This window comes from Thalassophryne amazonica, chromosome 22 (genome assembly GCF_902500255.1).
Source record: "Thalassophryne amazonica chromosome 22, fThaAma1.1, whole genome shotgun sequence".
NCBI lineage: Eukaryota > Metazoa > Chordata > Actinopteri > Batrachoidiformes > Batrachoididae > Thalassophryne > Thalassophryne amazonica.
The window spans coordinates 28271443-28400694 of record NC_047124.1 but is presented as its reverse complement, the minus strand read 5'-3'; the positions used below and the strand labels follow the sequence as shown (position 1 = coordinate 28400694).

The 129252-nt window shown below is 41.1% G+C and overlaps 1 protein-coding gene and 1 non-coding gene across 2 annotated transcripts; one reads left to right on the top strand and one right to left on the bottom strand.

Moving 5' to 3' along the window:
* The first annotated feature begins 32872 nt into the window (after positions 1 to 32872).
* On the top strand, positions 32873 to 32960 carry trnay-gua. The gene is given in 2 exon segments: positions 32873 to 32909; positions 32925 to 32960. It is a non-coding gene; the product is annotated as a tRNA-Tyr (tRNA).
* A 29998-nt stretch (positions 32961 to 62958) lies between these two features.
* On the bottom strand, positions 62959 to 106515 carry lrtm2a (leucine-rich repeats and transmembrane domains 2a). Its single transcript, XM_034163135.1, has 6 exons — positions 106343 to 106515; positions 69244 to 69473; positions 67092 to 67217; positions 66244 to 66332; positions 64679 to 64836; positions 62959 to 63591 (listed from the first exon to the last, which is right to left on the bottom strand). Exons 1-6 carry the CDS (start codon positions 106404 to 106406, stop codon positions 63053 to 63055), a joined length of 1206 nt encoding a protein of 401 aa, XP_034019026.1. The 5' UTR covers positions 106407 to 106515; the 3' UTR covers positions 62959 to 63052.
* Between the last annotated feature and the right edge of the window lie 22737 nt (positions 106516 to 129252).

Genomic DNA, 129252 nt, shown 5'->3' with positions numbered 1-129252 from the left:
TTGATAAAGATGATGACAGTGTTTGGGGTTTTATTTTTTATTTATTTATTTTTCGTGCGTTTGTTTTGTGTTTGTGATTGTGAATTTACCCAGCAGTCCTTGCGGTGCTTAAACTTGAAACTGGCTTATTATTAGCTGACAGTGTAATCCGATGTGGCCGCTACCCAGTCAATGCTAAAACTTAGCAGTTAGCGGTAGCTCCCGCTAATTTTTTTTTTAGCAGTTTGGCGTTCTAAAAGTTAACTTTTTAGGTAGCAGATTAATGGTTATCGAAGCTAACACTGCCTGTAGTGTTGTTTTTGACTATGTATGACTTTATCACATGGCTTCTGGGTGACTTCATTTTGAATTAATTCATACCAGTCAATCAAAAATGTTTTGCTGATCAAATATATGCTTCAAATCATTTATCTAGGTTTCTTGGTTGTTGAGATATACAATAAATAAGTAAAAAGTGTTTTTCAGACCATGTTTTCCTTGACTTTGACCTTTGACCAAACTACTCATAAATCTAATCACCTCTAGATATCTACATATCAAAGTAATATTCCCACTAGAGGTGGGCGGATCAATCCTAATATCGATAATATCAATACCAACGCTGGTATTGATATTGAAAGATCCTTGTGTAGAAAGGTGATACTCAAGCTTTTTTTCTCTCCCGCACGCACTGACTGCTGCGCGCGCAGATTCATCAAAGTCTGTGTCTGTAAGAGCAGTGCTGCACTGTGTCACACAACATGGAGCAGCGCACCCTCCCCCCTCTGGTCTTTTGTTGTATCTATGAAGCTATGTTGGATCTATGAAGCTTAAATATGAAAAAGTATTGGTATCGGTATCGATATCGGCGATACTGGGCCTGTATTTACTTGGTATCAGATCAATACCAAAATTCCCGGTATCGCCCACCTCTATTTCCCACCATGTCTGATCCATTCATCCTCCCCCTCCTCTGTGCTCCATGAGCCAATTGCAGCACAACGGACTGGTTTACATTTGCCGCACAACATCTGTACATGGCTAGGAGACCAATCTCATGGCACACTTAATTCAAGAACACATGACAGCTCTTCATCGCGCACAGCTGCTCGGAGCGGCCCTGCTATTACTGTACCCACAGAGATTATGGGACAATCCCATTAATTGTTGTTTTATTACGAAGCACCGGTGATCACAGCGCCCCTGAACGCTACGCATCACGCAGATACACTGCAGTTTGCCGAACTGAGCATGTTGGTAATTAGGATTTACTGTGTCTTCCCAGCATGCCCTCCAGTAGAAGCTCTTGCAGACCCATTCACCATCTGCCACATGCATATTGTAAACAAAATAATAACATGCACCGTGCTCGTGCAAAGGCATGCACCTCGGTGCACATGTAGCCGCACTATCACCATTCTAACTGCCATTTCACAACATAAAACATGACTTTAATTACCTTGATTAACAAATCTACATTCTGCCAGTTTCATGAGTGAGTTCCTGCATTCTGCAATCAACTTAAGGAGAAATTTTGTGAAACTCGGTACAAGTCCTTGATAGAGGTTGGTAATACACATATTATCATATCATTTGAGCTGGGCTTATTTTACCAGAGTTATGGTCCTTGATTAACAAATCTACACTCTGTCAGTTTCATGAGTGGGTACCTGCATTCTGAAATCAACTCCTCTCACATTTTTAGATGGAATTTCATGTAAATTGGTACAAATCCTTGTTGTTGTTGTCCATTTAGCTGATCCCGTTTTTTGTTTGAGGTCGCCACAGCGGATACAGCCAGATCTTCCTGACGCAACTCTAGTGTAACCTGGAGAAACACAAAGAGTTCTCCCATCCAAGTACTAACCAGGCCCTGCACTGCTTAGCTTCTGAGATCTGACGGGATCAGGCTTACGCAGAGCAGATCGGCTGCACTCAAGGTTGATAATACGTTTATTGTATTATTATTATATGGCTGCCACGCTACGTGAACTCTGACTGGCTGATTTCTGCTCTGATATTTTCCCATATCAGACTGGTGTCATCAACTGAACGGTCCCCCCTAAAAATCAGTCCACCCTGCCTTCACTGTGCATGCGTAATTTTGGAGCATCAGCAGGGATTCACCAATTATCACCTCTTTTCAGCTTAAAACTGCCTCGTTTCTGCTTAAAATTGCCTTTAGAATGATTTAAGAGGTTTTACTTTGTCATCTGATGGTTAATTATCACATTCTTCCCTTTGTTCGCTTTGGGTGTAGAGAGTCCGACTCAGAGAATCAGACTCAGCAGTGCTGCTGTGGCGCTCCAATCGCTCTCCCCTCTTTTTTTATGAAATAACGCTGAATTTATTGTGGAAATGATTGTTGTCCAAAAGCTTCAGATATATACTCAACAAAAATATAAACGCAACACTTTTGGTTTTGCTCCCATTTTGTATGAGATGAACTCAAAGATCTAAAACTTTTTCCACATACACAATATCACCATTTCCCTCAAATATTGTTCACAAACCAGTCGAAATCTGTGATAGTGAGCACTTCTCCTTTGCTGTGATAATTCATCCCACCTCACAGGTGTGCCATATCAAGATGCTGATTAGACACCATGATTAGTGCACAGGTGTGCCTTAGACTGTCCACAATAAAAGGCCACTCTGAAAGGTGCAGTTTTGTTTTACTGGGGGGGGGATACCAGTCAGTATCTGGTGGGACCACCATTTGCCTCATGCAGTGCAACACATCTCCTTCGCATCATCCGTGAAGAGAACACCTCTCCAACGTGCCAAACGCCAGCGAATGTGAGCATTTGCCCACTCAAGTTGGTTACGACGATGAACTGGAGTCAGGTCGAGACCCTGATGAGGACGACGAGCATGCAGATGAGCTTCCCTGAGACGGTTTCTGACAGTTTGTGCAGAAATTCTTTGGTTATGCAAACCGATTGTTCCAGCAGCTGTCCGAGTGGCTGGTCTCAGACGACCTTGGAGGTGAACATGCTGGATGCGGAGGTCCTGGGCTGGTGTGGTTACACGTGGTCTGCGGTTGTGAGGCTGGTTGGATGTACTGCCAAATTCTCTGAAACGCCTTTGGAGATGGCTTATGGTAGAGAAATGAACATTCAATACACGAGCAACAGCTCTGGTTGACATTCCTGCTGTCAGCATGCCAATTGCACGCTCCCTCAAATCTTGCGACATGTGTGGCATTGTGCTGTGTGATAAAACTGCACCTTTCAGAGTGGCCTTTTATTGTGGGCAGTCTAAGGCACACCTGTGCACTAATCATGGTGTCTAATCAGCATCTTGGTATGGCACACCTGTGAGGTGGGATGGATTATTTCAGCAAAGGAGAAGTGCTAACTATCACAGATTTCGACTGGTTTGTGAACAATATTTGAGGGAAATGGTGATATTGTGTATGTGGAAAAAGTTTTAGATCTTTGAGTTCATCTCATACAAAATGGGAGCAAAACCAAAAGTGTTGCGTTTATATTTTTGTTGAGTGTATTTCGCTGAGATAGATGATGACTGGGTTGCGGACCTCTGTGTTTACGAGGTGTTGACAGTACAGACTGAGCGTACGGATCTCGGTCTGATATTTTCCCTTACAGACCTCGTGCTCGGTTAATAATCCTTTAATATTGTACACACTGTAAACCCGAACAAGTTAGCAGAACTCAAAAATATTGAGGCAATCAATTGCCACAAAACGTTTGAGTTCCTAAACTTAAAAGTCAGTGGGTCCCAGAACTTAAACGTTTTGATTATATGCTACTGTTACCTCATTATTACAATTAAATTAAAGTGTTCATTAAGTAATAGTAAGTCCCTTTGGCTGCACCCTTGTTTTTCACTCGGTGTCGCCATAGCAGATCCGAGGTGGATCTGCGTTGAGTTGGCAAAAGTTTTACGCCGGTTGCCCTTGCTGACGCAACTCCACATTACATGGAGAAATCATGTGGTAGGGGTGGGGTGTGAACTGGGAACCTTCTGCACTGAAACCAAGCGCACTAGCCACTTGGCCTCCATCCTTGCTAAAGTATTCATGAAGTCAACTCAGATATTTTCCTATATGATGACTTAATTCTTTTAAGTTGTGCTTAAGTTATGCTTTGAAGTTTTGCGTAGTTAATATATAATTAGTTCATTTAATTTACTCAAGAAGCAAGACAATGTTACACAAACATGAAATTTTTAAGGAAGTAGAACTTTTTTCTTAAAACTGAGTTTACACTACTTAATCTTTTTAATTAATTTGAACATTCGGGGATTACAGTGCAATTCTGACACATTTGGCCCTTGATTAACGAGCCTAGACACTGCCAGTTTCATGAGTTGGTGCCTGTATTCTGAAATCAAGCCCTCACATATTTAGGACGAATTTTGTGAAAACTGGTACAAGTCCTTCTGAGGTTATCAGCAGTGGTAGGCACAGTTCCGCTAACTGCTAATTATCAAAGCTAATGTTTTCATTATTGGATTAGCTTTTCAGATAACTTTGAAAACCATCATCGGGCCAATTATCTTCCGATAAGTTTTGGTCTGATAATTTTTAGATCGCTAACATATTTTTGCAGGCATGGCGAATAAAACTTAACAGTTACAAAGATTTATTAAGTCTAAAATCATGTAAGTACCTACCTGTTAGATGTTTTGTGGTAACAAACAGAGGAGAGCTGGTTCTAGAAGAAACCACTCTATGCTCTTCAGGCAAAGGGGAATTGGTCACAAAAAAGAAAAAAGCTCATTTCTTTTGACCCCATACTGATACACTGGCAATATCACCCAAGTCATCCAGAGGCATACAGTTTTAACTTATGGTTAAAATTTTAACCAAACTAATTTTGGAGAAGTTATTTAAATTAATGTCACGTCTGAAGTTTTATAAAGTGAAATATCAGATATATGTTTTATTTTTAAAGTAATGCACTAATTTTGAAGGTTTTAGTGTGGACATGATGTGTCCAGGTACATTATGGGTAATCTTAGTACATTCACGACAGAAGAAATGCATTTGAGACGCTCTGATCAGACTCCACAAGGACAACAGCATTAAACTCTTTGTATATTGTGCTTAAAACTCTCGTGAATATATTCTCTGGGTTTATAGACATTGTTATTGTGTTTGTTTCATGTAAAAATGCCAGAAGAAGCCCAGGTTGCTTCGCCATTATTTTCAATTGGAATCACTGCAATCGCGTCCTGTTCTTTAGAGTCCTGCTTATGTCAAACACTGTCTGTCTTCTTTGTTCCAGAGTAATATATATAAGATGCCTGAAATTCAGTTTGCATTTATTAAATTGCACACATCTTAAATGTAGCAGACACAGATTATCTGGAATTTTGTTTTGACAAGTTTTCACGGTCTCTACTGCCATCTACTGGCCAGTAGTGTTCATGGCAGTATGAGCGTCTGGACGCTAGTAGATGGCAGTGTTCTATTTATTTTGACCCCGGTTATATCAGACGGTTGTCAAATCACAACTTGAACTTTTGGTTTTTTGCAAATGGCTTTTTTTAACAAATAAGGCATATTTTACAAAAGCACATTTATATGTAGACACCAACACACACACCTCACATTAACGTGTTGGTATTTACATAGAATGAATGAGTCAACCAATCAGCGTTAGCGGAGGCTCATTTACCCATAATCCCTTTGGCATCTGTCTGTGTTTGTTACAGAAGTTCAGAATTAGTGCATTATTTAAAATTGAAAGATATGTGTTATAGTTTAACTTTGTACAAATGACAGAATTGACATTAATGGAGTTATTCTATCCGTATTAATTTTATTTATAAATCAAAACCATAAGTCAGCACTGCTTTATTTTCCAAGACCTCCGCCTCACGGCAACACTGTTATTGAGTAGAGAGTTGAGCTTTGCTGCTCCTTGCAACTGCTTTACTGCTGCAAGTTATGTAGTGAACAGGAGCTTCCAGTAGGGAGCAGGATGCTCAAAGACAGAAGTGCTGACTCATTGTTTGGGTCTGTAGTTGCTTTTAGTGCTGCCAGAAGTGATTGTGGTGTTAAAACTCAAAATCAGCTTGTTAGTAGTTGCAGGTGTACCGGAGACAATACTGAAAGTTATCGGTTAGCTTCCGATAAATTTTTGGGTGGTTTATCGGTTTAGCTTCATAAAAGATAACTTTTCAGTTATCTGTTGTTGAAGCTAACTTTTTGGTTAGCTGTGCCCACCACTGGTTATCAGAATGTAGCAAGCACTTGTACCACAGCAGCATTTGCCAGCGGGGGATCCACACTCAGAATCCACACTTACAAGACAGACAGGGGTAAAACAGGGTCGCGGTGGCAGCAGACCAAGCAGCTCATCCCACACTTCCCATTCTCAGCCAAATCCTGTAACTCTTCCGAGGGATCCCAAGCCATTCCCAAGCCTCATGAGTAACATAATTCGTCCAGTGTGTCCTTGCTCTTCCAGGCCTCCTCCCAGTTGGACATGCCTGGAAGATCTCCCTGGTGAGATGAACAGGGGCATCCTCCCAAGGTGCCCGAACCACTTCAGTGGGCTACTTTCGATGCAAAGAAGCAGTGGCTCTACTCTGAGTCCCTCTCGCATAGTAGAGCTTCTCACCCTGTCCAGGAGTATAAGACCAGATACCTCATTTCTGCCGCTTGCATCCTTGATCTTATTTTTTCTGTCATTACACAAAATTTATGACCGTAGGTGAGGATAGCAGCATAAATTGAATGGTAAATTGAAAGCCTCGCCTTCTGGCTCAGCTCCTTCTTCACCATGATGGCCTAGCATGGCATCTGTAAAACATCAGATGCTGCTCAAATCCATTTATTGATCTCACACTCCAAGACCACAAGATACTTAAACTCCACCACTTGGGCCAGTAACTCTCCCCTGACCCAGGGGACAATCCCCCATTTTCCCGACAGAGGACCATGGTCTCAGATTTGAAGGTGCTGATTCTCATCCCAGTCGCTTCACACTCAGCCTTAAACCTGTTCAGTGCTTATTATCGTTATTATTCAGAATGTATGTTTTATTGTGTTTTATGTGTTTTTATTGGAGTGTGGTTGATTATAATTGAATAAAAATTGTTGTTTTGTTAGATGAATATTCAGCATGTGCTAATAGTATGTTTTTGCTAGAACTCATTCTTGCACTTATAGGTTCTAACTTGCCCAGAATCAAGCAGGAGACTAAATTGATAATTATTTGTCAATTTTATTATAATATGGGGATTTTATCTATTACCCATGGTAACATTAGCTACAAGTGACAGATTCAAATTGACGACCTTACATTTATTTTCATTCAGAGTGGGTGTTTTACAGTGACAAGAGACAACAGTCGCTATGCCACCAACTAGGCGCGGCCATAATAGATGAGAACTCTATTTTGGCACTACCAAAGTCCCAAATGCTGACTCTGAACCAATCCAAATCCATAACCATCACATCCTGACCCTGACACGCCCAAATCCTAACACCTTCACTTTAACCTTTACTATAACTCCCATACCCCTAGGATTGGCCCTAAATCCCAATCCTAGCCCTAACTCTAACTCTAACCCCAACCTTATTTGATCCTAACCCTTTGACCCTAACCTTCATCTTGACCTAAATTAATCTTTAATTTCCCTAACTTAGCAACCCCCCCCCCCCCCCCCCCCCCCAAAAAAAAAGGTTCCTCCTCAAACCCTAACCTGACCTGATGCCACCGTGGAACATTGGATGGGGATAGAAAAGTAAATGGACTGCATTTATAGAGCACTTTCCAATCCCATCTGAATCTCAAAGCTCTTTACAACTATGCCAGCATGCTGCCATGCAAGGCAGCTCAACTGCCCACCAGGAAGTATTCCGTAACTAAACACCTTGCCCAACTGGAATTGAACCAAGGATCCTCCAGTCTCAAGCCCACCACTATACCATTGCCTCTAAGAGTCTCTTCCTATTTCCTAATCTGGAGATAAGCACTGGCACCAACAGGTCTCAGGACCTACATACTTCTTCTAACATGTGATTACAGAAGAGGGAGTTTTGTGGCTTTTTTCCATATCTATGAAACATTTAGTGGTTCTGTCTTCTTGCCTGTGTAAACTGGATCAGATATTATGTGGCTGAGTTCATGTTTGAACATCATAAAAAACAATAAAGGCTGTTGACATTTGCTGCAAACATGCTTTTATGGTTGTTTGCAGTAGTTTCAGACTATACTCTTTATTGCTCCTATATTTTATACGGGCCATGTATCTGGATATTGTGGAGGCAGAGTATGATCTCTGGATCTGACAGTGAAAATTGGCAAATATTCAAGCTTGTTTTAAATTCAAAATTTTTGCACATTTTTGGGTTTTCCCTACACTGCGCGCCTTGTCTGAGATCCAAACCTGTAGGTTTTCCACAAACAAATCATTTTCTTTCATTGTTTATGTGAAATGACATAAAATGGACACAAAATAGACACAAAATAGGTGAGGACTTGTGACCTCACCAGAAAGATGTGTCAACATCACGTAATAGTCTCTGGTCCCCACCCCTCCTGGGGTAATGATGGGGTGTATAGCAGGCTGACATTGTTAAATAGGTGGCTGTCACAATTTTTTGGACAGCAAGGCTTTAATTTCATTGATAAATGGCCTTTACTTTGGGGCTGCCGTGGCTTGCTGTTGCCGGACGGCCTTCACCCTACCAGGGAAGGTGCCGCCATTTTGTCTGCAAACATAGTTAGAGCTCTACAGGAAGGGTAACATTAGGACTTTACAGGAGGCCACAGAGCAGGTGATTAGAGACCCTGCAGGACTTATGACTAATGTAGACATGGAATTCATTAGCTTAGCGGGGTAATTAGTGCAGAAAATCCACTATGGTCATAGTGCAGTTTATGTGGCAGGGAAGGAAATTTGCTCTGTCTCTGGTTGATACAGAGACCCTGATTCATGCATTTGTTTCCTCTAGATTGGACTACTGCAGTGTTCTATTTTATGGTTTACCGCGGCCCAGCATTAGGGGTCTTCAATTGGTTCAAAACGCTGCTGCCAGACTCTTGACAAGAAGCAGAAAAGTTTGACCACATTACACCCATTTTGGTCAATGGCTTCCTGTCCCTGTGAGGTCAGATTTTAAGGTTTTGCTATTAATCTATAAAATTATTCATGGACTAGCACCTCCCTACTTAGGTGACCTGCTTAAACCCTACGTACCAGCCTGGGCTCTGCGTTCTCAGGGTGCAGGGCTACTTTGTGTCCCTTGGGTGAAGACAAATCTGTGGGTCACAGAGCGTTCTCTTATCATGCACCTGTTCTGTGGAATGATCTCCCTGCATCAATAAAACAGTCAGATTCTGTAGAGACTTTCAAGTCCAGACTTAAGACACATTTATTCTCCTTTTTGTATGGCTAGCATACTGGCATAGTATGGTGCTGTGCTTCCTACCCCTTTAAATTCATTTTATTAGTAAACAGAGGGCATTCGGCCTCAACTCTATTTAAAGACTGGGTCTGTTAGTGAAGCTTAGAGCTAGTGGCCGGCGATGACCTTAGTATTTATTCTGCTTTCCTGTTGTTTAATGTTGACAAATTATACCTTAAGTGTAGTTTTTGTGGTCGACTGATTCTTTTTTTCCCTCTCTGTCTGAGATGCGGCTGGATCCACATGCTGTATTCAATAATTTTTGTAACAGATGCAGAACGGACTCTACTGCAGTGGCTTGATGATCCTCCTCCGCAACCCCGCCTGACGGTGGACTGGATGCCTGCATGGACTCTCATTAATTGTTGTTGTTGTGTTCTGTATTGTAAACCTTTTTGGTAGAGTGGCATCAGCAGTGGGTCACCCTTTTGAGTCTGGTCTGCTTGAGATTTCTTCCTCAACATCATCAGACGGAGTTTTTCCTTACCACTGTTGCCTGTGTGCTTGCTCTAGAGAGGTTGGTCAGGTTAGACCTTATTGGTGTGAAGTGACTTGAGGAAGCTTTGTTGGGATTTGGTGCTATATTGAAATTAAGTAGAACTTTTACTTTTACTTCAGTAAGGTCCCGTAATTTCTCTTGTTATTGGTTTTAATATGAAAATCAGGATGTTTCCAACACCTGAAAAGCCATATTCATGAAAAATTAAGATTATAGAGAGTTCTATGAACTCTAAACCATATTTTAGCAAACAGTCCCCTTTAAAATATGTGGAAGTATTAGACAGGAGACAAAGCCTGTTGTCTGCTCTGCAACAGAAAAGCTTTTATTATGGTAACGCTGCAGATTAGAGAGAAAAAGTGAGACAGAGACGCTCTGGGGAGGAGATAAAACCAGGGCATGACCCCCATCTGTACTGAAAAATACTGTGTGCATGCGTGTGTGTGTGTGTGTGTGTGTGTGTGTGTGTGTGTGTGTGTGTGTGTGTGTGTGTGTGTGTGTGTGTGTGTGTGTGTGTGGTCTGTGAGTGTGTGTGTGTGTGTGTGTGTGGTCTGTGAGTGTGGCCTGTGTGTTATTTTCCACTGGATATATGAGCAACATAACATCCAATGTCATTAGAGAGAACACTCAAATTACTCACACAGTGCTACAATGCTGGACATGTAACATTATGGCAATTGTGCTCGTAACTTCAACTGTAGCCCTCTGTGTGCGCAGTTTAATTTGTTCCTTCCTGACATGAACTTATGCTTATTTGGACAAAATAAGCAAGCATGGCTCACCAGACCCCAGCAGGTCATATATATAGTACGACCGAGCAGAGCCTAATTAGATGTTTCGGTCCAGACGGTACTACTTTCTCAATGCTAGTCTTCCATAATATAGACCTGTACAGGCCACTTTTGTAACCTTTAGGCCGCCACATTCTGGAGGAGTTACAGAGAACTCTCAATGCTGGAAGCATCCTTGCTTAACATTTTGCCAGAAAAAAGTCCTTTTAGTTGGGTACATGACGTGTCTACAACGGAGTTTTAGGGCCACATTGAATTTTTTTTTTTTTTTTTGTACTTCGAGAATAAAGTCGTAATATTATGAGAATAAAGTTGTAATATTATATTACGACTTTATTCTCGTAAAATTCCGACTTTATTCTCGTAAAAGTATGACTTTTTTCACGTAAATTATGACTTTATTCTCGAGGTCTAAAAAAAATTAAATTTCAATGTGGCCCTAAAATGCCGTTGTACTTGTCAGCCCAAAGTCCAAAGGTAATCCACCTATATCTATCAATTATTGTCAGGTGCCCTACCAGTGTTAGGGAGCATGAGTAAGTTTTATTTATTTATTTTTTCCACAAAAGCACCATATTGTCTAGGTGACGTGTTTATTTGTAAACATACCATATTTGTCAGAATAAAAGTCACTTTTTTCTAGTTTGGGAGGTCCTGTGAGTGATACCAGACTTGCATACCAAAAATGATTAATTAATAATAATTATTAATATTAATCATAATTACAATAACTCGTTATATGATTTTCAAAGGAATCAAAGCACTGAACAAAATAAACTCTAATAATAAAAGAATAAATTACATGAATGAAAAGTACACTGCAACAATGCATAAAAATAGCAAATTAAAGATCTGAAAATACAGAAAAATGGTGCAATTTATACTCCAGTGCGACTTATACTCCAAAAATATGGTATCTCTGTTATGGGTAAGGGCATAGTGGTACACAAGTTAGAACACCTACTTTGCAAAAACGAAGACTTCAGTTTAATGCTATGGGTGGTTAAGGCTTATGGATACTTGGAGGATTAAAAATTAAATGTTAGCAAGATGCAAAATGAAGTAGAACTCTTTTTACATGGCCACAAGAGGTCACTGTTTACTGTTATGACCGGCTCAAAGCCATAACAAAAATGGAGACCATGCCGGAGTAACGTGCATAAAATAAAAATTTATTTAACAAAAATCAAAGATGAGGTGTGGATGTCAGCATCAGTGGTGAAGGCAGGTGTTTGGATGTATTGTACATGTATGTGTGCGAAGATGTGTGATATGTAAAATTAAAACGCAAACTCAAAGTTGCATGTCGAAGGACCCAGAGCCCGGCAGCAGCACGTCAGGACCTGAAACAGCAGAGAGGGAGAACTAAGCGGAAGAACAGGCGGAGCGTTATAGTGCATCCTCCGGAAATGAGCACCCTGCAGACAAAGAAGAGGGCAAAACAAACAACCAAATACCCAGCCCACAAGGCCCAGGGCTGTAACATTATGTACTTTAAAACATAACTATAGGTCGGAAAAAGGAGCTTGCACATACTGCCTATGGGTTTTGGGGTTGTTTTTTGGTTATTTTATTTTTAGTTGAGTACACTTTCCATATGTCAAAAGAATAGAAGTACTTCTAGCTATCCAGACCCCAGGAGCTAGAAAATAGAATATTCCAAGACAGAGTCATGCACCACCTATTGGAAGCTTTTTTCTGTATCCTTATTTGAACCAACTTGAAGGATGTCAGAATAGACTAATTGGCCGAACCCACGTCTTTGGACTGTTGGAGGAAAAATAAGTACCCAACCCAAGATAAACCCCTACATACTGTGGAAGAGCACACAAATGCTACACAGAAAGGCCTCAGCTGGTCTCAAACCTAGGAAACAAACCCAAGGATTCAACACGTACAGCCCCAGGAATTGGACCCAGGAATGATACCCAGGTTCAAATGGTTCAATTGGTCATGCTACTTGTCTGTGTCCTTGGACAAGACACATCAACTGCATTGTTTCAGTCCACCCAACTGTAAATGGGTATCAACCTTGGCTGGGTATGTACCCTACACTGCAAAAAGACAATAGTTGAACCAACTTAATTGGTAACACCTGAAGGAATAAGGTTCTTTGAAATTAAGTTAGTAAGAGTTGATCTAACTTACTAAAATAATTTCAAAGAACCTAATTCATTCAAGTGTTACCAATTGAAACAACTTATTAAGTTGCTTCTTTTTTCAGTGTACAATGGGCTGGTGTCCCATCCACGGGAAGTTGGAGACTCATCCACGTCATGCTACAGAATCTGGGCATAAGTTCCGGCACTCGTGGGCCTCAGGGTTTATGTTGGACTTACCTTGTTTTTCTTTAAGTGGATGCCAGTGTTTTTCCAATAACACAGCTGTCTCTTTAATTGTGTGTAATTTGAAGAAATACAAGGATATGGAGGGCACAATAAAGATAGAAGAGGTCAATGGGGAGAAGTTGGTGAAAACCTTTGCTGAGGAGATGGAGAAGATGCTTGGGAGCAAGATGAAGTCCATGAAGGTAATTAGAGCTTTGCAGATGTGACCTTCAGGGAAAAAAAGCTCCTGCTTTCAATCAATCAATCAATTTTTTTATATAGCGCCAAATCACAACAAACAGTTGCCCCAAGGCGCTTTATATTGTAAGGCAAGGCCATACATTGTTCTGTCAATGTAGGTTTGAGTCTGTACTTTTTAAAAATATATATTTTTAACTCTTTTTTAATCGCAGAGGGTGGCAGAAGCTGCAGAAGATGCTGATCTTGAACACGAATACAATGAAACACTGGAGGTATGTGACGATATGACTAAGTATAATTCATGTTGGTGTGCATTTAATAATGTTTGATTTATTAAAATGTAACGACAATGTTTGTCATTTATAAAATATGTAATTACAGTGTAATTACAATGTACTGAACAGCAACATTCTATATATTTGAATGTTTTTCTTACATGCAATATTTTTTTTTTGTGTTATTTTATAGTATAGCTCACTCCAACATCATAGAAACACAATATCGACACCTACATTTTAAAAAAGACAATAAAATCTGCAAATTGAGAAACACTTTAAACAATTTAATAAGTCCTATACAACAAATTGAAACATGAAAAATTAAATACAGAACTTACAAAGTTGAAATGAAACAAGATCGGCTTGTAGCGGCGACTTTCAGTGTAAATTTAAAGGTTAGTCACAAATATTGTATTAATCACTTAGGAATTAAAGCCATTTTATTCATAGTTTCTATATTTTCAGAGCCCATAAGTAATTGGAGAAACAAAATGTAAGGTTTTATTCAGACAAGACAGGGGATGGATACACACAAACATCTATTTGGACTTCATTTCCATCAGTCATTAAGAAATTCAAACAATATGGCACTGTATGGTAAATACAACTGTTGAAACCAACTGTTACCATACCAGTTGAAGCCAAATGGTTGATGGCAAATGTTACCATACTAGTTGAAGCCAAATGGTTGAAGCCAACTGTTGAAACCAGCTGTTACCATACCAGTTGAAGCCAAATGGTTGATGACAACTGTTGAAACCAGCTGTTACCATACCAGTTGAAGCCAAATGGTTGAAGCCAACTGTTGAAACTAGCTGTTACTGTTGTGAAAGTGTAGGGACACAGACCCACAACAGGGGGCGCAAATGAACGGACAATGGAGGAAGTCAAATATCAACACTTTACTGTTGTGAAACAAGCACAACAATCACAACCAATAATAATAATTGTAGCGATAAGTCAATCACAACGGTGTCGTGTGGGCAGGCTCGAAGGTAGGAGACGTCCGTCCAAGCCGAACCGGAACCACACGATTTCCTCCGCCACCGAACCCCGGGAATACTGGAGCCGCCAAGTCCCGAACTCCAGGTGGCCACGGCCTCCGCTTGTCGGATCCGGTACTGCTGGCGAGGAACAGAAACAGTCAGATGTGGGTGCGTCAGCACCCAGCAACACGTGGGGTGAAACACCACCTCCACCTCTAGTCAGGAAAAACACTGCAGGAATGTAAGTACTTATCCGTGTAGCAATCTCCTGCTGTTCTTCTCTCTGTACAAAGGCAAAAAGTATTTTCTAGTCAAAGAATAAGTCGCTGGCTGGATATGTTACCTTCTGGGTCGAACGATATCTCGGCAAAGAGGTGGAGATGATCCGACGAATGGTGACAGCTGTCAAAGATGATGAGCGGCAGCTGTCACTCTGGCTGCTCCTGTGAGGCGGCAGCGCCCTCTGGTGCCTGGAGCCCGCACTCCAGGCAGGGTGCCCTCTGGTGGTGGTGGGCCAGCAGTACCTCCTCTTCAGCGGCCCACACAACAGTTACCATACCAGTTGAAGCCAAATGGTTGAAGCCAACTGTTGAAGCCAACTGTTACCATACCAGTTGAAGCCAAATGTTTCCATAGCAGTTGAAGCCAACTGTTGAATCCAGCTGTTACCATACCAGTTGAAGCCAACTGTTACCATACCAGTTGAAGCCAAATGTTTCCATAGCAGTTGAAGCCAATTGTTGAAGCCAACTGTATCCATAACAGTTGAAGCCAACGGTTACCATAGCAGTTAAAGCCAACTGTTACCATACCAGTTGAAGCTAACTGTTTCCATAGCAGTTGAAGCCAACTGTTACCATACTAGTTGAAGCCAATTGTTGAAGCCAACTGTATCCATAGCAGTTGAAGCCAACTGTTACCAAATCAGTTGAAGCCAACTTTTGAATCCTGCTGTTACCATACCAGTTGAAGTCAATTGTTGAGTCCAACTGTTACCATACCAGTTGACACCAAATGTTTCCATAGCAGTTGAAGCCAACTGTTGAATCCAGCTGTTACCATACCAGTTGAAGCCAACTGTTACCATACCAGTTGAAGCCAGCTGTTACCATACCAGTTGAAGCCAACTGTTACCATACCAGTTGAAGCCAACTGTTTCCATAGCAGTTGAAGCCAACTGTTACCATACCAGTTGAAGCCAAATGTTTCCATAGCAGTTGAAGCCAACTGTTGAATCCAGCTGTTACCATACCAGTTGAAGCCAACTGTTACCATACCAGTTGAAGCCAAATGTTTCCATAGCAGTTGAAGCCAATTGTTGAAGCCAACTGTATCCATAACAGTTGAAGCCAACGGTTACCATAGCAGTTAAAGCCAACTGTTACCATACCAATTGAAGCTAACTGTTTCCATAGCAGTTGAAGCCAACTGTTACCATACTAGTTGAAGCCAATTGTTGAAGCCAACTGTATCCATAGCAGTTGAAGCCAACTGTTACCAAATCAGTTGAAGCCAACTTTTGAATCCTGCTGTTACCATACCAGTTGAAGTCAATTGTTGAGTCCAACTGTTACCATACCAGTTGACACCAAATGTTTCCATAGCAGTTGAAGCCAACTGTTGAATCCAGCTGTTACCATACCAGTTGAAGCCAACTGTTACCATACCAGTTGAAGCCAGCTGTTACCATACCAGTTGAAGCCAACTGTTACCATACCAGTTGAAGCCAACTGTTTCCATAGCAGTTGAAGCCAACTGTTACCATACCAGTTGAAGCCAAATGTTTCCATAGCAGTTGAAGCCAACTGTTGAATCCTGTTGTGAAAGTGTAGTGACACAGACCCACAACAGGGGGCGCAAATGAACGGTCAATAGATGAGCCAAAAGGTAACAATTTAATGTTGTGAAACGTGCACAATGAACATACAGACAATCTCAGAATATAATTACAGTCAAATTACAAAGGTGACGTGTGGGCAGGCTCGAGGATAGAAGACGTCTGTCCTGAGAAGAGCCGGAACCACACGATTTCCGCCCCCACAGAACCTGGTGAATACTGGAGCCGCCAAGTCCCGAATTCCCAGGTGATCACCGTCCCCGACTGTCGGATCTGGTACTGCTGGCGAAGAACAAAGACAGTCAAGTGTGGGTGTGTGTACACCCAGTAACAACAGCGGTGGGAATGCCACCTCCACCTCACCTCTCAGTACCGCAGTGATTCCTCAGGGGAAAGAGTGCCGTCCTGCACTCACTCAGCCTCCACAGAAAAAGGAACCGGTACTCCTGCAAACACTCACAATATACAGATATATTGCAAAAGACACAAACGGCTGAGGATATTACCTCCAATGAAGTATGATATCTCGGCGATGAGGTGGAGATGACGTCTGGTCTTTATGGAGTGCGATGATGAAGAATGTGTGACAGTTACCATACCAGTTGAAGCCAACTGTTACCATACCAGTTGAAGCAAACTGTTTCCATAGCAGTTAAGCCAACTGTTGCCGTAGCAGTTGAAGCCAACCGTTTCCATAACAGTTGAAGCCAACTGTTACCATACTAGTTGAAGCCAATTGTTGAAGCCAACTGTATCCATAGCAGTTGAAGCCAACTGTTGAATCCAACTGTTACCATACCAGTTGAAGCCAACTGTTAAATCCTGCTGTTACCATACCAGTTGAAGCCAATTGTTGAATCCAACTGTTACCGTACCAGTTGAAGCCAATTGTGGATTCCAACTGTTACCATATCAGTTGAAGCCAATTGTTGAATCCAACTGTTACCATACCTGTTGAAGCCAACTGTTACTATACCAGTTAAAGCCATCTGTTGAATCCAACTGGTGGCTTCCCTCACCATTTTCCTTCATACAACTACCTTCTACTGGTAGTTGTATGGTTGTATGATCATTTCCACCTGACAATGATGTCAGATGGAAACGATCAATGCTTTGCCAGTCTGTCGCATATAACTACAACTTGTTTGCTGTCCTTCACTGCCCTGTCTAGTTTGATTACTATAACTCCTTGCTGATCAACATGGTGGATGAGGACGGAAATCCAGTGCCACTGGGAGGCAAATTCCCTCTGGAGAGAAATGAACATTTCAATAAACAATCAGTCAACATGCAACAGAGCAACATACAAGTTCCTACTAATGTCTACAACCGAGGTACGGACCCCTGCTGTTTTGCTTTGACATTCAGTTACCGTACATCTGGTTAGTCGTTTCTGAGTTTCTCCTGTTTCCTGTAGATCCAGATATTCTCAATGGGATTTATATGTCTGAGGCTCTGAATGAGGTGTTTATAGATAACTTCAGAGAAGACCCGACACTTACTTGGCAGTACTTTGGCAGTTCTACGGGCTTCTTCAGACTGTATCCAGGTACACAAGCACCATACAAAAAATAAAATAAATAATTTACTTTAAAAAATATTATTCTTGCCGTTTGAAATTTTTGAGATAGTTTGGACCATTAATATTTTTTTTCCTGCTCATACACCTGGTGAGTAGATTAGTAGCCATAAAATTAACAAGAATACTTTATGACTGAGATTTTTATTCTGAATATATGTATATTCAGAATAAAACAAACCAACATGGCCTAGCACCCACTGCTAGCAAGGTTTAAATCTTTTTGCCCACGCACAGCTGTCAGCCAAAGTGACCACTCCCCTAATTATTCATAACTTTATATCTTAAGATGTCTGTATGAGTTAATATAAAAACCCAACCCTGTATCATTGTCATAAACAGGCAAACTAGCTACAGACACCAAAACTATTTTTCTAGGCTATGAGAATGTTTATTTCTGCTGTAAAGTTGGAGATTTTAACATGGGCGTCTACGAGGAGTGACTGCAGTTCTGCATTGGCTTCATTTTGCCCAACCAGTTGACTCAGGCTGCTGCTCCTCAACCGTGAATTCTCAACTGTGTAGGTAAAACATAGAGTAATTAGCAGGCGTATTTGGAACACGTCTTATTTTCCTCATCTGTTGGCTTATCCATCACTCCCCTCGTCTGCCTGCATCCACTTGGTCAATGTGTGCGTCCAGCCAGCCGAGCAGCAGTTTGCTGACGTTTTCTGCTTCTGTCTGCAGGGATCCGGTGGATTCCAGATGAGAACGGTGTTGTCACCTTTGACTGCAGAAACAGAAACTGGTAATTTTACCTCCCGTGTTGATTTTCCATTAGTTATTTGGGCAGCGACACAATTTTTGTAATTTTGCTTCGACAACCACTATAATGGAATTTAAATGAAACCATCAAGTTGTGCTTGTAGCATAAACATCCAGCTTTAATTCAAGGGGTTTAACCAAGATATCTCTTATATACGCTTTGGTTGTGATTGCAGAAACTGGGCATAGCAGTGAAGCTTTATCATAGAGTGTAACAGAGAAGGATTTTTTTTTAAGATGTGATTTTTTTCAGCTACAATTTGCCAGTAGGCACATAGGAAACTCGAGCCTGGATTTCTTTTTTCTTGCTTGAAAAATTTTTTTGTGTGCCATTCCACCATGATGCTGCACCTGGTGGTGCAACAAACAAAAGTTAACACCAGGCACAATTTCTAATCACAGCCAGAGAAGCCTATAGATTCTTCTTCTTGCACAGTCACTCCATTTGTAAGACAGGCAAATATACAGAACTACCACACTGTTTGTATTTCTTAATGAAACCGGCCTCTGCTGCCTGCTTATACTTCGAGAACAGACCATGTTGTGGCCAAGGCCAAGAACATGTCATTACATATTGAGGTCACGGCAGCAAAAAAAATTGACGGCCATCCTTGAGACCTTGAATACTGCAACAGAGATTTACGCTCTCTTGCCTTCTCTTGTGATAAGTAATATGTATGATCCTCCATTTCACAAAATGAACATACCTAAAATTAGCTTTAAAGTAGAGGTGGGCGGATCGATCCTAATATCGATAATATCGATACCAACGCTGGTATTGATATTGAACGATCCTCGTGTAAAAAGATCGATATGCCACCTTTTTTTTCTCTCCCACACACACTGACTACTGCGCACACAGATTCATCAAAGTCTACTCTCTGTCTATAAGAGCAGTGCTGCGTTGTGTCACACCACACGGAGCAGCGCACCCTTGTATTGTGGTTTGTCAGCCCTCTACCTCAGGAGGTTTTGTTTTAAGTTGTATTGAGTGATATTTTTTTAAACAAAAATGTTGATTGTGATAATAAAGTATTTTGTTGTCATGTACAATGTTTGGTGAAATTCTATTCTAGGTCTTTTGGATCCTTTGGATCTTTGAAGTTTAAATATGAAAAACTATCGTTATCAGTATCGATTTCGGTGATACTGGGCCTGTATTTACTTGGTATCGGATTAATACCAAAATTCCCGGTATCGCCCACCTCTACTTTAAAGTGGTAAAAAAACATAAGAACATGTAGCATAACTGTAAACTAGGACTAAATTAACAGTGGAAATATATCTAACTGTATTTGAAAGAATGTAATCCTCTACAATAGTAGCGTTTTATCATTTGTAATATTACTGACAATTAATGAAGTGGGACACATCTATCTTTATTTCCAAGTACTGAGTGCCAATTAAAAAGGCCGGCGGCTCAAAGTAATTGATTTAATGCCGTGCCAGCTTTTGAGATCAATGCAGCCTGTTCAAACCACAAACTGTTCACAAGTCACCACACAATGAATTATTGTTACACCCTTAATCTAAAGTGTTTTGCTTGAATATTGTGACTATTGCTTCATAATTGTGTTATTACATGTAATTTAGGTCATAATGCACAGAAATTTAGTTTAACCTTGAGATTAAAGAAGAAAAAAATTAAAAATTAAAACTTTTATATTGAACTACATATATAGATTATTGCTTTCTTATAGTTGTAATATAATCTTCTATTCATATTTTTGTACATTTGCATTCCTCTACAGAAAAAAAACTGTAGTAATATTATAATCGAAGCCGTTGGCCACCATCAGACCGATCTGACAAACGACAGTGAAATTCAATTAAGTTCCACGATGTCCATCTGCTCTTCAGGCGGAACATTCAATAGTTTGGATCCGCAAAGTTGCCCGTCACAGCTGCTGCCGTGGGGGGAAATCTCATTCATGCTAAGGAGGTTGTGCGAGCAGCGGATGATATTACAGAGATGACAGGAAGGAGGGAGGGATAAATAAAGAGATAAAGCTTGAACTCTGGCTTCTGCCTGCTGGTACATTTTTGTGCCTGACGTGTGAGTTGTCATCTCCGCTGCTCTCTTTTGTCTCCATATAGGTACATCCAGGCGGCCACCTCTCCGAAGGACATGGTCATCGTGGTGGATGTCAGTGGCAGCATGAAGGGGCTGAGACTGACCATTGCCAAACACACCATCAATACGATCCTGGACACGTTGGCAGAAAATGACTTTGTTAACATCATAGCTGTAAGACATTAAACACACACATTAAATCTAAAGTTTATCTTGAGGTGAACGCAAAATGTTGGGTTAATGTCGGAAATGATGAGCTCAAACTCCAATACAAGCAATGCACGTGCTACTGCATGTACATATCCTACACAGACTGTAGCCTTTAAATAGGAAACTTATTGTTTCATTTGGATGCACATTCTTAAACCATCCAGCAGATGCCAGCTGGCACATGAAACAATATGTTGCTTCTCACGCGGACTCCAGAACAAAGTTAAACATGGATTTTTCAAAGGATTTGAAATTAATTCTAAATATCATATCAACAGACATGGCAGGAAACAATGGTAATCCAAAAACAGAACAGAATATGCTGTAGGAGATTACCAAAAGTGTGATGGCTTGAGTACAACTGAGACAAACAATATAGGAACAACAGTCCGATCAGCAACAGTGTCCATGGGGGCAGCAGCAAACAGATGATCCAGATAAATGGACAGAGGGTCAAAAAACAGTTATCACAGTTAACATGGAGAAATAACACAGGAAAGCAGTTATGGAAACAAGACAATCTGGCACTGGAGTGAGGGGTTGTGGACTGCTTAAAAGTGCAGAGCTCAATCGAGGAAATGAGTGTGCATGTGAAACCAGAAGTCTGAGTGCCACTGAATAGGAAGTAAAGCTAATGGAAGTACACAAGGAGCAGAGTATCAGAATAAGAGCGCAAGGAGAAAGACAGCACAGAGAAGAATTCAATTGCTCACTGGCCCTACTTCAGTTGCTTTTAATAAAACATTTATGTGACATGTTTGCATTTGTTACAGATCACTGAAGCTGCCAGCATGACAGTTTTTGATAAGACGTCGAGGTTGCGCTTAGATATACACTTATCTGAGACGTGTTCCAACTCTGTCACCCATGGCAGGAAGCTGCAAGAGCTTAATTATTTGTTCCTTCGAAGACAACAACAAAGTGTGAATATGCTACTGTGGGCATCCGTATTGTTTTCCAAGTTGGATAAAGGAATGTTTTTCAGAACTTGGATGTTCCCAACTTGAGTTTTCCGAATTCACGTCACCTTAAAGAAACCACACACAAAAAGTCTCAATTCAGTTTCCAATGTTCACTTACATAATGTTATTTTATTGTTTATTTTTTAGATTTTAGTTCTGTTTACCTGATATACACTCAACAAAAATATAAATGCAACACTTTTGGTTTTGCTCCCATTTTGTATGAGATGAACTCAAAGATCTAAAACTTTTTCCACATACACAATATCACCATTTCCCTCAAATATTGTTCACAAACCAGTCTAAATCTGTGATAGTGAGCATTTCTCCTTTGCTGAGATAATCCATCCCACCTCACAGGTGTGCCATATCAAGATGCTGATTAGACACCATGATTAGTGCACAGGTGTGCCTTAGACTGCCCACAATAAAAGGCCACTCTGAAAGATGCAGTTTTATCACACAGCACAATGCCACAGATGTCGCAAGATTTGAAGGAGCGTGCAATTGGCATGCTGACAGCAGGAATGTCAACCAGAGCTGTTGCTCGTGTATTGAATGTTCATTTCTCTACCATAAGCCGTCTCCAAAGGCATTTTAGAGAATTTGGCAGTACATCCAACCAGCCTCACAACCGCAGACCACGTGTAACCACACCAGCCCAGGACCTCCACATCCAGCATGTTCACCTCCAAGATCGTCTGAGACCAGCCACTCGGACAGCTGCTGAAACAATCGGTTTGCATAACCAAAGAATTTCTGCACAAACTGTCAGAAACCGTCTCAGGGAAGCTCATCTGCATGCTCGTCGTCCTCATCGGGGTCTCGACCTGACTCCAGTTCGTCGTCGTAACCGACTTGAGTGGGCAAATGTTCACATTCGCTGGCGTTTGGCACGTTGGAGAGGTGTTCTCTTCACGGATGAATCCTGGTTCACACTGTTCAGGGCAGATGGCAGACAGCGTGTGTGTCGTCGTGTGGGTGAGCGGTTTTCTGATGTCAATGTTGTGGATCGAGTGACCCATGGTGGCGGTGGGGTTACGGTATGGGCAGCCATCTGTCATGGACAAAGAACAGAGGTACATTTTATTGATGGCATTTTGAATGCACAGAGATACCGTGACGAGATCCTGAGGCCCATTGTTGTGCCATACATCCAAGAACATCACCTCATGTTGCAGCAGGATAATGCACGGCCCCATGATGCAAGGATCTGTACACAATTCTTGGAAGCTGAAAATGTCCCAGTTCTTGCATGGCCGGCATACTCACTGGACATGTCACCCATTGAGCATGTTTGGGATGCTCTGGACCGGCGTATACGACAGCGTGTACCAGTTCCTGCCAATATCCAGCAACTTCGCACAGCCATTGAAGAGGAGTGGACCAACATTCCACAGGCCACAAATGACAACCTGATCAACTCTATGCAAAGGAGATGTGTTGCACTGCATGAGGCAAATGGTGGTCACACCAGATACTGACTGGTATCCCCCCCCAATAAAACAAAACTGCACCTTTCAGAGTGGCCTTTTATTGTGGACAGTCTAAGGCACACCTGTGCACTAATCATGGTGTCTAATCAGCATCTTGATATGGCACACCTGTGAGGTGGGATGGATTATCTCAGCAAAGGAGAAGTGCTCACTATCACAGATTTGGACTGGTTTGTGAACAATATTTGTGGGAAATGGTGATATTGTATATGTAGAAAAGATCTTTGAGTTCATCTCATACAAAATGGGAGCAAAACCAAAAGTGTTGCATTTATATTTTTGTTGAGTGTAAGAAGCTTGGGACATCACATAAGGTCAAAATTAACATCCAAGGATGAATTAGCTTTTGTCAAAAAGGTCCAACGGAACCTCCAAAACTCCAAACAAAATAAAGGAATTGGAGGCATCAGATAGAAATGTGATATAATCCACTCATCTTCAACCACTTACTCCAGTTTTACTTTACGACCGACGTTAGTTTACGTTAAAGTTGTAATTACAACCCTTTTTGGGCATATTGATTGACCAAAAGGTAGTAAATCTGATTTCCTTGTTATGTTTGGCTCATTGCTGGTCGTTGATTATATATTCTTTGCTTTTTTCCAGTACAGTGACTACGTTCGCTATGTGGAGCCTTGTTTTAAGGGCACTCTGGTTCAAGCCGATCTGGATAACCGAGAGGTAACACCCCGCTAATTAAGTCACTTAACCTCAGATAAGCTGTTAATCATAAAGCGTTACCTCACTAATCCTCTAAAGATTATATCACCATCACAAAACACCACAATATGTGTCATCGCGTTTTCAACCTATTTGTTCGTAGATTCTGTGTTAAAACCTAAAGGAAAAATACACCACACATCACGTGAGGTCAGTGACGTGTTCTGCCGGCAAGGGATTTGACTGGTTGGCTGATTAGAGAGGCGGTTGATAATAATAACAGCTTATGTAGTTGTCCACTGCCAATCACTTCACAGTGTGTTTACAGTCATAGTGATTAAGATGTTGGCCAGGTTGATAAAGGGGTTGTATTCTAAATTAATCACTTGCACTCAGTAGAATGAATTCCTCTGAAAATCCACACCTGGCATAAAGCAGTACACAGTGCAATGCAAGTGTCATGGCTAGTTTCCACTCAACATAGTTGTCATTTTTATGCCAAACACCCACGTTGCGTAAATGACAAGTGCACATTGGCAAGTGGGGCCATGGGTGTAATTTTCTAATGCTGGTGCATCGCTGTCATGAAGTAGCCATAGACCAGCAAAAACTTGGTCTAAAATCAAATGCAGTTTTTCTTATTTACGTAGCAGTATTCAGATATGCTTTGCACTGGCAGATTCATGACATACATATGCGCAGGGAAAACATTAGCATATCAGTCTGCAATCAAACTGGACTGAAAGTAAAAATAAAAACAAAGTGGATGTAAAAGTAAAATGTAGGATGAAGAAATGTTGCAGGGATGAGACATGCAATTGCTTCACCTCAGGGAGCTTTGGTGGCTCCTTCCACAAAGGCCCACTTGCATGCTTTGTTAGTTTGAATCCAGATCTCTTGCTTTGCCATAAAACCACCATCTACACTCACTGGTATTTTATTAAGTACACCTTGCTAGTTCCAGGTTTGACCCACGTTTGCCTTCAGAACTGCCTTAATTGTTCATGGCATCTACACTCAACAAAAATATAAACGCAACACTTTTGGTTTTGCTCCCATGTTGTATGAGATGAACTCAAAGATCTAAAACTTTTTCCACATACACAATATCACCATTTCCCTCAAATATTGTTCACAAACCAGTCTAAATCTGTGATAGTGAGCACTTCTCCTTTGCTGAGATAATCCATCCCACCTCACAGGTGTGCCATATCAAGATGCTGATTAGACACCATGATTAGTGCACAGGTGTGCCTTAGACTGTCCACAATAAAAGGCCACTCTGAAAGGTGCAGTTTTATCACACAGCACAATGCCACAGATGTCGCAAGATTTGAGGGAGCGTGCAATTGGCATGCTGACAGCAGGAATGTCAACCAGAGCTGTTGCTCGTGTATTGAATGTTCATTTCTCTACCATAAGCCGTCTCCAAAGGCGTTTTAGAGAATTTGGCAGTACATCCAACCAGCTTCACAACCGCAGACCACGTGTAACCACACCAGCCCAGGACCTCCACATCCAGCATGTTCACCTCCAAGATCGTCTGAGACCAGCCACTCGGACAGCTGCTGAAACAATCGGTTTGCATAACCAAAGAATTTCTGCACAAACTGTCAGAAACCGTCTCAGGGAAGCTCATCTGCATGCTCGTCGTCCTCATCGGGGTCTCGACCTGACTCCAGTTCGTCGTCGTAACTGACTTGAGTGGGCAAATGCTCACATTCGCTGGCGTTTGGCACGTTGGAGAGGTGTTCTCTTCACGGATGATGCGAAGGAGATGTGTTGCACTGCATGAGGCATATGGTGGTCACATCAGATACTGACTGGTATTCCCCCCCAGTAAAACAAAACTGCACCTTTCAGAGTGGCCTTTTATTGTGGGCAGTCTAAGGCACACCTGTGCACTAATCATGGTGTCTAATCAGCATCTTGATATGGCACACTTGTGAGGTGGGATGGATTATCTCAGCAAAGGAGAAGTGCTCACTATCACAGATTTCGACTGGTTTGTGAACAATATTTGAGGGAAATGGTGATATTGTGTACGTGGAAAAAGTTTTAGATCTTTGAGTTCATCTCATACAAAATGGGAGCAAAACCAAAAGTGTTGCGTTTATATTTTTGTTGAGTATAGATTCAACAAGACGTTGGAAACATTCCTCAGACATTTTGGTCCATATTTACATGATAGTATCACGCAGTCATACCTTCAACCAGTCTGCCCATTCTGCTCTGAACTCTGACATCAACGAGGCATTTTCATTCACACAACTCTTTTATGGACCATTCTCTGTAAACCTTAGAAATGGTTGTGTATGAAAATCACAGTAGATCAACAGTTTCTGAAATACTCAGAACAGAATCGGATATAACATCATGAATCCTGCATTTTACCCTTTTGATGACTTAAATAGTAAAATATTCCAAAGGGACTACCTCATTACATTTGAGAATGTGGTAATCAAAGAACTTAGATCCCTGTTGGTATGTATGTTGGTTGCTCCTTAATGCCTCCTGCTGTTTATGTGATTTAGTAGTACTTGGTCATCTTTCCAGGGAACCTCAGATAATCCACCTGTGTACTGTAATCGAAGCCTCTCTGTCTCTGGTCACCTGTTAACCCACTTAGTGGCAATGCCTCTGTTTCATGTCTCTCTCCAGCATTTCAAGCTTTTGATCAATGAGCTTCATGTCAAAGGAGAAGGCAAAGTCAAGCCTGCAATGAAGGAATCATTCAAGATCCTCAATGAGGTTTGTCGTATTTTACAACAAAAACAAAAACTGTTTGGGCCGATCAGTTGATGCTGTTGCAAAAAGGAAAATAGTCCAGTTGCACAACCCATGTATTGAACTTTCTAAACCAGCCCAACTTCAAAAATATGCTTCATGCAATGTACCAGACTGCACCCATTGATTTCTTCAGTGTACATTTCTAAAAAAAAAAAAAAAAAAAAAAAAAAAAAAAAAAAAAAAAAATATATATATATATATATATATATATATAAAAATATAAATATATATTGTGTGTGTGCATTTGTACATGAAGGCTGCTACACTGGGCCAGGGCAGCTTGTGTAACCAGGCTATCATGCTGATAACAGACGGAGCCATGGAGGACTTCCAGGATGTCTTTGAAGAGTTCAACTGGCCAGAGAAACGGGTACAACACACATACACACAAACACATCACCACACATACACCAATCAGTGTATTATATTTGCTTTTTTACTGTCGATTGTCCAGGTGCGAGTGTTTACCTATCTGATTGGACGAGAGATGACGTTTGCGGAAAATGTAAAATGGATCGCTTGCAACAATAAAGGTAAAAAACAATTGTCTTCCTGATGGTTTCTTCCGTGGTGCAGCCTCAGGGCAGTTGGAAATTCTGGGGAAAAAAAAAGACAACAGCCCTGTTAGGCAAGGCATTTGGTCACATCAGCATCAGCTACCTGTTCCTATCTTAGTATTTTGCAGTCTAGGATGGTTCTTGCCCTGCAGGTTACTACACACACATCTCCACGCTGGCAGACGTCCAGGAAAACGTCATGGAGTACCTCCATGTTCTCAGCCGACCAATGGTTATCAACCACGACCATGACATCATCTGGACGGAGGCGTATATGGACACTGTGGTCAGTCTGCCTCTCTTTATCAACGTTCTTTGTGAAGAGATAGATACAGGATTTAGGCTCTGAGACTAATGAAATACTGAAATCAGCATCACATATTTAACACTAACTTCAAGGAAAAAGATACTATTTTGATCAACCCTATATTTAACCTTTTCGTAGTTTATCTTCCATGTCTATTTGCTACTTTATTCCCAGTTCCCCATCTTTTCTATCTCAATTAATTTAATCTCATTGTCATCTGTTCCGTATATGTCAGTTCATTTCCATTTCATGCTTCTTGTTAATTTCCCCCTGTTGACCTGCAGTTGCCAACCAGTAAAGAGGTAAATGTTCCTGGAATGATTTTTAAGCATTCGTGCAGTATATCACTAAACTAGATTAAATAGTGAATCCTTATTAGTTTCTAGATAACCTAGCATACCACTAGAATCATTAGCCTACTGAAAGCAAGCTAACATTTTGAACAGCTGACACTTGCGCCAAGCTTAGCGTTCAATCCGCCTTTTGGATTTTGGAACTTGTTTCTAATGAAATCATTCTAGAGAAGTAACATTAACAAAAACTATTCTGTGGCAACAAATGCATTTCCATAATTGTTATTATCCACATAAACACCTAATAATGGCATCTCACCTTAAGGGTATTATTTGCTATCCCAGTTCTCTGTGCACTCTCAACTGTCACAGTTCAAATAAATCAAGTAATCAAACTTGGGAAACAATTGCATCTTAATTGTATCTCATGTGCGCACAGTAGCATTTTGAGTGCTTGAGTGGCCTCATTACATCTCTAGTTATGGAGCTTGGTATCGACCACAGATGGGACGTCCTGTGCAGCGCTGTGCAAATCCTGCTCCTCCTTGAGATGCACGCATAACATGTGCGCTGCGTTGTGCGGTTTTTTGGCAATGCACTCATACATTACATTAATGCAGCACTGCGTTATGTTGATATGGCACTAACGTATTGTATCATTGTGTAGTGCACAGGAAAGTTTACTGAGGTGACTTTGGGTACAAAAAGTCTTTGTCAAGATATTGTGAAGACATCAAGCGCGTAGAAAGGAACCATTCCTTGATCTGCTCTACTTTTGATGGCACGGATAAAAATGGAATACATTTTTGTGTGTTTGTACCACAGCTTTTCAACACACAAGCCCAGAGTTTGCTCCTGATGACGTCAGTAGCCATGCCTGTGTTCAGCACAAAGAAAGAAACTGTAAAAATTATTTTTTTCACCATTACTACAATTGTTGTCAATGACACCTTCATATACATAATGCGACTTTTGAAATGCTTATTTTTATTTATTAATTTTATTATTGCTGTGTTTTCTGACTGTGACTCTTTGAATGTGTAGTTGTCTCACGGGATTCTGCTGGGAGTTGTAGGAACTGATGTAGCCCTGAGAGAACTCATGAAAACTGCTTTGCGATACAAGGTAAACCATCCAAAATGTATGGCAACAAATGGAACATCATTCCCTGAAGTGACTGCAGAGGTTCCATGATTTGTCCAGAACCACCATGGATAAGCAAGAAGGTCTGCAGGGGTTAAAACTGAAAGCCTGGATCTCAGTGTTGATCCAGGACAACTCCAATTCCTCACTCAAGCGTTGCAGGTTATCAGGACGAAACCTGTTTCAAATATTGTTCCAGAGTCCACTTTAAAATCGCAAGCTGTGCTAAATGGGGCTTCAGTAGTCACTGAGTGGTTCAAAAACATGAGATAAAAAAAAAACACCATGTTCATAAACAAATGGCATATTCTAATCTTTGCACAGAGTAACAGTCGTGATGTGTCTTTATCTCTTTAGCTTGGTGTCCATGGTTACGCCTACCTCATCACCAACAATGGTTACATCTTATCTCATCCTGACCTGCGACCGCTGGTAAGGTTTTGTCATGCAATAATTTAAATGAGATGATAAACTGTTCAAACCTTTTATTTCTAGTACATATTATTTATTATTATTATTAACAGTATAAGGAGGGTAAGAAGCTGAAGCCAAAACCCAACTATAACAGTGTTCATCTGTCAGAGGTTGAATGGGAAGACACAGAGGAGAAGGTAAGACAGAGTTCCCTTTTTTATTGTGACAATAAATATAAGAACTTAAGATCTGTTCAAATTTGAGCATAATAAAGCAATATGTTTTTTTCCTTCTGTCTTTTACAAAACTTTTCTAGTATTTTTTTAATAACTGTGTTTTTGATACTTTAAACAAATACCTATTACCGAATCATTGAATTGAAATATGTAAATATTTGTAATTAGCGCATTGATTGGGTAGTGTTTATAAAATAGATAGCAGACATTTTTCAAGGGTGGTAATAAATTATGCAAGTTAAGTTTGAGTAATGATTTGGAATGGTGTGTGAGTCCAGAATGTAATTATCAACGTCCATTGTTCATTTTTGTCATTGGTGGGCACTGTTCCGCTAATCCGCTCACCGCTAATTAGCAAAGCTAACTTTTTTGTTAGCTGATTAGCATTTCAGCTAACTTTGAAAGCCATCAGCCGACCAATTAACTTCTGCTAAATTTAGCTCCGATAACCTTTAGACTGCTAACATGTTTTTGCGGGCATAGTGAATAAAGCTTAACAGTTAGAAACATTTGTAAAGCCTGAAATCATACATTTTAGTTCCTGCCTGTTACGTGTTTTGTAGCAGACAGACAAGTATGAGAGGTAGAGCTCAATCCTGTTTGGCTGTGAAAATAAATTGTCTTTTTTTTTCTCTCCCCTTCCTTTCTCTCTGGTCACAGGTCTCTTTTGCTGAGAGAAGGCTGATTGTAGACAGAAAGCGCTGGCTCGTTGTTGTTTGTGACTGCCTTTGAATTTACTCAGACGTATCAGTAGCTTTAGCTTTTAGCTGTAACTTCTGCTAATTCTTTAGGGTTTTATCAGTTTAGCTTTATAAAAGTTAACTTTTCAGCTAGCGGATTAACGGTTATTGAAGCTAACTTTTTGGTTAGCTGTGCCCACCACTGACTGTTGTTAGCGTATAGCTGTAGTTTCTCCATATATATGTATATATGTATATATATATATATATATATATATATATATATATATATATGTATATATGTATATATATATATATATATGTATATATGTATATATATATATATATATATATGTATATATATATATATGTATATATGTATATATATATATATATATGTATATATGTATATATATATATATATATATGTATATATATATATATATGTATATATGTATATATATATATATATATATATATACACATATATATACACAAACATAAATATACACCTACACATACCTACTTACATACAAAATACTATATATTTACAAGCCGAAGCAAAAAACAAAAACACCCTAACCCTCATTACCCTTCCTCCTCCCTATACCTAGAAAAAAACATATTTTTGTACCGCTGTTTGAACTGGTTCATGCTTGGACATTGCTTGAGCCCCACTCCCAATCTGTTCCACATCCTCACCCCACAGACAGAAATACAGAAACCTTTTAATGTTGTTCGTGCCCACTGATGCTTTAAATTAAATTTCCCCCCCAGACTGTAATCCCCTGATCTGTTAAAAAACATATTTTTAATATTTGCTGGAAGTAAATTGTTTATTGCTTTATACACGATTTGTACTGTTTGAAAATGAACCAAGTCTGTGAATTTTAAGAATTTGGATTGTAAAAATAGTGGATTTGTATGATCTCTATAGCCAGTATTATGAATAATTCTTATAGCTCTTTTCTGCATTACTGATAGTGATTGTGTTGTACCTTTATAATTATTACCCCATACCTCTGCACAGTACTGTAAATATGGTAAAACCAGTGAGCAGTAAAGAATGCGGAGTGAGTTGTGGTCCAGAATATGTTTTGCTTTGTTTAGAACTGAAATGCTTCTTGACAGTTTACTTTGTATATGTTTTATATGAGTCTTCCAGTTTATCTTATCATCTATTATCACCCCCAGAAACTTATTTTCATGTACCCTTTCAATATCTACCCCCTCGACTTGTAACTGAACCTGTATGTCTGTATTACAATAGCCAAATAACATGTATTTTGTTTTACTTAAGTTTAATGATAATTTGTTTCTGTCAAACCATATTTTCAATTTTCCCATTTCTATACTGATCCTCCTCAGTAACTCCTGCAAATCCCCCCCTGAACAAAAAATGCTTGTGTCATCTGCAAATAATACTAATTTTAATATTTTGGAAACATTGACAATATCATTTATATAAATTAGAAACAGTTTTGGACCCAATACTGACCCCTGTGGGACGCCACAAGCATTGTCCAAGCATGATGATGTATATTAGAAACATTTGTAAAGCCTGAAATCATACATTTTAGTTCCTGCCTGTTACGTGTTTTGTAGCAGACAGACAAGTAAATTTTCACTATATTTTTCACTATGTTTATTATTATAATTATTTGTTGATTATGTTTCAGTTGAGGACAGCTATGGTTAAAGGGGAAACAGGAACATTGTCTTTAGATGTGAGAGCTTCAGTGGACAAAGGCGTGAGTAGTTTTCTTGTATGTGTCAGCACAGCAAGATGCCGACTTTTAAAGTTTCAATTATTTACATCAGTTGCATTATTTTAATGTTGTTTTACATTTTGTTGTCATTTTGAGGGTTATTTTCTTTTCTCACATTGTCTCATGGTCCCTCAGAGGTTTACTTTATTAATCCTTGATTTTTTTTTCTTTTTTTACTTATCAGTAGCTGTTTTAATTCAATCTTTCTGTGATTTCTGTTATTTTTGCCTCCTGTATCTCACAGCGAAGAGTGATGTTCCTGAAAAATGATTATTTCTACACTGTCATCAAAGAAACACCCTTCAGGTTTGTCTGATTGCACTTGATTTTACAAGAAAATAACAAAATTGACATTATGCAGGGATGAATCCATAAGGGGAACACCACCAGCCAAAACATGAAGAAAAATATGTAAAGAAAAGAAAGGACAAAAAGTGCTGTAATTCACCTTCACCTTCAAAAATACTCAGATTAAGATCATGTTTCTGGCTTTTTTTAAATTGTTCATGTGTGATAAAAAATGTGCCTTTCGGTTGACTGTGACATTGTTAACAGCTGCAAAAACTAGCAATATGGTTGTCTTGTACAGAGTAATGAAAGATAGGATTTATAATAAAAATGATTGTTTTACTTTCTTTAGTAACTTTCCCTTCGATAGCTCAGTTGGTAGAGCGGAGGACTGTAGAGGCTCAATGCTGAGATCCTTAGGTCGCTGGTTCGAATCCGGCTCGAAGGAGAGTTTTTAGGGGAGATGATGGTCTAGTGGTTAAGGTGTTGGGCTTGAGACCAGAAGATCCTCGGTTCAAATCTCCGCCTGACTGGAAAATTACTAAGGGCCCTTGGGCAAGGTCTTTAATCCCCTAGTTGCTCCCGGTGAGCGCCTTGTATGGCAGCACCCTGACATCGGGAATGAATGTGAGGCATAATTGTAAAGCGCTTTGAGCAGATGGAAAAGCGCTATATAAATGCAGTCCATTTACTTTGCGATATTTCTTTATGTCAGTATCCACAATGGAAAGAGTTGCTTACTACTAGTATCTTTTTTCATATACGTGACAATATTACACTGTCATACCATGAATGAGAGGACTGGCCAGTTGCAATGAACCAGAATTCTCTGCACATCCTCTTTTGGGGACAGGTCAGGACAGCAGGCAGGCCAGTCCAGTACCCGTATCCTCCTCTTCTGCAGCCATACCTTTGTAATGTGTGCAGAATGTGGATTTGCATTGTTTTGTTAAAAAATGCATGGGTATCCCTGGACATTATATCATCTTGAAGGCATATGTTGCTCTGAAATCTGAAATATATTTTTCTGCATTAATGTGTCAAGGACACTGACACAACCCCATGCCATGACAGATCCTGACTGTTAGACGTTTTGCTGATAAGAATCTGGATGGCCCTTTTTGGCTTTGCTTTTGACTACACAAAGTGAGCACATGGTGTCCATTTCTTCCAAAAAATATCTGAAATACTGATTCCTTTTTCACTCTGTGGTGGTCCAACCCAAATGCCTCAGAGCCCAAATAAGCTGACACTGCTTCTGGACAAGGTTAACATTGGACTTCTTTTTTGCACAGTAAAGTTTTAAGCGCTATTCATGAATGTAACTGCATACTATTCTGCTTGACAAAGGATTCCCACAGTAATCCCTTGAGCCGTGTGGTTATACCAGCTATTGATGAATGGTGATTCTTGATACAGTGCCGTCTGAGGAATTGGAGCTCACGGGTATTCAACTTAGTCTTGCACCCTTGCCGTTTCAGCAGTAAAATTCATTCAGATTCTTTGAATTGTTTGATGACATTTTGTACTGCTGAGGAAGAAATATGCAAGTCCCTTCCCATCTTTATTTGGGGACCATTGTTTTTAAAAATGTAAATTATTTTCTCATGCATTTGTTGAAAACTGGAAATCCATCTTTCTACCTCACATACTCACTCTTATGGATGCTGCTTTTGTATCAAATAATGATTCCAGTCACCTGTTGACATGACCTGTTTGAAAGTATTTATTTATCGATTTATTTGTTTGTTATCATTTTTAAATTGAAGTATTTATTTATTTATTCATTCATTCATATTGCCTTTTCCATACGTCCCAACTTTTCCTGATTTGGCATCATACAATAAAAAAGATTTCAATTATAATCACTATTGTTTCTTGTGACTGGATGAAGTTTTGTGATTTTCAGTTTGGGTATCACACTGACAAGAGGATATGGACAGTACATCTTCACAGGAAATGTCTCTGTTGAGGAGGGTGAGTTTTTCAGTTTTCCTCTGTCTGCCTCTCTCGTTTTTGTGCGCTCTCGTTCACATCTTTGCGTTATTGTTTTCCATCAGGTCTACATGACCTTCTCGGTCCTGATCTGACCATAGCCAGTGATTGGTGAGTCCAACTAGCAGACCAACATTTTTGTCCGTATCAAAAACATTTGCTGAACTGTATCTTCACTAGGACCTACTGTAAGATCGACATTGACCCCAGCCATCGGAAACTGACCCAGATTGAGGCCGTGGTGCAGTTCCTCACCAGCAAAGAACCAAATCTGGACTGTAAGTCAGGTCTACGTCCTATGTTCCTAAAATGTTACACCTCACTCTACGTGACAATCGTGTAACACACTGACATGCCACCGTTAAACCTCCATTTTCTCTGAACAGGTGATGAACAGTTGTTGCAACAGATTCTATTTGATGCTGTGGTCACGGCGCCGATAGAAGCTTACTGGACCGCCCTCATGCTCAACACCTCTGGGTGAATGTTCACACATATATGCATGTCTTCAGACATGATTCAACTCTTTATTTCTTTTTTTATTAATTCATACTCTCTGCTCCCTGTCCTGCCACCCTTCCGTTTGGTCTGTCAGCATAGATGACGGCGTAGAAACAGCTTTCTTGGGGACCCGTTCAGGCCTGATGAGATTCCAGAGATATGTTGGCATTGAGAAACAAATCGGCAAGTGAGTAAATGTCAGTCAACATTTAGTATATTAAAGTATTTCTACCCTCTCTTGTGTATCTAGGGTTAAAAAGAAGTCAGCAGGCTTTTGAGCCTTTGCATATCATGCACCTACTTTGTGAAGCAGTTTGCCAGCGAGTATTAAAATATCTACTATGATGTTGAATCTTTTAAGTTTAATCGTAAAACAGATACATTTTCTGTTGTTTGTAACTCCTGTATAATTTTATCTCATGTTAGTTCTTCTTATCGGTTTTGCGCTATATCAGTCAATCAATCAATCAATTTTTTTATATAGCGCCAAATCACAACAAATAGTTGCCCCAAGGCGCTTTATATTCCCGAGCAGCCGGGAAAGCAGGCTGACTGGGTGACTGTGAGGAGGAAGCGTAGTTCTAAACAGAAGCTCCGTGTACACCGCCAACCCGTTCACATCTCTAACCGTTTTTCCCCACTCGACGACACACCCGCCGAGGATCAAACTCTGGTTATTGGCGACTCTGTTTTGCGAAATGTGAAGTTAGCGACACCAGCAACCATAGTCAATTGTCTTCCGGGGGCCAGAGCAGGCGACATTGAAGGAAATTTGAAACTGCTGGCTAAGGCTAAGCGTAAATTTGGTAAGATTGTAATTCACGTCGGCAGTAATGACACCCGGTTACGCCAATCGGAGGTCACTAAAATTAACATTAAATCGGTGTGTAACTTTGCAAAAACAATGTCGGACTCTGTAGTTTTCTCTGGGCCCCTCCCCAATCAGACCGGGAGTGACATGTTTAGCCGCATGTTCTCCTTGAATTGCTGGCTGTCTGAGTGGTGTCCAAAAAATGAGGTGGGCTTCATAGATAATTGGCAAAGCTTCTGGGGAAAACCTGGTCTTGTTAGGAGAGACGGCATCCATCCCACTTTGGATGGAGCAGCTCTCATTTCTAGAAATCTGGCCAATTTTCTTAAATCCTCCAAACCGTGACTATCCAGGGTTGGGACCAGGAAGCAGAGTTGTAGTCTTACACACCTCTCTGCAGCTTCTCTCCCCCTGCCATCCCCTCATTACCCCATCCCCGTAGAGACGGTGCCTGCTCCCAGACTACCAATAACCAGCAAAAATCTATTTAAGCATAAAAATTCAAAAAGAAAAAATAATATAGCACCTTCAACTGCACCACAGACTAAAACAGTTAAATGTGGTCTATTAAACATTAGGTCTCTCTCTTCTAAGTCCCTGTTAGTAAATGATATAATAATTGATCAACATATTGATTTATTCTGCCTTACAGAAACCTGGTTACAGCAGGATGAATATGTTAGTTTAAATGAGTCAACACCCCCGAGTCACACTAACTGTCAGAATGCTCGTAGCACGGGCCGGGGCGGAGGATTAGCAGCAATCTTCCATTCCAGCTTATTAATTAATCAAAAACCCAGACAGAGCTTTAATTCATTTGAAAGCTTGTCTCTTAGTCTTGTCCATCCAAATTGGAAGTCCCAAAAACCAGTTTTATTTGTTATTATCTATCGTCCACCTGGTCGTTACTGTGAGTTTCTCTGTGAATTTTCAGACCTTTTGTCTGACTTAGTGCTTAGCTCAGATAAGATAATTATAGTGGGCGATTTTAACATCCACACAGATGCTGAGAATGACAGCCTCAACACTGCATTTAATCTATTATTAGACTCTATTGGCTTTGCTCAAAAAGTAAATGAGTCCACCCACCACTTTAATCATATCTTAGATCTTGTTCTGACTTATGGTATGGAAATAGAAGACTTAACAGTATTCCCTGAAAACTCCCTTCTGTCTGATCATTTCTTAATAACATTTACATTTACTCTGATGGACTACCCAGCAGTGGGGAATAAGTTTCATTACACTAGAAGTCTTTCAGAAAGCGCTGTAACTAGGTTTAAGGATATGATTCCTTCTTTATGTTCTCTAATGCCATATACCAACACAGTGCAGAGTAGCTACCTAAACTCTGTAAGTGAGATAGAGTATCTCGTCAATAGTTTTACATCCTCATTGAAGACAACTTTGGATGCTGTAGCTCCTCTAAAAAAGAGAGCTTTAAATCAGAAGTGCCTGACTCCGTGGTATAACTCACAAACTCGTAGCTTAAAGCAGATAACCCGTAAGTTGGAGAGGAAATGGCGTCTCACTAACTTAGAAGATCTTCACTTAGCCTGGAAAAAGAGTCTGTTGCTCTATAAAAAAGCCCTCCGTAAAGCTAGGACATCTTTCTACTCATCACTAATTGAAGAAAATAAGAACAACCCCAGGTTTCTTTTCAGCACTGTAGCCAGGCTGACAAAGAGTCAGAGCTCTATTGAGCTGAGTATTCCATTAACTTTAACTAGTAATGACTTCATGACTTTCTTTGCTAACAAAATTTTAACTATTAGAGAAAAAATTACTCATAACCATCCCAAAGACGTATCGTTATCTTTGGCTGCTTTCAGTGATGCCGGTATTTGGTTAGACTCTTTCTCTCCGATTGTTCTGTCTGAGTTATTTTCATTAGTTACTTCATCCAAACCATCAACATGTTTATTAGACCCCATTCCTACCAGGCTGCTCAAGGAAGCCCTACCATTATTTAATGCTTCGATCTTAAATATGATCAATCTATCTTTGTTAGTTGGCTATGTACCACAGGCTTTTAAGGTGGCAGTAATTAAACCATTACTTAAAAAGCCATCACTTGACCCAGCTATCTTAGCTAATTATAGGCCAATCTCCAACCTTCCTTTTCTCTCAAAAATTCTTGAAAGGGTAGTTGTAAAACAGCTAACTGATCATCTGCAGAGGAATGGTCTATTTGAAGAGTTTCAGTCAGGTTTTAGAATTCATCATAGTACAGTAACAGCATTAGTGAAGGTTACAAATGATCTTCTTATGGCCTCGGACAGTGGACTCATCTCTGTGCTTGTTCTGTTAGACCTCAGTGCTGCTTTTGATACTGTTGACCATAAAATTTTATTACAGAGATTAGAGCATGCCATAGATATTAAAGGCACTGCGCTGCGGTGGTTTGAATCATATTTGTCTAATAGATTACAATTTGTTCATGTAAATGGGGAATCTTCTTCACAGACTAAAGTTAATTATGGAGTTCCACAAGGTTCTGTGCTAGGACCAATTTTATTCACTTTATACATGCTTCCCTTAGGCAGTATTATTAGACGGTATTGCTTAAATTTTCATTGTTACGCAGATGATACCCAGCTTTATCTATCCATGAAGCCAGAGGACACACACCAATTAGCTAAACTGCAGGATTGTCTTACAGACATAAAGACATGGATGACCTCTAATTTCCTGCTTTTAAACTCAGATAAAACTGAAGTTATTGTACTTGGCCCCACAAATCTTAGAAACATGGTGTCTAACCAGATCCTTACTGTGGATGGCATTACCCTGACCTCTAGTAATACTGTGAGAAATCTTGGAGTCATTTTTGATCAGGATATGTCATTCAAAGCGCATATTAAACAAATATGTAGGACTGCTTTTTTTGCATTTACGCAATATCTCTAAAATCAGAAAGGTCTTGTCTCAGAGTGATGCTGAAAAACTAATTCATGCATTTATTTCCTCTAGGCTGGACTATTGTAATTCATTATTATCAGGTTGTCCTAAAAGTTCCCTAAAAAGCCTTCAGTTAATTCAAAATGCTGCAGCTAGAGTACTGACGGGGACTAGAAGGAGAGAGCATATCTCACCCATATTGGCCTCTCTTCATTGGCTTCCTGTTAATTCTAGAATAGAATTTAAAATTCTTCTTCTTACTTATAAGGTTTTGAATAATCAGGTCCCATCTTATCTTAGGGACCTCGTAGTACCATATCACCCCAATAGAGCGCTTCGCTCTCAGACTGCAGGCTTACTTGTAGTTCCTAGGGTTTGTAAGAGTAGAATGGGAGGCAGAGCCTTCAGCTTTCAGGCTCCTCTCCTGTGGAACCAGCTCCCAATTCAGATCAGGGAGACAGACACCCTCTCTACTTTTAAGATTAGGCTTAAAACTTTCCTTTTTGCTAAAGCTTATAGTTAGGGCTGGATCAGGTGACCCTGAACCATCCCTTAGTTATGCTGCTATAGACGTAGACTGCTGGGGGTTCCCATGATGCACTGTTTCTTTCTCTTTTTGCTCTGTATGCACCACTCTGCATTTAATCATTAGTGATCGATCTCTGCTCCCCTCCACAGCATGTCTTTTTCCTGGTTCTCTCCCTCAGCCCCAACCAGTCCCAGCAGAAGACTGCCCCTCCCTGAGCCTGGTTCTGCTGGAGGTTTCTTCCTGTTAAAAGGGAGTTTTTCCTTCCCACTGTAGCCAAGTGCTTGCTCACAGGGGGTCGTTTTGACCGTTGGGGTTTTACATAATTATTGTATGGCCTTGCCTTACAATATAAAGCGCCTTGGGGCAACTGTTTGTTGTGATTTGGCGCTATATAAAAAAATTGATTGATTTATTGATTGAATGAATGAATGTGGTAATTGTTGGTAATTGTATTTGAATTTGATATATGAGCTTTAGATCTTCTTCTTATTGTGATATTTTTGATGTTTGTACTGTGGCGAGCATGTTGAATTTTTTTAATAATAATAACAATAACAATGATAATAATAATAATAATAATAATAATTTTATTTATTGCATTTCTGTGTGGAAACCACAACTGCTCCTAATTTTCCATCATCCATGTTACAAAATTTTATTTATTCGTTTTTGTTAGAAAATTAGAATGCTCCTTGAAACTGACAGTAAAGTATAAAATTGTCCTCTTGTAGAGATTATTGTTCAAATGTTCAATTTTTTTTTTTTTTTTACAAAAACAGATTAATGTAAGAAATGTAACTGAAAAATCAGTTTACCTTTGATTGTTGATGTATGTGGAAAATGTGATCTGGAGCTTAAAGTTTATTTTTTGTCTCTTCTCAGGTCTTTTCTGACCTCCACTGACAAAGACAACATGTTCACCTTGGACCACTTTCCAGTGTGGTACCGCAGATCATCCGAGCACCCGCCCGGACAGTTTCTATACTACATGCCTGGGCAGGAGACCAGAGGTAGGTCGCAAACATTTATAAAGGACTTTGATTTCTTTTACAATGTTCTCTGCCACATACAGCAGCTTGAACCAAAAGGTCATCAACGACAGTTCTAAGAATGAGAAATTACTAAATATGAAATTGTGGCCACGTGTTGCTTCAGTTATGAAGAAATCTGTAGTTATATATTTTTTACCATAGGCGGCAGAAGCAAATTTCACCTGGGGGGCTGAATGATGTGGCCCGATGCGCTACTATGTGTCAAAGAAAGGGGGGGGTCCATGGGTATTTCCCTTCCGTGAATTTTTTTTTAAATTCTCTGTTAAACAGTGCACTCATAAGCGTTGTTATGGTACTTCGCTTCATTTAATCACTGGCTAATGCAGATATTATCAACTGCACCAGCATTTACATCATGGTATTGATTACTCTGTAATAATACCTGTGAACAATCTGCCATTTACAAGTACCACCAATAATACTGACTTGCAACCAAATAACTGACCTCTAACTGACCTTACCTGGGCAGTTATGGAATCCACCTATGTGTGTGCCACGTTTGGGCCAAATCAGGTTGAACATCAAATTTCTTGACCTTGACCATTTGCCACAATTAATTCTTTCAGGGTCATTATGGTAGATCAGCAGAAGGACTGAACGGGAATAGGCTAATATACAGACAGGCAGACATGAGCTTGGCTCCAGTGATGACCTTTGGCAAATTTGACCTTACTGGGCAATTCCAGAACTCAACTCCTAGCAAATCAGAGTGAAAATGTTCAAATTTGACTGATGATTACAATTTATTTGACCCCAGTCCCCCAGTTACTGTCCTTTGGTAAATGGAATCTCAACAGGGCAATTCTAACCCCACCTACATATGTGTGCCAAGTTTCGTGGAGATTGGACTTGGGCGGTGGAACTAAATTTGATCTTTGATCTCAGTGAGCTTGATGTTCATCCACATGCCAATTTTGGTGTACGCCAGCCATAGGACCTGGGAGAAGTAGGGGAACAAATAGATAGACTGACAGACAAACACTTCTCAAATTATAGAGTATCCCTGCACTGGTAATAGCATTGGCCTCGGGTACCAAAAATGTAGATAAGTGGGTGAGAGGGTGAGTTAGTCCACCCCTGGCAGCCTGTGAACACAATCACTCCAAAGCAATAGATGCTATCATCAAGTCACCAAATTAAAAAAACAGAATGAAGGCAGTGTGGAGAACTTTGATGCCCCAGATAGACGGTGGAAATTTGTTTTATCTATGTAATATCCTGTAGACATCCTGCCACCTGCTGGACAGTTAGTGAAGGCGCCTGCCATCACAAGCGCCTGTCAGTACAGTAAAGTATAGATGGGAAGTAGATGCTGGATAAATTGTGTGAAATTGTGAACAGGTGTGTTTAAAACTCACATGTAGTTTGTCTTCATCCTCGACACAGGGTGCACTCATTGCTGCGCTCCGCACAGCTAACAAGTTAGCAATCAAAACAAGCGAGTGACATGATGGTCACTACATGGGAAAGTTCTTGATGAAATGTAAAACATAACAGGAAACTAAAGACAGAATTAAACAATAGATAGAATGTTTAAACGTTTTGGCGGTTCTACAGATGAATGATGCTAACTCAAAAAAAAATGGCTTGAGTATTTCAAAACCTGTTTTGAACACTGTTACAACATCTGTATCAAAAGAACACCACCACTAGCTACGTTGTATGAAGCCTCAATACGGCACAAATTCTTGGAAACATTCTAGTCGATTTGCATTTGAAACATTAAAACGTGAGAGATGTGGGATCGCACTTTTTTTGAATTTCATATATAGCGGCTACATTCAGCGCGGAGTCTGTACGTGCACTAGCACATTATATGTTGCTTGTTTTTTACTAAGAAGGACACAAAATCGGGTTTATTTTACTTCTAATTTACTTGACTTCTGTGCTTTGTGAATATTCAAACCTGGGGGGGGGGGGGGGCTTGTGCCCCACCTGCACTCCACTTCTACCGCCTCTGTTTACATCACATATTTTCATCTGAACATTTTTTTAGGGTTGATACAATAAATCCCATTTTAAGACGCTACATTAATGAAACAACACTTCATGTCACTACCTTCATGTGTCAGATTAGTAAATATAGTCTGTTGTGTTCAGATTATGAGCCTGACTATAACGCCACCTTGGGTGCAGAAGAGGTGGATCACCCTGAGGAGAAGGGAGGGAGGAAACGAAGGGAGGCAGAAGAGGAGGGTGACAAAAACTGTTTAATATCTGGCATGCCTCCTCGTTTTACTTGTCCTCACACAGATACTATTTTTTTTCCAGTGTGTCTTCTGTCTCTTCCTCCCATCATCTAGCCCTCCATCTCTCTGCTTCCCCTCCTTTGATCTCTATCTGTCTCACCATCCCTCTCTCTACTTTGTTCTACAGTGCATCCGGAAAGTATTCACAGCAATTAACTTTTTATACATTTCCTTAGGTTATAGCCTTATTCCAAAATTCTGTAAATTTTTCCATCAAAATTCAACTCACAACACCCCATAATGACAACATGAAAAAAGTTTCTTTTTTTTTGGAAATATATATATATATATATATATATATATATATATATATATATATATATATATATATAAACTAACTAACAAATCACATGTACATAAGTATTCATACCCTTTGCTCAATAAATTGTTGATGCAGCTTTGGCAGCAATTACAGCCTCAAGTCTTCTTGAATATGATGCATCAAGCTTGGCGCACCTATCTTTGGCCAGTTTTGCCCATTCCTCTTTACAGCACCTCTCAAGCTCCATCAGGGTGACAACCTTTTTCAGTTCTCTCCAGGGTTGTTCAATTGGATTCAGGTCTGGTCTCTGGCTGGGCCACTCAAGGACATTCTCAGAGTTGATCTGAAGACACTCCTTTGATATCTTGGCTGTGTGCTTGGGGTCATTGTCCTGCTGAAAGATGAACCGTCGCCCCATCAAGAGCGCTCTGAGGCAGGTTTTCATCCAGGATGTCTCTGTACATTGCTGCAATCATCTTTCCCTCAATCCTGACTAGTCTCCCAGTTCCTGCTGCTGAAAACATCTCCAGCATGGTGCTGCCACCACCATGCTTCACTGTAGTGATGGTTTCTCGTGGTCTGAGAGTCCTTCAGGTGCCTTTTGACAAACTCCAGGTGGGCTGCCATGTGTCTTTAACTAAGGAGTGGCTTCTGTCTGGCCACTCTACCATACAGGCCTGATTGGTGAATTGCTGCAGAGATGGTTGTCCTTCTGGAAGGTTCTCCTCTCTCCACAGAGGAATGCTGGAGCTCTGACAGAGTGGCCATCTGGTTCTTGGTCACCTCCCTGACTAAGGCCCTTCTCCTGCTATCACTCAGTTTAGCCATCACCCAGCTCCAGGAAGACTCCTGGTGGATCAGAACACCTTCCTTTTATGGATGATGGAGGCCACTGTGCTCATTGGGACCTTCAAAGCACCAGAAATGTTTCTGTACCCTTCCCCTAGATTTGTGCTTTGAGACAATCCTGTCTCTGAGGTTTTCAGACAATTCCTTTGACTTCATGCCTGGTTTGGCTTTGACATGCACTGTCAACTGTGGGACCTTCTATGTAGACAGGTATGTGTCTTTCCAAATCATGTCCAGTCAACTGAATTTACTCCAGGTGGACTCCAATTAAGCTGTGGAAACATCTCAGGGATGATCAGTGGAAACAGGATGCACCTGAGCTCAATTTTGAGCTTTGTGGCAAAGGCTGTGAATACTTACGTACCTGATTTCTTAGTTGTTTTTTTTTTTATTATTATTATTATTTTTAATAAAGTTGCAAAAATAAAAAAAAATCGCATTGTCATTGTGGGGTATTGTGTGTAGAATTTTGACAAAAAAAAAAAAGAAAAAAAAGAAAAAAAGAATTTCATCCATTTTGGAATAAGGATATAAGATAACAAAATGTGGTGAAGTGCTGTGAATACTTTCTGGATGCTCTGTATATATGCCTTGCTCTCCTACATTGTAGTTTAATAGTTCACTTGTACAACATTTTTTTCACTGTAATTCCATCATTTAAATTCATGAAATGCACGACAGCCCTGCAGCTGTGCACCAGTTCTGTCTTCAACATACAATAACTAAAAAAATACACCTGACACACATTAAAACACATCATGCATGAATTCCTTCTGTTGCTGTTGTATTAGTACATTAGAAACGATCATCTTTGTAATATATTAATACTTAAAGGGTCCATATTGTACAGCATTTTAGCAAGCTAATGTGGCACACCAGGTGTGTACTCTCTAAAATGCTTTGAGCAAATTGATAGATGAATGAATCAGTTAACAGGAAAACTCAAAAACAATAAATGCTGTTCATTTGGAGGTCACTAAATTAGTGCATCTATTGAACTCTGATGCAGCAGATCAATTGAAGAAGTAACTTTGGTTTGCCAGTGTAAGAGCCCATAGATGTGTCTGCCACCTGCTGGATGGTTAGTTCATGATGGGAAAGTTGCAGCGGTACATTATTTTCTGATTGTTTGACAGGGGTTACTTTATCAACCTCAAATAACATGATCATTCTTTCACCCAAGCCAGCAGAAAGGTTTTGGTATGAATTTAATTGTGAAAGGAACAATGCAAGTCCACTTATAATATGCATTTTTGGGCTTTTTCTGTATTTATTTATTTATTTATTTATTTGTTTTCTAGAAGTTACTTAAAAAAATACAGGTTGCAGGAGTTTTTGGTTGTTTTTTCTTCTTCTTCTTTCTTTCTTTTTTCCATAGGAAAATCTGACCAGAAAAAAAAAAATCTTAGTCGGCTCACAGTCTCACATTAATAATATCATCATTGTAATGTAATTCACTGTTCCACAACTCTTTGGCGTGAACGCCAGGCATCATATTCAAGAAAACGTGAGGCTGTAATTACTGCCAAACGTGCATCAACAAAGTATTCAGCAAAGGGTGTGAATACTTGTGTACATGTCATTACATAGTATTTTATTTTTAATAAATTTGCATCAAAAAAAAAATCCCCTTTTTTCATGTTGTCATTATGGGGTACTGTAAGTAGAATTTTGAGGGGCAAAAAACAAATTTACTCAATTTGGATTAAGGCTGTAACATGACAAAATATGGAAAAACTGAAGCGCTGTGAATACTTTCCAGATGCACTGTAACTGTATTTATGTAATTCACACTAATCGCCGTCCATCCACCATTACCGCGAATGCCTCCCAAACGTCCTTTTTTTAAAAAATTTGCTCTTTGTGCATGCTGTCCTGCATATGTTCACATACGAAACCATGAACCCCTGCGTGTACACGCGTGCATGTGTGCTTGTGTTCACGGAGTATCTGATGTGTGTCTGCTCCAGCAGGGAGGATCGTGGTCGCCGCTACCACTGTTACAGTCACTGTGGGTAAGAAGACCGCCATCGCTGGAGGTAGGAAGAACAACACTATTCCATCTCTCCTTTCTTTTCTTTTCCTCTTGCATCTCTGTCTTTCTCACACACACACACACACACACACACACACACACACACACACACACACACACACACACACACACACACACACACACACACACACACACACACACACACACAGGATGTTAGGATGTTCCTAAAAATAAAAACTGGCCTCAAGCCAGTCATCCAAGATGGCGTCCAAGATGGCTACCAAAATGGGGTTTTTCACTAAAATACCTTTAAACAACATATAAACAACTTAAATATCACAGAGATTCAATGGGAAGACCACTGCAGGTCACAGCAAACTCATTTGTGCCTAAACTAAATTCATTTGTGGGTTTAAGATTCAAAATGGCTTCCAAAATGATCACCCTTATCATTAAAATACATAGTAGGAAGTTGTTTATATGTTGTTTAAAGGTGTTTTAGTGAAGAAGAAAAAAAAAAAACCCTATTTTGGCAGCCATCTTGGATTGCTGGCTTGAGGCCAGTTTTTATTTTTGGGAACATCCTGACTGTGTTTTGGGATCATCTAAGGAACCAAAAAAAAAAAAAAAAATTGGTTTGGTTTAGTCCTGGGGGGTGCAAAGGTAGTGGTCGTAGCTCCCCTAGTAACAAGCTTCCCCTGGATTATTAAATTATCTTTTTCTTTCAAACTGTTGTACCTCCTTTTCTGTCTCTCTCTCTCTTTCTCCCTTTCTGTGATGCCCATCATTCTTTTCAGCTTTCTGTCTTTTCTCACCGTCTCACATGATCAAATTAACTGTCTGTGAAATTGACTGTGTAATTATCTGGTGACATTTGGAAATCAGTCGTTTCCACTTTCACTCGTCTTTTTCTCACTGATGCACTTATTTTTCTGTGACACTTTGTCGCTGATTGCTGTGGGATTCGCGCCGATGGCAAACTCATTAAAACACTTGTGTCATGAGTGTAGTTTTTCTTATTGGATATTAAAATGGTTAAAGTTCATCTACATGGGGGATTTTTTTTTTTCCAGTTTTTTAGTTGGTATTTATTTTATCCTCTTCCTGGACTTGTCTTTGGGAAGTGATGCTCTCATATATCTGTTTAACTCTATGAGCAGTTGGATTTGAGGCTGTTGCTTGCATGAATTTTGAGTTTTGAATGTGTGAACCCATGAAGTTGTGTTGCACAAAATATCTCTGAACTGTTTCATAGTTTTATAATTCAGGGTTACATAATCTCCTTTGCCTCAACGCCAGTAGATTCACCTTCTCGCAACAAAACAGTCGTCTTTTCCACACTGCCGTAGTTATTACTGATCATAAATGCCTGAATGGATGTATATTAACAAATCAAATGAACTGTCAGCACTGAAATAGTAAAAAGTAAATGTAAGGATCACTGCACATTTATTTGTTTTTATTTATTTATTTATTTTTATTTCATTTTTCCATATCGTCCCAACTTTTTCTGATTTTGACTCAGCTTTTCCCAAGCCTGGGAATATTGGTTTGCATTTCTTTTCATGCACAGATTTTATACACCTTGTGTGAGATGTCCCAATTAAAGGAAAATTACTGTTCTTATAAAAATGAATCAAAAAATACCCCCTTTTTTGCATGTTCTCTCTGTCGCCCCCTCGCCACTTTTTGTCTATTACTTTTTTTTATTCTTTCGCTCCCCTCCTGCATCTGAGTTTTGTGTAATCTGAATCTGTTTTTTTTTAAAGTCATGATTATATCCTGCACATAAGAAGCTGAAAATTTAGCAGCAAATGCACATTTATTTTTTGAGGGTCAAAGTGGATGAACTACAGTTGTATTTCTGACCACTAGGTGTCAGTGTTGTAACAGAGTCTGATCAGATGTCTTCTTTGCACACAGTGTGTTTGCTTTTTTATATTATTATTATTATTATTATTATTATTATTATTATTATTATTATTATTATTATTTTATGCTGCTTTGGGAACAGAACTCCTGTGTTGAATCCTGGGTTTTGGTGCTTGAGATGCAGATCCAGAATCAGTCACGATTACATTCATAGCGTATGAAGATGCAGCGATGGATCAGCATCTCTGCAGCAGAACTGACAACTGTGCATGAAAAAAAGAACAAGTGAATAAAGATGAGACAGAAACTGAAATGAAACAGAGGGAAGAGATACAGGAAAGATAAAAGGAGCAGAGAGGAGGTGAAAAACTTGAACAAGACAGATAAAGAGAGGCGGTAGCCCAAGAGATAGATGCTCCAGATGAGCCGAAAGAGGGGGAAAGACAGAAAAATGATGTGACAAAGAGATAAATGAAGGAGGAGGAAAGGATCTGAAAGAGCTGTAGTACAGAGGATGTGGTCGTCCTGCTCTGGTTTGATGTTTTATCTCAGTTTCTGATCTCCTTTTCATCAGAATCATGTCAAATAATTTCCTTCCTTTCACTGACAACCACAAAAAGTGTTGCAGATGATTTTTTTAATGGGTAGGTACTTTGTTCAAACCGTTGCATATTTTACCAGAACAAATTCTTCACCGCCTTCGTCGTAACATCACAGCAAATGGTAGATTTTTGGGTGATGTGGTCCTTGAAGCCTTCGATCATCACGGCGGCTGCTGCAGGTTTACGTAGCAAACTATAATTTATTATTCTTTACAGACACACAGGCTGTACAAACATGGCCGGATCACTGAGATACAAATAACACAAGACTGGCAGAGAGAGCGAGAAGACGCCGAGCCATAGACAGAGGTTAGCCAGTGCTCCTTTTCCAGTGACAGCAGTCAGACTTCCCCAAGAGCCATAATCAAGGCTTTGAACCAGTACAAGGGACAAAAGCAAAAACTAGAAACAACTGATGTCTTGCAAGGAACAAAAATTCACTTTTCCATTTTTACAAGTTTTACGATGGTACAGAAAGTGTCAGATGACATTCTAAGATACACAAATCGGTACCTGTGGATGGTAAATGAGCTAAACACTGCAACACTGGATTTTAAAAAACTATATGGCAAACAGTCACATTACATCAGTTCATGGAAACACTGTCATTTTGCTATTCTCCTTTGTTGACATTCTGATGAGGTCTGTCGATTGTTTGTTTCGGGTATATGCTACATATTGAACCTTCAGTTTAGTGATGAGACCTGTCAACCAGGTAGCTTAGTGGTTAACAAGGCTATTCCACAGGGCGCCGTTCTAATATGATCACCCAAGATCCAAAAAAGTGCAAAAATGGGATGAAACAGCATAATCCGTCTGGCCTCCTAACAGGCAGGCTTATGTGACCGTAGGACCTTTGTCACCGGGACGGCGGTGGGATCGAACCCCAGACGGCTCGCACTAAAGACTGTTCCTCTACCAGGTCACCCAAAGGGGAATTCCCCATTAGCCAAGCTAGCGGGAACGTCTTTTCAATCAGGACCCGGGACCTTCATCCTGCTTCATATCTCCCCACCATTTTTGACATCGTCCCGAAGTCACAGGTGCATTTAAGCATGTTCTGTAACTACCCACATCCTGTTTGTGATGCCAGATTGTGACCGTAGGACATTTGTGGCCGGGACGGCGGTGGGATTGAACCCCGGACGGGTCGCACTAAACACCGTTCCTCTACCAGGTCAGCCAAAGAGGAATTCCCCATTAGCCAAGCTAGCAGGAACGTCTTTTCAATCAGGACCTGGGATCTTCATCCCGCTTCACTAAAACATAAAGTGCAGACCTGGCAACCCCCTCAAAAAAAAAAAAAAAAAAGGAGCTTGAACTGTTCGACTTTAACAAAAACCGCAACAAACACTGTTTCAGCTTCAAATTTTTACCCCGATGGAGCACGATCAAACATGTTCCAAGCTGTAGTCGCTACGAATACCCAGTTTAAAGGAGTTTGAACATGATTGAAGCCGTTAAAACTACAAATACCCAGAAGTTACCATGTACTATCAACGATTTCCAGAATCGGAATGAAATTTTTAAACAGTTCAAAAATTGGATGTCGATTTCAAATCTGGTGACAGTATTGCCCGTATACCAAGTTTGTTCAAGACTGACAAAGATGGATCAAGAAGTTACTATGAGGCATCAAAACCCACCCAGATTTGCTATTCAGGATTAAATGCGAAGGAACGGTGCTCTGTGGAATAGCCCCATAAGGAGCTGACCTGACTTTGAATCCTGCCGATGCTACCCGTCTGTGTCTTTGGACAAGAATTTTACCGTACGGTCACATTAGCTACAAGCGACAGAGGCAAAACAATGACTTGCCATTCATTTTCAATCAGAGTGGGCGTTTTGCAGTGACAAGAGACAATGGGCGCTCTGCCGCCAGTTAGACGGGGCCAAAATTGATGAGAAGTCTACAAATGCTGAGCAACGCGGCATGGCGACTGCCAATCTGAGTGAAAAGGCAGCGTGACATCAGCTGGCTGCTTGCTCATACAAATGAAAACAAAATGGTGGAAAATGCTCAGAAACAGCTTTTTTCTGTATAAATCTCATGTTTGGCATTTGTTTTTTCTCACGTTTTGTAAAGGTTAGCGAGAAATAAGCACTTCTACGTCTAAAACTGCTGTTTTTGTAACCAGATAATACAGCTGAATTGACTTACAAGACGTCTTACGTACATGTTAGCATGCTAACTAGCGATACAGGAATGTCACTGTGAAAGACATTAGACTGAAACAAATCAAGTGAATTTTGGTTCCTTTAAGCAGTCAAGCATGAAGAATAAACTCATTGTGGCAGTGTCGGGTTTTTTCATCGTCGAGAAGACGACGCGGTAGAAGGGGAGGAGTTGACCGAAAGCTCCGCTACCTGGTTAGCAAAGGCAGGGTAACTCTCCCGGTCATATTGTTTGCTATCGTTCAGTCGCTGGATAAATCGGACGGCCTGCACACATGCTTGACCGAGCAACACTACGCACGAAACTGTTCCATACAGGGCTTCTGTGAAATGTGGCTTGGTGAGAATACACCGGATGAGCCCATAACACCGGCAGGCATGTTCAGGGCCAACCGCGATGCGATGAAGAGCAGTTAAATCCGCAGAGGGGGAACGGCTATCATGGTAAAGCAGTCCTGGTGCACCGACTGCCAAGTTATTTCACAGATCTGTTTCGAAGATGTGGAATATTTGACTCTAAAGTGCAGCCCGTTCTATTTACCCAGGGAACTGCACTGTATCATTGTGAGTGTGGTGTATGCCCCCCGCTAGAGAGGAAACTGCACTGAATGAACTGCATGACATGATAAATGAACATGAAAAAACTCATCCCAGCAGTGCTTTTATCATCCGTGGGGACTTGAATCACTGCAATCTCCTGAAATACATGCCAAAACTGCACCAGTTTGTGAATTTTCTAACCAGAGGATAAAACACACTAGACCACTCCTAATGTTACGTCAGAAATGCATAAAAGCCGAGCAAATTTCAGCAAATTCAATCATCTGGCAATCCTTCCGAAACCCACTTACATCAAACGGCTGAAAGCTGACACGGTCACAATCAGAACCACCAACACCTGATCTGACAATGCACTGGCAAATCTGGAGAGTTGTTTAGAGCTAACAGATATGACAGCATTCAAATTAAGCCACAGCCAGTATACATGAATACACAGAGACAGTTAGCGAGTACATCAGCTGGTGCACGTACATCTGTGTCCCCGCCAAAACTGTCCGTCTTTTACCAAATTAAAAACCATGTTGTAACGCAGATGTCCGCAAGAAAATCAGGAATAGACATGTGGCTTACAATGTCGGGAGACAGTGAAAACTATAAATTGGCCCCTTACGATCTGCGTTAAACCATCAGAGCAGCTAAAGGGCATGTTCCCAAAAACTTGAACGCTTCTACTAGACAACAGCACGCGCAGTATGTGGCAGGGAATCCAATCAGTCACTAACTACAGGAGAAATTTGGACACTGAGGTCAGAGACAACACCCTCCTAGACTGTCTCAACAGCTTTTATGTCAGATTTGACAAACCTAACATAGACTCTTCCATGACACTCCCCTGTAACCCAGGTGACTCTGTCATTCAGGTGTCACACACTCAGGTTCTGAGGGCTTTGAAACAGGTGTATCCCCCGGAAAGCAGCAGGTCCAGACGGTGTCTCACCCAGAGTCCTAAAGGCTTGTGCAAAACAACTGGCAGGTGTGTACACAGATATCTTCAACGTCTCTCTTGCAGTCAGCAGTCCCACATATCTTCAAATACTCCACTATCATTCCCGTAACTAAGAAACCAGATGAATCCACCCTGAATGACTTCAAACCAGTGGCACTCACACCAGTTGCCACAAAATGTCTGGAAAGGCTGGTGCTTAATCATCTCAACTCCATTGTGCTGGAAACTGTTGACCCTCTTCAGTTTGCCTATCGTCCAAGCAAGACAGGGGATGACACGATAGCCATAGCCCTCCACCACACCCTCCAACACCTCGACCACAGCAGTACGTATGTCAGGATGCTCTTCCTTGACTGCACCTCTGCCTTTAACACTATCTGCCCAAAAAAGCTGATTGGAAAACTGTCCGATCTGGAGGTCCTGACCACCACCTGCAACTGGGTTCTGGATTTCCGCATAGCCAGACCGTAGATTGTCCGGATGGGAGGAAAGGTTTCCGCTGAGCTCACAATCAGCACCAAACTCTTCACCCTATACACACAACTGTGTATCCAATATGGACAACACAGTCATCATCACATACGCTGATGACACGATAATCCTCGGCCTCATCAAGGGTGAGGACGAGACTGAGTGCAGGGTGGTGTCGACAGCAGACTTGCCTATGGAGAGGAAAACAGCCACATCTTCAGTGTAGAAAAAACAACAGAAATCATCACTGACTTAAGGAAGAAAGCCCCTCAACTGTACCCCCTCACCATCAAGGGCACTGAAGTAGTGAGAGTGTCCAAGTTCCTCGGCCTTCATTTGTCATCTGATGTGAGCTGGTTGGCAAACACTACAACCACTGTGAAAAAAGCTCAGAAATGGCTGCAGTTCATCAGGCTGGGCTGCCTACACATCCCTGGTGGAGAGTATCCTCACCACCGGCATCTCAGTGTGGTACGGCAACACACTCACGCAGAGAGGACGGCTCTCCAGAGAGCTGAAAAAATAGTCAGGACTGAACTTCCATCAATGGACTCAATTTACAGTCAACGATGGACAAAGAGGCGACTGCACATTATCAGGGACCCCCACCACCCTTCCACTTTCTCCTCAGGCCCAAACACACAGCTTACAGGAAAAGTCGAGCAGAACGCATCATTACACACAGGACTCGATTCCATAAAAGTTTTTTTTTTCTGGCCACAGTCAGACTGATGGCATCCCTGACCTCAGAGTAATGGACTGTTCACAACCGTAATCCACTGGGCAATATTTATCACTCAACTATAATCTAATGTGTAATATTTTATTCCGTTTGAAATAACAGTCATTGGTACAATCTGTTTGATCCACATGTGTAATATCCACTGTGTTTGGAATACAAGTGTGCCGTAATTGCTGTTAACAATCCCCATTAACCTGGTACTTTGTAATATATATATATTTTTAGGTGCACGGGTATCCTTTTTATTTTTTTATACCTTTGAATTTATTTACTCAAGAGCTCGGCACAAGAATTCCAATGTAGCCAAACATTGCATGTGAGTACAAATGGCAAATAAAGTCTTGATCTATCTATCTATCTATCTATAAATAAACCTACCAAGGGACAAATGGCAACTGCTTGTCACCCTCCTTTTTTAGCTAATGTCCTGCCAACAGACAGTCCAACAGACTGGCGTCCCATCTAGAGGGAGTTGTAGACTCTCGTCCGCTTCATGGAATCCAAAGATAAGCACCAGCTCGATGGGCCTCGTGGTCTATAAGGACTTACTTTTTCACTATAAGCCTACAACAAATGAGTGAATGAAAGATCTGACAGTGGCGTTCGTGGTATAAACTTACCGGTGGCACATGCTATAGTGACCCAATTTGGGGTTTGTTTTGTTTTGGGAGTAAGATATGCCAGAGGCAGGGCGAAAGAACCACTTGGTGAGTAGTTGAATACACCTACTGGTGTAGCTTAAAACCAACAGCATACTGTACATCTGCAATGTCTTCCACATTCTGCAATGGGAACAGAGAGGACTTTCCAGCATTTTCATGATCTCAAATGTTTTACCCAAGGTTAAAAAGAAGGTTCATTAGAGTTTTGACTCTTTGGGGTTGAGGTTATTAAACGTTATTAACCTACTCTATGCAAAGATGCAGGTCTGGTCTGGGAGCCTCATCCACCCCACTATGTAATGGCCTTAGACAGACAACTGGTCCATCTCTCAAAGGTAACTATCTATCTGCTGCAGCCAGGTGAACCATGGGCATTCACTTGGCATTTTCTAGTTGCTGGTGTCCCCAACACTGAGGTATCTACACGCTGGCTCATGACCAGAAAAATGTGCCACCTAGCCAAATCTCATAGCTAATATTCCTGACTTTCATGGTGAAGTACCTGCTCATTCCAGCAATACCCAAGGATCCCCTGAAGAGACTTAGCAATAAAGACATGGTTTGTTTGTTTACCCATGGGTTAGCATCCAAGTCTCACAACCATACACCTTTGCCACATGCAGGTCCACAGCTGATGGCAGAGTCTACAAAGCCATTAGAAACCTAGATCTTTTATCTGGATCCAGAATGATTTCAATTTCGCACTCTTAGACACCTCGTTACCTCACTCACCTTCTGCAAACAGGGTATCCATTGATTCTTGCAAATATCACATAATCGTCTGCAAAGTCAAAGTCAGTCAAGCGTTTTCACCAACAAAGACACCAAGTTCCTGGATTCCACAATCTGACCCAACATCCAGCCACACAATTTCTTGGCAACATTGTGTTGCTAAGAATATAAAAATGGCTGACTCTACTGGTGTTTTTTTTTTTTTTTTATCTTAATGCTAACTATTTAGCCTCAATTATTTTTTATTATATCAGGCCACAAGCATTTTTTGTGCTTTATGCAAAGAGGAACTGTTACTGCACAAATGGCTGAACATATCAGGTCAAACGTTTTTGGGAAACTGAACAGAAAGTTCTTAACTACATACAGTGTATGTAGTTTGTCCCTTGTCCTATAATTAAGTCTCTGTGTAGGTATTCTGATTTAGCTAAAGTAGGAAGTAGTTAAACATTCATACAGTGCAGAGAAAAGCCTTGAAGGCAAAGTTGGTTGCTAAGCTTTCGCCATCTTGTCTTTAAGCGATATTCTACCTACCACTAGGTGTCAGCCTTCACATTTTAATTTTCCATGAAAGACATCCCATACTGTTAATTGTCTTTTAGTTCGAATTTTAGGTAAAGAACACAAACAGAACTCTATATTCTATCTGATATCTTAATATTTTGAATTTTTTAATGTATATGATTTTTTAAGCGATTTGGGGACCGGAAACTCTATGTTGCCTGTCACTAGTGCGGTACAAAATAAATGTCACTTTGATATTTTTTGCACTGTGGCCAAATTCTCTTTATGGCTCTTGCAGAAACCTTTCCTGCTGAACACATATAAATGAAACAAGTAAGTAAAACCAAATGAAAACCTGACGTCATATATATATATGTGTATATATATACACTCAACAAAAATATAAACGCAACACTTTTGGTTTTGGTCCCATTTTGTATGAGATGAACTCAAAGATCTAAAACTTTTTCCACATACACAATCTCACCATTTCCCTCAAATATTGTTCACAAACCAGTCTAAATCTGTGATAGTGAGCACTTCTCCTTTGCTGAGATAATCCATCCCACCTCACAGGTGTGCCATATCAAGATGCTGATTAGACACCATGATTAGTGCACAGGTGTGCCTTAGACTGTCCACAATAAAAGGCCACTCTGAAAGGTGCAGTTTTGTTTTATTGGGGGGGATACCAGTCAGTATCTGGTGTGACCACCATTTGCCTCATGCAGTGCAACACATCTCCTTCGCATAGAGTTGATCAGGTTGTCAATTGTGGCCTGTGGAATGTTGGTCCACTCCTCTTCAATGGCTGTACAAAGTTGCTGGATATTGGCAGGAACTGGTACACGCTGTCGTATACGCAGGTCCAGAGCATCCCAAACATGCTCAATGGGTGACATGTCCAGTGAGTATGCCGGCCATGCAAGAACTGGGACATTTTCAGCTTCCAAAAATTGTGTACAGATCCTTGCAACATGGGGCTGTGCATTATCCTGCTGCAACATGAGGTGATGTTCTTGGATGTATGGCACAACAATGGGCCTCAGGATGTCATCACGGTATCTCTGTGCATTCAAAATGCCATCAATAAAATGCACCTGTGTTCTTCGTCCATAACAGACGCCTGCCCATACCATAACCCCACCGCCACCATGGGCCACTCGATCCACAACATTGACATCAGAAAACCACTCACCCACACGACGCCACACACGCTGTCTGCCATCTGCCCTGGACAGTGTGAACTGGGATTCATCCGTGAAGAGAACACCTCTCCAACGTGCCAAACGCCAGCAAATGTGAGCATTTGCCCACTCAAGTCGGTTACGACGATGAACTGGAGTCAGGTCGAGACCCCGATGAGGACTACGAGCATGCAGATGAGCTTCCCTGAGATGGTTTCTGACAGTTTGTGCAGAAATTCTTTGGTTATGCAAACCGATTGTTTCAGCAGGTGTCTGAGTGGCTGGTCTCAGACGATCTTGGAGGTGAACATGCTGGATGTGGAGGTCCTGGGCTGGTGTGGTTACACGTGGTCTGCGGTTGTGAGGCTGGTTGGATGTACTGCCAAATTCTCTGAAACGCCTTTGGAGACGGCTTATGGTAGAGAAATGAACATTCAATACACGAGCAACAGCTCTGGTTGACATTCCTGCTGTCAGCATGCCAATTGCACGCTCCCTCAAATCTTGCGACATCTGTGGCATTGTGCTGTGTGATAGAACTGCACCTTTCAGAGTGGCCTTTTATTGTGGGCAGTCTAAGGCACACCTGTGCACTAATCATGGTGTCTAATCAGCATCTTGGTATGGCACACCTGTGAGGTGGGATGGATTATCTCAGCAAAGGAGAAGTGCTCACTATCACAGATTTAGACTGGTTTGTGAACAATATTTGAGGGAAATGGTGATATTGTGTATGTGGAAAAAGTTTTAGATCTTTGAGTTCATCTCATACAAAATGGGAGCAAAACCAAAAGTGTTGCATTTATATTTTTGTTGAGTGTATATATATATATATATATATATATATATATCAAAAGACGTACATCACGGATTACTGTAGAAAACACAAAAATATGACACACCAAAAACATTTTTAGGGAATAGTGGGCCAACACAGCATAACACAGACTAATATAATCATGTTTATCTGCATCATTCCAAAATATAACATTATTAATATAGCTTAGTTACCAGCCAATTAATTAATGCAGAGGGATTTATACAATTTCAATGCAATATGCAATGAAAGCCAATATTTCATCATTTTAAACATTGGAAATGCAAAAGCCCCTCGACTGTCCAAATCATACTTACTCTACATTACTACTCATCCTTAGCTATGCAAACATTTATCTCTTGTGAATGCAATGAACAATTACCAGTAAGCACACAGATTGTGTTTGAGCAGATGATAATTACTAAGTTGACAACAGAAGGATTTTAATGTTAAAGTGCACCCTTCATTGCATATTGCAGACTTTAAAGGGGGGAAAAAAAAGCAAAAAGGACAAAAAGTAACACCGAACGGAAGAAAGGAAGCGGAGATCTTTCAGGTAGTGTGGAAAAACTCTCCAGGAATAGAATTAGATGGACAGATGGATGGAGAGATAAAAGGATGAGATCGAGTGGGGGGGAAGTAGCAGCTTCTTATCATTTAATCCCTTTTTTGTTGTATTCCCTCTGGGCAAATTGTCCGTTTTAAGGAGAAAGAGGTGGAAAAAAAAGGAGTGAGAACTGGTTTCAGAAATAAAGTGCAGGAGTCTGAAGTTTGTTGTCCTTTTTGAAGATGAATTTTTGCTGTATTTGCTGGATGATTCGCTGAGAAACCATTTTCCATGCTGTAGTAATAACAAAGATTCAAAGGTTCACCTCTGAGGATGAACTCACCGGAAAAGAAATGAGGTTTGGACAGAGTTTGCTCTCTTGAAAGTCAAATTTGTGGTCGAGTCCTTGATATGTCAACGAAGTGTTCGCTGTACATCTGGAGACTGATCCTTATAGTACCCTTGAAGCATCGATAAATTATTCCAGCGGTGTCGTTAGACTTATTTGCCATGATAAGAGACTTGTGATGTGTCCAGATATCAATGACAATCATTTAAAAAGCATTAGGAAATCCATGTAACATAATCAAAAGCTGTTTTTCTTAATAAAATGACAGGAATCGTGCATTCCAAATCCACTGTAGAACCTCAGATGTAGCTTTAGTCCCATGTAGACTCTGATTGGTCCACAGAAGATTCCATTCAGGCTCAAACAAGGGAGAATATGGACAAACTCAGTCATGTTCCATTACATATCAAATCTAGCAAATATCTTTAACATACAACAACATAGAGGTGAGTCAACCATGTTAGCTTTATCGTTCCAAAACCAAACTCTGGTTGTAGTTTTTCACAAAGTTTACCTTATTTTCCTCAATTTTCCAAACAGGGTTATGTTGCTGAGATTAGGATTGCAACTAATGATTACTGTCATCATTGTATAATCGAGAAAATAAATGACCAATTAATGCTGATCAATATTTTCCAGAACCCAGAAATGATGCCTTGAAATGTATTGTTTTGGCCACAGCCCAAGGATACTTGGTTTACTGCCAGAGAGGAGTAAAGAAACTATTAAACCAGAAAATATTCACATTTATGGGCAGTCTCCCCTGAAAGATTTTTGGTCCCAAATCTAAAATCGGGCCAGATTTGTTAAAATAATAGCCAAAATTTGTGTTTCCTACTATTGTATGACTGCTTTCAAATGAGTGTAACCAATGACTGCCAAGTATTGCCGGTCATTGCCAAATATACCCAAACATGTAGGTGTCCTATTACAAAAGTACACAACATAACCCCTGCGTTATTCCCACACAAAGCTAAAATGCATCTGTTTAAATCCAAAAAATGTCTTCTGCTGAAGAGTGCAACATGTGTTTTGTGGGATATATGTTGCAAAGGAGAATCAGATGAAGGATTCTGCTCAGAGAACAGTCTTTCTTGATTACTGCATATTGAACCCAAATGTCCACCATGACCTCCTTTAGCAAAATATTACCCCCACTCTGGACAAATTACATCCATACATATATTGTATTTGGATAATAATATAGCTAGATGTCACAGTTTTTTGAACAATTTCAAAAATTTCCCAATCACTCATAGTGTTCTATAACACTACCTTTACGACCGTTTATGACTGACATTAGGCTGCATTTGGATATCTGATTATTTTTTGTGCCAATAGCGTAGACATTCGAGCGTCATAAATCGGCAATGGGAGATCACCCTATGAAGCTGAAATCAAAGAATTGGGATATTTTGTTAAATTATTCAAATCAATTAATCAGCTATCTAAATAGTTGTCGATTAATATAATTTTTAATAAATAACTGATTAATGAAAGAATCACTGCAGCTCTAGTTGAGATGTAGAAGTCGAAGGGGGCATCAGAGGATCATTAAAGGTACTGTCCCATTTTTTTTTCTTTTAAGTCATAAAAAGGATTTTCTTCTACACCAAAATAATGTTGCTCCTTAGTGTTCAAGTAAAGCATTGACAAACTTACATCACCAATAATATCAAAATTTGCCTTCTGTGGAAACAATGTATGAGTTTGAACAATCCAAGTTCAAATTCATTGACAAGACGCTCTGACACATTTTATGTAGCGACATCATAGATAATGTGAGGAGATTTTCTGACCCTCGAGCAGCAAACTTTAGTAGTGTTGGCATCGTGGAGACAAAGAAATGTATCACTGAAAATGTGGGGAAAGTAAAATTCAAGCAGAGCGATGGACACAACTAAACATAGGTGACCAGAGATGATCACGTTAACATCTGGACAAAGGTTTTCCTGGATATTCAGTTGACAAGTAGGACAATAAAAACCCATGTCTACTGTGTTAGTCGCAAAAGTAAAGTTTGTTAAAATTACAGTGTTTTACTTGGTTTGCCAAAGGTCATCAGTGCGGGAAAATAATGTTTTGTCATGGCTTTATTAAGGGCCCCTTCACACATAATGCGAATAACTCACGGGCGGTACAGCTCATATGAGTGCACCATGAAATACTGTGCCGACGGCAGGCATGCACGATGTGGAGGAAAATAAAATAAGAACCAGCTGTATAATTAGTGAATATCACTAGGTTGATATAAATAATACATAAAGGGGACGCAATACAGAACCCTGAGGTTAAATAAAAAAATGCCTCTCACAAGATTTGAACCAGTATGCTCTGATTACCAGACAGAAACTTTACCACTGTGCTACAATCACTGTCTTGTAACAGGAGCGTGAAATGGCTAAAATCAATAAACAGATAAAAGTATTTATTAAAAAAAAAGAAAAAAGCACTGTGATAACTGATCAAACGGTGTTTGGTATGGTGTATTTCTGCTGATATGTGACTGAATGTGGTGTATTTGTCGCACTGTTGGCTTGTCTTGGTCCTGCGGCACGCCACTCATAGCCCTCACGGCCCAACACGTGTGTCCTATCAGATGTGACATTCAGATCGCTGCATGTCCACATGAACTGACAGTCCATTTTTATGTATTTCCACACAAGCACACACACGTGCGTGTCCATCAAAATATGGGACGTGTGCTGCAGCTGTGATGTCCAGAATCGGAGATGTCTCAACAGCTGTGGGCACACGGTGGGGGGCAGTGAGAGCGCGAACCACACATAGACATGTGTTGGGGAGGCAGGGGGGAATGTGCGAAACACACACACACGTGTTGTGGGGGGAGCCAACACTCTGGCATGCCACATGTGCACTCACCAACTTCACAGTCGTGGGGCACTTAAACAAATTTCACTGCCAGCTCGACAGTGATTGTCTGCAGACTGTTTTCATGTTAACAGTGTGAATGGCCACACATTTTCTAAGTGCCATGCGAGCGGTGTTAGATGTTCGTGTGTGTCACCTGGAATTTGGCCGACACCTGCCAAGAGAGGGTTCGATGTGCTCGCACAGCGCGCACTGTCTTTCAGCCGGTGGTGTGCACAAATAGTTGTAGCAACAGGTGTACGAGGCAGCTACAATTTTACACGTTTTGCACACAATTCCTGCTTCATGCGCATCTTATGCACAAATCGACCAAATTCGCATTATGCGTGAAGGGGCCCTAAACTTTTTGTATGTATTTTTCCTCATTCATGAGTTAAAGCACGAACACATCTGCAAGATCTCATGGTGCAAACATGCTATATTTTACATGGAATCCCTCAGAGTTATTTGATAAGATATAATTTTTGATATACCACAGAAATAAAGGTTATAGTCAGGTTCCTTATGTAATGATTCATAGCTTTGTTATTTGTTTTTTTTTTTTTTGTTTTTTGGAGATTTGTAGAACTGTGTATTTTAGAAAGCATATGAAGTGAGAATCCAAAAAACAATGTTTCCATTTATTTTTTCCCCATAGTTTATTATGGCAGCCATCTTGGATTTCCAAAATTGGCAACCTTCAGATATTAACTTTTCACTTTCGTTACTTCTGGTTATTTGTGGGTCAGCGCAGTTAACAAATAACACCACCATTCTTGGTTTAAGGGTGCATAACCTTTATTATGAATTCCAAGAAGGCTTGAGTAAAAAGTAAGTCCCTTCGGCTGCTCCCTTGTTTTGCACTCGGGGTCGCCACAGCAAATCCGAGGTGGATCTGCATGTTGAATTGGCATAGGTTTTACGCTGGATGCCCTTCCTGACGCAACTCCACATTACATGGAGAAATGTGGCAGGGGTCGGATTTGAACCCGGAACCTTCTGTACTGAAACCAAGTGCATTAACCACTTGGCCACCTCAAGCCTCCAAGAAGGCTTGAGTACGTTTTTAAAATAATAGACAGTTACAGATACCTGAATCTGATTTGTAAGAAAAAGACACCCACATGGATCAGGCTCCTATGTCCCATAAGTCACTGACATCAGCAACACAGAATAAAATCTAAAATGCAGCACACCCTATTCATCAGTAATTAGTATGTCTGGATCCTTGCCCTCCAAAAATTCCTATTTAGTCACCTCAGTCATGATCCTAGGTTAACCAGAAGTCCAGAGAGTGAAAAGTTAAGTGTTTGAAGGTTTCCATTTTAAGAAATCCAAGATGGCCACCATAACAACCTCACTCACACCTACAAACAATTTAAAGTTTCCATTCCACCATGTCTTTGGATGTGGGAGGAAGCCGGAGGGAACCCACGCAAACATGGGGAGAACATGCAAACTCCACACAGAAAGGCCACAAGTGGGAATCAATCCCATGACCTTCTTGCTGTGACGAAACAGTGCTAACCACTAAATCACCATGTTGCCCTGATAACAGCCTATGGGGAAAAATGCAAACATTGTTTCTGTATGCCTCATTTCATAACCTATCTAAAAATGTATAGTTTACCAAATCTCAAAAAAACTTTAATGAAACAAGGAACCTGACTATATTTTATAATAACTAGACTTTGATATAAAGTAAATTTTGTGAAATTTGTGAAAAATCGAAGAGGGCTATACTTTTAAGCTAGGCAAAGGGGACAGGTCCTGGTACTGGGATCTTCTTGGATGTTGTCGGGACTATTAGGTTTGCAGAGGTCGATGAGGAGGTTAGAGATAATAAATCTATGGCTTGGCATTGCCTGGTCCCATAGGTGATACTGATTATTATGAATATCGTTGCACTTAACATACATTCTACAAATCCCTGAAAAGTTTTACTGACCGTAAACCATGTACATCTCACAAAAGCAATGATATGTTTGATGCTAGGAGAGAGTTCTCGACTGCTTCCTCTCCGCCAATATAATGGATTCAGCAACAGCCAACAGCAGCAGTAGGTGGTTAGTAGGCGAGCTGGGTGATGATTGGCCGAAAATACTGTGGAGAGAATGGTTCCAAATGGAAGTGAAAATAAGAGAACAGATTAAGTATGTGCATGAGGGAATGATGGGACAGAAAGAATGAGCATAGCGACAGGAAGACAAAAAGTAGTAGACAGGTGTCTGTTTTTGGACTTGGAGCTCTATCTTTGTGCATCAAAATTAAAAAAAAAGCTCTTCCAGCTACTTTAATTTTCACCTATTCCAGTTTTTACTGCTTTGAAACAACGTCCCTCCTCAGTCCCGTTGCTCCTAGGCCACTGAGGAGATCTGCTTTTCCTCCCTGTCCTCCCCGTCTGTCTCACCATCCCCCATCAACGGCTGCCTCTTCTTGAGCTCTCTCTGGTACTTCGCCATCAGCGAGGCATAGATGCAGCCGTACGCTGCAGCAGCAACCATCATGATGCAAACAATGCCGCAAACCACGCCGGCAATCACTACGGTGCCAATGGCGCGCCGCACGCTAACTGGACGGTAACGGGCACGGACACAGTCTGGCGGTGCCTCTCCACCTCCTCCTGCACTTGCAGACGAGGCGTCGCCACCGCCGCCACCAACATTGCTGTTGGACACCAGCGTTGTACCGCTAGGGTTTAAAGCGTTCCTGCTGCAAGGAGGAGATCTGGCACCTCCTGATCCAGAACGGGATCCCTCACCTCCTCCTCCTCCTCCTCCTCCATTCTCATCATCAAGTTGGAGACAGTAGTTGAACATTTCCACCGGAACACCACGGATGTCTCGCCCACGCAGATCCTTGGGTAGGGTGCACTCCACTGCATCCACTGCTCCACCTGACGGAGAGAAAGGACAGAGAGAGGTCACTCAGAAAATGCCTTACGCCTGTGAAGGAGTCCCAATTAACTGAGGCAAAGCTAGCAAGAGGAGCTGGTCGTGCCAACACTAGGATGAGTCATACATCACTTTACACACACAACGTTGGCAGTGGCCTCGCCACTGAGTTGGAGATAGACTCAACTAAGCTGTTCTATAATTCATGTGATGACATTCCTAACTTCAGCAGAGCTTTCTTACACGATGTGTCTGGACGAGGAAATATCTGATTTGCTAATTTCCACAGGCGTCAGGGATCGGGGTTGGGGGGATCTGTTTTGTTATCATCACGCTAGTCTCCATACATAGTATCTGCCTCCAAGCTGTGTGCTAAAAAGCCATTGATCTGTGCCTTCAGATAACTGACAGAAGCAACCAGATAAAAGAGGAGATGATTGGAATGACAGAAGGTGCACAGTGGTATTTAGTTCCCAGAGTGGCAAAGGACGTTCCGTCACTGACAGAACTTTCTTCCCATATATCCCATTTGTGCTTTTGAACTGTTGGACAGCAGAAAATGCTGCAGTTCCACATTATAACACTGCTGAATTCAGCATTGTGTTCCATTATGTACACCTCTAAACGCCGCTGCCATGCTTTCATGTTCTAGTCAGAGAATATCACCTCATAATTATTAAATTACCAGTTCCACCAGGTGTCAGTACCCATCTGAAGGCTCTGAAACGCAGTGAACACAGTTAAAGGACAGCTGAGGAAAGCATAGGGGAGCTGAACCATGAAGAGGAGAATGTCTTTCAATAGAGGCAGCTCATGCCCAAAGTGCTGAGGTGGATTCAGAAACGGCGGGGAGCAGCTGTGGTATCTAATGTACTAGCAGCCGGCAAATGTGGATAACTCGCACAGCTCATAATGTGTAGTCACACAACATTGACATTGTGTTCTGTAGCTAGAAGGACAAACGCGACTGAATATAAATGCCTCTGAAGTTAACCCAACACTCACTTTCATCGTCCTATTCCCTGCTTTACTCGTTTGTTATGTTAGCTAATCCACATCAAGCTCCCGCGATGTGAAGCAGATATCCACCTCTGTACAGCAGCCATTCCATCCAGTGTTTGAAGTCTCGGAGGTTGCAGTCACACTCCCATGGGTTATGTCCCAGTTCTAGGTGCTGAAGGTTGGACAGCGGCTCAAATGCTGCCCTCTCCAAACCGTGGAGCCTGTTACCCGCTAGAGACAGCCACCTATAGAATGATTAGAAATTACAGTAAAGCGCAGTTAAATTGAAGCTCCAGAAAAAGGCTTTGACCTTTGGAACTGATAAAGTCAATGACATTTATCTCCATTACAAAGTACAAAACCGGATAAGGTCAGTTTTTATAACCCTTCTCATATTAAAAAATCGTTAACAATCAAGCCTGTGAGTGTCCTACTCAACTTTGACAATGACATTATATATAAAAATTCTTGCTTACTACAAATTTATTTCCAAAGGCAGGCACGAGAATGAAGTGGGAGCCAAGCTGAACTTTTGAACTGGATGGTAATTGCAACATAGATGTATTATTGGTGATATTGTGAAATTGCTACCTTGAGTATTTACCCAATGGTCATAGTCATACTATAAACTCTTGCCACTAGTTTAAGATCCACCTTCAGAGCATCCAGAGAGAGAACAATGCAGTTCATGGCTGAACACACAAAGGAAGCAGAGAACTCTACAGATTAAATGACACCACATTTTTGTGCTTATTCGCAGTGGGGTTCCAAGGCCGTGTACCAAGTTTGGTTTTGGTACATCAAAGCTTTGCTGAGATATGACCTCACTTGTTCGTCGATAAAATCTGTCAATTTTAGTGAAGATTGGACAAAATTTGTGGCTTGTAAAAATTTTTTTTTAGACCTTTCCATGAACTCCAATATGGTGGAAAATGTGGTATGGCAGAAATTGATGTTAATGGTTGTGTTGAACTCAGCTTGATCAAAGAAATCCAGCGGTACTAGGTCTAAGCTTGACTGCTAACAGTGTTCTACTAGGACTAAAGTTGGACAATAGTGAACTTGTCTTTTAACTACTGTACATCACGTTCTCGAGCCTCGGTCTGGCTTTCATGAATATACATCCCAGATACTCATGACCAATAACTGGTCCGAACTGGAGAATTTGATGTAACAAACTGGACGTGTATCATGAGGCATGCCCATAGTATAACTGCACAACTCTGGCACATCTGGAAAAACATTTGGTGATGTCAGAGTTACTGGCTCCAGTGAAATGCAAGGGATTACCAGAGTAGGTCAGAATTCATGAGGGTTAAAAATTAATTTTTGAACATCTTGAAAATCCCACCACAGTTAAAATAAGACCACGGTACAATGTCAGAATATCCCAGTTCCTCAAGGACACCCTCACGGATCTTCTACATTTTTCAGAGATGTGGACAAGGTTTCAAACCACGACCTTCTTGGATGCGTATCTATGTGAGAACAGGGCTTTTTACGTTTATCATCCATGCAAACTTTAATACCCCAGTGAGGGTTGCAGGGGGGTGTAGGAGGGCTATGAAGTATTTGATGCACATGGGATCTTGCACTTGAATTTCTGTGAGCATGCGTTAGAAAATGCTTGTTGAAGTGTGTGGAACTGATACCTGAGGCTCTGCATCTCATCCAGTAGTCCCAGAGGAACCGAGGACAAACCGTTCAGAGAAAGATCCAGACTCTGGAGACTCCCCAAACCCTGGTTGAAACATCAACACTGATTCTTTGTCATCTTTGCTCATAGGTTGCCAAACATAGTCAGTGATTTAATGTAACTTTCCCTAAAGCTGCTTAATGTATGAAGTTCTTTCTCTGGATGGACCAGACTTTAATTTACGGTTACGGGTGAAGTCACAGAGCAGGTGGCTCAGTGAGTAAGGAGCAAGCCTGCCAATATGTAGACCTGGGTTTGAATCCCACTTGTGCTACCTGTCTGAGTCCTTCGACAAGACACAATCTGTATTGTCTCAGTCCACCCAGTTGTAAATTGGTGCCCGCCTTAGCTGGGAATTAACCTGTGACAAACTGGCATCCTGTGCAGGGGGAGTTGTCAACTCTTGTCCTATTCATGCCACAAAAGCTGGAGATAAGCAATCATTCAATAGGCTTCAGGCCGGCTAAGGACTTACTATGGGTGAAGTCACAACACAGGTTCATCCAATACCTTGATTTACTGTGGACTAAAGTGCAAAAAGATGTTCGACAAACAGTCTATTACTAATCTACCCCCTGGACGGAGTCCAAGTCATGGTGTTGTATCTGTTCAAGCTGGCCAGATTCCAAGAAAGAGTCTGGAAAACCTCATCTAAGATTTGATAACTGAACTGCAGAATTGGACTGAGTGATCAATTGTATTGAAGTCCCCTTAGTTAACAGACAACCCACCCAATCCTCTGATCTATAGCCACCCCTAGACCAGAAATCCACTGGACAGTGAGGTCTAATGTGATGCGCTTACCTGGAAGAGGTCTTTGTCCATTATCGTTAAAGAGTTGTTGTGCAGAGTCAGTCTCGTCAGGTTGGACAAATCTCTGAACGAACCGCCGGGTAAATTATCCAGGTAATTATTAGATAGGTCCAGAACCTAAAATACATCAGACAATGATTACATTTACATTTGGCCACTTAGCATATGATGGTTATTAGATTGTTTGAATATGTAAAGTTATTTTATGCCTTATTCAAAAAAAGCGCACTGACTTTATAAGTAGTCAAGGTCTATGAAGGTCCAAGATGTAATCTATTCACTATTAAGTGAAATTTCCTTGTATCATTAATAAAAAGAGCCGCGATTAATAGCAACACATCCTGTCAGCTTTAAATAGATACTCAGTAGTGTGATAATAAACTGGTGTTTCTTTTGCTTTCAGTTAACAAGAATCATATAATACAATTTTAGCAAGCTAATATCACCAGGTATCTAACCAGATTCAAGTTTGGAGACAGAAATAAGCGTATACTTTTTATACTGTTAAAATAAATATTTTAAAATAGATTCTCCCAAAGCACATTAGGATTCATTCAATATTTGATACGTTTGATGTAAGTAAATTGCGATAAGGGCAAGGGAGATCACTGTCAGGTGATTTTTGGCTGTCAGCCCATCTTATTTTCAACACAAGTTAATTTCTCAAATGTTTAAACAATCGAGACCTTGCCAAACATTCGAGCAGCTTTTGTTGCCATCTAGTGGGCGATGTGAGCCTTTCAGGGCTTCTGTAACACTTCCTACTTGAAACACAAAATTCAGTAAAAAAAGGCATTTTATTTTTTGGCAGGCAGAGCCTTAACCACCCAGTATTAATGTATAAAAGACTTCTATGATTCTTGAGTTATAGGACATGGAATGTTTTGCCATAAGGACTCATTGAAAGACATCAATTTCTCTTGATATGCACAACTTATAGTTGTCAAAAATCATAATCTTAAATATGAATACATTTTATTTATTACGATTTGCATATGCATTGAAATTGGTACGAGAGCTACAGTCACACTCTTTTGCTATTTTGGACACCATCTTGAATTTCTGGCTTATGGCTAATTTTTATTTCAGGGAACACCCGGTTGTGACTTTTTCTTGTAATGTTACGAGAATAAAGTTGTAATATTACAAAAAAGTCATAATTTTATGAGAAAAACGTAGGAGAAATGATGAGAATAAAGTCATAATATTAAGAGAATAAAGTTGTATTTATATGAGAAGTGATAATCCTGCAGACTGCCAGTTCCAGCTATCTCCTCCTCCACGAAAGAGGTAATTTCAGGAGCTACTAATCGCCGGAACAACAGGTGAAGTCTGTGTGGTTCCTCCTCCGGAATAGACACATTTTCTTGCATATTCTTTTCCAAGTTCTGATACTAATGATAATGTGGTGCAGATGGCCAAACGATGAAGTATTTCCTTATTTGTAAAACTTATACTGTAGTACAACTTCACAAAGTGCTCCACAGATCTCATTTTGAGATGCAGAGTTTTTCTCTCATAAAATTATGACTTTATTCTTGTAATATTACAACTTTATTTTTGTAATATTTTGAGTTTATTCTCATAATATTACAGGTTTTTTTCTCATAAAAGTTTGAGTTTTTTATCATAAAATTACAACTTTATTCTTGTAATATTATGACTTTATTCTTGTAATATTATGAGTTTATTCTTTTAATATTACAGGTTTTTCTCATAAAATTACAACTTTATTCTCGTAATATTATGAGTTTATTCTCTTAATATTACAGGCTTTTTCTCATACAATTATGAGTTTTTTCTCATAAAATGATGCCTTTATTTTCATAATATTACGGGTTTTTCTCATAAAATTACGACTTTATTCTCGTAATATTAAAACTTTATTCTCAAAGTCTAAAAAACAACAACGTGGCCCTAAAGCACCGTTGTAGTTTTGGGATCATCTGCTGAATGTAAAAACTTTGGTTTTGTTTAGTTCCTTGGGGGTGGTCTTAGCTTCCCTGCTAAATTTTTCTACAGTAAACCAAAAATTCTCCTGCTTGTTATTGTCGGTCACGTTCAGTGAATAAACACACCAGAACAGGACATTTTCAGCGTAAAGACATCTTTTGCTGACAAGAAGAAATGAGGGCTTGCAGACCTCCAGAGAGGAGAGGTTAGCGAAGGAGGTGACTCCCAGCGAGGCTAGTTTGTTGTTGGCTAGCAGGAGGGAGCGACTCCCTTCAGGCAGGAGGTGCAAAGGAGGCAGGGAGGAGAGACTGCGGCCGCCACAGTCCACCACCAGACTGTTCGAAGAGCAGAGGCAAGGAGGAGGGCAGGAGGCCGCCGGAGGCAGGAGCGCCATCAGCAGGCAGAGGATGGACAGGACAACTAGAGGAGGAAAACCAAGGAGTCACTCTCACTCCTCACAACTGTTTAAACTACAACGGCACCCAGTGTGATGTGTGGTACTGAAAATTTATGCATTAGCTTTTGAGAAATTAACCAGAATGTCAGAAACTGCACCAATTTGATCCAGAATCCACATCCAGGTCCAGATCCACACAGTATCTCTTGATAAGACCATTACACCACATTATTGGGCGATCAGCTGAAAACATTTTATACTGTCCACAAGCAACGTACATGCTAGCGTGCCTTTGAAGCCCTTAAATATGTTATTCATCATTTGAAATGGATGCGCATTTCTGAACTATTCAGCAGGTGTCAGTGTTCACCACAAATGAGGTCTTCCTTTACATGCAAACTCCAGAACAAGTCAGTGTTTTGAGTTAGCCATCGCTAATTTTTAGTACGTGTGAAATATTTTGGCACCAGCTACAGATACTTTCTGTTCTTTAATTCTGCTTTTACTTTCTCATTATTCTGTATGTTTCAGCCTTTTTTTCCCCGCCAACTGGGCATCATGTTTCTCCAAGCAACTGCTAGCTTAACTCGTTAGCTGACTGTGACGTGCTGTTCACAATTTTACATACCAGGATCAACTAACTGTCTAGCAGGTGGCAGACATGTCTATAGGGCATTACATAGTCAAGACAAAAGTTGAGTTCATAACTAAACATTAATTACTCATTACTGTAGGTCCTCTTTTTAATTTGTTGAGTTGTAAGATGATAGTTTTATTTGTTTGTTTGTTTGCACAAAAGCTGGCTGTCGCTGTCCGAACCCTACACTGTTACCAAGTAGTATACTACATTGACATAATTTTCCAGCACCAATGATTATAATCATTAGTGCTGGAAAATGATGCCAATGCAGAAGTGCCAAATCCTGCAATTTCTTCAATGGCCACTTGAGGCTGCTTCTAAAAACAATGTAACCCCCATAGAAGGTCATCTTAAAATCTCCAGTGATACAGCAGAAATAAACATTTTTACTGTCTGGCACAAGGTTTGTTTTGAGGTTCCTTGGGGGACCATTGCATTGTTAGGGGACGTCAGTAATATTTTTGGACATGTAAGTGTGTGTGTGTTTTTTTAAGCACAATCCAACATATAGGTGCCTCAGTGTTGAGGGAAGGTTTCACCTGCCTACGGCTACTTTCGAGAGGTGGGGGTGGACTAGTTGTCTTCCTGTGTGGTTGCCATCTAGGACCCAAGGCAGTTCCGTAGCGTGGTAGTTGTCCTTAAATGAAGTTTGTCTGCCATTTGCTGGAAACTGGGCACATTGTGTGCTTGTTGGCGTGCTCTACTCAACAGTGCCTGCCTTCACGTCAGCTAACAATTTAAGCTAGCAGTCGCATGGAGAAGCACAATGCTCACACATGACGCAATATGCAACATAGCAGGAAAGTAAAACTGGAATTAAAGAAACGTTTGGCCATAGATAATACCAAAACTTTTCATCTATATTGTACTGTTACTGTACTGTACTATATTCTACTACTATACTGTACTGTACTGCTACTATTGTACCATTGTTCGAACAATCCCAGAAATTTCTCCTGCTTACTTACAAAAAGCAGACAACTTACCAATTTAAACTTTTGGGTAGCACGGTGGCTTAGCGGGTAGCACTGTTGCCTCACAGCAAGAAGGTCAAGGGTTCGATTCTCACCCGTGGACTTCCTGTGTGACGTTTGCATGTTCTCCCTGTGTTTGTGTGGGTTTCCTCCGGGTGCTCCGGGTTGGTGATTTGGAAACTTTATAATTGTCCAGGTCTCCCTTGCAAAAGAGGATTAATTCTCAATGGAACTAACCTTGTTAAATAAAGGTTAAATTAAAACTATACAACAAATTACAAACTTGAAGTAAAAATCATTTTAAAATACTGAGTCCGTCTGTGAAAGAAGACATCACGAACTCTGCTCAATGGGGCCTTGCTACTTCACCAGCTGTTTCGAAACAGGTGTTTTAACACGTTGAACTTGATTTGCGCCCTCTGGTGTTGAAACATAATAATACAGTCCACTTGTGCAAGCAAATATTGAGCAAATACACAAATCATAACAAGGTATACTGAAAATCATTGACATTTGCCCCAAAAGCCAAAATCATAATACGACCAATCTATGTGCTCTGCAAATGATGCACATCCCAAATCGATTTTTATTTAAACCGCAGAGCTGACGTTTTCATGGAGGCATAAACATAAAGCAGGCGCAGTCCCCCCTGTTTGTTCTCATCTTTGCTTCCAGCTCTGGGAAGCTTTTTTTTTTTACTGCACAGATTCATCACTCCTGCAGATCATGCTGCAAAGAGGCAAACTGTTGCTGTGCGTCCAGTCAGTTCTCTCCCTGCACGTTTAGTCGGTCTGACTGGCGTTTTTACAGCGGCGTCTGTTCTGCCAGAGTCTGTATTTGTGTTTTCTGTCGTGTATGTATGTGCAGCTTACATTGTTCTAACAGGAGCAATCTCGACGAGTGCCACTCACCAGGGAACTCTTGTTTTGTTTCATTCTGCTTTCATTTCTTTCTTCCTGCAAACTGCATTGATTTCATTATTTCCACATATTATCTCTGTTTCTGTGCATTTCTTTGACTCTGTCTCATTTTTTCATGTCTCTATTATAGTGCAGCAAATAACTGAAACAACACTTCACATGGTGATACAAGCACCAAATCCAGCACATGTTCTCCTTAGACGTGGCTCTTTTGAAAAACCCCAACGGGCCACTTCAGTTTTAAATAGGCGGCCACGTAGGGGTCAATTGAAGATTTACACAGGGGTTAAAATATAAAAATGCTCCAATCATATTGATAACTAAACCACATTATTTGTCTGATCATAAAGATTCCAAAAAGGTATAGTTTGGACTATCTATAACTGAATGTTATGGAGTTATGGGGTAAAAACCTTAAGAATGGTGGCAAAGGTCAATTTCAGTTTGTACAGGGGTCAAAAGTTAAAGTTGCTCTGATTTTAGTAAAAAATGGTGCACATTGTTGATTGAGCTACTTGGATTAATAAATGGAATAGGTTTGACTGTGTTAAATGTTTGGTCTCCAAAGTCAAGGTCAAATAATGTTGCCATCCATTGAATTCTATGACATGTGACCCCATAACGTGATAACTAAGCATGACACATGGTGCAAACTATTCCTTTTTGAAGCCCTATTAACTCAACCAATAATTTGCATCACCTTTGAACACAATTGGAGCATCTCTAACTTTTGACTCCTGTACAAACTGAAACTGAACTTTGTCACCATTCTTGTTGTTTTTAGCCCATAACTCTATAAAATTCAGTCATAGATAGTCCAAACTATACCTTTTTGGAATTTTTACAATCAGACAAATAATGTGGTATACGAGGTCTGTTAGAAAAGTATCCGACCTTTTTATTTTTTGCAGTAACCTTATGGATTTGAATCACGTGTGATTGCATCAGCCAAGCTTGAACCTTCATGCGCATGGGTGAGTTTTTTCATGCCTGTCGGTTGCATCATTCGCCTGTGAGCAGGCTTTGAGTGAGCACTGATCCTCCCCCCTCGTCGGATTTTCATTGTGAGGAAAATGTCTGAACGGCTGGAGCAGCGCTGCATCAAATTTTTCCAGAAACTGTGTGAGACAGCCAGATGGACACCATTCGGAAAATTCAGATGGCTTTCAGGGACGATTTTATGGGTATCACACAGATTAAGGAGTGTTACAGCTGGTTTAAAGACGGCGCACAATGGCGGAGGGCACGTCGCACTCCGAGCGGCGATCGACAGGCTGAAACGACCAGATCATTTCCAAACTGAATGCTGTGTTGATCCGGGACGTCGTCTGACTACCAGAGAAATGGCATAAAAGGTGGACATCAGCACTTTTCCGGCACATTCCACTGTTAAAGGAGATTTTGTCATGAAAACAAGAGCGGAGGAATTTGCCACGGAGCCGCTAATGGCGCAGAACGAAAGCACCTCCGTGTTGGTCTCACAGGACATGTGACATGCCCAGATCTTCGACAGTTTCTCGGATACTCACTCGACTGAAAAGCCACCCAAAGCCGTCTGAATCTTCCGAATGGTGGAAGAGCTGGGCATGTCCCATGAGACTTCCAACATGGAGGTGCTTTTTGTTCTGCGCCATTATGCGGCTCCGTCCGCCGCACGTCTTTCATTACAAAATCTCCTGTAACAGTGTAATGTGCCAAAAAAGTGCTATGTCCACCTCTCTTGCCATTTCTCTGGTAGTCAGACAACGTCCCAGATCAACACAGCCTTCACTTTGGAAATGATCTGGTCGTTTCAGCATGTCGATGGCCGCTCGAAGCGCAGCGCGCTCTCAGCCGCTGTGGGCCGTCTTTAATCCGGTTGTAATGCTCCTTAATCTGTGTGATGCACATAAGATCTTCACCGAAAGCCATCTGAATTTTCCGAATGGTTTCCACCTGGCTGTCTCTCACAGTTTCTGAAAAAATTTTGATGCAGCAAAGCGGCAATCGCTCAGCCATTTTCCTGACAATAAAAATCCGCTGAGGGGGCTGGACCACTCCTCCCACAAAGCGTGCTCACAGGCGAATGACGCATCCGACAGGCGTGAAAAAAACTCATGCATGCGCACGAAGGTTCAAGCTTGGCTGATGCAATCACACGTGATTCAAATCCATATGGTTTTTGCAAAAAATAAAAAGGTCGGATACTTTTCTATCAGACCTCGTAATTTTCAATATAACTGGAGCATTTTTAAATTTTTACCCCTGTGTAATTCTTCAATTGACCCCTACATGGCCACCTATTGAAAATTTGAGTCGCCTGTCAGTTTTTTCAGAACAGGAATATCTAAGGTGTACTTTTGCCAAATTTGGTGCTTGTATCACCATTTGAAGGATTCCTCTGTAAATATTTTGTTATCTGCTGCACTATTAGCATTTTTTTCCCCACATCAGTCTGCTGTTTTTTCTCTCTACTATTCAGCCTTCTGCATTTTTCTCCTTTTTAATGTTTATTTCTGTGGATTATTCTGTCCAGCCCACTTGGTTCTCTCTGTCTCTTGTCCACTGTGCTTTGCTTGAGTTTCTTTATCTTTGTCTTGCGCTCCCAGCCCGTATTCCTCGAGGGTCTTGTTCCAATGGACGCCTTTTCTTTCATCCATTGTCTTATCAGTGCAGCTTTCTTGGATAAGTGTGCACACATATGTTGGACAAGGACACCTTTATCTCTGCATATGTGTCCTTGTCCAGCATATGCACGCACACGCAAAAGCACTAAGTGCTCTTGCATGTACATGCATATGCTGGACAAGAACAACTTTGTCTTGCTGTATATGCTCCTGCATGTGCATGTGTGTGTTTGACAAGTCCAACTTTATATGTGCATATGCATGTGCATATAATTATGCACCACCAGAGCGTGTTAGCTTGACGCAAAAAAGCAGATCTTATCAGTTGCACTGTTTGCATACAACCCCTGGCAAAAATTATGGAATCACCAGCCTCTGAGGATGTTCATTCAGTTGTTTAATTTTGTAGAAAAAAAGCAGGTCACAGACATGACACAAAACTAAAGTCATTTCAAATGGCAACTTTCTGGCTTTAAGAAACACTATAAGAAATCAAGAAAAAAAGATTGTGGCAGTCAGTAACGGTTACTTTTTTAGACCAAGCAGAGGAAAAAAAATATGGAAGCACTCAATTCTGAGGAAAAAATTATGGAATCACCCTGTAAATTTTCATCCGCAAAACTAACACCTGCATCATATCAGACCTGCTCGTTAGTCTGCATCTAAAAAGGAGTGAACACACCTTGGAGAGCTGTTGCACCAAGTGGACTGACATGAATCATGGCTCCAACAGGAGAGATGTCAATTGAAACAAAGGAGAGGATTATCAAACTCTTAAAAGAGGGTAAATCATCACGCAGTGTTGCAAAAGATGTTGGTTATTCACAGTCAGCTGTGTCTAAACTCTGGACCAAATACAAACAACATGGGAAGGTTGTTAAAGGCAAACATACTGGTAGACCAAGGAAGACATCAAAGCGTCAAGACAGAAAACTTAAAACAATATGTCTCAAAAATCGAAAAATGCACAACAAAACAAATGAGGAACGAATGGGAGGAAACTGGAGTCAACGTCTGTGACCGAACTGTAAGAAACCGCCTAAAGGAAATGGGATTTACATACAGAAAAGCTAAACGAAAGCCATCATTAACACCTAAACAGAAAAAAAACAAGGTTACAATGGGCTAAGGAAAAGCAATCGTGGACTGTGGATGACTGGATGAAAGTCATATTCAGTGATGAATCTCGAATCTGCATTGGGCAAGGTGATGATGCTGGAACTTTTGTTTGGTGCCGTTCCAATGAGATTTATAAAGATGACTGCCTGAAGAGAACATGTAAATTTCCACAGTCATTGATGATATGGGGCTGCATGTAAGGTAAAGGCACTGGGGAGATGGCTGTAATTACATCATCAATAAATGCACAAGTTTACGTTGATATTTTGGACAATTGAAAGGATGTTTGGGGATGGTTCAAGATGATAATGAATCTTGCCATAGAGCAAAAACAGCGAAAACATTCCTTGTAAAAAGACACATAGGGTCAATGTCAACGAGTAGATCTGATTTGATGCAGGTGTTAGTTTGGGGGATGAAAATTTACAGGGTGATTCCATAATTTTTTCCTCAGAATTGAGTGATTCCATATTTTTTTCCTCTGCTTGGTCTAAAAAAGTAACCGTTACTGACTGCCACAATCTTTTTTTCTTGATTTCTTATAGTGTTTCTTAAAGCCAGAAAGTTGTCATTTGAAATGACTTTAGTTTTGTGTCATGTCTGTGATCTGCTTTTTTTCTACAAAATTAAACAACTGAATGAACATCCTCCGAGGCCGGTGATTCCATAATTTTTGCCAGGGGTTGTATTATTAGCATTTATTTCTCACAGTGTGACTTCCTTCTGTCACACTCTGTTGTTGTGTTTTGTCTCTCTGTTGGTCCATCTGTTTCTGCTTCCTTGCTCCTCTACTTGCTCTGCGTCGCGTACCCGTACTAACTGTCTTGCAGTGAGTGTGACGAAGATGTGAAATAGCCCTTTACTGCAGTCAAAAATGAAATGATAAAATCAGTTTGCAGTCACTCCTCAAGGCATCTTTTGTCTCATCGCTGAAAAATGTAAAAATTGTATCAACTCATCTTGGGAGGGAAAGATTTGAGAAAGTGCTTTGTGGATCCAAATTGAATATTATGAGAACTTTTATTCCCCTGTAATTCTTCATAAATAGATTTCAGTCAGACTAGACACTAGGAAAAGACACTTTAGTCATAAGGGAACAAGTTGGCAGCAAATAAGCTGTTATGCTTAAATAACAGCTGTCGGTGAACAGAAAACAGAGATTTTATTATTATCATTATTATTATTATTATTATTATTATTATTACCTCTGCCGTTATTATATTTTCATTCATACGTTGTCAGTTTTCTTTTGTTTCTGGATCATGATTACTCCGAAATGGTCTGATGAAGTATAACTATTAGAACATACCTTAGTTTTTATGATACGTCACAAAATTTCAGGTAATTGTATTTATTTTGAGAGCATTACGTGGTAAATATAGTGACTTCGCTTTGTCAGATCTTGCAAATGAAATGGAGGAAGTGCACGTGTGCATGTGCAGGGTTTGAAGTTTATCCTCCATTTGTTGGAATTTCCGGCTTCCAACAATAAAAAAATAAATAAATACATATATACATCCCAATAATGCTATTACAAATTATAAAATGTCTCTCCATTCACTCATTTTGGAAAAGCAAGTAAAAAAAAAAAAGCTTGTAAGTGTGACCTGCACATATGTCCGTCCAGAAAATATCCAGCAAAACGCTTGTGTGAAACGTCCTGATTTTATCCTGAGTTCTTCCCATCAGGATTTTTGTTTGCGAGTTTCGAGTTTCTTTGTGCTTAAATTTTACATTACTTTTTAGTACCTTTAGCAGCAGCTGAAGGTCTACCGTGTGTAGTTGTTTCGGGTGTGGTTGGTGACCAAATTTGCCTTTCAGAGGTCAAACCCCCTCCCATACCATCTATGACATGGTCACAAAAAGTCTGATGTGGTGTCTTGTCACTGTTTTAACTCACATGGGTCAAAATCCTCAACTGTTTCCAGACAAGATGAATTTTGATCACATATTGGCGATATAAGATTGTGTATTATATGTGTACTAAGGGAAAAAAATTATCGTGGTTCTGAAGAAAATCCTTTTTATGATTTTAGTGGTATGAAAACCCGAAAGGGACTTCACCTTTAAAGTCTGATTTTTATGGAACCTGGTGGCAACAGACCATGAAAAGCATTTTAGGGCCACATAGAATTTTTTTTTTAGACTTCGAGAATAAAGTCGTAATATTATGAGAATAAAGTCGTAATATTATAAGAATAAAGTTGTACTTTTAAGACTTCGAGAATAAAGTCGTAATTTTTCGAGAAAAAAGTCATAATATTATGAGAATGAAGTCGTAATATTATGAGAATAAAGTCGTAATTTTACGAGAATAAAGTCGTAATTTTACGAGAATAAAGTCGTAATATTACGATAATAAATTCGTAATTTTACGAGAATAAAGTCGTAATATATTTCGACTTTTTTCTTGTAATATTATGACTTTTTTCTCATAAAATTACGACTTTATTCTCGTAATATTATGACTTTTTTCTCGTAATATTATGACTTTATTCCCAAAGTCCAAAAACACAAAACAAAGAAATTCAATGTGGCCCTAAAACTCCGTCGTATGAAAGACTCCTAAACCTTTAAAAAGTTTTTTTTTTTCACTTTAAGGCCCCATTAAAAAAAAAACAACATTAGTTTATCATCCTTGACATCGTAAAAAAAGTGGTGAGGGCGGGTGGATTTTTTTTTTCTTAGAAACAGGTACATACAATGTCATTTCACACCTGCATGAAAAGCAACAAATACAGCACCTGCATAACAAGTGAGCAACTGAAACTAGCAGATATTTTTAAAATAAATCTTGGGGCCTTATCATCATTGCAAGACAGTGCAGCTCACAATTTTTGCCAATTTCTCATGAAATAATGTGTTAATATTATTAATTAAAAAGGATCTTATGGAAAATGCTGCTGTTATATGAACATATTCAGTTTTTTGCAGTTTTGAGTAGTAACTTTCTGAGCAGTCCTGCTAACATGTACACAAGCCAACAGACAGTCGTGGGTGAAAACATCACTGTCACACCCAGCTGAGTTTTGCCCCATTTTGTGCCATAACGGGCCGCGTCACAACACGCTGGCTGATTTTGACACGCAGCTCTTGTCTGGCACCATTCAGCACAGTGGCGTTCTGGGCAAGCACACCACTCGGCAAATGTTGGGAAATGTCCTTTTTTTCTGAAGCTCAATAGGCTGCCAGTTGACATGACACAACTCAGTGTAACTCCAGTCAAATGGTGTACACACAGTCCCCAAATCTAGATATTTTGGGGTAATTCCACGATGTATTTGACAGGAAATTGGAGGCCAAGTTGCCCAGAGCTGAGTGCAATTATTTTATCGGAATGAGATGAAAAATCATTCCTTGACATTTCCCAAAATTTATTTTAGAATGGCAGTTTCTGGGCACACGTTGACACACAAAGTTTGGTAGAAATCAGCAAACAACCCGAGAGAGGTCAACCCTCAAACAGACAGGCAGACGTGACCTTGGCACCAGTGACTGACCTCTGGCAAATTTGACCTTTCTGGGCAATTCGGACATTCAGCCCTGCATGTGTGCTGAGTTTGATGCAAATTGGAGTGACAAACAGAAGTTTTGAGCTTTAGCCCCCATTAACCTTGACCCCTTTTATGCCAAATTTGACCTTGCCTGGGGAATTTCAGAACCCACCTTATGTACCCAGAGGAGGGTTTTGTTTCACCAAAACATTAAATCTAGGCTTCCATCTCAGATGCATGTTGAGCAGTACATTAGTATTCGATCTTTGGCCTCGTAACAGTGGTGCGTCCGCTTTAGTTCCTGCTGGATTTTAAATGTAATTCATAAATGTATGCACGTATCAGTTGATACCATGTTTCACTGCAGCAGGTCATTCGGAATCCAGAGAGATTTTGCTGCTCGGTGGCTTTTGAACGCTGGAGTTTTTGGAAAAGTGACGGACATTTTTGAGCTCTTACAGAGAGGCGAAGAGAGAGGACTTGTTTATTTTGTTGCACCCTTTCATCAAATGTGAAATTACATTCATCTGTTGAACCGCCTGTGAAATGAGTTTGATTTTGCACAAAGCCTTTTTCTTCCATCCTGTCCTCCCTTAATCATACTCCACTTTTCCTTCCCTGCCTCCTTGCTGCCTCTCCTCTCCCCTCCTCCTGTTGTGACTTATCCCTCCTTTACTTCCCTGTAGCTCGTCTTCTAACATTCGAGTGCTTTAGCTGCTGTTGTGGAGGTGGGGGCTGCTGATTTGCCTTATTTTAGCGGCACGAACATCACTACCGGACCAAGAGTGAAACCCTCTGCCGCAATCATGAGCGCGTTAATTCAGTCCAAACACACTCCAGCCTGAATCTTTTATGAGAATCCTGAAACACATGCTGTTGACATTTTGGCCAAATGTGGGCTGCTAATGCTCAGCCATGAGAAACAAAATCAGACACGGCATTAAAATTCAGCAGGATGTTCCTGTTTGACTGATGCAAGACTTCAGAGGCAGCTCTTCTGCGGAGGCTTAATAAAAATCTGACATAACACGCCTGCAAACCGGTGCTCTATCAAGTCATACTAAATATTATTTCCAGTTGCATCATCCGTGTGTTTGTTCTTCTGCTCATCCGAGCACCTGCGCCAATTTCCACTAAACCTGGAGTGTGCACGTGGGTTAAGCTCATAATTACCCTGAAGACATTTGTTTAGGCAAAGGTTAGGGTCAGTGGGGTCAAATGTCATCATTAGGATTCTTTTGCATTAAGGTCCACCAAACCTGACACATATACCGCTGGGGCCTGTCCCCTGTCCATGTCTTATGTATGTCATCATTGTGTTCAGTCCCATGCCCGTAACTGTTAGTCATGTTGTTTCCCTGTTTGCACCCTTTTACATTCTTGAGATCCACTTTGGTTTTCTGTTGTTTCTTCCTTGGTTTTGTATTTGGTTATTTTATGGTTTTCCCCTTAGTTTGTGTCACGTTGTCTTTGTCAGTTACTGTGTTTGTAGGTATGTCTTTGTCACCCGGTCTCCCCTACACAACTGCTCCACATTTCCTAATCACACCACCTGTCGTTTGTCAGTTTGTTTGTGTCACTATTTAGTACTGTGCTGTTTTACTTTGAGTTGTCAGATTATTCTTTGGCACCTCCCGTTCTGTATCTGTGTGTAAAGTCTTTGTGCAGATTACCTTTCATCAGACCCCCAGTTGTTGTTGCCTTAGGGTTAGGGTTAGGGGTTAGGGTTAGGGTTAGAGTTGTTGTTGTTAGGGTTGTTGCCCTAACCCTGCCTGCATTTAGTTTGAGTTCTTTATTAACTCCTGTTGTACTACTTGGGACTCCTTCTGTTTGTTGGACTGAACTTCTGCATTCAGGACCTATTGGGTTCATTTTGAGACTGATCTTGTGACACATATAGTACTGTGCAAAAGTTTTAGGCACACCACAGTTAGAATAAAAGTGTGTTTGATGCCCCACCCCTTTTTTTTATTGTCATGCCACACAAAATCAATCCCAACAATATAATAATAATAATAATAATAATAATAATAATAATAATCTGCTGTGGCGACCCCAAACGGGAGCAGCCGAAAGAAAAGGAATAATAATAATAATAATAATAATTTCTTTGTAAATGTACTGAGCAGTAGAACACCACGCAAACACAGTTGCAAATGATCATGCAATATTAAAATGATTGTAAAACACAATTACTGATACTTTAAGCCACGTTTTTCTTGATGTAGTTTTTGAGGTCCTGCGACTTATACTCTAGTGCTACTTACTCAACAAAAATATAAATGCAACACTTTTGGTTTTGCTCCCATTTTGTATGAGATGAACTCAAAGATCTAAAACTTTTTCCACATACACAATATCACCATTTCCCTCAAATATTGTTCACAAACCAGTCTAAATCTGTGATAGTGAGCACTTCTCCTTTGCTGAGATAATCCATCCCACCTCACAGGTGTGCCATATCAAGATGCTGATTACACACCATGATTAGTGCACAGGTGTGCCTTAGACTGCCCACAATAAAAGGCCACTCTGAAAGGTGCAGTTTTATCACACAGCACAATGCCACAGATGTCGCAAGATTTGAGGGAGCGTGCAATTGGCATGCTGACAGCAGGAATGTCAACCAGAGCTGTTGCTCGTGTATTGAATGTTCATGTCTCTACCATAACCCGTCTCCAAAGGCGTTTCAGAGAATTTGGCAGTACATCCAACCAGCCTCACAACCGCAGACCACGTGTAACCACACCAGCCCAGGACCTCCACATCCAGCATGTTCACCTCCAAGATCGTCTGAGACCAGCCACTCGGACAGCTGCTGAAACAATCGGTTTGCATAACCAAAGACTTTGTGCACAAACTGTCAGAAACCGTCTCAGGGAAGCTCATCTGCATGCTCGTGGTCCTCATCGGGGTCTCGACCTGACTCCAGTTCGTCGTCGTAACCAACTTGAGTGGGCAAATGCTCACATTCGCTGGCGTTTGGCACGTTGAAGAGGTGTTCTCTTCACGGATGATGCGAAGGAGATGTGTTGCACTGCATGAGGCAAATGGTGGTCACACCAGATACTGACTGGTATCCCCCCCCCCCCCCCCAATAAACAAAACTGCACCTTTCAGAGTGGCCTTTTATTGTGGGCAGTCTAAGGCACACCTGTGCACTAATCATGGTGTCTAATCAGCATCTTGATATGGCACACCTGTGAGGTGGGATGGATTATCTCAGCAAAGGAGAAGTGCTCACTATCACAGATTTAGACTGGTTTGTGAACAATATTTGAGGGAAATGGTGATATTGTGTATGTGGAAAAAGTTTTAGATCTTTGAGTTCATCTCATACAAAATGGGAGCAAAACCAAAAGTGTTGCGTTTATATTTTTGTTGAGAAATCACATGTAAATAGAACCCAGTTTTCATACCGAGTATTGCCAAAGTTGAAATTCATCATACATTTAATTTATTTGTGAGTATTTATCAGATTTTCATCATTTTAATGCTTTCATGATGCATTTAATGTGCCTTAAACCTTTGCGCACTGCTGTATGTAGGTGGGTTCTGAAATTGCCAAGACAAGCATAAATTTAGCAAAGGTCAATCATTGGGGTCAAGGTCAGTGGGGTAAAAGGTGAAAATCAAAGTTTTTCACTTTGATTTGTGCCAAACCTGGCACACATCTGGAGGTGAGTTCTGGAATTTGTAAGTGAAGACAAATTTGCCAAAGGTTAATCATTGGGGTCAAAGGTGAAAATTGTTGTTTTCGTTCTGATTTGCATCAGACCTGGCACTCGTGTCAAGAAGGGTTCTGGAATTCCCCACCAAAAGTCAAATTTGTCAAAGGTCAATCATTTGGGTCAAGGTCATGTCTGCCTGTCTGTTTGTTGGTCCTTCTGCTGATTTCTTCCAAACTTGAGATGTTAATGAAGGTTGACCCCAAAATTGCCATTTAAAAAAAAAAAAAAAAAATTCTACCTAATTTGGTCCCGGTGTGGCTCACACTTGGGTGAATTCCAGGACTGCCCTGACAAGATCAGCTAGAGGTCAGCCATTTAGATGAAAGTCAAGGTCATTGGGGTTAAATGTCAGGTTACTGTAGCAATGGCTGTCTTCATACTTATAGATCATATGACCTAGTTTAGGAAATTTTGCAGAATCTGTCTGTCTCAAAATCATTTTACATACTTTTTAAGGCTATAAATGACATGTAGACAGGGACTGTTTTCGCGGCTCTGTGCGCTGTAATTTAAATGTTCTTTTTCTAAGATCCTATCACACTCCTTTTGTCAAACCTGGATCTTGGCTTAGTGTGTTTAAGATTGTAAAAGGATGCAAATGAGACATCAGGAGCACATAATCTTTGAAATGGGATAATTAAACCCCACTTGCAAAACAGCTGATTATTTTGTAGTAGCTACTATTGTTTTAGTTTCTTATCTGCTCGTTTTGATTCATATATTATTTTGCTGGACATCTTTTAAGTTGTATTAAATGTATTTTTTTATTGTTTTTCACATTTAGATACTTTTAACATAGAATATAGAAAAATGCATATTTCTAATTATAAAGGCTGCGCAACAAATAATCTATTAATGATAAAACTGCATTCTTTATTTATTTGTTTTTTCCACACTGGCACAAGTTTTTATTTTGATTTGGTGTTGCTTTTTGATTTCTATTTTTTGAGTTTATTTAATTAATAAGATTTTCAAGTCTCATATTTAATTTTTAAAGCCTGCATCTTTTAAGTTGTATTAAATGTATTTTTTTATTGTTTTTTTTTTACATTTAGAGACTTTTAACATTGAACATAGAAAAGGCTGTTAAACAAATAATACATCAATCATGAAACAGCATTATTTATTTATTTATTTTCTATTTTCCACACTGTCACAAGTTTTTATGATTTGATGTTGCATTTTTTTTTTCTTTATTTTGGTGACTTTGGTGATTTGATAATTAGTTTCTTTAATTAACTAGATTTTCAAGTCTCATATTTTAGTTTATTTTTTCAATTATTTTTGACAAATTAATTTTTTTAACTTTTAGAATTTGATTTGATGAACCACACATAAAGCATATCTTTTTTTTACTATTGCAAATGTGTGATTTTTCATTATTTATTTATTTACTTTCTGTTTTTTTACCTCTGAAGGGGAAATGCATCAAACACTATTCTTTTTAATCACAATTTAGCACTTTTGCACAGCTCTGTGGCTCTGCTCAGGTGAACGTGTTGTTGTTGTTGTTGTTACCAGACGACTGAACAAAGACAAAAAAAATGACTAACTTATATTAACTCTTGTACTGTGTAAATGTCTTTGCTGATATGTAAAATCATTGAAGAGCTGTAGATGATCAGTTAAACATTTGGCTTTACCCACTATGCAAATCTGATTTCTGCTCGGGGGATTTCCTCCAACCACAGCCTGTTTGACAGTGTTTCCTAGGCAACACAACTCTGGAGCCTCAGCTGTCTGAGAAATAAAATCCTGGGGCCCCGGGGTGACACTGAACCTGGTCATGATGTCATTGTTGTGGTCACCTCTGTTAGCGATCCCAGTCGCCAGCATGTCACCAAAGCTCTTTTCCATGCGAACAACAGGCTCATTGCTATCTTGTTACCGGGGCTACCAGCTGTCTTATACCGTAACGGACCGACTTTCCTGTATTTCTGATCTCTTAAATATTTCACGCTGTCCTCTGTGGGAGTCTGACCCAAATCTGTCCTTCTGCTTTAGCGCCACAGAGTTAAGATCTCACATGACTCATCACTTGATACACTAGAATTATTTAGCATCATCTAACACAGCTTCTTACGCAGGTTAAAGACGATAAAATGTATTCTGTGTGTGTAAACAAAATGACTAAAAAAAAAATCATTTTTGCTCGATGGATTTTCACCAAACGTGATGGAAATTTGTGGAGACACAATTCAGTTTTGGGATATACTGGTCAAAGGTCAAGGTCAAGCAAAACAGTGCCCACAAACTTAGTTTAAGTTGTCATCAAAATGATAATAAACAACACACACTGCTGATAACGTCTCCGCTGTTGTGATCCGTCCCATCTCCTGGTCTTTGTTGTGTTTTCCTGTATGTCACTTGAACCTTTCTTGAGTTCTCCTCTGTTTGGTGATGCTTTGTGGTTTGATGTTTCACTCAGTCCCTGTGTGTGTGTTTGTAGACGTGGCCCTGTCACTTGATGTTCCTTCACAGGTGTGTCTTATGATCGCCACAGCTGCCTCTCGTCTTCTCATTACATCACTATTTAAGTTTTTCACTGTTCTGCCCTCACTTTGCTGGGTTATTCTTGTTTGTTCTGAGTGCTTGAGTTCTGTGTTTGCTCATCTACCCTTGCCCTTCTGTTGCTGCCAACTCTTCCCCTGTGCTCCTGTTCATTTGGGCTGTTCCCCAGTTTTGGACTCACTGTGTTTTGTGTTCTGGACTCATCTCATTCCAGTAAATAAAATATTGATATTGTCTACTAGTCTATGGTCTGCACTTTTGGGTTCAGTCCTTTTGAAATCCTGACATCCGCTGCTAGTGCGGCTCAAGATTTGACTAAAAGCCCATATTGCTAAGTAAAATATTTATGATTGATATCAGAGACTTAATGATGAGGTCACAAAAAAGTCAAAATATGCAGTAACAAACAATTAAAAACAAAAACTAAAAACTAAAAGGCACATATTACTTAAAATTTCTTCTATAACCTGGACCAAAATATTCACATTTGAAATAAAATCTCTCAATTTCAGGGACACTATCCATCTGCTCACCAGTTTTCACCAACACCCTCTCATGACTTTTTGAGTTAATTGTTACTATGTGAAAAACATTCTTCTGGATCTCAGTTCCAGAATATATTCCGGGTCACCTCCAATGTTGCACCACTTGTTTACTGGCACATTAACTGTCTGCTCACCGTCAGGAAGGGCATCCGGTGTAAAACGTGCCAAATCAACATGCAGATCCACCACAGATCTGCTGTGGCGACCCCGGGTGAAAAGTAGGGAGCAGCCGAAGGGTCTTACTTTTTTGCTTTTTGAGTTCTCCTGCAAAAGGACAGATGTAAGTGAAATCATGACCTCATTGGTGAAGGGTGACAAAAACACAGGGTTGCTTCAGCCCTCTGATGCGTTTGATTTTAATTATGTAGTCTGCAGTATAATTAAAAAAAAAATGTAGTTATCAGATGGAAAAGAGCTCAGCTGTGGTTTTATGCTTAATGTTTGTGTTTGAATCCTGACTTATTGTAAAGTGGACAGGCACGTTTACCTGATTAAAAACTAATGCGAAACAACACCAATGCGAATAATATCCAAATCCCAGAAGTGCCACAGCATTGCTTCAACCAAGGTGATGCTGCGTTACCATAGCAACCAAGTGCCTGTAGGTTATATTAAGAGAGGAGAGGCGGCAGAGGGAGAAGTTTGGGGTTTCACATCCAATGCCACATTCTTCTTCTTACTCTCACATTCCAGCATGTATGATCACTTTGCCACACACGGCAGCGGTAGATAAACAGGAACACGGCGTCAAGATTAGGCTGCGTCCACGCGGCGTGGAGGCGTTAATGGATTAACTGCTCTCCACAGTCTTGATTTGTATACATTACTCCTCAGGTTTCTACAGCATTAATTCCAATTATTTTCCACTCTCCTTTTTTCTTCCCGTGTGTTTTCTCTCTCACTCTTTTTCTCTGGCTCCTGTGATGAATTGCGTAGCGGTGAGGCACGATCGTTATTTTGACTTGAAGGGGCGAGTAGGTAATCTGAAGGCTGATCTGACTCTAAATTATGCAATCTGTATCAATTTGTCGTGACACAGACGCGCACAGGCGCACAACAGGATGGCTCGCGGGAGTGTGTAATACGCACAGTGACAACTTTTTTTGTGACAGTGGCTATTAATTAGTGAGAGTGACAGGTGAGACGGGGGAGGACAAGATAAAATGGTGGAACCAGAAGCCAGGAAGGATGGAAAGCAAGTAAGCCAGAGAGCGAGCACATCCGCTACAACAATCACCCTAATGGCATCCAGTGTCGCCCCCTACTGGCCACTGTAAAAGGACCCAACAGGGCCCCAAAATGATGCTCATGCAGAAACAGTAGATCGTGCAGTTCCGTGAATGGCCACTTTTCCCTGTAGAAGCCAATGCTAAAAGACCTTAATAGCAGAAATAATCATGTTTACCTGGTACAAAAACCGTTTCAGTTCTTATAACTAGCTTCTCCATTCATAACAACTGTACAGTGGGTGGACTTTTATATAAGATATAGGATATTTTAAGCCATGAAGGTAATAATTAAGGACATGGATGTTTGAGCGACAGCTCTCTGCTGGACTCAGGCCCCGCTAGCAGCGGCTACTAGCTGCTGTGGGCTCAATTGGGTTGTTGTTTCCTAACATTCATTAATTTTCTGCCACTTATCCGGGTCTGAGTTACAGTAGCAGCAGAACAAGCAGCTCATCCCACACTTCCCTATCCTCAGGCACATCCTCTAACTCTTCCTAGGGTTGTTGTTGTTGTCCATTCAGCTGCTCCCATTTAGTCTGGGTCGCCACAGCGGATACAGCCAGATCCGCATTGGTGTTTGGCACAAGTTTTACGTCGGATGCCCTTCCTGACGCAACTCCAGTTCACCCTGGAGAAACACACACAGCCGCTGGTGTTCCAAAGAGGTCTCCCATCCAAGTACTAACCAGATCGGGTATTCTGAGGTATTCCCAAGATAGCTGGGAAATATAATCTCTTAAGAATGGAAGTCCTCCCAGTTGCAAATGCCTGGAAGACCTCCTGAGGGAGACAACCAGGGGGGTATCATCAGAAGTTGTCCGAACCACGTTAGCTGATTCCTTTCGATGCAAAGGAGCCACGGCTCTACTCTGAGTCCCACCTAGATATTTGAGTTTCTCACCCTGTCGCTGAGTGTAAGCACAAATACCCGATGGAGGAATCTCATTTCTGCCACTTGTATCCAAAATCTTTGGTCCTTAGCCTTCTCCAGCCATTGGGGTCCTCCATACTAAGGCATCGATGCACCAGATCATTCACAGAAAAACGCACTGCTAAACCTAAACCTAAGTGGTAGTCCTCATCTAAATTTTGCCTCATGATCATTTTTTAATTGCCATGAAGACGAAATGTAGACTGTTTAAGATTTGCCACTGTGGTTGCACATCATTTTCAGTCGTGACTGGCTGATTCAGTTCAACCCGTTAATGTGGATTTGGTCTGAGTTCATCCTGATATCACACATTTTTACAGAGTGCTTGCGCCCCTTTATCGTGCACGGTGGATGCCCTCAGAGGTTGATGTAGTGTCACACCAAGAAACATCAAGCACATCTGAAGTGGCTGTATTACTGGGGACCATTACCAGCCATTTAGCGTGATTAGTTTAGAAGTAGCCTGCTGTTTTCTGTTAGGACTGCGCCTTGCTATAAACATGCTCAACTGTAATGTTTCCAAACTGAACCTGCTCCAAGTCTAAGGCTGGACTGGATTGATGCTGTCTATCGTGCAGAGAGGATTATCCAGATTTATCCCTCTCAAGACCTTTTGAAAGTGGGCCAGCATCGTGTTTGTGCACTTTATCTGGCACATTCTTGCTGTACCTTCTTCAAACTAAATGGTACCAGAGTTACAGGCGGGGTGAGAGTACACCTTCTCCTCGCTCATGTGACATCCTGAATAGAAATGAAATCCCAGTGCTGTCACAGCACGCAATCATAATCCTAGGGGCCAATAAAGTTTTGAGAATGAACGAAGAGTTCTGCAGAAACAAACAGAAGAGCCAGAGAGGAAAGGAAGAGTATCTACTGAATAAAAACGCTTAACGCTCTAAACCTATTCATAATTTACTGTGCACCAGTGAATGCCAAAGAAACAAAGAAATGATTATAAAGAACAAAGAAATACAATAAAAATGTAAATGTCCCCGTGTTCGTACCTTGCTGATGTAGTGCAGCAGATAACTGAAACAGTCCTTCACATGATGATACAAGCACCAGATTTGGCACGAAGGTTCTTCATAAATCAGTGTTTGAGAAAAAAAGTGCTGGCCACGTGAAAATCCAATAGAACAGCCAGGTAGGGGTCAATGAAGAATGACAAAAAATGCTCAAAAATGCTTAAAAATGCTCTAATCATATTGAACGCTATACCAAATTATGTGTCTGATCACAAAGATTCCAAAAAGGTATAGTTTGGACTATCTATGACTGAATGTTCTGGAGTTATGGGGTAAAAACAGCAAGAATGGTGACAAAGGTCAGTTTCAGTTTGCACAGGAGTCAAAAGTTAAAGTTGCTCCAATTTTGGTAGAAAGTGGTGCAAAATATTGGTTGAACTAATAGGATTAATAAATGGAATAGTTTTGACTGTGTTGAATGCTTTGTTTGCAGAGTAAATGTCAAACAATGTTGACGTCCATTGGATTCTATAGCATACGACGTATGTTACCCTGTAACGTGACAACTAAGCATGACACATGGTGCAAGCTATTCCTTTTTAAACCCCTATTAACTCAACCAATAATTTGCATCACATTCTACAAAAATTGGAGCAGCTTTAACTTTTGACCCCTGTACAAACTGAAACTGACCTTTGTCACCATTTTTGCTGTTTTTACCTCATAACTCCAGAACATTCAGTTATAGATAGTCCAAACTATACCTTTTTGGAATAGTTATGATCAGACAAATAATGTGTTATACTTTTCAATATGATTGGAGCATTTTTAAAATTTGATCCCTGTGTAATTCTTCATTGACCCCTACCTGGCCACCATATTGGATTTTCAAGTGGCCAGCATTTTTTTTCTCAAACACTGATTTATGAAGAACATTCATGCCAAATCTGATGCTTGTATGACCAAGTGAACAATTCTGGCCAAAAGTCATACTTATCTGCTCCACTAATGAAAAGTTGATGTTTCTTGATAGCTTTTATTCCTACCACAGTGTTGGTATGTGATTGGTTTCTACCAAATGTGATACGTCAATGAAGATTGACCCTGAAATTGCCCTGATTTGGACAAAGGTCAAGGAATTAGATTTTCATCCCAATTCGGACCAAATGTGGCAAACGCTTCAGTGCATTCCAGAATTGCCCTGGTGTGGTCAGCAAGACATCAACCACTGAGTTGAAGGACCAGGTCATTGGGGACAAATGTCAGATTACTGTAGCCTATGGGTGCTATTACCCTGTGCTGAGTTTCTCAATTGTAATCTAGTCTTGAATGAATATGTTTGTGTGCATTTATGACAGAGTTATGGGCAGCGTTTCCCCTTCTATTCCTATTGGCTTGACAAAGCAGCTGGCAGCTACTATTCATAACTCGCATTCTCCCCAACATGCTTCATAATGGCATCATTTTAATGGCACACCAACACCAGCTGTCCTCAGAACAATGTTGCTGTTGTTTTTGTTGTCTTCTCGCTGCTCCAAGTTGCTCAGGATCACTACAGCGAATCTGGTACAGATGCACATTGGGATTTGGCACAATTTTATGCAGGATGCCATTCCTGATGCAACTCCAGTTTTACATGGACAAAGATATTCACAGTTCCTGGGGTTCCCAAACAGTCCCCTAGTCAAGTACTGATCAGGAACTACAGTGCTTTACTACTGGGATCTGACAAGATCAGGTGTGCTCAGTGTGGCAATAGAACACAATAAAAAGATTTATTTTGAAAGCGAACTGCCAGCGCTCCTTAAAATTGGGTGCTAATGGCGATAAGCTAATGTTAGAGTTAAGGGCCCTCTGTCTAACCCCGTGCCAAGCAACATCCGGTGCATTATCTCTAGAGCCCGACCGATATATCGGTCGGCCAATATTATCGACCGATATATGCCCTTTTTGAAGTACTCACTATCGGCCGAAATTTTGTCGATAGAATGCCGATAATTTCTCATAAACAGAACAGCTACTGAAATAATGTTTGTGTCGGCAGTGTAAAATGTCCTTGCAGCGTTTGTCCAGTAGATGGAGCTCTGACTCCATTCAACTGAGAGCTGCTTACACCCCTGCTTAAATGTGTTGATCACCGGCCCGTAGTTCGCCGTCACACTGCACTGATCAGCTGACAAAAGCATACAAGTAAGTTTATAAGGATCTATATCCTTTTCCTGAACCTATATCTAAGTTGCAGCAACAAGAGGTACAAGATCAGATGTATTTCACAACTCTTTTTAAGGATATGTATTTGCTAATTTCACAAAGGTTTAATTCTTGATTGCATTTTTTGAACTTGAAAATTCTTCTCTGTTATAAAGTTAATCAATATGAGAACAAAGCTTCAGCTTTTAGCTCATGCCTTTTTTGTTAAGGGTCCAAAAAAACATTTTATTCATTAAAAAAATAGTAATATCAGCTGATTTATTGGCTATCTGCAAATCAGCTGATTTATCGATTATGGGCATTTTTTCATCCAAATATCGTTATTGGCATCGGCCTCAAAAAATCCATATCGGTCGGGCTCTAATTATCTCACTTCCAACCAGCGTACATAGTTGTCATTTTCAGCCACAGTGCCCATGGTTTTTAAATAGCAATGTGATGTAGCTGTAAATGATACCAACGGCATTAGAAGACAAATTCACACATTCACCAAACGTTTCATCAGACATTTGACTACATATAAACATATAAATTTGACTACATAAAAACAGCCAAAATCATTTAGCTATGTGGCATTTCTCTTAGTATTTGATTATGTGGCTAATTGGTAGAGCTAGCCCTAGTAGAGGTTTTCTATTATTTATTAAATGCAGTTTTCCTATACTCCTGATATAGGCAGGTTAATGACACGCATACAATCTGCTCCTATAAACCACAAAACTCAACAGATAACAGACAAATTAATAGTAAGCGCCAATGAAATTTAAAAACATATCACCGTACTTCTTCACTGTTTCACCTCAGGGAGCTTTGGTGGCTGCTTTTTGTTTGTTGTGCAAACCAGTGACAGGTTCTTGTGGTCTTTGCAAAAGACTGGATGAATTTATAAGAACTGTACGTCTCAAAGGCAATGGTATGTGCCCCACAGAACCACCGAATCCTGGGTAGCAACCACCCAGAAAATCAACTGGTCTGTCCCTAATTCTCAAAAGCAGTAGAGCCTCAAAAACATCACGATGCATTGGCTTGCCGGTGAAAACCAACACCAGCTCCACAACTACAACAGTCCTGCTTTCTTGTACCTAGCATCTGATCAGTCCGCAGCAGGTCGACAATAAGTAATACCACTTTAGCAGGGATGAAAAGTCTCTAGTAGGTTGTGATTTTGTCCCTCTATTGGAAACACATGATATTTATTCACATCAGGTGCCTTTTCGTGTTGCGTTAAGAGGCTTTTGATTACATGCTTGACACAGCTGTCATTCCAGTTTCTCTTTAACTTAGAGCCTCCAATCAAACGGCGTTGGTAAGACATTCGGCTCTGATCCAACCTCAGTGCAACACATACAGCACAGTACAGACCGTCACACTGTAGTGGCTTCACGCCAAACCCAACATCACCCATCACCAAATATACAAGAATAAACCCATCACTGTCAGAGCTGAGCCGTATGTTTGAGTGCATACAGTCAGGACAGCTGCAACCACAAGGATAAAAAGTTCCCCCTCGGTCTCTGCGCTTTATTTTGGTCGAGCTGCAGGTACAACCAAATCTGCTGTAGCACACTTCCATTTGGAACCTAAAGTCACTGCATTATTGCTCCAATCAAATCCAGATTATTCTCTATCCGTCACACTTTATTACACGTTATGTTCGACTTTAGACAACAATAGAAATACCCAGAGTGATGTAATAAGCTCTAATGTGTGAATGAACGTGTGAGTGGAAATGACGAGACATTCTGATGTACCTGAACACACCATGATCAGTATCTTCTACTCTCATTCATACTTCTTTATCCGTTCCTTCTGCCTTGACCAATTTACTGTAATTCATATTTAGCATAAGGGTGACTCGGGTGATCCCCTGACACCAGTTGATTACGGTGACATTGGGATCACTTTCAAGGTCAAGAGCAAGATATTCAAGATCTTATCATTGCCTCACTTGTTAGCACAATATCTCATGAACCAGCTGACCAATTTAATTCATAGTTAGCATAAGGGTGACTTGGGTGATCCCAGACACCAGTTGACATTGTTCTCAACCACATTGACTGGTGGTTGGCTCTCACTGCGGTATTGTATCACTTCCTGTTCCGGAGCACAGCGGTGTTTTTCTGTATCTGTTAGCTGTTTAATCTGCGCAGTTAGATTGATCTAGTTATCTAGATTACGATTTGTTTCCCAGTGTAATCTTTACGTGCCTTAACTAAAGCACTCCTTCTGCTGAATCACCTCTAAATTATTTACACATTATTCACTTTGCGTGTTTTTAGGAATCCGCTAGCTTAGCGTAGCTACTAGCTCTTAGCCGATTTAGCATGGCGGCTTCTCCTGTCTCTCCCGCACTTTTCTGCTCTGCGTGTGAAATGTTTAGTTATTCCTCGGCCTCCTTTAGCAGTAACGGTACTTGTAATAAGTGTAGCTTATTCGTAGCTTTGGAGGCCAGGCTGGGCGAATTGGAGACTCGGCTCCGCACCGTGGAAAATTCTACAGCTAGCCAGGCCCCTGTAGTCGGTGCGGACCAAGGTAGCTTAGCCGCCGTTAGTTACCCCCTGGCAGATCCCGAGCAGCCGGGAAAGCAGGCTGACTGGGTGACTGTGAGGAGGAAGCGTAGCCCTAAACAGAAGCCCCGTGTACACCACCAACCCGTTCACATCTCTAACCGTTGTTCCCCACTCGACGACACACCCGCCGAGGATCAAATTCTGGTTATTGGCGACTCTGTTTTGAGAAATGTGAAGTTAGCGACACCAGCAACCATAGTCAATTGTCTTCCGGGGGCCAGAGCAGGCGACATTGAAGGAAATTTGAAACTGCTGGCTAAGGCTAAGCGTAAATTTGGTAAGATTGTAATTCACGTCGGCAGTAATGACACCCGGTTACGCCAATCGGAGGTCACTAAAATTAACATTAAATCGGTGTGTAACTTTGCAAAAACAATGTCGGACTCTGTAGTTTTCTCTGGGCCCCTCCCCAATCGGACCGGGAGTGACATGTTTAGCCGCATGTTCTCCTTGAATTGCTGGCTGTCTGAGTGGTGTCCAAAAAATGAGGTGGGCTTCATAGATAATTGGCAAAGCTTCTGGGGAAAACCTGGTCTTGTTAGGAGAGACGGCATCCATCCCACTTTGGATGGAGCAGCTCTCATTTCTAGAAATCTGGCCAATTTTCTTAAATCCTACAAACCGTGACTATCCAGGGTTGGGACCAGGAAGCAGAGTTGTAGTCTTACACACCTCTCTGCAGCTTCTCTCCCCCTGCCATCCCCTCATTACCCCATTCCCGTAGAGACGGTGCCTGCTCCCAGACCACCAATAACCAGCAAAAATCTATTTAAGCATAAAAATTCAAAAAGAAAAAATAATATAGCACCTTCAACTGCACCACAGACTAAAACAGTTAAATGTGGTCTATTAAACATTAGGTCTCTCTCTTCTAAGTCCCTGTTGGTAAATGATATAATAATTGATCAACATATTGATTTATTCTGCCTAACAGAAACCTGGTTACAGCAGGATGAATATGTTAGTTTAAATGAGTCAACACCCCCGAGTCACACTAACTGTCAGAACGCTCGTAGCACGGGCCGGGGCGGAGGATTAGCAGCAATCTTCCATTCCAGCTTATTAATTAATCAAAAACCCAGACAGAGCTTTAATTCATTTGAAAGCTTGTCTCTTAGTCTTGTCCATCCAAATTGGAAGTCCCAAAAACCAGTTTTATTTGTTATTATCTATCGTCCACCTGGTCGTTACTGTGAGTTTCTCTGTGAATTTTCAGACCTTTTGACTGACAGATAAGATAATTATAGTGGGCGATTTTAACATCCACACAGATGCTGAGAATGACAGCCTCAACACTGCATTTAATCTATTATTAGACTCTATTGGCTTTGCTCAAAAAGTAAATGAGTCCACCCACCACTTTAATCATATCTTAGATCTTGTTCTGACTTATGGTATGGAAATAGAAGACTTAACAGTATTCTCTGAAAACTCCCTTCTGTCTGATCATTTCTTAATAACATTTACATTTACTCTGATGGACTACCCAGCAGTAGGGAATAAGTTTCATTACACTAGAAGTCTTTCAGAAAGCGCTGTAACTAGGTTTAAGGATATGTTTCCTTCTTTATGTTCTCTAATGCCATATAACAACACAGTGCAGAGTAGCTACCTAAACTCTGTAAGGGAGATAGAGTATCTCGTCAATAGTTTTACATCCTCATTGAAGACAACTTTGGATGCTGTAGCTCCTCTGAAAAAGAGAGCTTTAAATCAGAAGTGTCTGACTCTGTGGTATAACTCACAAACTCGTAGCTTAAAGCAGATAACCCGTAAGTTGGAGAGGAAATGGCGTCTCACTAATTTAGAAGATCTTCACTTAGCATGGAAAAAGAGTCTGTTGCTCTATAAAAAAGCCCTCCGTAAAGCTAGGACATCTTTCTACTCATCACTAATTGAAGAAAATAAGAACAACCCCAGGTTTCTTTTCAGCACTGTAGCCAGGCTGACAAAGAGTCAGAGCTCTATTGAGCTGAGTATTCCATTAACTTTAACTAGTAATGACTTCATGACTTTCTTTGCTAACAAAATTTTAACTATTAGAGAAAAAAATTACTCATAACCATCCCAAAGACGTATCGTTATCTTTGGCTGCTTTCAGTGATGCCGGTATTTGGTTAGACTCTTTCTCTCCGATTGTTCTGTCTGAGTTATTTTCATTAGTTACTTCATCCAAACCATCAACATGTTTATTAGACCCCATTCCTACCAGGCTGCTCAAGGAAGCCCTACCATTATTTAATGCTTCGATCTTAAATATGATCAATCTATCTTTGTTAGTTGGCTATGTACCACAGGCTTTTAAGGTGGCAGTAATTAAACCATTACTTAAAAAGCCATCACTTGACCCAGCTATCTTAGCTAATTATAGGCCAATCTCCAACCTTCCTTTTCTCTCAAAAATTCTTGAAAGGGTAGTTGTAAAACAGCTAACTGATCATCTGCAGAGGAATGGTCTATTTGAAGAGTTTCAGTCAGGTTTTAGAATTCATCATAGTACAGAAACAGCATTAGTGAAGGTTACAAATGATCTTCTTATGGCCTCGGACAGTGGACTCATCTCTGTGCTTGTTCTGTTAGACCTCAGTGCTGCTTTTGATACTGTTGACCATAAAATTTTATTACAGAGATTAGAGCATGCCATAGGTATTAAAGGCACTGCGCTGCGGTGGTTTGAATCATATTTGTCTAATAGATTACAATTTGTTCATGTAAATGGGGAATCTTCTTCACAGACTAAAGTTAATTATGGAGTTCCACAAGGTTCTGTGCTAGGACCAATTTTATTCACTTTATACATGCTTCCCTTAGGCAGTATTATTAGACGGTATTGCTTAAATTTTCATTGTTACGCAGATGATACCCAGCTTTATCTATCCATGAAGCCAGAGGACACACACCAATTAGCTAAACTGCAGGATTGTCTTACAGACATAAAGACATGGATGACCTCTAATTTCCTGCTTTTAAACTCAGATAAAACTGAAGTTATTGTACTTGGCCCCACAAATCTTAGAAACATGGTGTCTAACCAGATCCTTACTCTGGATGGCATTACCCTGACCTCTAGTAATACTGTGAGAAATCTTGGAGTCATTTTTGATCAGGATATGTCATTCAAAGCGCATATTAAACAAATATGTAGGACTGCTTTTTTGCATTTACGCAATATCTCTAAAATCAGAAAGGTCTTGTCTCAGAGTGATACTGAAAAACTAATTCATGCATTTATTTCCTCTAGGCTGGACTATTGTAATTCATTATTATCAGGTTGTCCTAAAAGTTCCCTAAAAAGCCTTCAGTTAATTCAAAATGCTGCAGCTAGAGTACTGACGGGGACTAGAAGGAGAGAGCATATCTCACCCATATTGGCCTCTCTTCATTGGCTTCCTGTTAATTCTAGAATAGAATTTAAAATTCTTCTTCTTACTTATAAGGTTTTGTATAATCAGGTCCCATCTTATCTTAGGGACCTCGTAGTACCATATCACCCCAATAGAGCGCTTCGCTCTCAGACTGCAGGCTTACTTGTAGTTCCTAGGGTTTGTAAGAGTAGAATGGGAGGCAGAGCCTTCAGCTTTCAGGCTCCTCTCCTGTGGAACCAGCTCCCAATTCAGATCAGGGAGACAGACACCCTCTCTACTTTTAAGATTAGGCTTAAAACTTTCCTTTTTGCTAAAGCTTATAGTTAGGGGCTGGATCAGGTGACCCTGAACCATCCCTTAGTTATGCTGCTATAGACGTAGACTGCTGGGGGGGTTCCCATGATGCACTGTTTCTTTCTCTTTTTGCTCTGTATGCACCACTCTGCATTTAATCATTAGTGATCGATCTCTGTTCCCCTCCACAGCATGTCTTTTTCCTGGTTCTCTCCCTCAGCCCCAACCAGTCCCAGCAGAAGACTGCCCCTCCCTGAGCCTGGTTCTGCTGGAGGTTTCTTCCTGTTAAAAGGGAGTTTTTCCTTCCCACTGTAGCCAAGTGCTTGCTCACAGGGGGTCGTTTTGACCGTTGGGGTTTTACAGAATTATTGTATGGCCTTGCCTTACAATATAAAGCACCTTGGGGCAACTGTTTGTTGTGATTTGGCGATATATAAAAAAAAATTGATTGATTGATTGATTGATATCAGTGAACCTGGGGGCAATTTCAAGGTCACAGTGAGATACTCATGATATTGTCATTGCCATCCTTGCTAGGGCAATATCTCAAAAACTAGTTGACCAATTTAATTCATATTTAGCATGAGGGTGTACCTGGGTGATCCCAGACACCAGTTGACTACGTTGGCATTGGGATCAATTTCAAGGTCACAATGAGATATTCAAGATATTGTCATTGCCACCCTTGTTAGCACAATATCTCATGAACCAGTTGACCAATTTAATTCATAGTTAGCATAAGGGTGTATTTGGGTGATCCCCAACGCCAGTCAGTTACAGTGACCCTGGGGGCAATTTTAAGGTCACAGTGAGATATTCAAGTTATTGTCATTGCCACGCTTGTTAGCGCGATATCTCAAAAACTACTTGAGCAATTTAATTCATATTTAGCATAAGGGTGACTTGGGTAATCCCCGACACCAGTTGATTACAGTTACATTGGGCTCAATTTCAAGGTCATAGCGATATACTCAAGATATTGTCATTGCCACACTTGTTAACACAATATTTGATATTTATTTTAATGATTGTTATAAATGCGTTCCATGGCATATTCAATAACTTAAAATGTTTATGTATTCATCCTCATCTAATAAACAAACTGGCTGTAAAGTGATGGTTAGTATTGAGATTAATACGTTATATTTTGTGTGTCCAATTACTTGTGGTCTCTTAAAATGGAGGAACTGTGTGTAAAAATGGCTGTTTTATTGAACCCCTTGAATTAAAGCTGAAAATCAACACAACACACCTTAATTTCACCTCCACTGTGGTGGTATACACAGACAGAATAACAAATTTGACAACTTTTTTTTCCAAACAGCTGTGGACCTGAACATAGCCAAATTTCAAATAAGCATAAACTGTGGGGTTTGAAATTTAATGATGGAAAAGGGCTGCAGAGATTCATGAAGATAAATTTTTATCAAGGCCTTCGGGTGAAATTAAATAAATAAACAAATAAATAACCTTGTATATGTTTTCCGCTTATGGGATCAATGAGATTTTATCTTATCTTAACGATTACACGAGTACCCTGGAGCACCTTTGGGTGGATCGATCCCACACTGATTCTGTATGTCAGCATGTCCTTTGGCGAGGCGCTGAGCCCGACATCGCCCACAAACGAGGCGGCAGAATGAGCATCCGGAATGGAATAAGGCTGTAAAGCTCTCAACTGAAATCATGAAGCACATCATTCTCATGTGGAAACGGGAAAAGATCACGAGAAAGAAAAATTAATTGTGGTTGTGTCTTGGTGGCTTCCCTCACTAGTCTCCAATTTTTGAGAGCTGCCTATTTGACACAGATTTACTAAACAGTACTGTACTGTGAATATTTCTTAATGATTGATGTAAATGAAGTCCAGTGATGATTTAATCTTCACATTTAGAATAAATTCCCTATCCCAACTTTTTTGGGGAATGTGTTACAGACCTTAAATGCTGGAATGGATGTGTATTAACAAATTAAATGAAGCTGACCACACAAAACACAAACCGTCAGGTTCATACTGTCTGCAGTGTAGTATAAGTCAAAGTAATTGTAAAGGAACATTGCTTTGGCTATTTTCCATGTTGTTCCAACTCTTTCTGATTTGATGTCCACCTATTTCAGAATCAGAATCAAATTAATTGGCAAGTAAGTTATAACAAATGAGGAAATTGATCTGGTGTTATTGGTGCATAAACAACAATAAAAAGAAAAGGAAAAATACTTCTGTACACAGTAAAATCACCAGTGTAAAACTAACACTGACAGTGTTAAATTAACACTGCCAGTGTACATATAGTCCTACTCTGGTCAGAGTGGGGCCTTATGTTGACTGTCAGTGTTAATTTAACACTGGTGATTTTACTGTGGAAGAAGTAAAAGAGTCAAATAGTCAAACAGGCAAAACTATGTTCACTGTAAAATAAATATAACGTAGTGGAATGGGGCTGTGCAAAGGCATGTGATTGGTATGCAAATGTACAGTACCTTTCAGTGCAGGGATGACCAATCTGTACTTTGTGGAAGTGGGGGGTGGGGATGGTGGTCTCTGGCATGCATGGAAATTCAGTAAGGTATATCTTGTATATTATATTCCAATTCTAAATTGGAACTATGCTAGTATATGAAGGTATATCTAAATATGTAAAAAGGAAGAGTAAAATAGGAGAGTAGAATAGAGTAGAGTAGAGTAGAGCCACTAAGGTGCCTGGTCTTGAGAACCAGGGATGGTAGGTTGAAAAGCTTTTTTTATCCCATGGGAACTCTCCCTACCCACCCAAGCAGCTCAAGAAAAAAGTATATATAATATAATAAGTAATAAGACATAAGAAAGATCAGACATCACAGGAGAAGATTGTAGTATAGGTAATTTAGTATGTAGACTAGTAGTAAAATTAAATATAGTTAGTAGGCTAAGCTATAAATCTGGTATTTTATTATGTATTTGTGTGTAAATGCAAGCCAGCATTTCCAACCATTTATATATAAAGTTTGATCAATGAGGGTCCAGGCTTTTCATGACTTCTTGGACTTGTCAATACATTCTTGGCCTTGAAGATGAAGAGACGCCTTTATGGTTACTTTCCTGAAACCCTCCTGATCTGTTCCTGAAACTCTCCTGTGCTGTGCACTGGTAACATTTCCTGTATATTCGTATTGTGAATTGTTTTGTAATTTCTGTCGGTAGCATGGCCCAAGCAGAAGGTCACCGCTTTGAGTCTGGTCTGCTTGAGGTTTCTTCCTCAGAGGGAGGTTTTCCTTACCACTGTCACCTGTGTGCTTGCTCTAGGGGTTGGTAAGGTTAGACCTCACTTGCGTGAAGTGTGTTGCGTGTTGTGATTTGGCGCTATAAATGAAAATAAATTGAAATACATTGAAAAAAATTGAATCAAAGGCATCTTTTCCTGCAATGGTAGCAACATCGCCAAACACCTCTGTCCAATGATCTGATGAATGATTTATGGAATCATCAGGTCATTGGACAGAGGTGTTTGGTGATATTGATACCGTTGCAGGAGAACAAATGTCCAGGTCTTTAGGGTTGGGAGACTTGGATACTAACCCAGTGACCTAAGGTACTAGGTGCCTTTGGAGGAACCTTGGGTGCCATTGGAATGACTTTGTATCAGACGAATGGTTACTTAGCGGGAGTGGATTATTTGGATTGTCAGGGAACATCGACTGATATTTTGGCCGACACGCAGGTGGCTCAGTGTTGAGGACACCAGGACCTGTAAAAGGTCAAGGGGACACCCATGTCTCACCTGGCTGTAACAGGATACATGGTTGCTTTCAGGAGGTGGGGATATACCAGAGGGATCTGGTGACATGCTCCCAGACGTGAACTGATGCCTTCACGGCTCACGCCTGCGTCAGTCCAGTCACTTTGCTCTGAAAGGTTTAAACTGAAAACCAGTTAGAAGCAGCAGGTGTTATCCTGAATAATCCAACGTCTTTCTACTGGACATTAATTGATCCAACACTGAAATCAGATGCCTGTTCTATAATGAGATGGCAGAATGGAACTGTGGGAGATATCTCATACAATAAGTTACTTCTTGGAGAAATATTATCTGCCTGATAGGGAATATTTGGATGCTGATTTCACCACCAATTATACGCTCAGTAAATCTCTTGCAAAGAACAGCTGGCCCAATTGGATGCACGTGTCACACACAGGAAACACTGAGGAAAATTAAACAATTTGTCAACATTTCTCTACAAAGTATGGAATTTACCAACTGTGTGTAAATATACGTATATACATATATTGCAACTAGAAATCAATGTTGCTGTCACAGTATGCAACTTCACCCACATACATTATTTAATTGCTTAAATTAATAAACATAATTAGTAATTATGTCAAATTATAAACAGACACTTAGCCTCATTGTTGACAAAACCTACAAAAGACAACTGTGTGAAATAAAACAGCAGCTTCTGATCGTCAACAAGCACTTCAGTCTCCACCTGCTACTACAAGGCATAAATCAATTCGTCCCCTGCAGTTTTACTGTGTATTAAAAATATATTTTCATTTCTCAAATTTTGTTTGGAGAGATTTTATGATGATAAAGACAGCAGTGCAGTGGATTCTGAGGTAACTGTAACGATAAATAATTGTTGACTTATTCAGCTAAATGGAAAGTTTTATGCTGGTTATTGTGGTGAGCTTGCTCAAGCTTCTTAACGCTTGTTAAAATTACATCCATTAGTGATTGTAATGTCTAAATTAAGAGGCAACATGACACCATAAGTGAATGGTCATGATGAATGTTTGGCTTCAAAAAGACTTAGCTTCAAACTTTCTTTGCTCTCTTTTTCTGTTTTTCTGGTGAGCAACACAAGCAGCAAACACCTTGTTACCATATATGGTTAATTGAGGGTGTTTCTTAAATGCAAATGACCATGAATGTGCTTCAGGACATGTGGGATTTATCAACAGCTGATACTTACTGATGTGTGTACAACCAGCGTGTGCCTAGTTGATAAATACAGATTTTTCTGTACTTAACAGATACAATTTTTTTTTTAACGCAACGTTTGATAAATGAAGGCATTGAACGACATCAGCACTGATGAATGAGCCTGTATTCGGTACTTAGTCAGGGCGGGGTGGGGGGGAATGAGTAGTTGTAGAATTTTTTTCTATTTGTATAGTGCAATAAATAACCTGCCTGTATGAAAAATCATTCTGTAGTGACTAATGCTTTTCCCATAAATGTCTGCGCATATTTGAACAGAGCCATGACGGAATTAAAATACAGTCATTTTATGGCATGAGCGTGCCTACGATCTTGCTGCTCACGTGTTGGAAAACACCTGTAGAGATCAGCCAAGTAGAGCTGAACTTCACGCACAGCTGAAGAAAAGAAGAAGGAAAACTAAGCGTCCAGTAGAATTTTCTATCTATTGACTTGGGGGTTCTGCGTGGGTGTGTGGAGGTTCTGATGATTACTGTTACTCTTTTATTTAACATCCCCAGTATTCCAAAGCAGCTTGTGGGGGCGTCCCAATACAATAAAATCACCTCCTGTACAAGAACATCCCTGATTTTATGGTCTTCTTCTTTCATTTCCTGCAGAGATTGCAGTGTGCATGCTTGATGTGCACGCTTGTCTCTGATTTATAACAAATGAGAATGAAATGAGTGCAGCAGGAGGAGGTATACAAAGAGAGGAGCACAGATGAGAGGGAGAACGAGAGCGCAATCTCATGTTTGCTTCAGCCGAAGAAGTGTGTGGAATCGCTTAGAGCGAACGATCTTTTGTGTAATCCACTACGTCGCGCAGCTGTCGCATCTGTTGCTGTGTCGGAGAATTAGTTTGACCCAGATGAACATGAGACAAAATCATCTTATACAAGATTGGCTGTAATAGGGTGGAGGGAAAAATAGAGATGGAGAGCATGTGATGTTCGCAAAGATGTTCTAGACGGAGAACTACTGAGCAAAGGAGGGGTGGAGGGTCAAATGTTGAGTTATGCATGGCTGACAAACACTTCAAAAGGAAATACAACTCTGAATAGTGCAAGTAAATAATGACTAGTGCAGAAATAACCTTGGTGAAGTACATAAGAGAGAAAAAAGTAACAGAAACTTTTGCAATATGCTGCAGGAATTACAAAACCTAGAAAGCACCCACAGCCCACATCTTCACCAAGACTATAGAATCTTCAAAAATCAGGTTTAAATTCCCAATCTCATCGCAAAGCTTGGTTTCAGCTCTGCGCAAGGCCATTTTTGATTGATTAGTATCAGCTTCATTCAACACGAGTTTCACACTGATCCATCTGCATTGCGTCATTAGTCCTTTTCATAAGCCGCATCAACAGCGCTGTAGCCACCACTTTATTCAATGCTTTCTGCAAGCCAACCAGCAGCACCACGTCATGTTTCAGAACAGTTTCAAAAGAAAAACTACACTCTGCTTCAGCCCAAACACATACCAAGTCTCTTTTCGATGGATGCTGCTTCGTGCGTGCTTTTGAATGAACAATCAAGCAGTGCTTACCCGCCCTGACCTCCTGCTAACAGCTACTGTACATGCAGTGGTGGGCACAGCTCACCAAAAAGTTAGCTTTGATAACCATTAATCCGATAGCTGAAAAGTTATCTTTTATGACACTAAACCGATAAACTGCTAAAAAAAATTATCTTTATTACAGATAACCAATAACTTTTAGCATTGATTTGGACGCGGCCACATCAGATTACACTGTCCGCTTCTGATAAACCAGTTTCACTTTAAGCACCACAGAGGCTGCTGGGTAAATTCAAGGATCACAAACACAAAAAGAACGCATGAAAAATGAATGAATAAAAAAATAAAACCCCAAACAATGTCATCATCTTTCAAAAGCAGTAAAACACTGTATTAGAAGTCACAGTTTATCTCGGTATTAGATGCACCGTCATTTACGAGCTAAAAGCTGCTGTGCTGTGAGATCTCCTCTCTCCCACCAAGTCTTGGCGATTAAATTATGCTGCCAGGCACAAAGAAATAAAATAAAACAATGTTAAAATTAGTCCATTTTGTTTCTGCGTTGAGTGGACAGTAACACTGTAATGTCCAAAGTGCATCTGAACTACATTACCCACAATGCTCCCTGCATCGACCGGCCAATCACGTTTTGCGCTTAATGATGGCATCATCAGCAAGCGACAGCACAAACACACAACAGATGGAGTGGTCTAGTTTTACTACTGCAGTGCTGCATAAAGCTGCATTGATAAGCACGATTATAAAAAATTTAGTTTGTTTACTTATGTTGTTAAATAAAATAAATATTGAGGAGCAGCTTGGATTTAAGGTATTTTTCTACACTGGATTGTCTGTAATGCTCTCACAATGCATCCCTTGCAAGTATAACATTTGGAAAATAAAAGTAAGTGATTGGGACTCTGAATCAGTAGATACTCAATATTAAAACCCTCTGGGGTCTGAGGGCATTTTTTGGACAGTTCACTTGCCTGGCATAAATGTTTTATTATTGCTGTTAACAGCTCTCCCTGCATCCCACAATCAAGTTTTATGTCTCTTTTTTCTTCAGGACAACCTGTGCTTTCAGAATATATATGTTTTTTGTTGTGTTTTATAAGTGTAATAAAAGTTTACAATCAAAATAGGCAAGGAAAAAATAAAGCGAAAAATAATTTTCCACACACATTTATTCAAAACACACAGTAAACTATAATAAACAACTGTTTTGACACTTTATAAAGGTAATTTGAGATCTTGTGTGAAAGACTGAACAACAAAAAGGTTCAAACAATGTGCAAATGCACAATTTGAACAATATATACAAAATGGTCTATGCGTTTTGTTGTCCATTGCTATGGTAAACAGTGTTTTACACAGATAATTTTTTTTTATTCTTCAGATATAATGTGTGTGATTTTATGTGGAGTATTGTGTGTATGCTTATGCTTTTTATGTCTCTTGTTTACGAGCACACTGAAACAAATCCCTAGCAACTTGCATTGGTTGCATGGCAATAAAGTATTGAATCTTGAATCTTGAAAGCAACAGAGTTATCCAGTAACATTCACATGCAAACTAGTGGAGCAATCCTGATAGTTACACACTCTTTGTTTGAGCATGTGAGATTGTCATCAGAGGCTCTATGTGTGCTCCTGCTTTCACTGAGCGCTGTGCGTAATGGCGGTTGGCGCACTGAGTATGTACTAATAGTATGTACTCACTGGAGCACCCAGGGGGCTATTCAAACGGGCCAACTAGTAACATATCACTCCTGAAAACAATCTTTGGCTATTCACGTGAGGTAAATCTGCCCTATGATTGGATTTTGGAAAACCATGACGGTGAACCAATTCTGATTGGACACTCACATTGCGCACGTCATCACACAGCTTCTATGAGGAGTACAAAAATGGCCGATGGCTGGCTCGAAGGTCCGCGGAGTTAACTTTTCAGAAAAAAACAAAAACAAAAAGTAAATTTCTATCTCATATCATTCAAAAGTTATTTATAATTTAGTAAAGCTTGGTTTTAGCCGTCGTATATGACGGCGTCAGCCCCAGAGGGTTAAATGACTCAGATCAGGATTGGGGCCAAACATAATTGCTCAGGACATCCTTAATTCAAGCTAAAGAGCAAAACTCGACCCTATGGGTGGAGAATTGACCCCCCCTCATCGCTTTGGATGCTTAAGTGTGCAAATCAGCGCCTCCTTTCATGCTTTCTTGGGACTCCAATCATGTGTATTTCGTATTCCTTCTCACCTATCATCTAGCACCTGTCTGATCTACATTTTGTTTTATAGACTTACCGGGTCGAGTTGCGCTGGTTGGGGGCAAGCCGGTGCCCCTAGAGGGGTGGCCGTGTAGGTGCATGATGCAGAGCTCTGCAGCCTTGCTCTGTCAGGCGTCACGCCGCCATGCCTGAAGCCTCCACTGAGGTGGGAACTGTCACAACCAAGGTTCACCAAAACACCCGAGGAGAAGGGGAAAAAAATAAGATACATGAGCCACGATGAGGCGCTACAATCATACTCCCCCCCCCCCACACATGCATGTGTTTTATCTCACTGGATTTATGTGAGAGGTAAAACATCTTGTTGATATTCCAAGTGCCCTCTGAATATTGTGCAGGGTAGACATAGCATATGGCTTAGTAGCAATTCTGGGCTGCACAGGGAGTTGAGAAAGCACCCAGTGAAGGTGCTAAAGGTAGACAAGGAAGAATGTTAGTGGAATATGTGAACAGATGACACACCATCTGTCGTCCAGTGACCCTTGGCCTGTTTAAAGAAGGACTGAAGCACTGCGTTTCTCCAAACCCACACCTCATCTTACCTCAGTCGTTGTAAGTGACGGCACGGTCCCGACAGGTGCTGTACCGCCTTGTCAGGTCAGTTACCTTAAGCAGCTATGTAAGGCTGATCCTTCTGCCATGATGGCGGATGTGTCAAGTGCCAGTTTTCTTGTAGTCGAATAAGCAAACCTCATGCAGACTGCAACAGAAGCAGCTGAGTGTAGGTAAAGCTGCAAGGATCTGTTAGTCCACGGGCCAAGCAGGTTTTCGGTACCACTTAAGGGGAAAAAGACGACACTTGTATCATGGCCTACACAAAAATGTATGATAGCCATCCCAGGGTGGTAGCTGTAGCCAGGTAGGGATCAATGAAGAATTACACAGAGGTCAAACTTTAAAAATGCTCCAATCATGTTGAAAACTATATCACATGACTTGTCTGATCATAAGGATTCCAAAAAGGTATAGTTTGGACTATCTATGACGGAATGTTCTGAAGTTATGGGGTCAAAACAGCAAAAATGGTGACAAAGGTCAATTTAAGTTTGTACAGGGGTCAAATATTAAAGTTGCTCAAATTTCAGTAAATAATTATGCAAATTATTGTTTGGGTTAATAGGGTTCTAAAAAGGAATAGTTTGCTCCATCTGTCATGCTTAGGTATCATGTTACAGGGTAACATATGTCACATGTCATAGAATCCAATAGATGTTGACCTTGTTTGACATTTACTTTGGAGACAAAGCATTCAACACAGTCAAAACTGTTCCATTTATTGATCCTTTTATTTCAACCAATAATTTGCGTCATTTTTTGCTGAAATTGGAGCAACTTTAACTTTTGACCCCTTGTTCAAAAAGAAATTGACCTTTGTCACTATTTTTGCTGTTTTATACCCCATAACTCCAGAACATTCCATCATAGATAGTCCAAACTATACCTTTTTGAAATTGTTATGATCAGACAAATAATGTGATATAGTTTTCAACATGATTGCAGCATTTTTAAAGTTTGACCTCTGTGTAATTCTTCATTGACCCCTACCTGGCTACAGCTACCACCCTGGGATGGCTATCATACATTTTTGTGTAGGCCATGATACACTGAGGCTGGATTCTAAGTGTGTTTTTTTTTCCCCTTAAGTGGTACTGATTAGGTCAAAATTCATGACTGGCTCATGGACTATGTGGTATTGGAGGTGAACTTCTTCAGGCAGGTGGAGATGCTGCTCTACTGGCAATACAGGCAATCTTTGCTTCCATTTGGGTGGCAGGTGTATCATTTGGGTGACTGGAAGAAATGACTGGTTGGTCGTCTCGGAAATAGTAACCACTAGGATTGCAACAACTACAGGGGGACTTACGCGCCATGCTGGGCAACGTAATCACAAGGGTGTTTCTCAAGGGAGTTCAGTGCCGACTACATGTTACTCATTGATGACAGCTGCCTGGTTTCATGTCCAAGAAGTCACCATCAACTGCATCCCACTAAGGTGGGTACTTAATTAATGCAAGGGGGAATATCAACATTTCTTCTCTATCACCTATGCAGATGTAATCAGAAGCTATGGTATTTAAATTACAAATAAGTTACTCTGCCCTAGTTTAACACACACACACATGCATGCATGCACGTACATTCTGAGAGTATTTGTATGTGAGAGTCCAAGAATGAATCTTGGTTTGTATTTGTACAAAAAACAAAACAAAAAAGAACAAGCTGCTTTGCGTATGTGCGCACGTAGCAGCGTGTTATTCCACAAGTATGAGTGTGTCTGTCTTCAGAGACGGACACCCCGCTGCGACTGTCTGGCACAGAAACTGACACAGGGAGAGAATGAGCACAGCTGACGAAGGAAGAGAGAGAAAGAAATGGAGGGAAGCATAAGGAAGTATACAATGGCGTAGCCCTGAGCAAGGCAGCATGATGCAACAGGCAGCAGTACTGCTGAATGAGCACTGATACGGTGCACATGAGTAATCTGAGCTGAATCACATAGCTGATGAATTGTAAATACAAAGTCTTCATTATGCAGGTTTAATCCATGAACAGTGCAAAGTGGAATAACTTGATTTTCTTACCGTGGAGCAGGTAGAATAGTGACCTGCCAATCTGTAGACCTGGGTTTGACTCCCACTCATGCTACCTGACACTTAATCTGCCTTGTTTTATTCCACCAAGTTGTAAGTGGCTACCAGTGTCGCCAACCGAATGGTCCTCCATAAAAATCGATCCGCCCTGCCTTCACTGTGCATGTGTCATTTCTGAGCATCAGCAGGGATTCACTGACTATCACCTTGTTTCTGCTTCATACTGCACTCCATGTTGTGAAAGTGTCATGACACGGACCCACAACAGGGGGCGTAAATGAACGGACAATGGATAAGCCAAAAGTAACAATTTAATGTTGTGAATCACACAACGACGTACAGACAATAACAATATAGTGACTGTCAATCATACACCAGGTGACGTGTGGGCAGGCTCGATGATAGAAGACGCCTGGCGAGAGAAGAGCCAGATCCACACAGCTTCCACCGCCAACGGAGCTGAAGAACACCGGAGCCGCCAAGCCCTGCGCCCCAGGTGGCTGCTGTCTTCAGCAGTCAGACCCGGTACTGCTGGCAGAGAACAGAGACAGTCCTGATGAGTGTGAGGTCGCACACTCAGTAATCCCACAGTCTGTACACAATGAGGAGGGAGAACCTCCACCTCCAATCACACACTCGTGCAGCTCCTGTCTAACCACTTATCTGGTTGGGGTGTGAAGCGAAGCCGTCGCTGATCACACCAAACGCCAATCCCACAGATAAGGACACACCACAGGAAAACGGCTGCAAGGAAGTTCAGATTATTACTCAATGTTTTGAGTCAGCAGAGAAAATTACCTGATTGGTAGTTGATTTCTCGGCGAGGAGGTGGAGTCGCAGTCCGGCCTTTATGGAGATGGTGATGAGTTGGCTGAGTGACAGCTGGTGCTGATGAAGAGTGACAGCTGTCACTCCCAGTGGCTCCGGCGCCCTCTCGTGCTTGAAGCCCGCACTCCAAGCAGGGCGCCATCTGGTGGTGGTGGGCCAGCAGTACCTCCTCTTCAGCGGCCCACACAACACTCCAGTCGTCATCTATCTCAGCGACAGATATCTGAAACTTTTGTACAACAATCATTTCCACATAAATTCAGCATTATTTCACAATAAAAGACGGGGGACCAATCAGAACGCCACAGCAACACGTCTGAGTCTGACGTGCTGCTGCACCTACGTCATCTTGGAACGTCAGTAGCGATTCAACGATTAGTGCCTTGTTTCTGCTTAAAGCTGACTTTAGAAATTATTTAAGGTTTTATTTTAGGTTTTACTTTGTCATCTGATGTTAATAATCACATTATTCCCTTTGATCTGTTTGGGTGTAGAGAGTCAGACTCAGAGAGTCGGTCTCAGATGCATGCACAGTGAAGGCAGGGCGGACCAATTTCTAGGGGGGACCATTCAGCCAGCAGCACTGGTCTTGGCTGGGAAGTAACCTGTGTTGGACTTGCGTCCCATCCAGGAGGAGTTATAGACTCTCATCCACTTGACACTATGGAATCCGGAGATAAACACTAACAGGCCTCTGGGCCAATATTGGACTTAACCTCATATGGAGGAAACTTTTTGTCAAAAGCTTCAACTTTCATCAAGCATCGACACTACATCAGACATGAATGAGAGGCTTGTAAAAGCCACTGGTTCATTAGAGAAACTAGGTTTCCGAGGAAAAAATGCGACAACTCGTTTGAAGTTCAATACTGCGTAACTAACGACTCGCATCCCCCGGACTAATCAGTGGGATTTGGGAAACTTTTGTCGAAACCCAGTAAACAGTGTGTGAAATGATCTCACCAGATTTGATGTCTGCTTGTCAAACACACAAAGAAGATGTTTTCATGTTAAATCAAGCAGTTTTTGCAGTAAGTGGTGCCAGTGTTGTATAGTAACGAAGTAAAACTACTTCACTACTGTACTTAAGTACGTTTTAGGAGACTTTTTACTTTACTTGAGTTTTGTAATTCAGCTTATTTTCACTTTTCGGTAATTGCACAATCAGGTGTACCACTAGTGTTTCACTTTTGGTGAAAAATGAAATTCAGTATAATGCTTAATAGTTTATTTCACAATGATAACAACATCCCAAGGGATCTTCATGCAGAATTTCATGAGCAAATACCATTTAGATTTTTTTCGGTGACAGACTTGAGTGCTTGATCCTTGTGAACAAAAACAGGTACTACGGAGACTACATTAGGTTTGTGAAGAACTCTTTTATTCCAAAACGTTACACACCAAAGCATTGGAAATGGTGTTATTTCTGTGTCCTATAATGTGAGTCAAAAGACTGGACCAAAATTTCTGTTGTAAAACCTCCATCATACACTCAACAAAAATATAAATGCAACACTTTTGGTTTTGCTCCCATTTTGTATGAGATGAACTCAAAGATCTAAAACTTTTTCCACATATACAATATCACCATTTCCCTCAAATATTGTTCACAAACCAGTCGAAATCTGTGATAGTGAGCACTTCTCCTTTGCTGAGATAATCCATCCCACCTCACAGGTGTGCCATATCAAGATGCTGATTAGACACCATGATTAGTGCACAGGTGTGCCTTAGACTGCCCACAATAAAAGGCCACTCTGAAAGGTGCAGTTTTATCACACAGCACAATGCCACAGATGTTGCAAGATTTGAGGGAGAGTGCAATTGGCATGCTGACAGCAGGAATGTCAACCAGAGCTGTTGCTCGTGTATTGAATGTTCATTTCTCTACCATAAGCCGTCTCCAAAGGCGTTTCAGAGAATTTGGCAGTACATCCAACCACCCTCACAACCGCAGACCACGTGTAACCACACCAGCCCAGGACCTCCACATCCAGCATGTTCACCTCCAAGATCGTCTGAGACCAGCCACTCGGACAGCTGCTGAAACAATTGGTTTGCATAACCAAAGAATTTCTGCACAAACTGTCAGAAACCGTCTCAGGGAAGCTCATCTGCATGCTTGTTATCCTCATTGGGGTCTCGACCTCACTCCAGTTCGTCGTCGTAACCGACTTGAGTGGGCAAATGCTCACATTTGCTGGCGTTTGGCACGTTGGAGAGGTGTTCTCTTCACGGATGATGCGAAGGAGATGTGTTGCACTGCATGAGGCAAATGGTGGTCACACCAGATACTGACTGGTATCCCCCCCCAATAAAACAAAACTGCACCTTTCAGAGTGGCCTTTTATTGTGGGCAGTCTAAGGCACACCTGTGCACTAATCATGGTGTCTAATCAGCATCTTGATATGGCACACCTGTGAGGTGGGATGGATTATCTCAGCGAAGGAGAAGTGCTCACTATCACAGATTTCGACTGGTTTGTGAACAATATTTGAGGGAAATGGTGATATTGTGTATGTGGAAAAAGTTTTAGATCTTTGAGTTTGTCTCATACAAAATGGGAGCAAAACCAAAAGTGTTGCGTTTATATTTTTGTTGAGTGTAGTTTTACAAGTGATTCCAGTATAGAGCTACTACTACAGAGATTACAAGGCTCTACGGATTCTACATTTGGCACAAATTGTCATTCTTGAGGTATTAAAAATAAATATATCACTTCCAATTTCTAGATCATGTTTGAGACAAAGACACTCTAGTGAAATATATTGGTATCATTCCTGCACCTAGTGATGCCTCTCTGTGAGTATGCTACTACGGAGACTACAATATTTTGGGGGACATCCGCATCCCTGATTATGTGAATTTCCCAGAAGTTCCAGCAATAAAACTGAAACAAATTACTAGCACTGTTTTGTAGGGGATCCATTTAGGTGTCAAATCTAATAAACAGGAATTATGAAATCAAAGGATTTATGTTTAGAACATAGTGTTTTCTCAAATGAATTGACAAATTTGGATTCTGGTTACAAACCTATTATTTTACTCAAATGACTGCTGCTTGGCTCCAAATGAAGATATTTTGATTCCGTAACTTGTGTCATGACCAGAGAAATACTGGGAATGTCACTGATTGGTGTAGTTCTTTGAAAGGTTCGAGAGGATAAATATCAGCTTTATTATATAATGAGCAAATTTCACATGAAACTAGGTAACATGCAAAAAATTGCATTTTTTCACCATATATTCACCATTTTTGAGGTTTTTTATGCATTTCCAAACTGTAAAAAGCAGGGCACAGATAAAGGTATGCCTAAGGGTTCTTAGCAATAGCTTCTAATGTCCCTAATGGCATTATTTTCTGAGATATAGGTTGGTAACATTGCATTATTAAAATGGTAACACCTGATTGTGCACATACCGTTTTACTTCACTACATTTCCGACCTTAATTGCATACTTCTATTCCGATATATTTTCTATACACCATGCCGTTACTCGTTACAAAAAAAAAAAAAAAACACCACGCACACAAAAAAAGTCGTGTTTTTACCCAGAGACACCACTGATTACTAGTGACTGCAATGAAGTCAGGGCTGATTTGTCATGAGGCATGAGATAGGCTTTTTTGCAGTTGCGCACTTGTTTGAAAATGATCGTCTCTCCACATTGATTACAGACCTGCAGCGGGTCTGTAATCAACTTTTCTGCAGCGCGGCTTTGCTTTGAACCTTGAACCAATCAAGCAGTGATTCACAGATCAAAGCAGTGCTTCGATCTTCGACTCATGGATTCATTGTTTTATTTCGCTTTATCCTAATTTTTCCCCGCTAAAACCCTGAAGAACATATGTCTATGAGTAATATTTAATATTTTATGTTAAACCAACCTGTTATGGTCTTCTGAAACAGTTGATAGATGTATTTTATAACTTAAAAACGGGACCAATGCTAACGCGTTAGCATGTCTATGGCGTTTTCAATGTTAAAGTTAGCATTAAGCTGTTCGCGTCAGCACGTTTGTGTTGATTTGTTTTCTGTATAATTAATGGCTCAGCATTCGTTGTCGTAAAAGAGTCAAATTGTAATTTTTTAAATGTATTTTTATTCATATATTAATAATAATAGCAACAACAATAATAATCTACATAATAGACAATAATAGATAATAATAATAGACTAATAATGTTACAATACAGTTTTAGAGAATGAGACAAAAAGAACCTAATGAAACAAAACACAACAGAAAAGATAAAACCATGTAACAATGAAAATAAATAAATACATATAGAAATAAATAAGTGTTTCCTGTGAACACCTAGTGAGTAGCCTACTCTCGTTTAGGTTTTGAAACCTTGTTTCTGAAGTTTTTTTGTGTGATGTGCACAGTTTTCAGTATTTAATACTAATCATTTACAAGCCTAGATAAACTTTGTAATATAAAAAAAATCAGTCCATTTTTGATTATTAACATTTACTTGTACTTTTACTTTCAATACTTGAGTACATTTAGTTGTACATTACTTGTCATACTTAAGTACAATAAATACTAGATACTTTAAGACTTTTACTTGAGTAGCATTTCAATCAGTGACTTGAACTTCTACCAAAGTCATTTTTTTAATGGGTATCTGTACTTTTTCTTAAGTGTGATTTTCCGGTACTTTATACAACACTGAGTGGTGCAGTGATCTGTTACTGTGCACCTGAACCTTCTTAAATGGAGACGTTATGCAGAAAGGATATAAAATAATGTGACTATAATAGATTTATCCATACTGAGCTGCAGACATACATATTTAACCTTCTACATTTTTATCCATGTTAACAGGCAGCAATTACAAATGCAGAGCAGGTGGCTCAGTGGGATAAGGAGCTGGGCGACCGACATGTAGACCTGGGATCAATTCCTGGCATGGATCTTTCTCTTTCTCTCTCTTTATCCATGCACAAATTTTTGCGTTCAGGTAACATATGATAAATAGCATGACAGTATTCATATGCAGCCACATTTAGATCTGTCACAGTTCAGTGGTGTGCACGTTTTGACATCAGCATCTGTGATGTGAGGTTGCAGAGTGACGTGATGTTGTTCATGGCAGAAAACAAAATCCCACTTTCACAAACTCCTGCCACCCAAAATATGCAGTGTACAAACAACAAAAGTGACTTTAAAAATGAAATTAAACAAAATAAGAGTGCACACATCTGGAAAACACAAAACATCACCTTGCCACTGCACTGCTTCACCTCAGGGAGCTTTGGTGGGTTTACTAATGTTTAAATTTTTGCCTTTTAAAATTTATACCTTTTATGATCAATTTAATTATGTATATTAAGGTGCAAATTAAGGATTTGTTTTGCATGTAAGCTGTAAGTGTCTGTCATAATTTCATTATGATCTTGGTGTTTTTTATTTCAGGGTTATCCAAGGTCAAAGGTCATGTGACAAATAGAACGGTGACATATGACTTGATAATAGTATTTAATATTAGGTATAACAGTGTTTTAACCAATTTCTCAAAATAGCCTATACATATTTGTGATTCTGTATATACATAAAGCTATATTCCTATATTGAGCCAAATTTTTCACCTTGGCTGGTGACCTTCACTTTTAACTAATTACTCTGAAAATTGAATCACTTTCTCCTTGGCTGAACCTCATTCACTCATTCAAAACCTTTTGAGTTATTTTGTTCAAAGTTGATTACACAGGACTGAAAAATGGTTCCATCTGATTCAGAAGTTCAAAGCACTTTACAGTGATGCCTCACATTCACCCAGCCACACATTCACACACCAGTGTAAGTGTGCTGCCATACAAAGCGCTCACACATCTGGAGCAAGTTAGGGATGAAGGACCTTAGTGATTTTGCAGCCAAACGGTGGTTTGAATCAACAATCCTCTGGTCTTGAGGCCATCGTTTTACCATCTCCCCCCTGAAAAAAATTACCCCCACACTTTGTTAAAGTGCACAGGTATAAAAATTAAGTTAACTCCTTGGTCTTGATGGACCTAAAGGCCCAATTTTTTGTAGATCTTAGCCTTGGCCTTTGACGTGGCTTTGACGGATTAAAGCCTTGACCTGGACCTTGGCTTTGAAGAGTCAAAGCCTTGGCTTTGGCCTTGGGCTTGGAGTTCAGAGCTAAAAGCCTAGGCCTGAGCTTTGGCCTTGAAAAGTCAAAACCTGGTCATGGACTTTGACTCTGCAAAAGCCAAGGCTTTGAGTCAAAGCCAGTGTTTTGAGGAGTCAAAGCCGTGACTTTGTCCTTTGGCTTGGACTTGAGAGGTAAAAGCCTAGGCCTGAGCAGACAGGATGATCCGCAGTGAAGCTGGCAGCCTCAGCTTCACCGCGGCAGGACTGAGGACCTTGATGATGGGGAAGGGGCCGATGTACCGATCCTTCAGTTTTTGTGAGTCCACCTGTAACGGAATGTCTTTCGTCGATAGCCAAACCTCCTGCCCGAGCTGGTATGCAGGGGCCGGGGATCGCCGGCGGTCTGCATGGGCCTTGGCCCTCGTCCGGGCTTTGAGCAGGGCAGAGCGGGCAGAGCGCCACACCCGACGGCACCGCCTCAGATGGACCTGGACCGAGGGCACCCCGACCTCTCCCTCCACAAGCGGAAACAATGGGGGCTGGTACCCCAAACACACCTCAAACGGGGAGAGGCCGGTGGCAGACAAACTTGATTGTTGTGTGCGTACTCAATCCAGGCCAGATGGTTGCTCCAGGCCGTTGGGTGCGCCGAGGTCACACAGCGAAGGGCCTGTTCCAATTCTTGGTTGGCCCGCTCTACCTGTCCGTTGGTCTGGGGATGGTACCCGGACGAGAGGCTCACGGTGGCCCCCAGTTCTCTACAGAAACTCCTCCAGACTTGCGAGGAGAACTGGGGACCATGGTCAGAGACAACATCGGACGGAATCCCATGCAGACATACGACGTGGTGGACCAGGAGGTCTGCAGTCTCCTGGGCCGTCGGGAGCTTCGGGAGGGCCACGAAGTGGGCCACCTTGGAGAACCGGTCCACTATCGTGAGGATGGTGGTCATGCCCTGGGATGGCGGGAGGCCCGTGACGAAGTCCAGACCGACGTGGGACCAGGGGCGGTGAGGCACAGGTAACGGCTGGAGGAGACCCTGTGCCCGTTGGTGGTCTGTCTTTCCCCTGGCGCAGGTGGTGCAGGCCTGGACATACTCCCAGATGTTGGCTTCCATAGACGCCCACCAGAAGCGCTGCCTGACCACTGCCACGGTTCTTCGCACCCCTGGGTGACAGGAGAGCTTGGACCCATGACAGAAGTCCAGGACAGCAGCTCTGGCTTCCGGTGGGACATAGAGTCTGTTCCTTGGGCCGGTCCCCGGGTCCGGGTTCCGTGCCAGGGCCTCCCGGACGGTCTTCTCCATGTCCCAGGTGAGGGCTGCCACGATAGTGGACTCGGGGATGATGGGTTCCGGTGGATCTGACAGCTCGACCTTGACCTCCTCTTCATGGACCCGGGACAGGGCGTCAGATCACTGGTTCTTGGTCCCGGGGCGGTAGGTAATCTGGAAGTCAAAACGCCCGAAGAACAGTGACCAGCGGGCTTGCCTGGGGTTCAGACGCTTCGCGGTCCGGATGTACTCCAGGTTCCGATGGTCCGTGAAAACCGTAAATGGTACCGCAGCTCCCTCCAACAGGTGTCTCCACTCCTCAAGAGCCTCTTTCACTGCAAGAAGTTCCCGATTGCCGTCGTCATAGTTCCGCTCCGCCGGGGTCAACCTATGGTTAAAATAGGCACATGGATGGAGAACCTTGTCGGACTCTCCGCTCTGGGACAGCACGGCTCCTATCCCTGAGTCAGAGGCATCCACTTCAACAACAAACTGGCGATTGGGATTGGGCTGCACCAGAACGGGTGCAGACCAGAACCGACGTTTCAACTCCCTAAACGCGGCTTCGCACTGATCCGACCAGGTGAAGGGGACTTTAGTGGAGGTCAGGGCCGTCAGGGGGCTAACTACCTGGCTATAGCCCTTAATAAACCTCCGGTAGAAATTTGCAAACCCGAGGAACTGTTGCAGTTTCCTACGGCTTGTTGGTTGGGGCCAATCTCTCACCGCCGCAACCTTGGCCGGATCAGGGGCGACAGAGTTGGATGAGATTATGAACCCCAGGAAGGACAAAGAAGACCGGTGGAACTCGCACTTCTCGCCCTTCATGAACAGCCGGTTCTCCAACAACCGCTGCAGGACCTGACGTACATGCTTGACATGGGTCTCAGGATCCGGAGAAAAGATGAGTATATCGTCCAGATATACAAAGACAAACCGATGCAGGAAGTCCCGCAAGACGTCATTAACCAACGCTTGGAACGTCGCGGGCGCATTGGTGAGGACGAACGGCATGACCAGATACTCAAAGTGACCTAACGGGGTGTTAAATGCTGTCTTCCACTCGTCTCCCTCCCGGATCCGAACCAGGTGATAAGCATTCCTAAGATCCAGTTTAGTGAAAATTTTGGCTCCATGCAAGGGCGTGAACACTGAATCCAACAGAGGTACTGGGTATCGGTTGCGAACTGTGATCTCGTTCAGCCCTCTGTAGTCAATGCATGGACGGAGTCCGCCGTCTTTTTTGCCCACAAAAAAGAAACCAGCACCCATCGGGGAGGTGGAGTTCCGGATCAACCCGGCAGCTAACGAGTCCCAGATGTAGGTCTCCATTGATTCGCGTTCCGGACGTGAGAGGTTGTACAGCCTGCTGGACGGGTACTCAGCGCCCGGTATCAAATCAATGGCACAATCGTATGGACGGTGCGGGGGCAGCGTGAGTGCCAGATCTTTGCTGAAGACGTCAGCAAGGTCATGGTACTCGGCTGGCACCGCCGCCAGATTGGGGGGGACTAAAACCTCCTCCTTAGCTGTCACACCGGGTGGAACCGAGGATCCTAAACACTCCCGGTGGCAGGTTTCGCTCCACTGCGTCACAACCCCACACAGCCAATCAATCCGGGGATTGTGTTTTAACACCCATGGAAAACCCAAAATCACTCGGGAGGTAGAAGGTGTTACATAAAACACAATCTCCTCCCTGTGATTTCCAGACACAACCAATGTCACTGGCTGTGTCTGATGTGTGATTAGTGGAAGAAGGGTGCCATCTAGTGCCTGTACCGACAATGGTGACGGTAAGGCCACTAGAGGGAGCCCAACCTCCTTTGCCCATCTGCTATCCAGCAGATTCCCCTCCGACCCCGTGTCTACCAGTGCTGGGGCGTGAAGGGTTAGATCCTCACTCAGGATCGTAACTGGGATGCGTGCAGATCGTCGGGGTTTCCCCGCGTGAATATTATGACCCACCCTTAGCCCAGTCTCTAAGGACGAGTGCTGCTGTTTTGACCGTTTGGGGCAGTTTTTCTGCCTGTGCTCGGTTGAGCTCCAGAGAAAACACTCCCCACGGACCAGCCTCCTTTGTCTCTGATCTGATCTCTTTTTGGCCCTGCTCGTTTTCCTAACAATGGCAGCAGGGGGAGCTGTCGTCACGTGGAGTACCCTGGCTGTGGAGCGTGGGGAAGACGGCTCCCTTTCGGACCCGGGAGGAAGAGGGACGGCTTGTGCCTGACCACGCCCTTCGTCTCGCTTCTGTCGGTGTTCTGTTAATCGGTTGTCTAACCGTATTACCAGGTCGATAAGCCCGTCTAAATCCCGTGGCTCGTCCTTCGCCACCAGGTGCTCCTTAAGGACCAGAGACAGTCTGTTTACGAAGGTGGCACGGAGCGCAACAGCATTCCAGCCGGCTCGCGCTGCCACGATGTGGATGTCGACTACATACTTCGCTGCGCTCCGGCACCCCTGTCTTATCGACAGCAGCACGCTTGAAGCGGTCTCGCCTCTATGAGGGTGGTCGAACACCTGTCTGAACTCCCTCACAAACCCAGTATATGTCGTTAGGAGCCGTGTATTCTGCTCCCAGAGCGCCGTAGCCCAGGCGCGTGCCTCTCCTCAAAGCAGATTTATAATGTAAGCCACCTGGCTAGCGTCTGACGCGTACATGATGGGACGCTGTGAAATGATGAGCGAACACTGCATTAAGAAGTCTGCGCACATCTCGACACAACCTCCGTACGGCTCCGGAGGGCTTATATATGCTTCAGGGGAAGGAGGGGGGGTTCGTTGAACGACCACTGGAATGTCTGTGTCTGGCATTTGGTCAGCAGGAGGAGGTGCTGCAGCGGCGCCCTGTGTGCGTGCTTCCACCTGGGTGGTGAGAGCCTCCATCCTTCAATTGAGAATAACGTTCTGCTCGGTTACCAAGTCCAACCGAGCAGTGAAAGCGGTTAAGATGTGCTGCAGCTCACCTAACACACCTCCTGCTGGTGCCTGTGCACCTCTGTCTTCCATTGGCTGTTCAAGCGATGGTTGACGCCCCTCGGGATCCATGACGCTGGCCGAGAAATCCTGTTGTGAAAAGTGTAGGAACACGGACCCACAACAGGGGGCGCAAATGAACAGACAATGGAATAAGCCAAATATAACAATTTAATGTTGTGAATGTGCACAACAGAGCAACAGACAACACAATTGAGATCAACAGTCTAATTAGTTACAGTGATGTGTGAGCAGGCTCGAGGATAGAAGATGCCCGTCCAGAAAAGAGCCGGATCCCACACGCCTTCCACTCCACCGGACCTGAAGCAATCCTGGAGCCACCAAGCCCTGGGTCCCCAGGTGGCCACTGCCTCCGGCTGTCAGATCGGGTACTGCTGGCAGGAAGAACAGACAGGTGATGGTGGGTGCGTGAACACCCAGCAAACAGTTCAATATAAAGGTGGGAAGCACCTCCACCTCTCAATCACAATTCTCTCGGAGCTCGTGCAGATCCTGATGTCACACTAAACAGAGACTGGAATGAGGAGCGGAGATACGACAACTCCCCAAACACAGCCACGTACTCGTAGTGTACAAGAGGTACGTCTGCAAACTGAGAATTAATGTCAGTCAAGCACAGAAGTAAAGACGTTACAACTGTATGGCACCAAAAAGGCTGAGATGTTTACCAGTTTGGTAGATGATTTCTCGGCCGTGAGGTGAAGATGCTGCCCGGCTCTTATGGAGGTGTGGATGATGATGATGAGTGACAGCTGGCATTGTTGATGAGTGACAGCTGCCACTCCCGGTTGCTCCGGCGCCCTCTCATGCCTGAAGCCCGCACTTCAGGCAGGGCGCCCTCTGGTGGTGGGCCAGCAGTACCTCCTCTTCAGCGGCCCACACAACACAAACAAACCAAAACACAAGTGCATTAATATTCTCCTCCATGAGCTTCTAAGTGTTTTGTGAGCATCTGTGCCCTTGTGGTACTATTTGTGTTATCATTATTACTATTAGTACCTGCCAAACGCTCGTCCAGTCTCTCTCTTTCTCTTTAAATCATTTTTTTTTATTTTTTATACTTTTTTATACTTACTTTTTACTTACTTATACTTACTTACTTTTTTATACTTTTTTATACTTTATACTTTTTATACTATATTTTTTTATACATTTTTTATACTTCATTTTTAAACTCCTTGCCTGTCTTTCTGTTTCCTCTCTTTCAGCGTGACCTTTCTGTCTCCCTTTCTGTCTTCCCCTTCACTTTCATTCCATCCATCTCTGCCTGTCTTCTGTTTTCCCTCCTTTCAACAATGGAACGGCGGCTGGCGTTTAGCGTAATCTGCAGACGGATTTGCAGCGTGTGATTAAAGTCACATTAGCCAGGCTCTGCTAGGAAAATTGTTCTTTTTAAACAAGCGCACCATTTGAATATGAGTGAGCACAGAAGAAAAATGAAGAGAGCGCGTTGAATTGAGAACAGTTCTTTTTTTTCTGCTTGAAATGACGAGCGAAACAAGTTATCAGCTCGCGACGTGTTGGAGGTTAGTCTGTACAGTTATTGCTCAAAACGTTTATGTAACAGATAAATTTAGTCGAGTAGATATTATGATCATTCCAGTTGGGCTACCACAGCAAAAATGTGCGAGGTGCATTCAAAAAGTATCCAACATTATTCCGACACGGAAACCAATGAAACGTGAGAGTGGTCATTGGTGCAGAGGTGTAGGGAACCTTCTTGTGCATGTGAGACATTTTTGCCACCTGCGGAGCACATCGGTGAACGTGAACTGAGCACCCGCCAGATTCTCATTTGCTGGAACATGACAGAATGACTTCAGTGAAGGTTGCATCAAATTTTGCCCAAAGCTTGGTGATACCCAAGCCGAAACCATCCGCAAGATTCGGCAGACTTTTGGCAATGATGCCATGAGCATAACACAAACAAAACGGTAGTAAAACCACTCCAAAAATGGGGGAACATCAGTGGAGAGCTACACATATCCTGGTAGGCCATCCACAAGCTGAAATGACCAAGTGATTGGCAGAATACGGACTTTGGTCATGGATGACCGTCATGTCACCATCCAAGAACTTGTGGACAAGGTAGGGATAGGCACAGGTTTGGTACATTCCATTTTGGCAGAGGATTAGGGCATGCGGAGAGTGTTGGCTATATTCGTGCCAAATCTGCTAATGGCGGAGTAGAAACAATTGTGTCTGGAAGTCTCGCAGGACATGCTGGAATGTGCAAACAGTGACCCCAACTTCCTGGACACTGTCGTCGCTGGTGATGGCACATGGGTTTACAGGTACGGCATGGAAACCAAATCTGGAAACATCCATCATCACCAAAGCCAAAGAAAACACGGCAGATGTGCAGCAATGTCACAGCCATGTTGACCGAGTTCTTTAACTCTCATGGTGTGGTGCATCATGAGTACAAACCAAAAGGGCAAAATACTAATAAAGAATATTATCTAGAGGTCCCACATCACCCTCGTGATGCTGTCTTCTGCAAACAATCAGATCTGTGGGTGGTGAAAGTTGGCACCTCCTACATGACAATGCAACCGCCCATTCTGCTCAGCTGATTCAGACTTTCCTGGACAAACACAACACTCTGGCTGTTCCTCAAGATCAAAAGAATACCAAAAAGGAACCAATTTGAGTCACAAGAAGCCAGCCTGTGGAACTTGACAGCCCAGGTGGACACCATTCCAAAAGAGCCCTTCCAGAAATGTCAGCAATGGCAGAACTGCTGGGAAAAGTGTGTGCAGTCCCAAGAAGACTACTTCAAAGGGGATTAGGATTCCAATTTAGTCAGCCTAGGCATGGCTGCCACCTGCTGCATGGTCAGAGTAAGCTGTAAGGAAAATTACAAATAGCTGTGTTAGACTTTACAAATACTTTGGCATGTTGACACACTGGGCAGGTGCTTGTTACTGTTCATGCCAACTAACGTGAACCTGGTAGCCGTGGCGAAGAACATGATACTGAGGATGTTAGGAAAGACAGGAAGAAATGCACAACAGAATGGGAGAGTAAAACCAGAATTAAAGAATAGATAGAATGCGTGGCTGGGGATGGTGCCCAAGGTTTTCTCAACTGCAACTTAGTGATGGCTAACGCAAAACTGCTTTAAAATGTTTCAAAACCTTTGAAGTGCCCACCTATCAAATTACCAATTTTCATATTTAAAAGCTAACACATGTGGACAAAATTGTTGCTACTCCTATATTTTATTGACACATTTTTAATATATGGTCAGAAATAAATACCATACAGTACGATACTGTTTGTATTTCTTAAAGATGGACGGAAATGAAGTCCGAGACATATTCAGTGACTTGAAAATGTTCATGTATCCATCGTCTGACTTGTCTCAATAAAACTAGCTGTAAAAGTGATAATTTGCTCTAAATTCATCAAAGGGTGCCAATAATTATGTCCATCATACATTTTATGGCAGGATTTTTTCTTTTTCACTTTCTGAAAGCATTTTATTTTGTTCTTGTTGCCAAATAACTATATTGATTAGACAAAATTGCTTTGTTTGCATTTATTTCTGATGATATATTAAAATGTGTACATAAAGTATAGGGGTACCAGCAATTTTGTCCACATGTGTACAGTCAGTCCACGGTCTGTACGTGCACTAGGGCATGCATTGCTTATGCATTTCCAACACATCATTATTATAGTCTTATGATGTATAGAATAAGGAGCCGGATGTGTACAGCAGCTGAACCTTTTCAGTCTTCAAGACATTTTGCTGCTCATCCTTCTGCAGTTTTTACTAACAGTAGCCAAACATCTTGAGTCCAATTGGTTTGAATTTCCATATGTTTCCTGTCTGGATGATGTTTCCTGCCTGAAAAACCTCATTAACATATGTAGAAAAAGCATTTGTGGACTCAGTGTTTAAATTACTGTTTTATTTTTGCACGGGAAAAACTAGAAATTTATGCATAGGAAACATCTTGTGTTTGCATGTTGGCTGTTTTTCAAATGATTCATGGCTTTGTCTGTGTTTACTATAATTTATTCATGTTGGCCTGCGAGCTGTTTTCATTATTAGAAGAACATGACATTTTCATTCTCCACTTTTACAATCATCCTGAATGCACATAGTTTTTTTTAAAGCTACAGTGTGTAGAATTCAGTGCCATCTAGTGGTGAGGTTGCAGATTGCACTATACCATCACCGGTCACAATTTAGTTTTCCTTTACGTTTGCACTTCGTGGTGACCAGAATTCATTCTCCCACGACTTCTCTTGTAATAAACAATACGTATGATCCTCCACTTCACAAAAATATGGTTTCTCAAATGCACCCCGTAGGCAGTGTATAGGGGAGCGACCACTGATTCTTTTTATTTCCCTTCCATCTGCCAGCTGCACTGCAAAATGCAAAAGATGGAGTAAGTTTTTGCCTTTTTGGGGTACTCTATCAACATGGCGCTGCAACATGACTGCCTCCGGGGGGCGGGCGGCAGCACCCATGTAAATCTAAGGGTTCATTCTAAGATAATGAAAACACAATGATTTGTTCTTGAAGGTAATTATACACTAATGAACAGATTGTTATGAATGCTATAATCCATATGTGCTAATAAACACACCTGAATTCTACACACTGTATCTTTAAAATGTAAAAGACAAAAATCTAAATGACTGTTTTATGTTGGTGACTGACTGACTGTTTATGTATTTGAAACCCTGATTGCAGTTGACAGGAAAGCAGCATTAAGATTGAAGCAGCGTTTAATTGTAGAAAAACACACAAACTGCTCTGGGATTGTTGGGAGGCTCGGCAGAAGGTCACCTCTGCAGCCTCGTGTCAGTGTTTACCCATCAGCATCGGCGCGGCGGTCAGTCTGTCTCTCAAGCTATTTTCAGAATGCTGTTTTTAACTATTTCACAGTGCAGCTGGCTAACCAAAATGCACACACACAAGTGCACATATACACACTGCACTGCCTTTTCTATGCTTTCATCCTCTTTCTCCCCATCATCACTACCCTTGTTAAAGGGGTCACACAGTGCAAAATGAGGGTTTCCATTTTTTAAATTTACAGTAAATGTAGCTTGAATATCCTACTATACACCATTCGAATCCCATAAATATACAGAAACTCTGCTGCTGTGAAGAAAATTCAGGCCTGAAATGGTTTGTTTTAGATTTCTGTGATGTATGCCACAGAAATCCATGTTGAGTGTTCTGCTTTTCTCAATGAAATGCAGTTTGGTACAGCACGGACACTTATCATGTGCACAGGAAGTAATCATACATGGGAAATAACTGTATTTACTGTATTAAATGCCTCGGGAGTGTGCAATTTTTGTGAAGGCGGGATTTATTGACTATCGTTTGCATGCGTGTGCATGCATGCAGTATACAGTACGGCCTTACGGTACACGGCCTTACAGTACATATAGACATGTGGACTGCATGCAAAAGAAGCAGCGCAGACTCAAAACAAATGTTTTTCTGTGTGCAGTAGCTGCTACACAATTACGTAAAATGGCTCCGTGTAAATGTTGTTACTCTGCAATATTCCACCTAAAATTTGTGAAAGACGTAGAAGAGAAGGGTAAGCACCATGCTGCTCGGATTTTCCTAGTCAATAGGAAACACGTCCGGGAGTGGTGTAGGAACAAGGATAAGCTTGCAACTCTGGCCAAAACAGCAAAATGGCTGCCTGGTGGGGGGAGTTAAGTGCATTATCAGGACATTGAAGATGAGCTGATAAAATGGTTCCAAGAAAGGAGAACGGCAGGCGTTTGCGTGGAGAAGTCTGAAATACGAGGCATTGCGGCTGTATAAGCAACATGGAAACCAGAACAGACTTGATGAGATTTTGTGGCAATGAGGTAAGACCATTTCATTTTCATTTTACTCTGTTCTCTCAGGAATTCACAATTTCACTACATGCAATGTGTTGAAAAAAACGGGAGGAGTAAAATACGATATATCTTTTGCGCACACAGGAACATTTTTAGTGCTTAATAAAGGGTGGCATGTTTATTCCTCTCTCATTCAAGCTGTGCAGTGCAGTTCACAGTGTGCACCTCCTGCACCTCCTTCCTGGGCTTTTACGGACAAATATACTGCAATGTCAGGTGCCTTCAGAAATTGTTTGATATTTACAAATTTTGAGCTTTGTGTAAAACATTGTTTTTACAGCATCTGTTTTTCTATTGAACTTGACATACTTGTATGATAAATTGTGTATGCTCTCAAATCGCTGTTCTCTGTCACAACAGGCATGAAAGAACATAAAAGTTATTATTTGGGGTTTTGATTAATAAGGCACATCACAGGTGCAAAAAGATGTGTGTTAGTACAAATACACAAATTTCTGTCATTTACAGCACGACTGTCTCAGAAATTTGCATTGACCAGTTTGCATTCAAGCTTTGCTTTAAGGATCTAGTAGCACAGATTATTAGGAAATATAGATTGCAATATATAAAAGAAAGAGGCACAAAAACTCATGAAGAAAATTAAGGCAATTAACAAACATTTTATGCATCCGTGTGTGCATAAGTGTGTGTTTGTGTGACAGTGCAGAATTGCTAAGAAAGGCTGAAAGAAGTAGCCAAGGTCTAGGAATCAATTTTTAATGGTATTTTTGCACAGAGTGTGAGGAGAAACATTGGAGAAATACACACACCCACATGATGGCCCTATGTTGAAAGCAGAGGTTAAATTGAGGTACAAAGAAAGTGCAAGTGCTTTTTGGGGCTTATCCAAGTGCAATTTGTTACTTAAGTGGTGGAAAATCTCTCACTAAGCCGAGTGCTGAGTATAAAAAGGTTAGGTTAACTAATTTCGTATGGGCAGCAATGTAGTCCGGAATATGATATCAAGCAGTCAGAGTGGCACCTCTCCGTCCTTTTAAACAGGACTGCACCGGGCACACAACTCGACGGTACTGAGGAAGCAGACACAAGAAAAAGAATTTCTGGCTCATTAACAGGTTAACTCAAACCTGCCAGAGTACACAGTGAACAGCGGCCACTAAAGCTTCCTGAGGTGAAGCAGTACATCAACAGGGTGAGGCATTTATATTTTGCCATGAGTGTTTACTTTTATCACTGTGTATCTTATGTATATCACTAATGTTGTGTGCCTGCCAGAAAGAGAGAGATGTCATAATATACCATCATAGTAATATTAGAGTCTTGTAGGTATCTAGCGATGATATGTTCAGGCAGAGTGTACGTGCATTGTGAACTCACATATGTAAGGTGTGTCTGACTGCGCGTTTTGTGCTTTTTTGGACTTTAGAGCAGGTTTTTCTAAGTCACACTTTCTCTTAAAGGATGACATCAAGGGAGTAGCTCTTTGCCCACCAACACCTCATTTGTAGACTGGAATTCCCAAAGGACTGCAAGTTGTATTGTTATGTAGCGGGCATAGATGTTGGGTGGAAACTAGCAATGACACTTGTGCTAGACTTTGTGCTGTTTTCATCTGGTATGGATATTTGGACTCCTATTCATGCAAAAAAAAACTACAACGTATAATAGACAAATCATGTAAAATCGCAGGCCTTACCCTCCCTTCCATTGACACACTGTATCATAGACGCATCACAGGCAATGGGCAGTAAAAATTACCTCTGACCCCTCACACCCTGCATATCACCTGTTCACACTCTTGCCTTCTGGAAGACGCTACAGGTCCTTGCCAATGAAATCAGTCAGATTCAATAACAGCTTTTTCCCAACAGCTGTATGGATACTAAACCAAGTCTGATGTTTCTATGTGTATTTGTCTATCTATTGTTTTTTTGTGTGTGTGTGTGTGTGTGTGTGTGTGTGTGTGTGTGTGTGTGTGTGTGTGTGTGTGTGTGTGTGTGTGTGTGTGTGTGTGTGTGTGTGTGTGTGTGTGTGTGTGTGTGTGTGTGTGTGTGTTGACACAGAGATGTGAGCTTTTCATGCTGTACTGGAAACAAATTCCACCAACTTGTTGTGTGGTCATTAATAAATGAATCTTGAATCTTGAATCTCTTTTCCGCTAGGCACAAAATCGGGCACATAGTCATCATGTACGTGTTCATGAGGACATGGTGCCAAGCCGTATACATAATTGCATCCTCCACAAAAGCTTGAGGGGGATATAAGAATCGCCCTTGTCTACATGTCTACCTTGTCTACAACATATGAAGGTAGGAGAAGACAATGCCACAGGGTTGAAAAGGTTCAGGTGAGTTTTGAACCCAAAATGAAGGAAGGTGAGCATCGAAATAAGGCTAGAAGTACTTGTAGACACCAAGTGGAAACCTTCAAAGGTCCAAAATGAGGCACATCTGGGAGAAGATAAAGTTTCCTTAACTAGAAACTTGGGGCTGGGTTCAAAAGTGAGCATACTCTGTTAGAAGCCCACGTTAAAATGTCCAACTTCTTAGCAGAAATAAGCATGTGTACATACAACCAAACTGGTACAAAAAAATATTTGTTTCTATAGATACTTTCTCCCTCTGTGAAAACTGTATGGGGTGAACTTTTTTTCCAACTTGTTAGTTTAAGATGTATTAAGCCATGACATTTTGCATAATTAGATGTGTGGCCACTTTGAGCGACATTTCATGTTGTCACTGAGCTGAAACAAAGAGTGTCACACCGCTGGCTGCGGTCGCGAGCTGTCTGGAGATTTCAAATATCTGTAATAATATAAGATGTGTGGTTCAAACATCTGTGCTGCAGTATGTGCGTCAAGTGAAACTGTTATAATGATCTATTTTGTTGAGCACAATGGTCTTGTTTGTTTCACAGTAGAGACGGTCTCACTCTAATAAGGCAACATACTGGGTGTACCACGCAACCTTACCTTTTTTAAAACTGAAGAAGCCACTTGGTGAAACGGCTTGAAAACAGTTCCTCCAGAAATTTGTAATGCCACAATTTCAACAATTAATTCAACAAATAATTCCACGAATATAAGATATATATATAAATCTCCCTCTCACCCCTTCTGGGGAGGGTAGTATGTGTGTTCCTCAAGCTTGGGTACTCTACCAGAGGCAGTACCTTAGCTGTTGCTAGGACTCTTCTGGACAGAGACCTCTGATGCTGTATATGGAATCCACTGGAGCCACTTTTCCAGTTTGGGGATGACAGCCCCTACTGCTCCAATTACCC

Excerpts from the sequence above, each read along its gene's own strand:
- lrtm2a (XM_034163135.1), bottom strand. The coding sequence starts at position 106,406 with ATGCACCTACACGGCCACCCCTCTAGGGGCACCGGCTTGCCCCCAACC. Across the intron at positions 67,218-69,243 it reads CTAACCTCTCCTCTCTGGAG|GTTCTGGACCTATCTAATAA; the intron begins GTCTGCAAGCCC and ends GATGTATTTTAG. Across the intron at positions 66,333-67,091 it reads TGGACAAAGACCTCTTCCAG|GGTTTGGGGAGTCTCCAGAG; the intron begins GTAAGCGCATCA and ends TGTTTCAACCAG.